Source organism: Brienomyrus brachyistius, chromosome 23 (genome assembly GCF_023856365.1).
Source record: "Brienomyrus brachyistius isolate T26 chromosome 23, BBRACH_0.4, whole genome shotgun sequence".
NCBI lineage: Eukaryota > Metazoa > Chordata > Actinopteri > Osteoglossiformes > Mormyridae > Brienomyrus > Brienomyrus brachyistius.
In genome coordinates, this window is record NC_064555.1 from 21,612,335 (window position 1) to 21,756,513 (window position 144,179).

The 144,179-nt window shown below is 41.8% G+C and overlaps 3 protein-coding genes across 6 annotated transcripts; 2 read left to right on the plus strand and 1 right to left on the minus strand.

The window, feature by feature from the left end:
* The first annotated feature begins 1,213 nt into the window (after window positions 1-1,213).
* On the plus strand, window positions 1,214-56,790 carry col22a1 (collagen, type XXII, alpha 1). 2 transcript variants are annotated; one of them, XM_048994264.1, is made up of 65 exons: window positions 1,214-1,427; window positions 4,968-5,110; window positions 5,880-6,446; window positions 11,891-11,971; window positions 19,712-19,823; window positions 20,575-20,698; window positions 20,939-21,214; window positions 21,389-21,469; window positions 21,638-21,760; window positions 22,284-22,328; window positions 22,463-22,525; window positions 22,917-22,955; window positions 25,809-25,862; window positions 27,035-27,088; window positions 27,243-27,296; window positions 28,737-28,790; window positions 28,986-29,030; window positions 31,975-32,028; window positions 32,335-32,388; window positions 33,281-33,307; window positions 33,774-33,803; window positions 34,007-34,060; window positions 34,256-34,309; window positions 35,405-35,458; window positions 35,800-35,853; window positions 36,050-36,103; window positions 36,263-36,316; window positions 36,542-36,595; window positions 36,692-36,736; window positions 36,805-36,867; window positions 38,031-38,084; window positions 38,649-38,690; window positions 38,829-38,852; window positions 39,093-39,146; window positions 40,306-40,359; window positions 40,506-40,559; window positions 40,667-40,720; window positions 40,832-40,885; window positions 41,494-41,589; window positions 42,784-42,828; window positions 43,820-43,897; window positions 44,130-44,165; window positions 44,586-44,639; window positions 45,845-45,889; window positions 46,022-46,057; window positions 46,447-46,560; window positions 46,926-46,979; window positions 47,547-47,600; window positions 48,135-48,188; window positions 48,837-48,890; window positions 49,048-49,101; window positions 49,398-49,451; window positions 49,654-49,707; window positions 49,872-49,916; window positions 50,202-50,255; window positions 50,550-50,603; window positions 50,833-50,886; window positions 51,249-51,320; window positions 51,570-51,605; window positions 51,687-51,731; window positions 52,290-52,469; window positions 52,569-52,635; window positions 53,152-53,334; window positions 54,215-54,292; window positions 54,400-56,790. In XM_048994264.1, exons 2-65 carry the CDS (start codon window positions 5,026-5,028, stop codon window positions 54,585-54,587), a joined length of 4,836 nt encoding a protein of 1,611 aa, XP_048850221.1. In that variant the 5' UTR covers window positions 1,214-1,427; window positions 4,968-5,025; the 3' UTR covers window positions 54,588-56,790. The 2 variants fall into 2 exon arrangements, with proteins under 2 accessions (XP_048850221.1, XP_048850222.1); XM_048994265.1 differs by lacking the exons at window positions 22,284-22,328; window positions 22,463-22,525; window positions 22,917-22,955.
* Window positions 56,791-59,517: 2,727 nt separating this feature from the next.
* LOC125719360 (collagen alpha-3(IX) chain-like) lies at window positions 59,518-80,031 on the minus strand. Its single transcript, XM_048994056.1, has 36 exons — window positions 79,932-80,031; window positions 79,136-79,265; window positions 76,871-77,267; window positions 76,721-76,801; window positions 75,761-75,778; window positions 73,694-73,786; window positions 73,117-73,152; window positions 72,756-72,827; window positions 72,494-72,529; window positions 72,140-72,166; window positions 71,772-71,795; window positions 71,300-71,353; window positions 71,103-71,174; window positions 70,785-70,826; window positions 70,289-70,345; window positions 70,097-70,150; window positions 69,564-69,617; window positions 69,426-69,479; window positions 68,868-68,921; window positions 68,705-68,758; window positions 68,433-68,486; window positions 68,139-68,192; window positions 67,677-67,730; window positions 66,852-66,896; window positions 66,581-66,634; window positions 66,393-66,446; window positions 65,920-65,973; window positions 65,743-65,814; window positions 64,834-64,869; window positions 64,460-64,504; window positions 64,023-64,055; window positions 63,776-63,922; window positions 63,617-63,671; window positions 63,276-63,470; window positions 60,697-60,774; window positions 59,518-60,123 (listed from the first exon to the last, which is right to left on the minus strand). Exons 1-36 carry the CDS (start codon window positions 80,029-80,031, stop codon window positions 59,921-59,923), a joined length of 2,742 nt encoding a protein of 913 aa, XP_048850013.1. The 3' UTR covers window positions 59,518-59,920.
* A 9,023-nt stretch (window positions 80,032-89,054) lies between these two features.
* On the plus strand, window positions 89,055-129,120 carry fam135b (family with sequence similarity 135 member B). 3 transcript variants are annotated; one of them, XM_048993193.1, is made up of 20 exons: window positions 89,055-89,384; window positions 102,590-102,686; window positions 108,200-108,279; window positions 110,816-110,955; window positions 111,955-112,025; window positions 113,547-113,720; window positions 114,268-114,394; window positions 119,485-119,638; window positions 120,227-120,276; window positions 120,436-120,591; window positions 120,697-120,770; window positions 120,882-121,036; window positions 121,633-123,595; window positions 123,990-124,156; window positions 124,330-124,421; window positions 124,677-124,774; window positions 126,280-126,431; window positions 126,556-126,666; window positions 126,855-126,968; window positions 128,359-129,120. In XM_048993193.1, the coding sequence occupies exons 2-20, from the start codon at window positions 102,610-102,612 to the stop codon at window positions 128,562-128,564; spliced, it is 4,161 nt and encodes a 1,386-aa protein (XP_048849150.1). In that variant the 5' UTR covers window positions 89,055-89,384; window positions 102,590-102,609; the 3' UTR covers window positions 128,565-129,120. The 3 variants fall into 3 exon arrangements, with proteins under 3 accessions (XP_048849150.1, XP_048849152.1, XP_048849151.1); XM_048993195.1 differs by having other exon boundaries at window positions 110,840-110,955; XM_048993194.1 differs by lacking the exon at window positions 89,055-89,384 and adding an exon at window positions 102,161-102,230.
* The last annotated feature ends 15,059 nt before the right edge of the window (window positions 129,121-144,179 follow it).

Below are 144,179 nucleotides of genomic sequence, written 5' to 3' on the forward strand. Positions count from 1 at the left end.
ACTTTTATTGGGCTGGCATTCACTGGCTGCTGCCTGGTGCAGCCCCATCCTAGTGTCTCCTCTATCAGACGCCTCTGAGGCACGTTTGCTAGATGTCTCACTGCACCCTGTATGTCACTGAAAGCGCAGATCTGCCGGGAGACATCGGCGCTGTTCCCCACGCTGCCCGCTGCGGCTATAGTTAGACGGCACAACGCCGGCTGCACCCCACCCTCACTGACGGACACATGTGCACCTCTCTGTCTCTGTTCCCTGTAAGCAGCGCAGAACAGAAGCCTTGTGATGCAAACCAGCACATTTTTGTGGCCTTTTGTTTTTTGTCTTGACTTCTGATTCCTCATGTTTCGCATCAGTAAACATCTACCTTTCCTTGTCGCGTGTTGCAGTTCTTTTTAAATGCTCAACCTCACTTCACAATGCCCTACGAGCTGTCCACTGGTCATGATAGATGGTATCAAAATGGATTGATTTCATGTTCAGCAGTTCAGCTTTCGGATCCTTTTTGAGAGTATGACGTTGTCATCGCAAACTTTTTGCAGAAGGGGGCGCCTGAGAGCCTCTTACTGGTGGTAAGACTCCTCCAGTGAAGGATCTGAAGTGGAGAGGCTCATGTCTAAGGACCCATTCTCCAAAGCATTCCTTCGTGATAGTACACCTAGCCTATATCTCCCAATGAACGGACAGAAATGAATGATATCGCAATCCACACTTTGTACTGCAAATATTTGATTAACGTCACCATTTTCCTTTAATGAAAATAGACTAATTACTAGTGTTATTATAGTTTTAGAGTGACTAGAGTGGAATCATGTTACTCCTTTGGAAGTACAGAATATCACTATGAGTCTGGCGGTCCACAACTTATAACAAGGACAAAGAATGAAAATGAATGAAAAAGGGAAGTTGATTGTCCTCCCACATCCATATAAGCACTTCCCCCATTGGTGTGGAGGTCCACGTGTGGGGACAGATGGACACGCCGGTCAACGTGCCGATGTGGTGTGGGTTTCCTAAGTACCATGCCGACTGCCTGGCTCTCCGGGCAGCACTTCTGCTCAGTGCCATAAAGACAAAAATACACAGAAAGTTAGTCTATAATTGGACCGAGCCACCATCTTTTTTTATGCCGAAGAGCCTCCCAGTGAAACCCTACACTTTGACTGTGGTCCCTCCCATCTGAACCGGCCGTCCAGAGGATGGCGCAGAACCTCACCTCACTTTTACCAAGGCTGTACACTGGATCCTGGCCCTGGATTAACCACCTGTAGGTCTTTCCGTCTGATAGAAGTGATCAGCAATTTGGGCACCCTGGCTGTGTATCTACTGAAGATGCTGTGATCCCACTTTTCTGGAAGCGAGTGTTCATGTAGGAGAGGAGGAGATTCGCGAAACCCTCCAGTGAAAGAGGAGGGTGGTTTACAATCCAGGTAAGAAGCATCGCTCAGGTTTTTTCTATTATCGCTCTACTTAGAAGCATTTTCTCGAATCGCTGTGATCGATTGTCAATAATGTATGCGGCTACACTTAATTAAAGGGGGTCACTCTGACACATGTGGAGAAATCTACGCATTGGTCAGGTGCACTGGGGATTGGGGGCAGGTCTGGCTGCAGTGGGGAAGAGGGATGTTATTTGCATTTTCATCTGATCCTTGATGGAGAGGCGTGATCTGGAATAAGCATTCGCAGGCCAGTCCCAGGTGTGTCATTGCATGTAGGAATGTCCATCTTGCCAAATGATCAGGGAGGAAGGCTCAGCGGTGGGAGTCAAACATGCACTGTGAAAGTTTGATTCAACTCTAAGTCGGTTTTTAAAACCGTCCAAAACGCAGCATAAAATTAGCCGCGCGTTTGCCTCCAACACACTGTATCCTAATGTCAATCAAAGATTGCGTGTCTGTGGTTTATAGGGACAGTGATGGAATGGGGTCATGTGATATCTCAGCTTTATAATCTCCCAGCAAAGATAACATCTCTCATTATTTTTTAATGTTTGAAAATGTGTGTGTAGTTACTACATTTTCGCAATCTTCACATCTCCTGAGAAAGAAGAGTGTAATAGTGTTTTTTCCAAAGAGAGCTGTGGAGGGTGGGTGTTTCTGGAAAGTGGGCCTTTACTGTTAAACACATTTATGTTTTTCGTTGTTGTTGTTGATGCCTTTTTAAGAGTTTAAACTTTTTCTTTGTATATACATATATACATTCTCAATTTAGTATTCAAGGACACAGTACTATCAATAAATCACCTAGACAGTTACCACTGAGAAAATTGCAGCCTAGTTTGAAACACTGATGAAAAACTGAAAACCACATTTGCGTATCGGTCTGTGAAATATGTTATTACTTCTCCTTCTTACATATTTACAGGGCAGGCACACGCAGCACAGCCTGCATGCCGAACCTGCGATCCGGCGTCACCCAGCTACTGTCGGCATGCATGTTAAGCTCATTAAGCTTGGCAAGCGCATGTTTTAAAGAAGCTGCTATATTTCTTGCAGAATATTCTGTCGACATACATTTTCCAAAGGCTCAAAGCTTCCTTGAGTGAAAAAATGTGTTGGGGTCATTAAAACTCTGAGCTTAGATATTCAGAAAGGTTTTGCTGAGTTTGTGTTATAAACAAAACCTTAACTTCAGAAGCAAAGGGAATCAATGTCAATACATGTCAATTAAATTGCATTGTTCTACAAACTCAATTCACATTCCTGATTAAAATTTTGCTGTTCTGTTCATTTTCTTTCAATGCTTTATTCAGAATGCATACATGTTATACATGTTCTACAGTTATACAAGTCACAAATCGTGATTGCCCTCTAAATAATCTTGACCTTTTACGGCATAGTGAGCTAGTTAAAGCTAAGGGCTCTTAGCCTAGTCTTAAGTATCACTTTCATAATATTGGCTTTACATTCTATATCGACGGATTTGCCTGCCTGCTAATCCTAGTTAATCCTAGCTTTATTGCTGATCTATATAGTAAATACAGTATTAAACACTGTCGTCAATGTTCGATACAGATATTTCATGAAAAAGGAAACGCGTATTATGTCGGCTATCTGGAAAAGATGGCTGTTTGGTAGCTGTTCAGCCCTTGCACGGTAATACATTGCTGCTCTGGCAGACACACTCTCTGCAGTTCTGCAGCGTGATTTTGGGGGGTGTCCACTCTGCCTGCTTCCTAGTACGCATGAAGGGTCATTATTAGTAGCTCAGCTTAACAGATAACTGCATTGTGGGAAGGCATGAATAATTATTGTGATAATGAGTGTGAATAATGATTGTGATAATGAGTGTGAATTGCTTGATGACTTCAAAATGTATAAATTGCTGTGGAAAATAGATATTTTTGCAGTTTATTTTCTGCACTTTTTCCTATATGAATGGTGCATGAATAAGAAGAGGTCTACTACGACATACGGCGCTCACAGAAAGTCTTGGGAGGCTTCCTTAATTCAGTATAAATATTGAAAATTTATTGATTTCAATAAATCAATGAAGTCCTTTGACAAGCAATGTTTAGCATATTGGCACAGATCTTCCACACAGATGTTTTTTTATATTGTGTCATAATTTTTTGACTGACTCAGTCAGGTCTGTTCTTTTCATTTTGCTATTAATTGCAATTGTAGTCATTGGCTCCCAAAGGGACACTAAACACAAATGTTTGGTGTTTTATGTTACAAAGGTGTTACTAATTAAATAGCACCCAGTGAGACGGCTCTTCAATGAACTTTTTAACTCAGAAGACCTCTTTTTGACCTATATTTTGGGTTTCAGTTTCTTAATATTTGAAACCTATTTTGATTGTAATCTGATATATCTTTTTTGTAAACAAAGGAACAAAGTAATGATTTTTGTCACAAATGATAAATTTACAGTGTTTTTCCTGAATTAAGCAACCGTCCCAAGACTGTCCATTTACCAATTACAGTTTCTGGTTATTAGCCTCCAGACATGAGCCAGACCCCAAAGGCATTCAGAAAGATACTGTGACTGACTGAATGTATTTACTCTCTTTACGTAAAGCTATGCTTCATGTTTTCCTGACCTCAAAGCAAACATTGTTGCTCTTTTTATTGACACCCATCACATGTCATTAGTTTTGTTTCTCTCTTTTTTAATCATGGTCAATGTAGGAGAGATTTGAGTGAAAATATCTGAAGCTCTTTCCAGAACATCTCCCCATCTCCTCTGCGCTCTTTTACAGTTCGAAGTCCCCCCAAAATGTGCACTTTTGACCCTCAGAGCTACTTCAAATGCATTCAGCACACATACTGTGTTGTAAATGCTTTACTCGGTGGTGGCCTGTGAGCACCATTCAGTGTTATTTTCTTAGTTTATATAGCATGGGAGTGGCCAAACCACATGATCATAGGTTATATACCCCAAAGCCACACATAAATCTCACAAACGACAGCTATCATAACGTTCTGATGACAGATATTTCACATATTCTTCATCTGATAGCTGCACATCTCTGAAAAATTTAATTTATATACAAGATGATGTGGCAGTAGGCATAGACACAATGGTCATTATCAAATTTGCTGGCTATTTGAGAGGAGAGATTAATATAGACAGATCACTTTTTATGTTGTTTCTAAATGTGATTAAGAAACACATCTGTCTTTGAGATCAGTTTTGGTTTATTATGTATATTTTCCTATAGTTAAGTGCTATAATGTAACTTTGATTTTTGATATAGCTCAAACACTGTGGACACTGACAAGCTACATCTGGATTCAGTTGTCTTGATATGTGACTATTCTTATCCACCCATGAAAATGTACTCACTTGTTCTGCTAGTTTGGTACGGAATATATGTATTTTGTTTATATTTTCCCACAGAGACAGTAGTGTTGTAGTATTTCCTGTAGCGTAGACTTCCTACAGATTATTAAAATCTGGAAATGCAAATATTGTCGGGTTAACAGCTTGATTAGATATGTATTCCATCGATGTTTCTGCAGGAGGGGCCGTCGACGGTCACCGCAGCTTCTGACAGGAAAAGCTTTGAAGAAACCCAAGATGATATTTCGCCTGGGACTTAAGGTTTCTCAGGTCCTAATCATCCTTGCACTGACAGTGTCAGCAGCAGATGCCCAGAGGGCAGGTAAGACTGATACCAACGTCTGTCACAATGAACGACTGATGACTTAATTCATGAATATTTACTCTGCCCACGCTCCTACTGGGGAGCCTCAGTCTAGGAACACCAACCCTGAATGAACCAGTTGTGGAAAAGAACACAGGCCTGTTTACTGGTCATGATTAAGGCCAGCACTTAATAGATGATTAAATTTATTAATGTGTCAACTTTTTAGTTGTTCTGATGTCATTAAATAGGGAATCCCGAGATTCTATTTGAGTAAGCAACGAAAATGAAAATCACAGATTGTTGGATTTTTGAGAATTAATTTCAAATGAATTATACCTCGTTATAATTACAATTATCATGAATTATAATTATAAAAAATCCATGTCAGGGGAGACACTACGAGCTACTTTTAAACGGAAGGGCCCCTGTGCTTGGCTAAATAGTTCAGTTCTTCTTGTGCTTTGACAGGTTTAATTGTATCGTTGATTGAGAGACTCATCCAGCTCTTTCACATTAACATTAGTGACACAGGCATGTTTACAGGAGACCGGCCAATCAGTATGAAGCAAGAGCCCTGTGCTAAAGTGAAATTCAGCACTTTTTAATTGAAGTGGTTAGTTTATAAACCCTGTCGTAACTCATAGTCCCCTCCCTTACAATGATTAGATGGTCAACTTAATTATAATCATTAATAAAGTAATGGTTTCTGCAAAACAATGTAATTCATAGTTAATAAAAGAGCCGCATATGATAACATGTGTACTGGTATTTCGTTTCACCCCAGGCTGTAAAAATGTCCATTATGACTTGGTGTTCATCTTGGATACGTCATCGAGTGTTGGCAAGGAGAACTTTGAGAAAGTCAGACAGTGGGTAGCTAACCTCGCGGAATCCTTCGACATCGGGCCGGATAAAACACGGGTGGCCGTGGTCCGTTACAGCGACCGACCCACCACCGAGTTCAACCTTGGGAGGTACAAAACCCTGGAGGAGGTCAGGAGGGCCGCAAGGAGTATAAAGTATATCGGAGGCAATACTATGACCGGAGATGCCATCAGCTACATAACCACCAACATCTTCACGGAGCGCGAGGGAGCCAGGCCTGCGGTCTTGGGCGTCCAGAGAGTAGCCATCCTCATGACGGATGGACGGAGCCAGGACTATGTGCTGGAGCCATCCAAAGCCGCCCACGAGGCAGGGGTCAGGATGTTCGCTGTGGGCGTCGGGGAGGCACTCAAGGTGGAGCTGGAGGAGATCGCCTCCGAGCCCAAGAACGCCCACGTCTTCCACGTGTCTGACTTCAACGCCATCGATAAGATACGAGGGAGGCTCAGAAGGAGGCTGTGTGAGAGTAAGTACCGTACACCAGCCCTGCATGAAACTACGATGGGTTTCTCCACAAACAATGTGTGCTGTGGCAACAGAGAACAAGACAGGCAGATGTACCGTTCCCTTTAAACAATCACGTTACTGAGCCACATTACAAAGATGTACATAAGAATCTGTAATCAAGACAAAGTAGATCAGTGTTTCCCAACCCAGTGCATGTTTTTGCTCCCTCCCAGCTCCCTGCATGATGGTCTATAACATACAGACATGAATATAGGTGGGAGCAAGTTTGGGGATCACTGCATAGGGTCGGTCAGCACCCCTGGAGGGACTGGCTTTACGGGCCCTTGCTCAAGGGCCCAATGGAGGCATGGAAATCATGGGCACTGTGTCCTAAACCAATGTGCTGCGCACCAATGCCCCACGTAAACCTATCAGGTGCTGTGATTACATTTTTAGCTGTGATGTCATTTTGTAGGTGATTTAGATATAATGTGATGTGAGTATTATCTCCAGACAGGAGTTAAACATGAGTTTTTCCTATAGATTTGCCCATCAGTGTCACCCAAAGGGCAGATCCTGCCTAAATTCTAATAAACAGCATTTCACTTCAGATACGTACTATTTCAAATTAGTTTTTAGTTTGTAAGTACTGCCTCCGGCGTGCAGTGTGTGTGGTCAGAACGCTGTCCCTGTTGTGTCTTAGTGTCTCTGAGTTTTTGCTGTTCCTCTGTACTTATTATGAGCTGGATTATACAGCAAGTGTCTGGCTCTTCAGTAGGTACAGGTTGCCTTTTCCAGGGACTGTGGCATCGTGTTTTTTTTTTTTTTAAACAGTTTGCATTGAACACTGAGCACTTACGCCTAATGTTTTAACAAGAGCGCCCGCTGGTAACTGAATAAACCATCCACCAATAGAGATTTAAATGGAAAGAAAAACATCCTTTCCACTTTGCCTTCTATTCCTGATCTGACACGTCAAACATGCAACTTCAGTCCGGAGCACATGTGTCCGTGGGCAGAGTAAGATGGTAAAAGCTCCGCCCTGCATCTGATCACCTCTGACCACGATATTTTTGTGTAGTGGCGTGAGGGGCCAACTTATTTCTGTCCCAAAAACATTCCATGTCAGCGCCTGTACTTTTGCAGAAATAATGAGGGCTTGTTGACTGAAATTAGTCACTGCACTAATGAACCATAAACGAACAGCAAATGCCTGTAACCAAAATCCAAGAAAAAATAACTTGCACATTGAGAACGATGCAGCTGGGGCCAAGCTTAGGTGACGCAGATAGTTTAGGGTTAAACCGTGTCAGTGGTCTGACGTGGGTTACGCATTCCTGGCTAAAGTTAGCTAGCTTGGAAAGGAAATATCCTTGAGGTCTTATTCAAAACAATACAGTAACCCTAAAAACCGCATAGCTGTTGCGCACCGGATTTTACAGTAAATTATAATCAATGCAAGAAACAGTCCATCGTCCCCCTAGTAATGAACGTTTGAACTGTAGAGACGAACTCAGACTGTATTATGGAGATTCCTTATTGCAGGTAGATCCTTCGTACTTTATTTAAATTACGAGTTGATAAGGATTAATAGGGAAAGGTCTGAGCTTGGCAGAGCTGCTAGGTTTGAGCCTCCCCACCCTTGTGGGACTGTGCTTTGAAGAGGCAGACACCCTCCTCAAATCTTTGCCTCCTTGGAAAAAATCTAACTCATCAAGATTATGAAAAATCCACTGTAAATGTTTACATTCAGCTAGTGTGGTTAGCTGCTGCGATTCAGCTTATGGTCAAAGGGTACAATCGAATCTAGGCCATCTCCCCTTTCCAGTCTGTAATCTCTTGGACACTCTACACTTAAAGATGCACATCTAAGAATATCGGTGGCACAGAGAGGAACTTGAATGACAAAGTTATTTCTGCTTGGAAAATTACAGTTCTAATGTTTCCAGTACGTCTTGTTTCGTTTACATTTGCGTGTATGAGTTTTCTGCCTTGTAAAACCACGGCCACCCCACAGCACGAGCATCACGGACAATCTCTGGACTGCTGACATTGCTGAGTTTGCTTCTCGTCAGTTTACCTCGTCACTTTCTCGAAAAGCGGATTTGTGTTACACCTGCTTGCAATTAAAGAATGATCGGGATAATGCAAATATATCAAACTGATTTTTTGGCTGTTTTAATTAAGTCATTGTAATTTTAATTCTGTGAGATCCATACTTCAGTGTGCCTTTGTTATTAACTTATTCTTTTGGATTGTTAGATAAATAAATGTAATATTTTCAGATCTGTATTGATTTCATATAAAAATATATTTCTGTTAATGGTGATTAGTAACATTAATATTAAATATATATTAATTTAAGCAGTTTGGGTGTCTTGACCCCTGTAAATTAGCTCTAGGCTGATAAATCTTGCTATGTTTTTTCATTACTCTGCAGGAGTTGCTTGTTATAACTGTATTTTAACATAAGGAGAAAATAACTTGTAAATAACTTTTCTCAAAGTGTAGTATTTTGGCAAAGTAAAATGAACCGGATTGGGATGCAAACTGAATTCCTTCCAGAATGTAGGAAAGAGAGTTTGACTTGGATTTAAAGAGGACAGAAAATGGGAAAATCTACCGAACATTGTACCAGTTAAAGCTTCAACATAGCAAATCAGTAGTGGGGTTGTGGCCAAGCGTTTGCTTTTGCTTTGATTGGCTGGTTCTGCATCAGAGTCTCAGCGTCTTTAGCACGAGCAGATCTATCCCAGAGGGACACCTGAGAGACAGAAGCACACGAGTGGAGGCGATGTGACCGTCCTCCAGGCTTCCCTTGTTTTCAATGAAGGCATGGCTGGTTTACACTGAATATGCGAAATGCAAAAGCAAGCTAAGAAGTGGAATAATTACCAAACACGCATAGCAGAGAACTGAATGGAAAGTACCCTGATATTTATGAGCTCTTACTCTTTAAATACATTGTATGTCATTTGCCATTATTAGGAGGTGATTTATTTTTCCACAGTAAACATTTTCAGGGACGCGAGAATTTAAGAGAAACAAAAAAAATCCTTATAAAAACAAAATCACAGTGAAGTCTCTTGAACCCAACAAAGCCCTTTTTATAGCTGTGATTAAAGAAAATTACAGACTCTGATTGTATATGATTGTCAGATAGAGGCAGCCAGTGTGGTTTGAGAGTCTGCCTGGTTATTTTCTCCACTGCACACGTTGAGGAATGAGGAACAGGGACTTAAGTGAAGTGCACTTGTGCAAGTGAGTGGAAGCAGAGGCTCTGTCAGATAGCTGAGAGCCCCGTATTTGGCAGGACGGGGAGGGGGAGTAACAGAGACACTCTTGTCCAATAAGGTCACTTCCTTTCAGACAGTTGTTCATTACCGGCCAAAAAGACCTCATTGCCGGCAGACAGCATCAGCTGTAAGTCATTGAGCTAGTTCCTATTAAGAAAAACAAATATATTAATGAACCGTATTTAAGGTCAAAGTGAACCTGGTCCACAGAGAATCGCAGTTTAAAAGGGTGGGGAGACTGTGGTGAAAGACGGGTATTTATAGAAAGTACAGTTTAAGACGTTCATTTAGCCAAAGTGCTGCATTTCACCGGCGGAGTTTCACATTTATTCTGCCACCGAAAGCACTTCTGTCCCTGGTTAAGGTGACACCAGATCCTCCCACTGCGACCGTAATTGGCGTCACTCTCGGGAAAACGAAAGGCTTGTGGCATCGGAGTTATCACTGTCCACCGCATAGACACTTCCTACATACGTATTGGGGGTACCAGTAACCAGCCCGGTGGGATGTTGGCGCTCCAGCTGGCATGGACTGTCCCGCCCGACACCGTGAGGCTCCCAGTGAGAAGGAGAAAGCCAGCTGGCAAAGGTCCGACAGGCGCCTCTCCGCTTGGAGTCAGCCTCACTGAGTAGCGGGTGACAGCTAAGTGTGGGGCAGAAGATCAAATGACATTTGTCATAGAATTCGTGAACAATACAGCATCGTCATTATTATTGTTGTTGTAAAATAATGCGCAAACTAGAATTAAACAAGTCCAGTGAAGAGGTCATTGCGTGCGGAGATTGGATGTGTTGGGAATACCTGTCCTCGTTTGCCCTGGTCCTCATGTCATTACGATTCACCTGCAAGGCGATAAAAATCTGTGCTAATAAAACATTACAGGCATATTAATTTTTTAAAAATAGAAATTGAGGTCACCAACCTTGGGGAGCATTGGTCCTATTAATGTTCGAGGTGGGTGTGATTGCTATATTTAGATCTTTAGACCTTCCCCCGCGCCCCCACTCCCCGGCCCCCGCCGGCTGGAGGTATGGTTATGGATAATTGCAAGGGACAGACGTGTCTGTTAAGCAGGTAATGAGTTTAGCTGGGATAAAAAGTTCCAGCAGATCTGTCTAATGATTTTGGTTGACAGCAATAAATATAAATGCCTGTGATGGACTCGGGCTGTCGTGACCATCGTCACCATCGCAGTAAGGACCCCAGAATTAGAAAGCGCTCACTCATCTGCCAAACATACTGTCTCCCTGGCTACCACAGTCAGGCATGTTTTCAAAACAGCACATCGTCAGACCTGTGAACTGGATCTGACTCTCTTTCTTGGGCAGCTGTATATATATATATATATATATATATGTATGTCCCTCACTGGCCTGGGGCCATCGATGTTGGTTCTTGCATCTGGAAGTGACACCTCAAGGTTGACATTGAAGCCATCTGACCCATCCTTAGACGGCAATCTCTAGTCATATATGTAAACATTCTTTGCAGTTACTTGAGTCACTGGCTTTTTTGCTCCCCTGTCCTTCTTTTTCTTTCTTTTACACGCAAACATATACACACGTACAAAGATGAGCAGGCTACTGTACAATAAACTCAGGGAAAGTGCTTCATTGGACTAAACCCGGGGAAAGTGCTTGATTGAACCAAGTGTGCAGGGACATCCCAAACGATGCTGCCTGGGGCTGCATTCATAACAACCATGTCAGTATCAGCCTTACTTTCAATGTGATTAACATTTCTCATTGAGATTTTGAGGCCTTCATTATCATTACAAAAAAAGGCAGCGTGTGTGAGGGGTACAGTCCAATTTCCATCCAAGGATGGAACGTCAGGCGACCACATGGGTTTCTCCCCTTTGGTTCTCGGATTTCTGTGAGCGTTTCCTTTTCCCTCAGACTTAGCCCAGCTCAGATGAAGGATTCTTTACATTTGTTTTTCTAATTGTGTTCATTGCTTCCCTAATTATGTCCATATTCATATTCGCGAATCCCCCACATTCTATTCTCGTCTCCTCCGGCTGAGATGTCTTCCCTAGAATATAAACAAGCGCCTAATGTACCTGTAAGTCCTTCATTATGTAATTGCACTCACCCATGGTTGTGTAACACCGTCTGAAATGTCAACCACACTGACTTTACAGCCAGTGTCCTTCTGTTGTCCTCAGATGTACTGTGTCCAAACATGAAGGTGCGGGAAGACCGTTTCAAGCCCAACAGCACCAGCGCTGGCCTCACCGAAGTTCCAGGTAAGGGATCTAGACTGTTATTTATTGCCATCCCTTTGTTTTGTTATTTAACCTGTTATCATAACAATACACAAGGGGCTGACAAAGTAATGGAAACAACTAAGGAAACTATCTGTGGCCTGCAGAACAGCTTCAGTCGTTTTATGAACAGAGGCAGACATTTCAGGTCCAGAAAGTAAAAATTCAGCCCAAGATTTTGTTTCAACCAACCAGTTGAGTTCTCTGTAAATGTGACTCCTTATACTCAATTGGTTGGTTGAAACAGAATCCTGGTTTGGATTTTTTACTTTATAGACTTGATATGTCTACCTCTGTATATGAATGCTGCCTGGCACTGTGTGTACTGGGATGCTGGACCATTTTTCAAGACAAAAAGCCTCTACATCTTAGAGGGATAATGGACATGGAAATATACATTACACTGTCCTTAGGAACTACCTCAGGTTCAATGATGTTTAGATCTGGTCGCTGGGGACCAGGAAGCATGTGACTTGAATTTGTCTAGCAGTTTCTATGGTGGCAGTATCATCTTGGAATATGGAAATGTCTTGAGAGACCACTGGCAGCACCATAGCGTGCACCTGGTTCAGCAAAACGGCCTCATATTCTCTCACCACTATAAGCCCATGCGAAGCAATAACCAGTCGGAGACCAACAGACACTGATGAAGGAATCTCTGGGCTTTCCGCTAAAGTAAACCTGTCAGGATGTAGGGAAAAGGGTGAAAAATGACTGATTAGACTCTGTTACTTTTTCCCCTTCTCAGGGGTCCTGGATTTGCCGCTCCCTGTACCATGCTATATGTCTCTGTGCACTAGTGGTTTCCAAACAGCAGCCCTGCTGTAAATCCCAGCTCGTAATGTATGGGTTCTGTTGAGACTGGGTCACGGAGGTGCAGACGCAATTTGTAGTACGTGTGGAGCCATACTTTGTTGTGTTTAACAGCTATTTTGATAAGTCTCTGTCTAACTCTGTCAGTGAGCTTCTACTTGAGGTCACTGATCCTCTTTGTTCACCTAGCGTGTCCCTTGACAAATACAATATTTAACGACCTAATATAGCTTGTCTTTGTAGCTGTGTTTATAATTGTGATTCGGTTACTTTAAAGTTAAAAAAGGTAATAAGGTTTATTTCTATACCATGTGATCATTTTAAACTGCACAATCATACTGGAGCAGTGTGCTGATGAACCGATCGGTTTCATATTCACATTTTCATGCATGTTTAAAGCATACATATACTCATAATTGCCCCCCACAAATGGCTCTTGTTTAAGCTGAAGGCTGCAGGGATTTTAGGAACTGTAGCAGCTTGGATTGAAAACTGGTTAACAGACAGGAAGCAGTGAGTAGTTATTAGAGGCACAATGTCACAGTGGGCCTGCATTCATAGTGGGGTACAGCAGGGTTCAATTTTAGGACCACTATTGTTCCTAATTTACATTAATGATATTGACACCAATACATACAGTAAACTGGTTAAATTTGCAGACGACACCGAAGTGGGTGGTGTAGCAGATACTGATCTAGCAGCACAGAGGCTACAACAGGATCTTGATTTAAATAGTGACTGGGCTTATACACGGCGGATGAAATTTAACATAGATAAATGTAAGGTAATCCATGCAGGGAGCAGAAATATAAAGTACAGATATTTTATGGGTTCCACTGAAATAAAGGTAGCTGATTATGAGAAAGATCTCGGTGTGTATGTTGATGCTTCCATGTCCCACTCTAGCCAATGTGGGGAAGCAATAAAAAAGGCCAATTACATCTCTAGGTGTGTAGAGGTTACATCTCTAGGTGTGTGGAGGTGATGCTACAATTATACAATTCCCCACCTAGAATATTATGTGCAAGATTGCTCACCATACCTTAAAAAGGACATTGCTGCCTTGGAAAGGGGGCAACGTAGGGCTACAAGAATGATTCCTGGTCTTAGAGGAATGTCTTATGAGGAGAGGTTAGCTGAGCTGAATCTGTTTAGCCTCAAGCAAAGGAGACTAAGGGGGGACATGATCCAGGTATATAAGATTCTAACAGGTCTGGGTGCTGTTCAGCCAAATGGCTACTTCAAAATTAGTTTAAATCCTAGAACTCATGGCCATAGGTGGAAATTAGCAGGAGAATATTTTAAACTTAATTTGAGAAAACACTTCTTTACACAGCGTGTCGTTAGAGTATGGAATAGTCTTCCTGCTAGTGTATTGCAAGCTAAAACCCTGGGTTCCTTTAAATCAGAGCTAGATAAGATTTTAACAACTCTGAGCAATTATTTCTCCCCAAACGAGCTTGATGGGCCGAACGGCCTCCTCTCGTTTGTAAATTTCTTATGTTCTTACAACTTGAAGTGTGAAAGGCGAAGTAACTGCCTTCATTCGGTCATTCCCCACGCTGCCATGTGTTGCTTTTGTTTGAAGGCCGGTGTTGTTCCAACGTGCTGCTCGCACTCTAAGATGTCAGGTGACTGCAGTTAAAAACATTTTGTTCTGGAGTTGAAGCAGTGCTTCACCAGAAAGGTAGGATGTTTGTCTTTGAACCACTGGGAACCTGAGTCTCAGTCTCGCCACCCACTCCATGCTTCACTGCTTTATGAGAGCAAAACCAGATGTTTTAAACAAATTTATTTCCCGGCTGCTAAGTTGGCCTCACCTTAAATCCAACTGTCTGTCAGTACTCTGTGATGGATGGCCTGTGTCACCCTGCAGAGATCTACTTGAAATCGAAAGACAGGTACTTTTTGAATTGCAGCTCCTAGCCATTGAATCTTTCTAGGGATTGGCTCCCCTAAAGGTTATGGCACTAATCAGGGTCATCATTGCGGAAAAGAGTTCTTCTACAAAACCATGTTATGAAACTTGCTCCAAATCGGAGAACAAGTCAAGTTTTCGCAATGGCTTTTATTTTTAGCCACGAAACCTCTAGTTTTAGTAAATCTCCCACTTGAACAATGTTTTGAATACAGAATGAAGAAAATATGAATATAAATTACCATGTCATCGTTCTGAATTGCACAATCAGATTAGAGCAATTTGCTGATGAACTGATCTTTTTCATATTCATTTCATGCATTTTTAATGCATGCATATGCACATATTGTCACAACCCGAAGTATGAGAGGTGAAGTAACTGTCCTTTTTCAGTCATTCCCTCATTCAGAAAATATGAATTCAGCAAAGATAGTAGAGATATCATTAAAAAAAGGAGATGTCTTCTGATTGCCCCTAAATCAGCCAGGACTTCAGCGGCTTGTGCTTGTTGTGCCAGTTGCCAGGAAGCTGGGGTTGGACTCCTCCGGAGGTCAGCGCCCATGAGCCACATGAAGCATTTCATCTGCTCAGCCAGTGCAGTGCTAATTATGTGGGAAGACGTTTATCGTGCACCACAATATCGGAAGGGGAGGCTTGCTATGGAAACGACCGACGAAGACGTCCAGACCGTTTCAGCCCATGTGTAATAGAGAGAAAAAACAGGCTGCATGAAAGAATCTTGTTTTATTAAACGTTTTTATTATCATTACATCCATCCATCCATCCACCCGTCCATCCGTTTTGAAAAACCAGTAACTGCTCTGGTGAACCTGTGCCCATTCCTGGAAGGACAAAATATAACGAAGGATGCCCCCTGGACAGGATGTCACACTCACACACAGACACAGTCACACACACACACGCATATACACACACAGACACACATACCATCCATTTCTATAACCATATCCCTAACTCTAACTTTGACAATCTTAACGTATAACCAGCCCTAACCTTAAGCATAAGTAACCAAACAAAATTATACCCTTTTTACTTTTTTGATTGCATTCACAGATCTTTGTGGGGACCTGCAAAATGGTCCCCACAATGTCAATATAACTGCTTTTATTACAGTGTTGGGAACATTTGGTGACCACACCGCAATATAAACATAACATACACACACACACGCACACACACAAACAGACACAGACACACACACACACACAGGGCAATTTAGAGTCAATATTTTACTTGATCCACATGTGATCAACTTTTGGGGGGGGGGTGGGCTTGAGTGACAGGGAGGAAGTCCACTCAAACTCTTCCCATGTCCTGCTGGACCAGATTCAAAGGCACAGCAGGTGTGATGTAGCTAGACCACCCTGTGCTCGTTATGTAACAGTCTTAGAGTTATTGCATATTGTTCTTCATGCTGTAGCAGCTTTTCACATTTGTATGACTTTGGTAGTCTTCTGAAATAAAAAGGATAACCCCTAAAGTAGTTAGTGGTAACCCACTTACCGACCAAATGTACTGTATAAACAGCCAAGCACAGTGGAGTCACATGTCACCTTACATCCCTCTACTTGAATGTCTGCTGAAACTTGATTTTCGATGTCTATAATGTGTAGGATTCCACATGCACAATCTTATATGAACTATATGACAACATCCTGATATAAAAATCTAGAACATGTACAGATTAAATAATTCATTAACAAAATAAGAATGACAGAAGACTGGGAGCAATGCATTCAGCCTTGTCTTTCTAGCGAGACTTATAATATTATTACTTATAATTAATTTATAAGGGACCCTTCTAAGCTGGGAGGATGTGTGAGGCATGCAGTATAAATTAGTTTTAAGCAATTTCTTCACAATGCATTCCAGAGGAACTGGGGCAGTTTGATAGACATCATGCATTTAATCTGACATCTTTGAATAACAATAACACACAATTCACATCCTTGTTCCCCTCTGACTACAAGCCCAACACAGACAGGCTCTCTGTCGACTGCAACCTGTTTGGTAAGATTTTGGGGTCGTCTGCAGAACTGGAAATTCACCAAGGCCCTTTCCTTGTTAATTAAAGCCAGCAGTGCAGACAGTGTGCACAGATGTTACCAACTGCCCAGATAAAAAGAATCCACTGGCACTCTAGTTTAATTTCCCAGTTCGTTCATCTGGTTTTTTCATGAACAGTGGAGCTTGGGGTTTTAGCTGCCCTTTCAAAATAGCTTTTAGGGAAGATTACATGCTTTCCCTTGCCAATCCAAATTACAGGTTTGCACTGAGATCATCCCAAACCGCTGAACAGAACTGAGTATATTTGCATAACGCGCAGACCAATAACCATTCACAGCTGGATGCGTGTTCCACATTCTGCCTGCTGCTTTTGCAAAAAGTCACGGTTAATGCAATGGTGCAGCACCTGTGCCTCCCGGTCAAAGTGGCCCTGAGTCATTTACATGTTTCATCCTTTATGGAGGCCTTTTGGGGAACGAGCTTCCCAGATTCAGACGCTACAGAAAGGATGGATGAATATCGGTCACCTTATATCATTTGTAGTACCTTGTCGGTTTCGGAAGTGCTTGGAGTAGCACTTCCAGGACTATAGTGTTATTAAAAAAAGTATTACTTGCCAACAGAGTTCTTAAAGTGACAGTATTCTTAGCTGGGTTCTTTTGAACCCGTATCAGAATGTATTCACTGATGAGACTCCTAAGCATTTATCTACAGTAAGTCGTTCTGGCTAAGGGCGTCTGCCAAGTGCCGTAAATGTAAATGTAATTGTTCTTTTGGATTCTATTCTACTGAATCTTTCCGTGCCTACAGCAAAATAATTATCCACCTTTTGGTTCTCAGATATATGTAGTTGTTATAAGTGCTGGTGCTATCCTGTCTACCTCAGTGATATACTGTTCTCTATCCTGAATGAATCAGCTGGACGCTACACTGAATAATTCCGGAAGGCTTCTATCATTTTGACGAGTGACAGGCAAGGTCTGCTGTTTGAAGGAATGCGATGACAGATTAACGCCACGCGGAGCCGTGAGGCATTCAGAATAAACATGTGAACAATGACACGAGTAGGGCCATCTTAACCTCAGCCTACAAAAATATGCTTCCGTATCAAATTCAGTGTGAGCTTCAGAAGGCCATCAGGAAACCTATGAAATATGACATCCACCCTGCACGCGTGTGTGTGGGCGTGTGCACACCCAAGATTATTATTCTTAGCTTTTCTGAAAATAACATGAAAGACAAGCGCTGAAGGCTTTTGGTGTATCTGTCCTTTCCGTATTAAGTTATGCTTTTCTATTAACGGCAGAAGTACACCCTGGCATTGCAGTTGCTATTGGCAGTCGCATGTTTGTTGTGAAAGGGTGTGTCCTCAATCAACTACCTTTGGGTGAGGCTTACCCTAAAATCCCCAGCGGATTTCAGATTTCAGTACCTTCTCTGTCATGCTACACAAACCACAGTTCCACTGCCCCCCATAATTGTATGGGCGAGCTATTTTAAACGTCTTAAACCTTACAACGTAAAATTTAGGGCTTTTGGCAGCAGATCTAAAAATTAAAAGCACGAGGGAAATTAGTGGGACTGATACAAAGCGACGTCGAAGCAAAGCTACGTCCCACATGTTAAGTTATAATGTCATCTGAAGCAGTATGGGGAACCACACAAGCACATTTCACACTTAAATCAGTGCTGGGTGTGTCCACATTGTCCCATATCAGTCAAAACCCATTACTGCATGATTTAGAGACGTGTACGTGTAAGGTGTGCGTGGCATGCCATAACTGAGATGTATTTGTGGACATAAATGGTCATTTAAATGTTGGCTTTTTCACATCTGGATGCCGAATGTGCAATGTGACAGCATCATATGCCCACCAAGTGAATTGAAATGGAGCTCTGAGAAAGGATTAGGAAGAAGGTCCAAAGCTTTAGAGTCCTGGTGCTCCCTGTTGTTTGGCTGCGAGACATGGATGCTATCTAGTGACGTGAGACGAAGACTGGACTCCTTTGATACTGAGCCTCTTTGAAGAATCCTTGGGTACCGCTGGTTTGACTTTGCGTCGAACGAGCGGTTGCTCAGGGAGTCCAGAATGAGGCGCAATATCTGCATTGTGAGGCAGCATCAATTACAGCAGTAGGGCCATGTGGCCGATTCCTTTGAGGGTGATCCGGCTCGCAGGATCCTCATTGCTGAGGACGCGAGCGACTGGACCAGGCCAAGGGGACGCCCACGTAACACTTGCCTATGGAAAATAGGCGGCCATTTCCGGAGGGTGGGACTGGACGCTGTGTCAGCCTGGGTTGGTCATCAACCAGGATCCTGAGGTGTTTCGATGTGTGGTGGCTGCACCAATGTCTGCTCCCCAACCTGACCTGATTCAGATCAGGAGTGGAATATACTTCATGGACAATGAAAAGTTATTCTTGTATTATTTCACCCATTACAAACAGTGCAGAAACAGCTGGGGTCACATTGTGATCACAGACTATTGGTATATTACACAGAGAGCCTAATGAGGCTAACAGACAGACAGTGTATTACCTTTCATTTGAGATCAGGCACTGCAACAGGAGAGATGGTAGAACGAGTGTGGTTTAATGTTTACAGTACAATCTCAGGCTTGCTGTTAGAACAAAAAGAGCTGAAATGGCTGCTGATGGTTTCCTTTATAAAAGGTTTAAGCATCAGATTCTTCATCTGCTGGAAGCATTAAACTGCAAATAAAATTGCTTCGTGTTGCAGAATTTACACTTGAAAAAATGCGACGGCTCTATTATTTGAAAGTAATAGGTTCACAGATATATGAATAACATTTCTCCGAGGGTAGTGTTTCTACCGCTGGTCAAATCCAGTCTCTGTTCTTGCTGTGACACTTTCCGCTGGCACGTCATCAGTGACCAGGATCACTGCACATTTTCAAACAGCGGAGCTATTTTTTTTTCCTTATCATTTCTGTTTTCAGGATTTGACCTCATGGAGTATTTCAACGTTCGGGATCTTTTGGGGACGAGGTTTGAACCAGGTCAAAGCTCCTATGTACGGCTTGGGACCTTGCCTGTTGTACAGAAAACTGAGTAAGTCTATGTTATATTAATTCACCTGAGCAGGTAAAACGAGTATTTTTTGTCTATAAAAACAATCCTCCCAATCAGGAAAGAAGCATAAAATGACATCATAAGTCTCCATTTTATCTAAAAACCTTATTTTACAATTTGTGACCCATCACCACAAAATGAGTCTTATGGGTGCAGTTCTACCAGTGCGACTTAAGACTCATTTCATAGAATTTAAATAAAATTCTATTGCAGTATATATTCCTATATACTTTCAATTCTTATTACAATTAAAATCCAAAAAACGTACTTTGATAATTTAGATGTTACTAAAATGCAGTGTTTAGAAAAATATTTAGCACTATAAAACTCTGTTGTTGCATGTTTTTTTTCTTAATGTTAAAGCATTTAGAATGAAGGAGGCTTTTAACTGGTTCTCAGTGTGTTCTTTGCATATTGTGTAAGTCAGCTACCGCCGAAGAATGTGCAAAGTAGCTAAATCGTCACAGTTTCCCTGTGCTGCGTATCCGTGTGAAAGCGGCCTTCCCACAGCGGCCAAACAATGAGCTCATCACTGGCAGCCAGGCCTAAGAGTGCCTGTTGTCTCTCATACAGCCATCCGCACACACTATTGATGCGTCACTGCCGCTTCGGTATTTGTACTCTGCCTTTAGCACATTTAGCCACTGCTGCTATTTTCTCACCTACCAACCTCAAGAGGTGCACTTGGGGTAATGCTGTTTATTACTGCCTTTCATTTTCTGCCTTTCAGAGATGTTTTCCCTCAAGGTCTTCCCGATGAATATGCCTTTGTGACCACATTCAAATTCAGAAAAAGCTCCAGACGAGAAGACTGGTATCTCTGGCAAATCTTTGACAAATACGGGATCCCACAGGTACGATAGCAGTCCGGTCGGTATCTGATTTTCCAAGACATCTAAGATGCTGTTTGGGGGGGTGGGGGATGTTGAGTTCATCGTATTGAGATACTGTCATGAGGGTGGACAAACTTAGAGTTGCCTCCTTCAAACTTAAAGGGTTTGACGTGATTTTATGTTCGGTATGTGTTGCTTTTACGGAAAGCGTCCCGTCCCACATCTCTTGATTGGAGCTGCATGTCTCGTGCCTGCATCCAGGTATCCATCCGCCTGGATGGGCCAAACAAAGCCCTGGAGTACAATGCCGTCGGGCTGACCAAGGACGCCGTGAGAGCTGTGTTCAAGGACCCTGAGGTTGAGAACCTGTTTGACCGAAACTGGCACAAGATCGCGCTCAGTGTCCAGGCCAAATCGGTGTCTCTCTACCTGGACTGTAAGCATCTACAAACACTGTCCATCGAAGACAGAGAAGATATTGACATGAATGGGAAGACGGTGATTGGCAAGCGGGTGTATGACAGTGTGCCTATCGACGTGAGTGGCAGCTCCTCTCTGTTTTGTGGCCCTGTTGAGTTTGTATGTGTCTGCTGAATTTTCAGTAGCATTCCTACATTGCTTAGGCCTGCCCTGCATCAGCATGTATGTAGGAATCTGAGCTTTGGTCTGAGGATTTGTTACAGGTTCTGAAATTTGCGCCTCTTTCTCCAGTTTGACCTGCAGAGGATGGTCATATATTGTGACTCCAAGCATGCAGAGCTGGAGACCTGCTGTGACCTCCCCAAAGGCCCGGTAAGTTCTCCTCCCATACTGGGTGGAGTAACTGGGGTGTGGGGGGGGGGATCCTTATTTTCATTGTATCCCAGAATATTTACAGTTTACTGCTGTAACTGAGGCTCTAGTAATAAGCCTGTGCTATTTCATTACATTCTCGCCAAGCTCTCAATCTGACCTTTTCAGTGTCCGAAGGAGGTCGTGATCGAGCACCCCACTGCTGAGATTCCCACCACCCCCCCCCCCAAAAACGACGAGCAGAAGAGCGGCCCCACAGCCATTAACTGCACTTGTGCAGAAGGGGCGAAGGTACTGTAAGAAACACGGCTGGGGGAGAATCCGCGAGCAGAATGAGGCCGTCATTCTGCAGTGTCTGAAGTTTCTCAGTGTGTTCATTGTGCGACACAAGGATCGGAAGCGCAACTATTTTTAGTTTCAAATTTGCAGTCATTCCGCTCAGACTTCCACAGGAACAGCAAAAACAAAATAAAATGAAATGTTCATCAGAACAATTCCTTGTTGAGTATTGAGCAGGCAGTTGCTTGTAATTGTGCCACTAAACCTAGTTTTCATGTTCATTCCAAAATGAAAGTGTGAAGCACACAGGCCCAAAACAACGGTCTACACCAGTGTTTCTCAGCCAGGTCCTTGGTGACCCCCAGACGATGCACATTTTTGCTTCCTCCCAGCTCCCTGCAAAAAGTTGGTCTCTCTGAAGGACTCCGAAGGCCAGTTTGAGAAACACTGGCCTACATCACAGTGTGCAGCCTCACAGAGAGTTGCAGTATGAAATGTATTTCGTCCATTGATTCCTTTAAATTGCTCCTCACAGGGAGAGACTGGTCCACCTGGACGTGATGGTGCCAAGGGTGAAAAGGTCATCCATCTCAAAATAGTCATTTCTATTAATTCCATGAAGTAATGTTTATGAAACAGGATTTATGGGACTTTATTTATGGGGGGGTTTATCCGCAATGCTTTTGTCGTGACGCCGCGTGAATTTCTTTACAGGGTGACACTGGGAGTCAGGGTGAAATTGGACCCCCTGGCCTGAAAGGACAGAAAGGAGAAACTGTATGAGTTCATTACGCATTTGAACAATTTTGATTATATTGGATAGCAAAGCTAGACAACTAAATATAATTTTAATGGCCAAATAAAGTGGAATAATCACACTAATTAAATATAACCGATGCCGTAGAAAATGTCCAGCCCTCCATTTTCTAAGCAATAACGTAGGTCAGGGTAGAACATGTAAAGGAATTCAAAGAAGTCTAAAACCTTTTTTATCATCTGCTCTACAAATGCATATACTAAAATGTTCGATACTGAATGTACTACGGCTTTTACTATTTCATCATGTAGACCTTCAGTTGTGAGTCACGTTTGATTAGACATGCTGTTCTTTCCTCTGTTTCCTTCTCTGGCTCCAAATAATTGATCCTTGTCGATTGATTATTTGCAGGGCAGGGCCGTTTCTATCAAAGGTGACAGGGGTGAAAAGGTAAGCTCATGGTTTTAACAGTTAAACTCCTCGGCGATTAAAAGGAACGGGAATGTTTTAGGGCACCTGCAGAAGCTGTTACTTTAGGTTTTCAGTAATTTATGGGACTTCTGGCCACTTATTATTTGCCAGCAAATAATTGTGGTACCATGAATTACTCTTACAAAGGTGACAACTGGTACTATAGGCAACTTCTTGGAATAATTTCACCGATTCTCCAGAGAGAATGGAAGCGCCGCGAAGACGATATCAGGCAGACAGTGACGCGTCATGTGACAATGATGCATGTAATGACATGTGGCAGCAGATCCACAGAGAGGCAACACTGACGTGATATTTCAATAATGGCCAAAAATAAACCATCAGTCAACTCTTCCGTTTTTACCTTGCTTGAGCTGAGCCTGTCACACCTGTACCTGAAGCTGTCCAGCACCATGACACATGGGCAGCAGACGAGTGTCGTAACGGGGCTCCGAAGGTCCAATTTCCTGCCTGCGGTACTGTTTGTTTTCATTACTGTGGTTTTGGCCATAGCTTACTGGTGAACAAAAACACTCACCTCTAACTGTTCTTGAAAGCAATTCTTTAAGTAAATACATTAACATACATATATATAACATAAATATACATTAATTTTTTTGCAATATTTCATCCCATTTTGGATGATCAGAGGCAAGGCCGTAATTATATTGGGGAGGACACAATAATGCCCCCCCCCCATATATATAATAATTACGACCTTGGTCCCCCCAGTGTTGACCCCATGGCTATGATCTCGATGAGAGGTATTTAGTCTAATTATATTATATTTGTTGTCTAATTATACATTTATAATTCTTAGAACATGTATACCTTTAAAGATTTTTATTGGAGCGGAATATAAAGAGGAGTTTACTGTTGAAACATGAATCTACAAACATCTCGTTTGTGGTCTACTCTACATGCCTCTACTTCCTGTATTTTTCCGCATTTCCTTTCCTATAATAAAACGGTAAGTGCCTTCTTTCCTCTGCGCAGGGCGGCACCTTTATGTCGTGTCCGAGATGCGGCTCCTAGGAAAATGTGGTTTCATTGACCAGTTGTTTGATCAGTTATGGTCATGACCTCCAGGTTGTTGCGAGACCGGCTTCTTCTTCAACTCTGCTGCCTGTCCTTCACAGGACTGTTACGCACGTTTACACTTTGGGTTTCCCTTTAAATTGCGAATCCTAATCTGGTGCTTTAGTGGTTTCCTGATACCATCTTATGTGTGTATGGATGGTAATGAATCACATTGTGTTGGGGGGGGGGGGGGGGGCAGTATCATGGGTGTCCTTAGGTCCGATCACTTTGGCTATAGCCCCTAGTATTTTAGCCCCCCCCAATGCCAATCTTCCTTCAAAAAAAGAAAAAGACAGGCCTGACTTCCGGTTCTTTCTGATGGCTGGAGACGACCCTGGGCAGTAACTGGCACGCAAGAACGCATTCACCTTTAAAGGAATACCTGCGTCAATCGGCTGTTGTAACAGTGTAAATGCGTGCTTGGTCTTTGTACATTTGCGCTGATAATGCAAGAAATTATCCCCCATTTTAACCTTTATATGTTATTCGTACTTCATATGCCGTATAAAGGCTAAAATGCTCAGTAATTTCTTGTCATAGCAGCGCAAATACACATAAAATACCTGCGCTTTTGCGCTGTTACAAGTGCATTGCCGCACGTATCACTTTTAAAGGTAACAGTTACCAGTTACTGTATGTGCGTCCATGTTTATAAATATTTATGCAGTACTGTACTGTATAGTGTAATAAACAGAATGGAGGCAATCAGCTCTAATATACATCACTTAGGTTTGCATACTGTAAATATACATAATCGTTTTTATTTATTCTGAACAATGAAAAGGTGTAAAGGAAACTCCAACGTCGTTTTAATTTGTATAAATGCTTGATGCTGAGACGCCGCACCGAAGTTCTCTTACAGCATACAATAGCGACTGGTCGTAATTCCGGGTGGTCGTTAAACAGGGAGATCTTTAAGTGAGTAGTATCTGTAATCGCAAATGTTAGCGAAGATGAAAGGGACAAATTTAGGGTAGCTATTCCGCCTACAGGAACATGCAAGTTTAGCAATCTCAGTGTCAGCACAATTCAAATGATTAATTCCAGAGAGAGTCATCAATGTTACGTTTGGATACACTGAGTGACCCTCGCATGAGAATTGTAATTAAAATCCTGCATATCACTTTATTGCAATTGCTGTACAGCTCAGTAAAACGTAAACGTTGCTGTCGTACCTACTGGCTTATCATACAATGTTGACCGATTGGTAACTTGATAAAGTTTATATATCTTACATTATATAGCAAAGCTTGAAGAAGTATATCAAGATCTGCAACTTTCTCTTGGGAAGAACAACATCCAAACGGCCACCAATTCACTGCCAAAAACACGATTTACTTGAAAGCATTTTCACAGTATGGCATTGACTGATTTTGCGTTCTTCGATGATGTCATTGTGTGTATGATGAAGAAGTGTTCCGGGAATAATTAGAGGTCGATATGTTGTATACTGGTTTATGAAAGCCCAAAAAATGTTTTGTAGGCCAGTGTTTGGTAGCGCTGTGTAATTAAGCAGTCATAAAATGTTTATGCATTACGTCTGAAGGGCTGCTTTGGAAGAAATGTGACATCATTAAACCAAGTAACAATTCCGAGTGCACGCAGCAAATAAACAGCACTAGTTAGTGTTTATGTGAAAACGCCTTTCAGAACATTATTATAAAATGATTATGCTATTACTGTATGAGTAACATCACGTCTTATGGAAAGCAATACAGTGAGTATTTATTAATGGTTTTTACAAATCCCCAGGGCGAATTGGGATCTCCAGGAGAATCCGGGTCCAGGGGAGACAAAGGGGAAAAGGTAAGGTCATTTCTGCAAGAAAAGGCATGCTGTTGTCTTCTTGTGACTGAAAATGCACCATATGCTATATTAAATGTTTTGACCATGTCATGTTGATGCATATGTACTCATGAGTTAAAGTGGGCCGGAACGATCCGGAATAGCCACCCGTCAGCTTCGTTTTAATAAGTAAATAAGTCTGATCAGTAGTTTTATACATAATAATGCCAAGCAAATTCATTTTTTCGTGTACTGCAGGCTTGTGTTCCTTCCAGCTGATGCAACTGAGATACTCAACAAATCAGACTAATGTCACCCCACAGCCCCGCCCTCACACCAAGCTCCCAACCTTTTTCTATTCTCATCCCTTCCCTCCAGTGGGTTTATGCCTGTAGATAAACTTGTGACAGCAGTACTAACTAGCTTAAATCGAGAAGAGAGCGTAAAGTTATATAGTGGTAGGTAATTTCAGATGCAACGTCGCAGCAGAGCTCATCAAATATCACCAAACACACAAGCTGTAGCCCGGAGCTGAAGGGTGTGACCACTGGCGATGACCGTCAGGAATCTCCTCCCCTACTCTGTCGGCGCTCGCTGTAAGCACGGCCGAGGGGTGGCTTTAGCACCACCGCTGGTCCCGTGCTAGTATGATGCTACAACCTTCTGAAAACTGTTTTCAACTTGCATGGTGGATGAGTGAAAACAGAGACGTTTGCAGACTCTAAAATTCTAATTGGCCCCTACTCATCACGTGGCCCGTCCCTGATTCGATCCCAATAGTTACACTCTCATTCTCTGATTGGTCATCTGCTTTATTATCTTGTAAATAGTCTGTAGGGTTTGCAAACTGCCCAGCACTTGTGGTGTAGCTAATTTTAGATTTGCATTGGAATGACATAGATTTGCCGTAAGATTTTTTGCGTGAACGTGAGGGTCTGAAACAATGAGTGTCACGCCAGACGCGTGAGAGTTGGCAGCCCTGATATTAGGGTTCCCCACCTGCCAAATCCCATTTTAACCTTTGTACGTACTATAATTAATATATGCACTTCATGAGCCTAAAACGTTTACATATGGCAGAATCGTGTCCAGAATTTGTAGGTATTGCAGGAATTTAAGCAGATCGTTCACTGTCTCCGTTTTGCTTTCTTAAAATCTAAAAATGAGACGTCCTTCATTTCCTTTGCTTGCAGGGATTACAGGGGCTTCTAGGGCTTTCTGGGAAAAAAGGAGAGAGAGGAGAAAGAGTAAGTACAGCCCCCACCAGCATGGAAACCGCACAGAAACACAAGCTCCAGATGATACTCAGTAGTTTTCTAGATGAGTACCGTGTTATTTTGATGAGCTGAATGTCCTTAAAACAACAACCTGATATTTACAATAATCTGTCTTGCATTATAGGGTTTTATTGGAGAAAGAGGAGAGAAAGGATTAGCGGGTCCTTTTGGTCCTAAGGTACGTCCATGAAGCTGAGCAGCTTATATCTCATTCCACTTATTTTAAATATTATGTGAAATACTTACAAATATTTATTATTATTATTATTATTATTATTATTATACATTTTGTCATGTTACTAAATTGGTTGAACAGCAAGAGTCCTCTGCTGAAAAATGTATCAGCAATTCACAAAGGCTTGATGAAACAGACTGAAAAACGCCATTTGTTTTCATCGACGGGATAAGACTGGACCTCTTAAAAGGCATTTAAGTGATGTAGTTATGCTGAAACGGGACATACGGCCGATGTGCTGACATCTGGGAAATTAAGTAATCTTTATAGATGTGGTGAAGATCCACGAAAGCCTTCCAGGAAACTGGGAAATTGTGTTCTCACGTTGGCTTGAGTTACCTGCCTGCTGGGCTATGCGGAATTGTGAGGATATTCCGGTGTGTGGGTGTCCCAGACTGCCGCTATCATTTCTCTCGTGAGAAAATGAATTTCCAGTTTCTTTCCAGTTCTGTTCACCAGTGGTGGAGATGCAGAATCTGGTTCGGTTAGGATGTTCTTTTAATCAAGTCTTCCTGCCCCCTTACTGGGGGCTGCAACATCCAGGCATTGATGAAATCCCTAAGTGCAAAACAGGATAGGCCAGTCAGATGGACAGAGTGAGGAGAGAGTCTGCCCCCTGCTGGTGAACAGTTGTAAACCACCATAATGACACTGCTAATAGTCTGTACGGTTTCGCCTGAACGATTCGCTTCTTCGCTAACTAGCAGCTCAAGTCAAAGGCTTTTGTGGAGCAACTGAAGCGGAAAGTGATGGTTTGAAATGGTACGGCTATATCAGGAGCTGCTGCAGCAATAGGCTTTGTGTGGGCACTGTAGATCATTTAGGCTATTCAAGGCTATCTCTAATAGCGCCTATATAGTTTATCCATGCCTTCACAGCATCTGTGAGCACCATTTTTGTTTGTTAGGTTTTATAAATAGGTTGCAAATGAACAATATTATTAACAGAGATGTGATATAATTATGTGGCATTTAAATGCTGTATATTAGTAATAGTGAATAAATTATGTCTCATGGCTCAGAAAAAGACAATCGTATGCATTCATCATATAAAATGATACGCGCATTTTCTTCTCGTAACAGCACGGATGCATACCTGCTTTATGTGCATTTGCTCTGTCGTGACAAGAAACTACAGTGTATTTTAACCTTTATACCACAAATAAGTGTGAATTATCTGTATATTTTCTTTATTTATTGAATGCATGCTTGAGTACCAGTTATGTGCATCATAGAAGTTGGAATATTGACAAAAAAATTGTCTCCCACATGACAAACCGTTGGCGTGCCGGAGCTGAGTTCCTGCCCTGTGCACGTTCTGGTTTCTGGCTTCATCTCAGGGTTGTTGTATATGAAGTCCCTCCTTCTGTCTGCCATCTTCCAGGGAGTGCAGGGTGATGCAGGACTTCCCGGATCACCTGGTCCCAAAGGTGTATCTGTAAGTGCTGCCTTGATGAAGTTTACAGGCTCGTTTGCATTTAATCAAGATGTGACCATCGGGAACACGAGATTATTATAGTGAAGAGAATGTATCAAAATCAGCACTTACAAAAATCCCGATACACTGGGCTTTGTGGGTGAAGTACGACACATATATATGGATATGAATTTGATTCATATTTTTCTTTTCTAGGGTGACACAGGGTTCAAAGGAGACAAAGGAGAAACTGGGCTCAGGGTATGTGTGTCATCTATTGTGATATCTGTCTTTTAGGGCTGTCAAAATTAACGTCTTAATCGATACAAATAAACTAACGCGTTGAAATAATTTAATTAAATACACTTAAATATGCATTATAGCAAGCGTTAGCTTTACTTGTTTTAGGAAACAAGTTTTTAATTGTGATTAAGTTATTGCAAAATGTGTGATTAATTAGTATTTTATAATCGATTGACAGGCCTACTATTTTTATAAGAGCATGATTTGGGCCAAGCGCATTCTGAGTGGATGTTGATTATACAGGACAGGGAGGTTGTATTTTTATGAATAGTATCCTGCATCTAAATTGCTCACTTCTGCACCTTAGATTTCGGTTTACCTTTACAGTTTAAGAACATTAAGAATCTAAAAAGAGTAACAGATTTCTTTTTTGTTGTTATTTGAATGCTAAACGAATGTATTGTAATGAAGAAGTCGCCACTACTTCTGTTATTTGTACAATTAACTGCCCTGACTGTTACACAAATCTTATGTTTCTTTAAAGGGGCCCTCTGCTGACAGTTAAATTAATCCCTGAATTGGACGACACTTTTACAGAGTGGTTTAGTGTTTCTGGATTTTCAGTGACACGTAATTCCCTTATTTTAATATTTGGAGAAAATTTAGCAGCATATAGTATCTGTCGGGATCCGGGAGCGCGGGTAACGCGCACGGGCAGGCAGACGGGCAAGGAGCAGGCAGGCAGGCAGGCAGACTCCGGGGTAAAGGGGATTTTAATCAGGCGATAACGGGAACCAGGAAACATCAAAGGCGATAACCTCACAAACATCAATGACGGACAATGAACTCAGGCAAGACTAGGACTGAAATAGACAGGACTGGGCGAAAATAAGTGGACACAGCTGGGTATGATCGGGGAAGCACACGTGGATAATAAGGGGGGCGTGGCACACACGAGGATCGTACGAGCCGGGCATGACAGTATCACATAACTATTTATATGTTTGCCCTGATCTAATACCTGTGTTGAGTTCGGTTTGATATTTAGGTGCACGTTACCCATGTGCATTTGTGATTGCCAGTTGAATTTGAGTTACGGTATTTCAGGACATTTCAATGAATAAATATTTACTGTATTTGACAAAAAAAAAAAAACACCAACAGACAGAATTATGATGTTTAAAAGCAGCACATGACAGGGTTAACATGAAAAAGATTCCAGTACATTCCAAAAACAAATGTGCTGTCCCAAAGGAAGAGGGTGGATCCTGAGATGGTACTAACAGACCCATCCTGTGTGGCTCTGTGGTTGTGCCGCTTCAGTGCTGCCCTGTCACAGCTAGACCACTCATCCCGCATTTCACTTTCCAGTGTCTGCATGCTCTCTAACTCGTACCACTTCGTTTTCACAACTGTTATCCATGACGAGGATTAATATTACAGTACAGGACATGAAGTACAAATCCAAACTACAGCCAGATTTTTCACGCTGGGTGAAAAATAACATATATCTACGAGTATATATCCACCAAATAACAGCCCACGCTGTTGTGTCAAGGATTTATTAAATATTCTATTGTGTCTAAATGTAATATAATATTAAAATGACATTTTTAAAGATAAAGTACTTGGGAAACGCCAAATAATATTCACAGTTCAAGCTGTTTGAATTCAGATTACTGCAGAATTAGCAATAAACAGCGATTCTTGATTGTTTGTATAATAATGGATCGATGAATGAATGCTAATTTATATGATTAAATAAAAGAGTGTGCAGTGTGAAGACGGATACATTTCAGACATAACAGACATTTTCTGTATGGATTTTAATTCGATTTTCATGGTGTTTTCGGAAGTCTGTGTTTCCTGCTGTAGTACAGTCATAGGGGTCATTCTTTTCTCCACTGAGAGTTTAATCCTTGCAAACACATCTATTACCTAGTTTTTCTTTTGGGGGGGGGGAGTGCTATCCTGAGAAGGTTAATATGAGAGAAATGACGGCATGTATCAATACAAACCAGCCCACATCCATCTTATTAAACTCTGTGAAAGTAACTCCATCCTTAAATATGTCTTCAGTTTCTAGCGGGATCGTTTCTGATCTCAGTTATTGGTCTCTGACACCAAACACTGACACCAAGCAATTCTTAAAATGAAAGAATCACCAGAACATTCAGGACTGACCATTCGTCCTTTTTAATTAGGACTCCGGGAAAGACTTAATCAGGTGGCTTATCCCTGCTTATCCTTTAATCACTGGGCTTATCCCTAAACTGAGAGTTTACAAAGTCTACTTTGTGTTCTTACCATGTCACACCACAGATTTGGGGCACTCAAGTTTCTTTTCCTCCGAGGTGCAAATTTAATCAGCCACACAAAGCCAAGGGTTCCTCTAGGTCAGGGTTGCCCAACTCCAGTCCTGGGCGGCCGGAGCCCTGTGTATCTTAATTCTGTCCCTCTTCCACCACAAATGATTCAGCTCAAGAGCTGTGTGGTAATTCGCACAAGGAGTTGAATGAGATGTGTTAAATGAGGGGAAACCCAAAAATGTGCAGGGCTCTGGCCCCCCAGGACTGGAGTTTGACACCCCTGCTCTAGGTAGACGGACTGTTGATCATGCAGTCTGGATTAAATTGTTTCTGTGGAGTCCACCATTTTAAAACCCTTGTCATACAGCGAAAGTGGAGTGGATTGCCCTCTTGTGGTCAGGTAGACCTGTGGTTAACAAAATACAACTTTCCTCCACCCAGAGGTGGAGATTCCTGGTCCAGAGAGTACAAATCCAGACCAAGATATTGTTTCAACCAACCAGTTGAGTTTAAAAAGTCACAGACAAAATCTTGGTCTGGATTTGTACTCCCTGGACCAGGAATCTCCACCTCTGTGTCCATCCATTCATCTGTCTTCTGACTGTTCAAGCCGTCAAAGAAATATATGATTTTCGCTCCATGTCTTTTTCTAGGGAACGGCTGGTTTGGATGGATTTCCAGGAAAGCCGGGTCTTCCGGGAAAAGACGTATGTTATTTAATTTTTTAATACACCTCATAAAACATCCAACCTTCCTAGAATATACAGATTAATTTGTCCTAGTGGGCCTTCAGTTCTCTTCTGGAAGCAAACAGTTCATTGTCTTGTAATGAATTATTGAACTGAATTACGAAATCAAGCAATTATCAGTGTTTGTCTTAAAATAAGGATCATGTTTGAAGAAAGTGAAGTGTAATCCTACCATACTTTTGTTTATAATACTGTATAATACTGCAGCAAATACACAAGGATAGGATGCAGCCTGTGTTTTCTCTCTCCAAAAACTCACAACAGGGACCCAGGGGACTGATCGGGCCACCTGGCACTATCGGACCCAAAGGCGAAAAGGTACGAGTCTGATTCAGTGCATTGCTCTTAAAAGCTTCCAGATTGGAGAAAGACAAATGAGAAAAATAGCCTGGAAAATCAATGCAATGGATTAACTGGTTAATGATACATTTTGAGTTTGCGATAATACTCATTGACTCCAAAGCCACTAATGTTCTTCTGAATTTGCTTGATATCCACTCTGATTGGTAGATTTCTGCCGGTGATGTCTATACCCAGAAGTGCATGCTGGTCTCTGGAGGCTGGGTGATTTGTTAAGGGATGGAGCTTATACTTGACAGTATTGTCAAGGTCTACCATGGGGTCACAGAGCAGGCAACAAAGCCCGATTAAGCTGTGAAAAGCCCACTGCGAGAATCACTTAACATAGTAATAGATTGATGGATTAAACAACTCAGCGAAGGTGGTGGCATAGGAGAGGTCTGGCACATGACGTCACATTGATCGACCGTGGCGTGAGAGTCGTCTGCTCCTTATGATGTCCCAGACATACCTCCTTCTCGGCAGATGCCCTGTCATTTGTCTGTTCAGAAAGACATTTGAAGGATATGATTTGGTCGCCTGTAATTATGGTATCCCTGCTTTTTGAAGGTGCTGGGGAACAATTCTTGTTCATTCTGAAAGCATGATGCAGCCTCACTTGAGGGCACTGCCATGCTCCCACATGTTTGAACACCCCCTGATGCTCTGGGGCAAATATAAAGTGTTTCACAGCTTCTGACCAAGGAACAGCCGCAGAAGATTCATCACCATGTCTGTAGATGATTGGCAGGGGTCTTTCTCCCCAAAATTACGTTCCCCTTGCAAAATTGCACTTTTATAAAACTGTGTTTTTTGTACTTTATTTGACTTTATTTGTCGTTCGTTTTTGTTTTGATTTTTGTTTCCTTAGGGAGAAAGAGGTTTACCAGGGGAAGTGGTAAGTAGTGAGCGAATCGCACACCTTCCAGCATCACAGTCACGTTTAGTGCCACTTAGATCTGCAGGTTCATGAGCTCATGAATTCAGGGACTGCATCCTTCGAGGGACGCAGTGTACGTAGCCTTCGTAGGCTGTGTCCTTCGAAGGTCTGTGAAATGCATCTTGGGATATGTTGGGCCGCAAAGGATCCACCAGGTAGATCCTTTGCAACTCTGCAAAAGAAGAACGTATTTTTAGATCGCATTTGAAGGAGCCTTCAAAATGCGACAGGCTTGTCTTGCTGCTGTGACGCATTCAGTCTTTGAGTGCAGACTTAGAAGAATGCAGCCCCTGAATTCAGACACAGCCAATTTGCTTTGCTGGCCAACAGGGAAAAAAGCAAGCAAAAATACATCAACATCGTATTTGTGAGAGAACAAATCTGCCCCCTGCTGTTTCCTGATTGTTTGCATTTCACTGCTTAGGTTCAAAGAGAGAGCTTGAAAGGAGAGCCTGTAAGTATTTCATACTGTATGATCACGTTTCTTTCTAACTGACATCTATAATGCATGCTAACTTACACAACTAGGTATGGAAACCAAAAATACAAAGTAACGCTGAGCTAATGTAATTAGTAAATTTGGTTATTTTTGAATGATTCCTGTTGTCCTCACAATGAGGGCATCTGCCTTACCTTCAATTTTTGTTGTTTTTGCAGGGAGCCCCTGGACCTAGCGGCCCCCAGGGTCCAATGGGCCCCCCTGGAGCACCGGTGAGCGTGTGGAGTTAGCGTAGCGTGTGAACAGCTGCAGGACCTGCTCAGTGAGCCACCAGAGGGCAGCACAGGGCAGCAACCGGAATGGTTGTTAGCCAAGCATGTATCATATGAAAAACAGGCACTATTTATCCTCTCTATGTGCTCTATAAATAAGGAAGAGATTGTGAGGTATTTCCTTCTTCCTCTTAGGGTCCACAAGGTCCTCCTGGACTTCCTGGAGAGCCTGGGGAATTTGGCCATAGGGTAAGATTGTCTGGATTTTACTGTCTTATACATGGTTATTCTCAGACAGATTTTTCAGTCAGGCAAATATTGTGTGGCGAGTAATTAATCAAAGATCACCAAAGACGGCCTTTCCTGTCTCTAGTTAGAAGCTTTCATAGGAATATTTTGTCATAATTTCCATTGATCTTCATTGATTTTTTTCTCCCCCATGTTTTCCACTTAATAAAGAAAATGAATCCTTTATAAATTTGAGCTTATCAGCAGAATATAGGAACAGATTGTACAACATGATTTTTCAGGCAATTCTCAATTGCTCAGCATTCTTTCAGGACGTCCTAAGAAACAGGGCACAGCGTGTTTGGACAGTGTACCACCTCCTAGCACACCCAGTGACTGCTATGCAGTGCTGTACAGTGATTGTCTTACGTATGGAAAACCTGCTTCGTATCCAGAGCTCTGTCTTCTGCCGGGGCATTTATCATGTCTTCATGAGCCCCTTAACGGAAATCATCCATCCTGAGCATAGACGGACCAGACATTCTAAGTGGATTTCCACTCAAGAGCAAAACAAGATGTGTGTTGTGATTCTGTCTGGTTTCCATGTGCTCTGGCTTGCCTCCGGAGATGTCCAGCAGTGTCTGTTGTCAGCTCAAGAACAGTACAGCCCGGCAGGCCGCAATGCCTCCGCCAGCCTGCGGGACACAGTCATTCCATGGTTGACAGTCATCACCAATTACCAGTCTCCTGCCGTGGGGAAGAGTCTGCTCCCCGGCTGAAATTGGAAGCAGTTCAATCTCAGTCCACCTGGGGGCAGTAGGGGGTCAACCATGGCAGACTCTGACAGACATTTTGATCAAAATGCGATTTTTACCACAAACATGGTATTTAGAAAACATTGACCTCGTCGTTTTGTTTTTTCTTCTCGGTCTAAACATTTTGCCGCAGACACAGATGAGTCCCAGACATGTTTCTTTTTGTACTGAAAGGTTAACTATGTCTGCAGGGTAGCATTAAGCTATTAGATGAATAACTTAATATAGCACTTATATTAAGTGCTAAGTGAATATAGTCGCATGCTATTATTAGCTGAACACTGGTGCGTCTGTTTTTCAGGGAAAAAAGGGAGAAAGTGGCCTTCCTGGGGTTGATGGATTACCGGGACCACCGGTAAGAATATAATATATAGACTACAGTGACGTTATTTAAAACCTGCGTAACGTTTTATGTATCAAATAGATATGTATCTGAAGCAGATTCATCAGACATTAATTACACTCTAAAACTTTACAAAAAAAACATACATTGTATTGTTGGAAGTTGCTGACTTCATATCTATGTTTTATACGTCATATAGTTTGGCTGTGCAGCTAACCATCGCCCTCTGGTGGTTTTCAAGCCTTATGACAGCTCCAGTCTTAAACCATGCCCTAATATTTACACCACTTCACTGTCTATAGGACCATGTAAAAATACCTCTTACCTTTGTCTTTTTTCTCCAATATTTTCAGGGTCCTCAAGGTCCTCCTGGAAATAGTGGCCCATCTGGGTCTCCTGGACCACCGGTTAGTAACAAGTCATCTGAATGTTGGAGTTTCCTCACTAGCGACACAATATGGTAATGAAGAACATGCAGAATATTGGATAATCAATTTCACATATAAAATTTGACTCGGTTCACATAAACAACATGACGTAGCTGTGAAATATGAATCATGTTTGCTTTATTAATGTGCGTGTCTATTGTAAATGTGTCTCTAGGGATTACCTGGAGAAATTGGGTTTGCTGGGAAGCCAGGAGAGCCAGGCAAACCTGTAAGTGATGTGCTGTGACAGATGACATTTCCTTGTGTACAGCAGAGGCGCTACACTAGGTGGCGCCAATTAGCTGTCAAACATACATATGTTTCTGTGAGACCTTCATGTGCAATCACAGCTTGCTTGGCGGTTTATTAAACTTGATCCTAAACCTAGGGTTTGCCTGGTAAAGATGGCTTGGATGGATTCCCAGGATCGGATGGGACGAAGGTTAGTATTGTCCATAATTCTGTCAATAGGATGATGTGTCAAGCACAATGTGAAAGTCGGACGTTTGGATAGGGCATTCAGTAATAGACAACTGACAATGGTGAGAATTAAATATTTATGCAGCTATATACTTAATTGGCTATAGTTGATATAATACAATACTTTTATAGATTTTTTTTCCTTGGCAAGTAACGTGAACACTGTGCATCTTTTTTTAATCCTCAGGGGCCACCAGGGGAACCAGGTCTAGATGGTTTTCCAGGAAAACCTGGCCCCAAGGTACAGCCGTACACAAGTGATGTGGGTAATGTTTCCAAGGAAACAAACCAATGAGTCACAAGCAAATAAACGTTAATGTGTTGGTGTTTATGTCAGGGAGAAGAAGGTCCTCCAGGTCCGAGAGGCAAGGCTGGGGAGAGGGTGAGTGCTCCACACATTTCTGTCCCCCTCCCTGCTGTGAGATGCCACTAAAACACACTGTGTCACAGGGAGAAGCTGGTCTGCCCGGAGAATCAGGTGCCATTGGGCCTAAAGGGGGAAAAGGCGAACAGGTGGGTATACTGTAGTAGTGTTACCATCCCAAAAGCGCTAGGAATGCAGGTATGATGGAGGCCAGGAAAGAACTGCATAAATAATCAAAAAAGGTGATAGGTGTGCAAGGCTGTGTAATTAGGGCTTCTTAGCTATTGTCAATGTGATAATGCAGTGACTTATTGCGGAGAATTACTACCCCCTAGGTGGGAGGCGTAGATCCCATCTCCTCTGTGTGTGTGTGTGTGTGTGTGTGTGTGTGTGTGTGTGTGTGGCCCAGGTATACATTACATTGTGGGGACCAAATGCCACAATGCGATAAAAACCTGCTGTTTTGACATTGTGGGGACCATTTTTCCCCACAAGGGGAAATTGAATATTATAAAAATCTGTGGCTGCAATCAAAAAAACTAGAAAAGCCAAAAGACTCGCATTTTGTTCGGTTATTTATGGTTAAGGATTAGAGTTTTGCCCATAGAAAGGAATGGACAATCCCCACAAACATATGACTACAGGTCATTCTCTCTCACTCTGTGTGTGTGTGTGTGTGTGTGTGTGTGTGTGTGTGTGTGTGTGTGTGTGTGTGTGTGTGTGTGTGTGGAGTTGCATGCAAAGGCATCTCTCACTTGCATGTTGTTCATGTTTATTCCCACTGATGGACTGGCATCCGATCCAGGGCGTACCCCATCCCGTTCAGGGCGTACCCCATCCTGTTCAGGGCGTACCCCATCCCGTTCAGGGCGTACCCCATCCCGTTCAGGGTGTACCCCAACCCTATGCCCCACACTGCGACAGCACTGTCTAGGATATGTGGTTAAAAATAAAAGTTATTCATCGTTTGTTTTAGATGTCCTCATGTATTAAACATTTTTAGAAAAAGAGAAAGTTCAATATAGTACATATTAAATATAGATAGACTGAATACTGTTTCCAATTTAGTATCAACATCTAAATTTCAAAACGAATAAATTTTCATGCAGTTCTCAGATCTAAGACTAGAATTTGCTGCTGACATCAGTGGTGAAAAATTCTCCACTGACATTCATCTAATGTCAGATTTATGAATTTAATGCTTCTGCACTTATTTCGATGCATGTTTCTCCTTGTGCCAATATATAGATACGATGCAAATGCAGACATAATCACGGCATAATTTAATGATATGACTCCTTATCCTTAACAGGGTGAACGAGGCAGGGATGGGTCTGCTGGAACAATTGGGCAGAAAGGGGACAAGGTGAGTTGGGGTGGAGAAATAAAGCCAACACATAGCCTAGAGATGCTTTATTCGTTGCCCCTCCTATTTCACCTTGTTTTCCACGAGACACACAGACATGCATAAAGGTGAGAGTATGTTTGGGGGGGTCGCAGCACAGGGTCAGCCAATGTCCAGCACCCCCAGAGCAACTGGGCTAAAGGGCCTTACCAAAGGGCCCAATGGTGGTGTCACTCTGCCGGTAATGGGATTTGAACCAGCAACCTTCTGTTCATGGACACGGGGTCCTAACATGCTGCGACTTGGAATATCACCCATCTATGTAACCCCTTTAGAGGCACCCCACATGTAATGGAAGCATGTAATGCAATATATGGGCAATGAAGTACTGAAATCAGTTATGTGGTTTACACAGACCACAGACTTTCATGCTCATGCTTAAGCGAAATCAGAATCGTGCTGTACTGCCAGGATCCCTTTGGTACTCTTCAGGAAATCCATTTCAGGGTTACTTTCCAGCGACATTCAAATTAGTAAATCAAAATCCTCAAGGAAAGTGCACAGTTTTTTTATTTCTTGTCCTAGGGTGACATCGGACCCCGAGGACCACCTGGAGAGCCGGGAAATGTGAGTAAAATTACACCAGTGCCTTTCAGATGTAGCCGCAAATATAATAGACACAGGGTAAACTAACCATTAACATTGTCATAGCATCATTATAAATAATGTTTTTCTTAATAACCAGCTGTGTGTGTGTCTGTTTAGGTAATTCCTGAGGCTGGACAACAAGTAAGTTATTCTTATTGTAAATTAAAATTTATTAGATTTGCTTGCAAGCTGCCTGATCCTGATATGACACGTTTCCTGCTGCCCTGCTTTGTATGTAAATATCTCAGTCTCCATAGCCCAGTGGAGACCTTGTACCACATGCCTACAGCATCTGTGGGATACTTACGACTGCATGTTCATTACGAAATTCATTATTAGTTGTGTATCACCTGACCTTTAACCATTGAACATTCACCGCAGGGGAAGCCTGGCGAGAAAGGCGAGAGGGGAGACAAGGGCAACCCCGGGGAACCTGTACGTCAGCTAATCATCCCTGAATATTATTGTTGTTGTTGTTAGCTGTAGTTTTGATCCAAGGTGACCTCCGTGTGACATGGAAATACCGTGCTGATTATAGAGAAGATGGTGATTCTGTGTCATGCACAGGTCTAACTGTAGTTAAGGCCACATGTTACCTTTCAAGGATTTTGATATTTTGAAACCAATGGGTGCTTCATTTGCCGTTTGTACAAGTATGAGTGCAGGAACATTGAAATGCTTTTTTATTTCCATCTATCGTATCTTTATTCTTCTTTGGGACATGCACATGCGCATACAGCTGAGAGTGAAGCCTGGTGGAAAGTGCTATAAGAGCACATTTCTGCTTTATCCACTTTGAGAACGATGAAGGCCTGTTCAAGGTGCTGAGATGCAGTAGCGCAGCGGCCCACTAGATGGCAGCAGAATGTCAAGATCTACTTGACATCAGCTCGCAGATCTTCTCATGGGTTTAGCGTAAATGTGCAGCTTTTTCTCTCTCAGTATTTAGCCACTTTACTACAAACATAAATAATGAGAACGAGAAAAAATAAACGTGGGAACTTGAAACTTAAAAAATAGTTTGGATGGAGAGAATATAAAACATGCCAGGAAGATTTTTTATCAAAACGAAGAACTTGCCTGGATGCGAGTTTCTGCGCTTCACTGTGAATTCTTCAGTTTTGCCGTGGTAGAACATCTCCACCCAGCTCCAGTATACAGATCTAAGGCCTTTGAATTTTTTTCCTGTGATCGATGGAGCTTGAATAGCTGAATCTGTCTTAGATTTCAGATTTTATTTTCAACCACTCTGCTCTATTGGGTAAGATCCATAACAATACCTTTGCCAACTTTAAAATAGTATAAAGTTGTGAGCAAGATCCCAGTATTTGTGTGAAAAGCTTCAACACTGAGTGACTTATAAAACACAAATTGAAGTGGCACAGAAATAAAATCCCAATGTCATTTACATAAATTTGGAGATTCAAAAATAACATTTTTTTTTTTACATTGTAAAATTTTTTTCTGGCATTGGAGAGAATCTGCTATCATAAAAATAACAAAAAATACGATCAAATCCTTTCACCATTTTGAAAAAGTTAAGACACACGTCGGGCGGCTTTCTCATATAAACAATCTGTGGCTTCTCTTTCAGGGTCAAAGGGGACTTCCTGGTGAACAAGGACAAAGGGGTCCACCAGGACCTCTGGTAAGAAAAGCCCTTAGTGACCTCTGGGTGACTGGAGGTCCCATGGCAACAGATGTTCTGCGTATTTGATTGGCCACACGGTTAATGCCTTATACTGTATAATGTGTTCTGCTTGTGTCATGCAAGTTCTGTCCCACTTATAACAGGGTCCACAGGGAGATTCGGGTCTCAAAGGGCAAGCTGGGCAGAATGGGGAGCCAGTAAGTGCCGACCAGCAGGGTATAATCATATCAGAACTGTGGCCATTATTCTGTGCTCCTGCTGTTTGAGTCCAGCACTTCAGTGAAGGTCCATTATTTTATTACAGGGTCCACCAGGGCTGACTGGTCCTCAGGGTCCACGTGGGTTACCGGGCAATGTGGTATGTCTGAAAAAAAGAAGAAAACATTGTCTGAAAGTTATTGCAAGGAAGCAGTGCATTGTGGGATTGCTGGAGCACTATTCAAAATGTCTTTGTCCGTTTTTTAAATAGGGTGTTCCGGGAAACGTGGGCCTCCCCGGTACAGATGGTCTGAAGGGTGAGAAGGTATGAGACAATGGGATATTAACCCGATTTACGGATACGCACGCGGTAGAAGGAAATGAGGAAACTGTAAATCTGGGGCACACTGAGTCGTACGAAGCTGTATAGGAACAACATAAAAATAAGCCCAGCAGTATTTCGCCAACTGTGATTTGATATTTTACGGTCATGAGATGCAGTATAATTAGGCCCCAAATACACCCTGATGCGGAAGATAATGAGGGGTAGGAGTAATGAGCAGCAGCTCCTTGTGTTCTGCTGTGCGCAGGAACGCAGCTCACTGCAGCCCACCGCAGCTCAGTGCAGCCCACCGCAGCTCAGTGCAGTCACTGCAGTGGTGCTCGTTTGAGCAATCATTTCCGTTTATTTTTTTCTCTTGACTGTCTCTAACAACACTTCATATTTTCAGCTCTCAGCTGTCCCCTCACATTTATGAAGACTTCTCGAGTCGAAGCCTGTTTCACTTTTCTCCAGGAAAGCATGTTTGGAAAGCGATATTAATGGTGCTGCCAAAGGCTGTCCCATGACACCCTTGTTGAGTAACAGTTTAGAAATCATGAAAGAAGCAGGGAACATTCTCATCCTCATGTCCCCTTCTTGCCATTTTCCAGGGTGAACCAGGAAAGGATGGCCAGCCTGGTCCTCCAGGGAGACCAGGGGAAGCAGGAGGACCTGGATCGCCTGGCAAGGGGAAGGATGGTCACCCTGTAAGATGATAAAACGGCCACCTTATGACAGATGCGGAAATTTCAGGTCCAGAATTTAAAAATACAGACTAAGACTTTGTTTCAACCAACCAGTTGAGTATAAGGAGTCACAACGACAGAGTACTTAAGTGGTTTGTTGAATCAAAATCTTGGTCTGGATTTTTACATTCTGGACCTGAAATTCCCACCTCTGTGTTGTGACTGGGGCTTTACATCATCATTTTTTAATCCATAGTCACTGGAACAATCATCTATATGATTTTACACCAAATTTTTTATTTTTGCACAAGTGGGGGGAAAAAATGCTGTAACACTATATCAATGCTATGTCTATAACAATCTATGAACACATTCATAGCACATTATAATGCATTCATAATGCATTATAAACATGGCAAAAATATTCTTAAAAAGGCCTGACACATTATAGCCATATTTATTATACATTATGAATGCTTTATCAAGCTCTCATATATAATGTCCTATACTGTAGATACCTTCATAATGTGCATTATAGATGAGAACTTCGTTTGAGCTTCTGAAGTGTTATAATCAACAATATAATGCCTTATGACTGTGAACACATGTCAATAATGTAATGCTACGTTAACTCTTCTACCGACCATTATAATGTATTATGAAGATATCTGGAGTGCATTATAGATGACAGCCTTAAGTGTTACCAAAAATGCAAACACAAATCATTTAATCAATCTATCACTTTCATATATATTGAATCCAAAAAATACTTTTTAGAAGTTTTTACAAGTTATTTATTTGCAGGTTATTAATTCCCCCCAGTTAATGTTTGATCTCGTTCCGGGTGTATACCCTTACTCAGTCTCAAAAATGTTTTTTCATTTGGGGTTGGGCTTTGTGAGGCTGCTGATTATAGTTAAAAATGAACGTCAAAACTGTTATACATTGTAATTCAGTACATTTATAAAGACAGCGGTTATGGTTATAATGGCAGATCCTCTCATTAATATATAATGTGTAATTTTAGCAAATATGTTGTCTACTGCAAACACATATTTCGATGTCATTAGGAAACGTCTGCAGATTTTTGTAAATGTCAGTCTCCGCTTTGAAGGGGAACCTGGCAAAGTAATTCTGTCTGCTTCTTATCTGAACTTCTGCTTTGCTGTTTGCATGGAGCGGGCGCTGACACTTTCATCATTTGCTGAATTTCAGGGAGATCCGGGACCACCTGGCCTGCCAGGACCTCAGGGAATGAAGGTAGCGATTTTGAACATGTGATTGAGGATGTGACATGCCCAGTAAATGGCAAAGGAACTATTTCCGCATTCTCTGGACCTACTTTTTGCACACTTAGGAGTCTTGAGCATGCCTGTCCAAAAAACATATGAAAATGAACATCTTTAGCAGGTTATTCATTTAAACAATATTATGAATTTGTTCAGCAGTCCTTCGTATCCTGGCTGGCTCATTTTCCCTTTTGACCTGTGGGATATTTCTTTAGAAGTCACACCAGCCGTAGTGAGTTGTTGTGACCTTAAACTGAAAAGGTGAAATGCTTTATCTGTAACCGAAAATGCGAAACGCGCAGAACAGCATGAAGTTCAGGAGGCACCAGAATATATCATACCCAACCAAACTCTTGCAAGGCAGGAATATGTTTAAAACGCAGGAAATGTTTAAAATATGTTTAAAAGGCAGGAACGTAATCGCGGCTGACATGCAGGAACATAACACACAATGATCGAATAGCAAAGGGAGTGATGGCAGGCACTTAAATACACACAGGAATCCAAGGAAAACAAGGGACAGGTGTAACTCATAATCGATTAACCAAACAAGGGAGGTGCAGGAATAACAGGAAACAGGTGGAAGCAGAAACACAAAACACAGAACTAAGGGAACTAGCAAACGCTAAAGACTAAAAATACACAGCAAACACTAGGGTAACAGCAAGAGAGACTAGTAAGAATACACAGCAACAACAACAAAAAAAACACACTAAGTAATAAACACCAGGGCACAAACAAAGGAAGGAGTCGTGCCCTTTGACCCCGACAGCTCAGGGAATATCTAAAAATTGGATGAATGTATGCGGATTAAGATTCAATTAATGTAAGAGTGTATGGGTTTGTAGCATTCAATATAGATGATGCCTTTTGTTTGAACATTGGGAGTGAATGTACTCAGTGTACACATTTGAATGTGCAGAATATGGATCCTAATGCTTGGTTCTAATGGTCTTGCCTAGGGCCCAACTGGACCACAGGGCATGCAGGGACTCCCAGGAAGCAGAGGCACCCCTGGAGAGGCCATAACAGGGCCCACGGTATGACACTCCTGTTCGATGCTAAGAACACCACAGTTGCAAGTGTGCATGCACGCTCATGCAGGCGAGTAGCCGTACATCTGGCATGGTGGGGCCCCTTGGTCTGTCCCACTGAACAGCTACATGAATCTGCCATAGCAAAGAAATATTTTTTCGATAATCAACAAATTATAACAAAGCGCATGTCAATTGCAATGTTTTTCTTCATATGCTTATTTCGTTATTGGTTCAGGGACCTCCAGGACCTCCAGGTGAAACAGGAGCAGCGGTAAGAAATTTGTGTGAAACTGTTCATTAATATCAAATCCTGATTTCTCAGTTTCTCTGGTGATTAGTACTAATTCATTCTAATATATACTGTGCTGATGTGATACATTAACCAATGATTACATCACTGCGCTAATTATGGAAGATGTATGATATTTCTACAATATTTCTAAGGGCTTATATACGTGTAGGTCTATGTAGGGAACCTTACAATGATATTTCATAATGAAATTTGTATGCGTTAATAGTGATTAAATAACTTTATTTGTATGCATAACACTGAAGAACAAAGAAGCAGCACATTCTTCATCAAGAACCTGGTGCACTTTTATCATTTCCACAGAAAATAAACTATTCAGTGTGATGAGTGCTGACCTGGTGCTGAATGACCCTTTGTGTGCTCTTTTATTCAATCATTCAGGGCGTTAGAGGTCTGCCAGGAAGCCTGGGACCTCAGGGTCCTCCTGGGCACGATGTAAGCCTGCTCAGCCTTCAACACTCAGTACAGTACATGTGCACGGTCACTGTGGATCTCATTCTCACCACCAAGCTTGTGAAGTTTTATCAGAGCATTTAAAAATTTGTTTATCCACCTTCCAACCACATCGTGGTCAAATAGTACATGATACAAAACACAGGTACACCCTGGATATAGCGCGTGAACACGCTGACTGTGTGATTTAGGGCGTACTCAGGCCCTGGTGCCTTGTACCGTGTCCGGGCATCATTGCCCCCACCAAATACGTACTGTCGCCCCCCACCAACTCCCCTGCTGGTCTGTGCTCACATTGCACAGCGATCCTGGCCTGAGCACGCTTTCACCATCACCGTGTGACTTTTTTGTGTTTAGGACAAGCGCTATGGCGCAATGGAGCACAATGCACAATGGAGTTTCATGGTTAATGACCTTAGTTTGTGGGTGGAGTCTTTTTGGGTGTGATGGCACACAGCCCCCTCACAGGTTTATTGAACAGGCGACACAGCGGCTTTCATTTAATCGTGCTGCACGTAGAAGAAGATTATCCACGTATCTCAGTTTTTTTGTGCGTCGCATCCATTTCTTCCTGGATACTATCTTCTGTCCAAATCTCCAGCAAACACTGCACCTCAGACCAAAGTGATCCATTTGCTGCAGTGTTTGTGAAATATTTGTCACCACCCGATCCGTACGGCCTATCTGATCTGATCCTTCCAGATCCAGGTCATTGTGGTGTACAGTACATGTGTGTATGCATGTGCCGGTTGCATCATTAATGTCTGTGTTCTATACTTGGGCACCGTTAGCGATCACACCAGATGCATGTGGTGCCCAGGCTCACCTCCTCAGGCGTGCCAAGGCACGGTACAGAGCAATCACACTAGTCAAGAAAGTAGACTCCGGGGGGGGGGCTCGAACGTGCTTGGGCATGGTACAGATGGCCTAGTGTGGGTACACCCACAGAGACAGCAGTTTGCCTGAACCAGAGTTCCAGGGGGAAGCCGGCAACACATGCAAACTCTGCACGCAGAGCGACTGTGAACCCCCAGCTGTGAGCCAACACTGCCACTCACTGAGCCACTGGAAACTCAAAGGCGTGATTTTCAAATATAATCAATTAGTCAGATTTAGCCCGTCTGGTGCATTTTAAGAGCATGTTGCGAGAATGAAGTTGAAACCAGTAATTATTCTTCGCTTGCTAGGGTTTACCGGGACGGCCTGGTGAAAAGGGGTCCCAAGGGGAACCTGTAAGTATTATTTGTAAATAAATATGTACAGTATTCTGTACAGACCCACTCAGCACAATAGGAAATGAGTTATAACTGATGCAAAAAGTAACAGTTTCTGTCTGTCTGTCTGTCTGTCTGTCTGTTTCATAGGGAAAAGCAGCTGACTTGTCAGAGCTGGATTTGAAGGTACTAACCAAGCCATGCTTTGCTACTTGATTTAAATTATGAAGACTGAAATGTATGTGATGTACACTTGCCATTTAGGTGTGTATTGCTGGTAATGCATTTTTGCATTTGCTATAACTTATTCACATATAGTACCAATTTACCCTATATATATATATATATATATATATATATATATATATGTGTGTCATTTTGTCCTCCTATATCATACAGGAAACATGTTATGTGCCTGCTCACTAAATTTAAGGCCTTGCATATCCCCTAACATTAATAAGAGAAAAACAATACAGAGAAAATGGGAAGAACACATGAGAAATTCACAGTAAATAGGGAATTACTTACATTTACGATCCAGGTTCTTTTCTTCATTGTGACTCTCGGCCCCCCAGGGCGTATGTTCAGATTGCCCTGCAGGGGCCCCAGGGCCGCCTGGCATGCCTGGATTGCCAGGGGACAAAGGCATTGCGGGACCCCCGGGCAAAGAGGGGCAAGATGGACACCCGGTATGTAAAATATGTCACTGCCTGCAGTCAGCCATGTTTATGGTCGATAAGATCCCATTCGAATATCTTTGGTGATGTAAAAGCTGGTTAATGAATATTTGATGACTAGAATGAATAACATTTATGGGAGAGATGCTCAGCATAGTGATAAAATAATAAGCAAAAGTCTGACACGTGCGCAACGTTCTGCATGAATTCCTCATGCGTGTCTGTGTAATTGGCCAGTAAAGTGATTGTGGTTCGGAATATGATTTGTGAATTTATCCTGGTTGAAGGCTGTCTTTGTTTAATATTTTGGTTACTCAGGGTTGGAGTTAAATTCCAATTCCTGTCGTTAATTAATGGTGTTTTGTATTAAACTGCAGGGTCCTGCTGGGCTTACTGGTCCTGCTGGGCCTCCAGGAGCCGAGGGGACGAAGGCAAGATCGCACGAGCTGCCCATGTGACAGGGCTGTCCATTTAGAAACATCTGCTGTTCTTGCTGTTAGGTTTTTAAGCAACAAGTCTGTTTTTATAGAGCTGTTAAACTTTCAAAGTTATAGTTTAGTTTGTTTCATGCACAAATATGGATGATTTTCCCTAATGCGGAGTAATACTGAGCAATCAGGAAAATTGCAATTCCACTTATGATTCCAATATCAGCATTTATTCTTCGATTTATGCTGACCAATTTGACCTTGAAAGATACAGAAACTGCATTCTGGTTTTCTTTAGAAGCCATATTAGTACCACTGTATAGTTCTGTATTTATATTTTACCTGTCATGTGACCAAAGATAATTTAATGAAGACTTGTAATGGGTACCTTAACAGTTTGGAGTCATACAGTCATACAGGTATCTAAATGTACAAGTCCGATCAGACTGAGTCACAGTTTATTCATGACTTATGCATTGTTAATGGAATAATGTGATTTCACAAACACATATATATGTATATATATATATGCTGGTGTTGGCACTAATGATATGCAAAATGTGTTACTAGGGTATAAAAGGTGACCGAGGACCTGCAGGTGCTCCTGGAGACAAAGGTGAAAAGGTGAGACTGAAAGTAATATCGGCAATTTCTTAAGCACGGTATAGACTTGCATCAGTGCAGAATGGGGCAAGCCCCTCCCCTTCTACAAAGTTATGATTTGTTTAAGCCGTTTGCCAGCCAGGAAAAGCTAAGGAGTTCCCCTGGACTGGTTAAAGAACAGTATAGCTGGTTAAAGAGCAGTTTAGCTGGTTAAAGAACAGTTTAGCTGGTTAAAGAACAGTATAGCTGGTTAAAGAGCAGTTTAGCTGGTTACAGAACAGTTCAGCTAGTGCTGAATATAAATGTAAACATTTATGTAAACATAAACAGCATTAATGACCCATTCCCCCCCCACCCCCACCCACGCACCCACCCACCCACAATCGACAAGTTTTACGGCAGACTGCCACCCAGGGCACCCCGTCAGACCTCTGGCACAGTCAGTAAGCCAGCTAAGCGTTTGCCCCCACTGTGTTCACGTCAGTGTTTATGCTGTGCGGCTCCCGTGGGGCGTCTGCGCCCTGACAGCACAGGCTGTGCATTGCTGTGTTGCAGGGACTTCCAGGGGCGCCGGGATACCCAGGGGCTGCAGGCTTAGTTGGGCCTCCGGTGAGTGTCTGCCTTTGCTGTTACAGCAGGTCCTGCGGCTGCACATATATAAAACTCACCTGGCACATTCCAGTCTCCGCATAAATTATTCAGTAAAGATTCTTAATGTGGTTATTGTTAGTAACACATTAACCATTTTCCCATTGCTGGAAGAACCATTTTATTGTATGACCCTGACTTATGTTACCCTGGTAAATTAATATTGCCCTGTGCATGTTTAACTTAGCATGTTTACATGTATACCGGGCCCTCGGCAGGTAGCGTCTCAGCTTCTCTCCTCAAGGGTTCTACATTTAAATCCTTAGCTCTGTCTTCAGAGTTTCCATGTTCTCCACATTCTTCCTTTGATCTTGTGGATTTTCCCCCCAGATCCTCTCAGTGTGTATGTGTTCATTTGTATGCGCATGAGCCCCATTTCTGGGTCGTCCGACATTAATTCTGGACCTTTGTATGATCAAGCACTAATTGCAACAGGGGTTTATAAGGATCAATGAAAGAACGAACCCGGTAATTTTTAGCTGACGGTATTCATGGCTGATTTCTATAGGTCTGCATTGGAAGAATGTGCTGGACTGTTTGTGAGCCTTTTAATAGACAGTTCTGTGCTCCACCAATTATTTTCTTGATGAGCATGAGGTTCTTTCATAGGGTACCGATGGTCAGCCAGGACCAATGGGTCCTCCAGGTCCACCTGGAGAGAAGGTAATTAAATCTTCATCAGCTGTTTACCAGCCCTGGTAGTCCTGCTACTAATAAGACAATATAATTTCCCTTCCAGTAGCATGCGGTTACATTGTAAACGTGTAGCTTGTCTCATAGCCGCTGGTGTTGTGGATGATCCATGTTACGTTCTGTTCAGGGTAAAGATGGTCTTAAAGGAATCCAGGGCCCGCCAGGTTTACCTGGATTAATGGTAAGATATTGTCATGGTTTTCCCTCCTATTTATGTAAGAAAATAGATAATCCTTCCACAGTGCTGAATACTCTGTTTACCAATGACACCAATTCAATAGGTAAAGTTCAAATGTTTAAATGTGACAAACTTAAACAGCATACATATGTATTCACAATACATTAATAAAACGGTGTCCACCTTGAACCACTTTTGTATGAGTACAGTTCCATAAAAATGAATTCGCTTTCACATATCCCAACCTATGATGTTACCTCTCAGACTGGAAGATTAGATTTTTTTTCGTCATATTAAAGGGAATTGCTGGAAAAATGGGGAAGGATGGAAGGCCTGGTGAGCAAGGGGAGCCGGTAAGTTGCTTCCTGGTTTGGTTAAATGGTCTCTTCCTGTCTGGTTGAATCACGTTATGCTGTTAACACAACTGACAATAAACTTGAGGCAGTTGTATGGCAGTTTGAAGATAGAAATCTGTACTACATACTGTATAGAAAAATGGCTTGGAAAACTGCATTTTTAATATGTATTGATAAATATATTTATATTTATTTTCAGGGAAAACAAGGAGAGCCAGGACTCCAAGGCCGAGACGGACTCAGAGGGCTTCCTGTAAGGTTATTTTTTTTGGGGGGTGGGGAGGTTACTGGGAAATGTTGGCATTTCTACGATACTCCATGCATCATTTCCCCATTGATATGTAGCAACAAAGGGCCACATTGAAATGTTGTGTTATGAAAAATGCCTGGTTAATAAAAATTTCATTTCTGTTGCAGGGATTTAAAGGGCCCAGGGGGGAACCTGGCCCCCCAGGATCGCAGGTAAACAAAAGCATTATAATGAAAGGTTACCTGACACCTGTATCATAAACTTTAATTAAGAGGCTACATCTGAAGACAGCGCGATACGTTCATATAGCAACATGATGACGGGCGTCTTTTCTTCAAATGAATAAGTGCTTGTGAGATTTATGGGGGCTATATTTATGTCATAGTCTATGGTAGTATGCTTCTTTCTATGTGCAATCCCCTGTGTTGTGGAAAGGGCTTTGTGAATGCAATTAAAAACCAGCTGAAATATGGCGATGGCTCCTCTGTCCTGTTCAGGGTGAAGAAGGCAGAGCCGGACCCCCGGGACGGGATGGTAATCCCGGGAAAGATGTGAGCGCCGAGACCGTTTTACACAATAAATATGTACACTGGTGACCAAAATTGGGGGAACACTTCCGTTTTTGAGAACTTTATTCAACTGTTGCTCCAGTTACTTATTTAATCGTCCAATGTATACTGCATTTGTAACATTCTTTGCTTGTTCATTGCCAATATTTGTGTAATAATTTTTAAAGCATTAGGAGCTAGGAGTTTCCATAATTTTATATATACATATACAGGAAAGCTGTTGTAAGTATGCCACAGGTGTGTACATCTCTAAAATCTTACGTATCTTGTACTTAGGGCGTTCCTGGTCCTTCCGGGCCGGAGGGTCACATGGGCCCACGAGGGGAACCGGTGAGACGGCTCTTAAGCATTTTTAAACGATAGAAAACCATCATGACTCACAGCTACCTCTAAATGCACAGTATTTCGGGGGGAGTGGGAGGTGACAGCTATTGTTTACAGTATACTGAGGTGACAGGGAGCATTCTAATGAAAATTATTATTATTTTTAATTAACATTTAACCTATCATGCAACAATAATGGTATGAACACGGATGAGCTTTCGTTGTTTTTCTGTAGGGGAAACCTGGTGATCCCGGCCCATCTGGAAAGCAAGGATCTCCTGGAATGCCAGTTAGTCATACAATTATTCATCGTTGCCTGTGTCACTGTAGTCCAATAAGCAGAAACCTTACGTTGTCCAATGGAATGAATGGATTTAATGATTTATTGCAGCCAATGCATAGTAACTGATGAACTACTGATGAAAAATGACTGGTTATAAATGGCGTCCTTGAATGATCAAGTTAATGGGATGTTTACAGAGATGATATTTGCATGCTAAAGGGTTATACTTTGTCTCTGGGGTTACCGGTATAGGATCTATTTGGAAAAATAAATTAACACGATGTAAATCGCATCATACTACCAATGAGTCTATACAGGGTTCATAATAGGACATAAGAAGTGCTGGTATTTAATGTTGTGTTTTTCAGGGTGTTAAGGGGCAGAAAGGAGATGCCGGAAGTCCAGGATTGCCTGGATTTATCGGGCCCAAAGGACCCTCTGTAATTACTGATTATTTTTTATACTGATGCTGTCTATCATGTGAGTGTGTCAGCTTCCAATATTCCAGATTTAATACTTGGGTTTTTGTGACCTAATATAAAGTAGTAATGAAAATATTTTAGATGAATCCGACATTGTGTCTCTGTGGTTTGCTGCACGGTGTTTCCATCCCATTTGGCAGATTACTATAATCCTCCAGAACAAACCAAATACTGCATATAATTTCATGTTTATTTTACTCCGTTTAGGGATCACCTGGTCCAGCAGGAGCTGAAGGAAAACACGTGAGTACAGTCAGTAATATTGGTTTATAACAATATGATATCATGAAATGGTCAGTAACTTCAATACTTCACTTTTTCCAGGGAATACCGGGAAAACCAGGAGACCGTGGTTCCAAGGGTGAGCGGGTAAGAGTAACAGGATCATTCGGAACATTCCGGCACTGAAAGATTCCACTAGTCTGCTAGTAGTTTGATATTAGTGGATTTACAAAGTGATACTGTATACAGGCAGCCCCCAGGTTACGAACGAGACCCATTCCCTAAGTGTTGTCCTTAAGATGAATTTGTAGGTAAGTCAGAACAATAATAAAGTACGTAAGAATAATAAACAGCAATAATTAAAAGTAACTACATACAATACTGCATGGGCGTAAATTACTGGGGGATGGGGGAATTGTAACCCCCCCTCCGTCAATCAAAACTGGCTAATACAACCATCCCAATAATTGTTTCCCCCCAATGTTCAAACCAAAGTTACGCCTTTGCTGCACTGTTCCTCCAGCTGACAATTCATTGAAGCCATTTTCACCAGTATCACAAAGTAGTGCATGCATTCGTTGTAACGAACCATTACGGTTTGGTGTTAACTTGGACGTTCTTAGCCACCTGTAATATATTCGGGACTTTATGCTTCCATAGTGCTGTAAAGCTGCCTGGACTTATTTGGTTACTTTTGTGTTTTAGGGAGATTCAGGCATAAAGGGAGATAAAGGACCACCTGGAGAACCAGGGCTTCCTGGAAATCCTGGAACTCCAGGTAGAAAAGGCCACACGGGTATGATGGGCATGTCAGGGCCCCCAGGAGAGGTGGGACCTGCCGGTCCACAGGGACCATCAGGACAACCAGGCTTTCCGGGCCCTCGGGTGAGGATGGTTCAACCTTAATGCCATTTGTTATTTAAAAAAGTCAAACTGCATGGATCATGAAGGTTCTTTATCTTTATATCTTTACTTGAACTATAGGGAGAACCAGTATCCCTAGAACAAATGCGAAGGCTAATCGAAGAGGAACTAGCAAAACAATTAGACGGTGAGATTGCACTTTAACAGCTTTCACGTCACTTAGCATCATCCTGGAATAATCACATCTGTACATGATGTGCATTTGGAAATACAGTCAGCCCTCGTGCATTCGCGCTTTCTGATTCTCCAATTCACAGATCCGGGAAAATTTTATTGCAATGCAAAAGAAAACGGTAGCCGATGCCGTGTTCTGTAAATTAGTAGGGGTGACATTAGTATACTGTACTGTAAATGTGCTAGTGTGACAAATATTCATTAGGCGATACTGTACTCTATTTTTACATCAAACATTTTTTAAAGGTAATGTATTACGCTAACTTTTAACTGAAGTTAAAGTGTTTTGGGAGCAGGACTGGGGTCATATTTAGGGCTTAAACTATAGAAATAAGCATATATTACCATTTTTAGTGACTCTACCAAACATTGGCGAATCCTCCTCATTCTGGAACCTAACCTTGCAATTGTCCAAGGTCTGACTGTATGTGAATATTTTTAATAAATTTTAACTTTTGGCTTTTGGTAGTCAAGCTCGCCTACCTCATGGCCCAGATGCAGCCAGCTCATGTGAAGAGCAGTGTTGGCCGGCCGGGACCCCCTGGTATTCCCGGGAAGGATGGAACTCCAGGCCGACCTGGACCCCCTGGAGAGCCAGGAATGCCCGGCCCGAATGGAGGTGACGGGCTAAGAGGACCGATGGGTCCCAAAGGTTTGTAGTCTGTTTTTAAGAAACTCTTCAGCAACAACAGTCAGTTGAAGTGCAAAATCAAATTAGCACTGGAAACAGATCTGCTGCAACTCAAAATACAAATGTTAAGTTTTTTTTCTTACGAGATTTTTTAATGTGTCCGATCAAGATTGTTACACACAGAAACCTTGCACGCTGAGTCCGATGTGTTTTATTATTCTATAATTGTGAAAAATTATAATACAAGACAAAGTGCAGTTGTTTGTGGTCCTCTCACTTCTTCTGAGCAGAAAGAGAGAAAGAAAATACTGGGTCCATCTGAACCTGAGAAGCTATGAAGAGCAGGGAGAATTTCACCTGCTGATATGGGAACTGTGGAGTTATCCCAGTCGGTCCAAGGTGTATTCCAGAATGTCAGTGGACCAGTTAGAGCCACTGCTAGCAAAACTGGAACCACATTAAAAAGAACCAATTTCTGCGATTCAGTTGGGCCTGAACATCAGCTGGCAGCGTGTATTATTTGGACACACGCATCATGAGTTTCATAGACATTCGAAATTGTGTTATCAGAAAAGTCCACTCTAGGTGGCAGATGCTCAGGGCAAAGCCTGAAAAAGCGGCAACATACTTTCAAGTTCGTGGTCAACAGTGCAAAAAAACGGAAGCAAAAAAAAATGCAGAACATTGAACCCGTCCTAAAAGCTTCTATGACGGATGAACGTTTTGGAGTTTGTGTAAACGCGATTTGACACCATGTGAGGTCGTATTCATTTTTAAAGCGTGTGACAATCTTGGACGAAAAATACATACTTTGTGTGCAATGGCCTTTAGTTCTAATAAAACAGACGCTCAGAACTGTGTGTGTGTGTGTGTGTGTCACTGTTCCTGTTTTTATCTACAGGTGAAAGAGGGTCTAAAGGTGACAGAGGTGAACATGGTGTTGGAGTGCGGGGAGAAGTTGGCCCCCCTGGTCCTACAGGTAAGGTCCCTCAACAGCACAAGTTTCCCAGATTCACTGGTCTTTCATCTAGACTCTCCTGGGCCTTGATTTCTTTTTTTATTGCTTTGCTCAATTTTCACTTCTAGGTCCAGCAGGGATTCCGGGATATGGAAAAGACGGAATGCCAGGGACACCCGGAGTTCAGGGAGAGCCAGGAAACCCCGGACCTCACGGTTCTTCTGGACCACCAGGGCCTACTGGCCAGTGTGACCCTTCCCAGTGTGCCTACTACGCCAGCCTGGCCTCTCGGCCCACCAACGTCAAGGGGCCTTAGGGGATAGGAGGCGGCGAGGGGGCCCATTCACGAACTTCCTGTTTCATTGAACAAAGAACTGTTCTTTAAAGAATAATGATAACCTCATTGGGCTGATTGGGGGAGGTGTTTGTGTGTGTTTCGGGGGGGGGGGGGGGGTGAGAGTAATGCTGCCGGTCAGAATTTCTTTTACATGGTTGGAGTGGGTGGTTTGGGGCAGCGGTGGGTTGACTGTCAGATCTTTACTGCCAGGGACAGCAGTAGCAGGTTTGCTGCACTAAGGAGCAGCTTCCTGACTGATGAATGCCCTTTTCTACGTCCCACTGATTACATATGTCACAGTCTCCTGCCAATAATCAGCAATTTAGACAAATTACCCAACCACAAACCTTTGCAGGCATTAATTAGTATGTATCCGCTAAAGAGAATGATGTACCTCTTTTTTACTGATTTCGAGATTTTTTTCTTTGTTCTGCAGGAGATGACATTCATTTTGAATACAAATATTTTTTTCTAATGATTTCTATTGTGTGATGTTTTTATGTTGAGTAGTATTTTTTTGTGAAACTCCAATTTCTGAAATTACGTGGCTAACATGCATGCACCATTAAGGATAAATAATGAATTGTTTTTGTTATTGTTTTGAAGATTATAGGATAATTACCAGTATTTTTAATAGGAAAAGGCTTTCCTGAAAATTACTAACTCTGAGGTCTCTGAAGCATTTCTTATTGAAACCAAAAAATATGGAGGTTTGAATAACATTAGTGACAAAACTTTACAAACACAAGGAATCAATGAATATATGACACTGTTTAGCTAAAGTTGTTCAATGAGAATAACCATGTAATAGCCTTGATCTAAATCTCATAATAAGCCAGTTTCTTTTGGGACATTTAGAGCAATGTCTCTCAACTCCCCCCAAACAGTCCATATTTTTGCTCCTTCCCATCTCCTTGGGAGGGAGCAAAAACATGGACTGTCTGAGAGTCCCCGAGGACCGGATTGAGAAACACTGATTTACGATGTGGTCATTTTGTGACGTATTGAGTCTCAATAGAACTGTAGTGAAATTCGCTGCTCTGACTGAGAAGAAATGCCCCAAAACTTTTAAATGTCATATATGAAAGTTTTCCGTCTAGTTTGAATGTGCACTTTCTGTGGCATAAACCGAAGCTCTGGGAAGACTGTCGAAATGCGAGCATGTTTTCCCTTATATTTTGTTAAGCTGCAAATTAATGGCTGTGTGCTGTATTCAGATCTTCAGTTTTGCGCGGCCAACGAGTGAAACTCTTCTAAAGATCCTTTTTTTTTTGTATTTGTAATTAGTACATGCTTAGAAAACACAAATAAGCTCACAGTCTCATTTTAGGGGTTTTCGCTTCTGCTTTTTGGGAAATAAATGGCTGTTACAAAACCACTAATTTATCGTCAAAAATTTCAGGCCTTCATATGACTCCTTACAGCATGTGGCGCTGAGCTGGGCCACAAGCTCAGGACTCCGGGACTTACTGTACATTTCCATAGTTTGCCATCTGGAGCAGGACTTGCTGTTTTGAAGGTCACCAACTCTACTTTCCAATTGGTTTAACGTCTTTTTATAGATACCCAGTGGTGCAGTAGAGCTAAAAATAGTAAAATGCCACCTGTTCTAGAACTATTGCCATGAAAATGGCGAACATCACCTTATTCTACTCCAGAAAAAAACTGTCTTTAATATGGATTAGATTTTTAATTCCTATTTCTTTTAGGGGAGAGTTGACTTGAATCCAAAGACTTTTAGGCTTTACGCTCATAATTTGAAGCTTTTGAACCCCTAACCCTAAGTCATAATTACCAATCACTATTAGGCATTTTCAGCTAAGCCCTAGTCAAAATGCAACTCATATTTCATTTATAGTTTCTTATTTTAGTTGGAATGGTGCTATCATCTTCTGTTTGACTTTTTTACGGTATTCTTGCACCCTATACGTTTTTTACAAATACTAATGGATTTGTCTTGCTGTTGTGATTATAGGTTTTCAATTAAATTATTCTAAGAAGCAAAAAATATGCAATGATGCTGTCTCTGAATTCTGTAGTAAGTACTGAAAAGGCAAAGGCATTCGGATCCATTGTATAGAACCTGCCTTTAAATCTTGTGAATACTTCTATTTTGAGCATAACTGGAGTGAGTATTAATGCCGTTTAACCAGATAAATTTATAATAAATACTTGTAAAATATCAACTGTGAAATTTTGTAGTGTTTTCTGGCATTTTTATTTCTATACGAGAACTGTCCTACGCATAACGGTCCTATTCTGCATCTTCTGATTGTGAACACAGTCAGAAAGCTAGATTACCTTTTTTCCTTTTTAAAAACAATTATAGATATAATGTAGGTTGATATATTTTTGTTGTACATTTAGTCACTCTGTATGCATCTTCAGGTTTTTTTGTTCCCAGTTCAGGTACAATGCTATACCTGTGGCAGGTTTCAATTCGCACTGTCATCCTCACCTGTGAACGTGCAAATCTGGTGTGAAAGTCTAAGCTTTTAATTTGCTGTCAGTGTATTTAGTGACCACATACTAATTTGTTCACAGCTTAGTACTTAAACAGAGATGCATTCTGCCGAGAATTTAAGCGCTCAGTCTGGCAGTGGACAATAAATGTTATGTTTGCTCATTAAATGAATCAGACGTGAGCAAAGGTTGGTATGTTTACCCTCTCTGTGGTCGCCCAGCAACACTGGAGGTCCTGTACAAACATTCATTTACCGCTATGGTTCCTGGAAGTGGCACAATCACAGAGAGTTTTCATCCAATAACACCCGCTCTTTTTGTATAAGCAGGTTAATGACGTTAAAAGGCCCTCTATAACTTCTTTGTTTGATTATTCGTATATATTTGCTAAATCAAGTCAAATTCAAGTCATGTCAAAATAGTTTTTTTACCTTTTTTTGTATACATCTTTCCTCCAAGTCACCAAGTCGGGGACACATTTACTGAATATTGTGTAACTTGTGTTGTTGGGTTTGTTGGATTAGGAGCTGCTGTTGGCTCATCTCACCCATTGTCCTTGTGTGTGTTCTTGCCAGAAATAACCGTCAGCAGTGGAACAGTCAATAGGCTAAAAATGTAGCTAATTGGTCACTCCCACCCATCTTCCTGTACCTATAGCTAGGGGCAAGGCTAGAAATCCTGCCCCCGACAAAAGCACACTCTAGGCTCTCCTGAATATAAAATATGATCCCTTCCAGCATGTTCCAAGGTCCCTGTCCGTAACCCCTGTACTGTATCATTTATGGTGCCCCTGCCTGCTGCCAATTTTAAATCATGATGCAAATTATTCCTAGAGCAGTTTTTCTCAACCGGTCTTCAGGAACCCCCAGACGGCCCGCATTTTTGCTCCTTCCCAGCTCCCAGTAGAGCAAAACTGTGGACTATTTGGCTGGGACCCGGGAGGGAGCAAAACTGTGGACTGTCTGGGGCTCCCCAAGGGTTAAGGTGAATGCTTTGAAATAATGTGTTTAGTGTAGGTTCACCTTCTGCTAGAACTTATCCTCTAGGTCAGGGGTAGGGAACCTGATCCATGGAGAGCCTGTGTGGGTTTTTGGGATGGCCTCTCAATCAGCCAATAACAGTGAATTCCAAGGACTGGAGTTGAGAATCGCTGCTTTATAATTGGCTGACTGAGAGGCCATCCCAAAAACCCGCACCCACACCGGCTCTCCATGGATCAGGTTCCCTACCTCTGCTCTAGGTTCACAGCCAATTCCTGTATGGCTGATGCGTTACCTAGATGGGTCACATGACAGCGATACAAAGTTGAGGGGCATCTCTGCTAGCCAATCAGCTGAGGTTCATGTTTGTCCTCATAATCCTCTACAGACAGGAGATAGCTGAACTCAGATGTTTTAATTCTTGGACAGAGTGACCCCATTGGTTCATGCATGAAGATGTCAAATAACTCAACATTAAATATACTTAATAAGATACGCAATTATGCTATGTGGCTTTGCTCCAATGGTCATTCCTTCCAGTGTGTACCCCTGCCTTGTGAGCTATACCTCCTGGGAGAAGCTCCAGACCTAACTCCACAACCCTGTATAGGATAAACCGTTGAATGATGGATAGATAGATGTTTTTCTGCTGAGGCAAAAACAATATAATTGCATGAAATGATTGTATTACTTTGAAAAGTACTTGCACTACCTTGCAATGTTTCTAAAAACGACAGTATTGTAATCCTGTCTTGCTGGACCATTTAAATAGGCTGAGCAGACAATCCATGTCAGGAAGGACATTATGTCCTTTAGATCAGGCTTTAGAAACTACTTTAAAACCGAAAGGCTCCTGTGCTCGGCTAAATAGTTCAGTTCTTCTTGTGCTTTGACTGGTTCATTCATCAGATTCATCAGAACTGTTTCACATTAACATTAGTGACACATGCATATTTACAGGGGACTGACCAATCAGCACACAGCAAGTACTCGGCGCTTATGTGAAATCCAGGTCCTTTTTATTGAGATGATAGTTTACAAACCCTGTCTCCGCTCAAAGTCGCCTCCTTGACATGGATTATCTGGTCACCGTAGTTTGAACAACTCCCAGAGGCACTGGCAAAAATCACCCACAACTAAAATGATTTTCATACATGTCGCATCTTTCGCAACAGCTTATCACACTTTATTTCGATAATGGGGAGAAGAATTTTCGTGATGTGTACATTTTAATAAACAAATTAGATTTTAGTGATGCCTGTTGTCCACCAATAACCAGAAACGCGGCTCAAAATCATTTCACTTCCTATGACTTGCTGACATTATTTTTAACTGTTTTCACAATTAACCAACCCTTATGCTTCATATGGAGATATTCCCAGATGTCATTTAAAGTAACATGTTTCAAGAAAAGAATTCACACAAAACATGAAAGTGTAATACCATATTTGGAACACTGGGCCATATTCTCTGTCTGTTTCCCGTGTGCCTAATTTGTACAGGTTTGTACAAATTTGTACCTCACGCACTATTGCTGCCGGTGATGTCATTAGGCCCTCATTTCCGTAACAGGGCACAGCCTGTAAAATGGGTTTTCCTTGCTCTCAGTTTTGGACGGCAGTTTTTCATGAGCATCGTGTCCCCCTCATGTTTTGGTTTGCTTTGCAGGCGGCTTGAGCTTTGGTCGTACACATGACTGAGGCATCATTGGAGCAGAAGTGAAAAGGAGCTTGCAGATGTCAATAGCTTAAGTGTGATGAAAAGGGAGACCTCTGACGTCTCTTCAAGTTTATCACGGATAATCCCCAAGTGGAGTGGCTTATTCCCCCCCCCCCCCCATTTTCTATGCCGTTCGGGGCTCGTTTGATATCATGGGCCTTTTGTATTTATGGATTTCTTTCCACTCACAGGCATCATCATCGGTGTCCTCCCGAAACAGTTTGAGGGATCACAAATTCCAGGTGGCCCTGTCAGCCCCCTGGGGCCCGGATTACCTGGGTCCCCTGGGGGCCCCCTCTCGCCACGAACGCCATCCCGGCCATTCTTCCCAATGCCAGGAACTCCAGCCTGACCTGCGAGATAAGTGTGGTAAAGCGTTGCTACAGTACCTTGGATCAGGGTGCAACGCTCAGTCATAATATTATGACCTAGCTCTCTGCCATGAATGAATATTCCCATAATTCTTATTCAGTCTTACATTCATAATCTTAATGATTTTTATAAAATCTTTGGATACAGCTCAGCATTCTCAGACCTGAGGGGAAATCTGCTGAATGCCTGTGAACAGCTAAGCTCAAGGGCATCTCTTTAATGTGTGAGACGGGGAACAAGGCTGGGCACTAACCTGTATCTCATGTGAAAGACTAATTCATACCAGCTTTAATTACATTGCTGATTTAAAAGCTGAAAATCTACAGAACCCACTATATAGTTTGCAATAGGGGCATAGTTAGAGATGAATTAATATGGGGGCTGATTCTTTCCGGGGGGGGCTGACGGCTAACTATTCATGACTTAAGCCGATAAATATGCATTCATTTGGGGGGGCTGAATAACAACCCCCCTAAAATAGGCTTAATGACACTCCTGGTTTGTAGTGTGTGAATAGATGTTGTTCTATGAAAGATGAACATGCATAAAATTACCTGGGGGCCCTGGCAGGCCTGGACTCCCTCTGGCTCCTTCTCCAGTCTCTCCTTTCTCACCTTTGGCTCCTGTATCACCTGCGTCACACCACGATAAAAGACACACAGTGGGTGCATGCAAACAGATCACCCAAGCACACAGGCTAGGCCTAAAAGAGGGATACAGTTTTTATTTCACGGTACTGATTGGGTCATGTTTAGTGTTCTCGCTGTTCAAAATGTCCTCCGTCAATGATGCTACATTCCCCGAGACAAAGCCCAGTTAGCATCAATGCTCCCAAATGCTTCAATTCACCCATGGTGTGGGGCTTCTTCTCAAAAACCTTCTCCTTTATCGTGCCCCCCCCCCCCCCCCCCCCCAAAAAAAAAAGAAGTCCATGGCTGTCCATGTCGGGTGAAAGTGGGGGCCAGTCAATGTGGCCACACCACCCAATCCAACGCCCTGGAAAGCTGTTGTCAAAGTAGCTCCATACAGTTAAAAAAAACTTTGTAAAATAAAAGCTTTACTTTGTAAAATAGATCGTTTACTTTGTAAAATAAAAACGATATACCTACTTTTGGCCTGATGCTGAAATAATGTAGACTGCAGGAGTGATTCACATGTGTGTCATCTTCCTTTAAGCATTGCATTATTATAAATGAATGAAGTGTTCCCACTGAAGCCAATACGCATGAGAAAGACAAGGCAGCGTCCTTCGGAAAAGCTACCATTATTTTTCTAACAATGGCCCTATTGTAGTCTGTAGCATTTCAGCTTAGCATCGAGTCAAGCGCTATGTTTTGCACCATTTTCCAACGATGGCACTACAAGGCAAATATTGTGAAGATGCCACTTTTGGACACAAAATTAAATAATGGTGTAAGACGTCCTCTGAGCAGAACCATATACTGTAGGTACAGGGGGAAGGAAATGCGATAGAAATTGGATAGTTTGGAATGGTTTAAGAAAATGGTGGAGAGTAATGAATAAAAGTTTTGGTGTCCGCACAAAGGAAAAGCAGTCATGAAAACTAACCAAGAACTGTGTGTAGGGTAAGCAGCGTGAGGCTTCAGGTATATCCTGGGGGGGGGTGGTTGGGAAAAAAACAGAAAATAATCTTACGTGTTTGTTTACAAAACTGGCCATATACTTCAGACGAAACTGATGTAATCTACGTTGTTTTGCCGATACAATGTTGTATGACGTATAATCACCATGGTGATTACCATTTCGTCGCACCGCCTGTGCGTTTTTACTTGTTTTGAACTTATGCACTGGCCATGTTTGGCTGCCATAAACATGACGCCGTGGGGTTGGTCAGCAGCATTAATTATGCAGTTACCAGCATGCTTTGCACCACACTTTAAATAGTGTAAAATAATGTATGTATTCATCTGTCTCTGTTAATAGTAAATGTCATTACTACGTGATGTTTGCTGGGAAATGCGTGTGCTTCGTGAGCATGTAACCATGACTGTCGAGTAAATCGATGGCTTCCCTATCTGTTCTGCTGCTAGTATTAAACTGATAGTAGCTGCTAATGAAGAGTAAAAAGAGCTGTTACTTTGTTAAAATGACTCAGGCACTCCCCACAATACTCCCCACAATACTCCCCACAATACTCCCCACAATACGTCTATTTGCTCTCTGTATGTGGGACAACTTGGGTTGGAGTTGTGATACATAAAGAACAAGCTGGCAGTGTCGTTTTAGGTATGTGACAGATTGCTCTCGCAAACGTGTTCGATTTTTTTTGCTTTTGTTTTTTTGTTAACGGCCAGAAAATGAACAAATTGGCTTGTCACCTGACTGTACCCCTTCCCAAGGATGTTCGTGCCCCACTCCCATCGGAAAATTCCATTTGCAGAATTATTTACTTTCTAAATGGAAACCAACAAACGCTTCATTGACGAACAAGAAAAAAAAAATTAGATCATTAAAAATTCATGTCATTCAAACACTGCACACTTATTTAGGAGGAACAATCATGAACTTCTTAAAATATATTCTGGTCTTTTATTTAATTCCAGAACTGCAGCTTATCCAGGAAACTCACAGCTAATTGTTTATCGCTCACCTAGCTCGACATGATTCTCCTTAGCAGCTTCTGCAAATTCCTCCCAAATGTATTACATCATAAACAAACAGCCCGTTATGTTGTTCTACATGATGTCATCCTTCCTGTCTATCCTTAATCTCCCTTCGCTTATTGCTAGTGCCTCTGTCTCCTATTGGCTCATTATAATAACCAATATCTGTGGTCTTTTACACAACAACTCAACTAATCCGGAATCTTCTAGTGACTCACTCACTTTCTGCCTCTCTTGAGCCCTTCTGCCTCTCCACTTTTCCTTTGCCTTTCATTCAGCTCTTTCCGTTAAAGGTCAACAATCTGCTGTCTGCTCTTCTGGGATGTAACAATTGTAACCAACAGAAACGCAGAACCATATTTGGGAACCCTGGGAAAAAGGGCCCGGCATTGGTACTGTAAGTAAAATATATACAGTATATTGATATAGTACTTATAGAGATTAAGTCATGGCATCATAGTGTGTTCTTACTTGGCTGGTATCAGCACCCTGGATACACTGATCCTTACCTTTCTCCCCAGGTACTCCATGGAAACCTTGTGGCCCTTGCAGGCCCATTGGGCCCCTTAGTCCGGGTATTCCTGCCTCACCAGAAGGTCCAGTTGGTCCAGGAGGACCAGGAGGTCCCATCAGCCCGGGACTTCCAGGAGTGCCAATTGCTGCTGGCATTTTCAGGGCTGCCTTTTTGAATTCGGCCAAATGTTCTAAAAGAAATGTAATTAACATATAAAGATATGAAGGTATAAAAATGTTTTGCTCAAACATTTTTATGTCCATTACTAAAGGATGAACTAAAATTTGAAATTCCAAATGATACAATGTGTGTTATTCTCGATAAAACCCATCACACCTTCAACGATGCTGCTACAGATCTCGCGGATTTTGTGATCGCTGGCTTTGGGACCCTGTGGGGAAGAAATTCACTCAACGGTTAGGCCTTAAAAACATTTTGGTTAGACATTTCTTATAGTGCATATATATCATCAAAGCACTTTCATTTGGTACTTACTGGGAGCCCACGTGGTCCTGGGGCCCCAGGAATGCCTCTCTCCCCTTCTAGGCCTCGAGGCCCCAAGGGGCCACTCATCCCCGTGTGCCCCGGTCGACCCGGGAGACCATCTTTGCCATTTGAGCCCCTTTCTCCTTTATCTCCAGTCTGACGAAGATTGCCCCCCCCCCCAGTAACAAGTCATTCACTCCATAATGAGTTCAAAAGTAGAGTTCCAGTTAGCAAAGATGTCAGATGGTAATTATACCTCTCCTTTGAGCCCAGGACTTCCAGGGGGACCCTGTTATAACAGATACAGCAAGAATACTGCCTTTGAAGTCGCTCTGTTTTCACAAGGAATTTGCAGACTGGTTGACACAATACCATATACAGTAAAGGTGTCTTTTCTAGTTTCATTAGTATGGTACAATTCTATTAAAGAACAGACTTAGGCTTACAGCTATAGGTAGTGATAACTAGAGAGTGAAAAGGTTAGGACTGACAAGATAGCTCACATTTGCAAAAACACAAGCTCAAATTTGTGACACAAACTGCGTCTTCTCTTTCTTATCTGTAAGTGACATGCTGCATAATCATGCGTCTGACTTTACAGTGAACACTGATAGAATGCTATGCTAGAAGTAACCCGACTCATACAAATCATTCAAATATCATTCAAAACATGTCACTGTCATATTGTTTTACCGTGTCACCTTTGGGCCCCACGCCGCCAACAGCTCCTCTGGCACCCTGCGTACGAAACAGACTTGTTGCAGACACAGTACGGCCATAGATTGGCACAGACTGACGACATCACATCTGACAGGAAGATTGGTTGTTTTATAACGATATAGCACCGGCTTTTGAATCTGAGCAAGTTATAAACGTAAAATGAATGGTTTTGAATAAAAAAAAAAATTCAATCCTCTTTAATGAATTATTCATAAGTAATAAACTTTACTTAATACATTGTTGTGTCTGTCTTTAAAACCACATAATAACCAACGTTGTTGTCATTAACCAAGGTGGATGGATTACTGATTAGGAATGATTAAGAATGAAAACCATATATCACGTACCTCAATTCCTTTTGGACCAACGGGACCTGTAGCGCCCTACAATAGGTAAGGAAACATATTTATAAAACATCATTAAGGCACCACTGTCTTAATTTAATGTGGTTTTTGTTGAAGACTGAAAGATAAAATATTAAATTCTTATTAATTGAACATAACATTTTCTATAACTAAATCTCATATACAGTAGACTGGCCATTTCTTATTAAGTGCCCCCTGTCTCATACCAGAGACGAGCCCCTTTTGCCTACAGAACACCTGAATTTTTCATGCATTCATCAGCTTTCGTGGCTCATGACATCATGGCCGACAAGCCAATGACGTTTCACCTTCAGAACTGTCCCAGGCTGCGTGACTTCTGCCCATCACACTATTCAGTTTAAACTCTAGAAATTGTAGCAGTGTGAAGATCCCAGGATGGTGGCTGTTAGAGATGCTGGGACCATCGCGTCTGGCACAACGATCACAGCACGTTCAGAGTCACTAACTCTGTGCTCTCTGTTCATTCACAGGCACATGATTCCCTGCTTCTAGGACCAGACGTTGGCCTCAATGAGCAGGCGTACCAGTGAGTATATGTTACGGTGACCAGATAATTCATGTCGGGCAGGTTTACAGATTACTTTAAAACTGAAATGCTCTTGTGTTTGGCTAAAACGTTCAGCTCTTCTGGGGCTCTGACTCATCCAGCTGTTTCACATTAACATTAGTGACGCAGGCATGATTATTGGAGACTAATCAATCAGCAGACAGCAAGAACTCAGTGCTTAATTGAAATCCATGTCCGTTTAATTGAAATGGTAATTTACAAATCCTGTCCCAGCTCAAAATGTCCCCCCTGACATGGATTCTCTGGTCACCCTAGTATATGTTTTTCATTATCTACCATAATGACAAAGAACTTGGTCTCACCATATCTCCTTTATGCCCCGTGTGGCCTTTGATTCCACGAGGACCCGTGTCTCCCTTAATTCCCTTTTCACCCTAATGGACAACGCACAGCATGACAGGCTGATTCTGAAATTAATTACAGGCTTAAGGTTTTCGCGGTGCAGCAGCGTCAGAGAGACGCGTCAGAAACACTCTCACCTGAGGTCCCGTGAGGCCGGTGGCACCTACAGGTCCCTGCTTTCCAGGCTCACCCTTCAGTATTGATTAACCAGTTAAATCACGCAGGAGAAAACAGGAGAATGAGAAACAGACCAGAAGTGATACGGCGGTTCAGCGCATGTTTCGCGTTTTAACATTTAATCCTGAAGTGTTAGTGAATCTAAGTGTTAAGTCTTAAATACTCAACCAGAGACTGAAAACTCTAAAAACCTGTTTTAAATGTTAACGTTGTTCTGATCTAAACTCATCCCCAGATAATTAGTATTTCTAGCTAACAGCACAGTAGTCATCAAGGTTAGTGTTTGCAGATTCCTCAAGATTTTCTTTACTTCGATCATGCCCCCCCCTCCCCCCCCCCACACACAAACACACACACACTGTAAGTGTTCTGTCTATTTCAGGTGACCATTCCAGGAGCAAAACCATCAGTATGAAGAGAGACGTCGACATACGTTGGATCCCTTTTCCCCTGGTGATCCATCTTCGCCCACGGCTCCATCCGCTCCCTGCAGGAGTGGAACATTTAAACTCCACTGTAGCATCTCCACATCACACTTCTCTCATTGATAATGCATGCCGGTGATTGAATGACAAATGTATACTGCAGGGTGTAGCTGCTGGATGTCATTGAAATACTCACCGGTTTGCCTGGTACTCCGGGTTGCCCTGGGAACCCTGCTGACCCCTGCTCTCCCTGTAACGACACATCATTGCATGTGCAGAAACTCACTATTCCTCAAACTACCCAACTTGTTTTTTTTTTTCTTTTTTTAATTGCACATATCTTGCTGACAGGTAACAGGTGCCTGGTTACGTGCTGCTCTGCCGGTGTAGCTATCTGCTGGAATATCACATAGCCTGTGCCATCATTTCTCACCGTTAGCAGCATCAGTCATCTGATGACACATTACCTTCTCCCCCGTAGGGCCCATTACTCCTTGTTTCCCTGGCAGCCCCTGGAAAAACAGGACATACGGTTGAGAAAAAATATTCTGAGGAGTGGGAATTCTGGGCGACTGTTTGGGAAATACTCAAAGGAGGTACTAATTTAAAAGAAAGTGTTACAGACAATATCACTGCGAGGACTTTTCTGCTTGCAACATTAACTTGGAAGATGAAAGCAAGATTAATGAAATATCACTCTGGTGAGAGTGGCCCGTAAAGCAGTGTGATTCTGATTCATTTATTGGGGAGCAGATAAAGGCAATAATTTCAGTTCTACACAAACGTTGCACCAAATGAGCTCCACTGTGTTGCTATGCCTGGTTTTCTACAGACTACTGCAACCTGACACTATACAAGTAAAGCAAATCATGACTGGCCTCAGTAAGGATTTATACACACTGATCCTTCCTTTCCTGCACCTATAATAAGACATGGATTGCGTCACATTGGCAAACCACATCTGCCCAACTCGTCTGGGCTTCAGTGTTAATGGATGCTAATGTAACGATTCCAGTTGGAACATCTCCAGGTTCCTTCTGTTGACGCTTCTTCCTTCCCGGAAGCAGCTGTGTGTCTCTTTTTCTGTCTTGGCATAATTATAGGTGAATAACAAGGGCATGAGACAAACTGGTCGTCTTCCTTGAATTGTGGCTTTTTACCAAAAGTGAAAAAAATACTTGGAATTCTCTGTGAATTATGTACTGTGGCTGCTTTTATATTCGCAAATTTCTTTCAGGAGAGAAATTCAGGAGAAGTCCCACAGAAACCATCGCCCCTATGCTTGTACTCACCGGGATTCCAACCAGTCCCCGGACTCCCAGTCCTCCAGGCAAACCAGGCTCTCCCTGTTAGACATCAGATGTGCAATACAGTGTTAGAACCTGACTGGCATCTCATAGGACACCAATACAGTGTTAGAACCTGACTGGCATCTCATAGGACACCAATACAGTGTTTGAACCTGACTGGCATCTCATAGGACACCAATACAGTGTTAGAACCTGACTGGCATCTCATAGGACACCAATACAGTGTTAGAACCTGAGTGGCACCTCATAGGACACCAATATAGTGTTAGAACCTGACTGGCATCTCATAGGACACCAATATAGTGTTAGAACCTGACTGGCATCTCATAGGACACCAATACAGTGTTAGAACCTGACTGGCATCTCATAGGACACCAATACAGTGAAACAGACAACACTACTATCCTGTATCCATTGAAATCCAAATATCATGTAGATGTTTACCTTGTTCCCATCTTGTCCAGGTTTTCCATCACTGCCATCTTTCCCAGATTCCCCCTTAAGAGACATTTACTTGTTATATCTTGCAGCACTTCTAACTTTAACCTTCTTCACAATTCCCCCAAAACGGCATTTATTAATGCAACATTACAAATGTAATATATCGTTTAATATTATTCTACATGTCAAATCGGTCAGGCAGTAAAAAGGGCAGCTCTTTTGCGTCAACTGTATTTTTAGCTACATTTTTTTCTCAGGCCTAAACCTCTTTTGTCATAATTAAGAGACGCATCCTACCTTCTCTCCTTTCTCGCCTTGGATCCCTGGTTCCCCACGAGGGCCAGTCCGACCCTGTGAAACACATGATGATTAAGCCAGTGAGCTATTGTTAGAACGCCTACATTATCTGGTGCCCATTTTACTTGCCTGGATATTCTGTCGGAACAATTCAGGTTAAGTGCCTTGCCAGAGGGTACTACAGTTTGGTCCCTCATAACCTTTTGGTTATGACTCCATGCCCATGACAGCAATACTACTCTGAAGCATAGTAAGACATGGGAAGTACTCACTTCATCCCCTTTAGGACCTTCCAAGCCCTGCCTCCCTCGCACGCCTTCCACACCCTGCCATTTATAAAAAAGAAAGTCAATGTACTGTAAGCATTCACCTTTCCTCTCTGACTGAGGTTCAAACAAATGCTAATTTATTAAGCGACTCTGAAATTTTGCTTACCGGAGGACCAGACGGCCCAGTGGGCCCAGGGATCCCGTTGAAACCTGGCGGGCCCTGTGTGGGTTAATGAAGCCATGACAGTGGATTAGTGTGAGACAACATCGTTTTTGAGCTTCATACCACGGCACTGTTGAATTCTTGCATGTGAATGGTGTTGGTTAATTCTGTATAACCTCACACATGGCCAGGGACTCATGAGGACAGTGAATACAAACGAAATAGACCTCCCACGGTTTTTTGACTCACTGTAGGGAAGCCTAGTCCTAAAAATGACCCTGGCAAGTGAGAGTTTCGTGTGCAAGACAAATAGCTACAGTAGGTGTCAATGTATCTGATACCTTTCAAAAGCAGCCTGCAGCAGTGGAGATGGCTATTTTAACTGGAGACGCTAAACAACAGTGTCACGGATATGAGTATGAAACTGACGACATGCTATTAAATGTATTAAATACTCATTTAAAATGATCAAATGACAGGACATTAAAGAACACGCAATACTATATGTTTACATAATTGATCTCTCCAAAAATTCAATAGTCGACACATTTTTAAGCGCACCTTGTCTCCTTTGTCCCCGGCAGGGCCAGGATGTCCTTTTGATCCCCTTTGTCCCTGTAAGAAAAGTTGTGTTTAAGGTTTAGACTAACACCATAATGAGTAATGTGTATGAATGAGCTTCTCAGGAATGGCCCAAACCTCACTTCCGGTACGCCCAGGTAAACCCTGAACCCCTGAAGGCCCTGGTTCGCCCTGTCAAAAAAAAAATAACTAAACAAACAGTGCTGAATAAAACGTAAACATGCACTTTCGCTGTCTCTCCGCTGACATGCAGTATGAATCAGAATCAGAATGAAGTTTATTGGCCAGGTACTGTGTGTCCCCACACACAAGGAGTTTGTCTCTAGTTGTCAGTGACTCTCATACGTACATAAAGTATGTGCATTCACAGTTAACACAAGACAATGTTCGCATATAGTCTGCTTGACATATACAACATGTCGTTGAGAAATGTATAAAAAAGTGCAAGGGATGTTGCAATAAATACAATATGTACAATCCAATACAATAGGTACAGTGGATTGTTTACATCAATAAAGTATTGTATGGTAACAGGGGTTAATTGGTGTAAGAGTTAATAGGTATATGGTTTTGATCCTTGTCTCTATCTAGTACAAACCCACACATAGCTAATTTGCTGGCATTTGCATTAAAACACCATAAAATATTACCTTTTGTCCGGGAGTACCTGGTCTTCCAGGTTCACCATGGCTACCTTTGTGACCCTGACAATAGAGAGATTAATTATTGTGCCTTAAATGACAAATAAGTTGGTCCCTAATCCATCTATATCAGTATGAATAACATGAATTATACAAGCAAACACGGTAAATGAGAAATGCATGTGTGTAAGTCCACAGCACCTTCATTCCTGGTACTCCCGGATCTCCCTGAGGTCCCGCTGGACAAGCCGCCGGACACTATGACAAATCAGACTGAATCAGCACAGGCAAAGCTTAAGATGTTTCAGAATTGTTACAAGTGCAGTGTTTGCTAAATTGATTTTATTCTGTCCATCCATCCATCCATCCATCCATCCATCCATCAAGTAATCACTCATCCACTACAGGGTTGTGGAGTATTCTGTACATCCATCCATCCATCCATCCATCCATCCATCAATCAATCACTCATCCACTACAGGGTTGTGGGGTATTCTGTACATCCATCCATCCATCCATCCATCCATCCATCCATCCATCCATCCATCAATCACTCATCCACTACTGGGTTGTAGGGTATTCCATCCATCCATCCATCCATCCATCCCTCCATCTTCCAATCACTTATCCCCTATGGGATTGCAGGGTATTCTGTACATCCTAAAGCCAAATATCACAGAACAAAAGTTCAGCTTACAAAGTCCCCACTGGCCTCAGGTACGGCAGCCCCAGGTTGGCCCTGTAATAGATACAAAGAGGCGGTTTTTCTTTTAAAACCGTTTCTAAATCATTCCTCCTATTAGAATGGACATAATATATAAGAATATTATTAATACTAGAATTAAAATGAACCACTCCATATTGTATGAAAAGCATTAATTAGGGCTGGCAGATACAAATTGGCACATTCGTGAGTCAATTACTTTTGGCTGATTATAATATCAGTCTGTTTTGAATAGATCAAAAAAATATTGAGAGAGAGAGATATGTGTTATTAAGAGGGTTGCAACATTACCGCAGGACCTGGAGGTCCTGGAGGACCGGGGGGGCCCGGAAGTCCAGTGCCACCCTCGGGTCCGGGGGGGCCCTGCATGGACATGGAGAATCATTATCATTATGTTATTTTATAACATTAATAAACTTTCATATACTGGTTGAGTATCATATACATCAATACTGTATTGGGTATTGTAAGTACTGTATGGCACTAACCTCTGGTCCAATATTGCCGGAATCTCCCGGCTCTCCGGGTTTCCCTGGAGGTCCCTGGATGAAGCATTATGAAGGACAAGTCCAACATTAAATGAATGGGTGCTGAAAATTCTGTGCAAATATTAAAAGTAAACTTATGGAATCTGACTGCTTCGATAACTGTATAAAATGCTGCAGGAGATTATATAAATCTGCAGTTGTTTATAATCCATTAACTGCAACAGATCTGATGCATCATCTCAGATAAATAATGCATGCCGAATTAATGCGGTAACTGTCATAGAACAGCAGCTAAGGAGAATTATGTTGCCTGTATCCTCCAAATGTAGCTGAAATGTAAATTCTGAATTTCAGAATCGAATGTTGGTGCATCATTGAACCAACTTGCAGGCTGATCAACCAACAACTAGCTTATCTAAACTCTAGGACTCATTGAAAATGAGAGGGAACGTTGACTGTGCTTTGTACGTACGGGAGGCCCAACAGAAGCCGGTCCCTGTAAACAAACAAATGAAACATTAGAAGAGCTCTCAGGTTTTATTAAAAGATCCATAGAAAGCTAAATGACATCAATTGTTTTATTTAAACACAAAGAGTGTCCCGAGATACCATTCAGCTACTCAGATTACGAAGGGTCTGCAGCTGACAATTATGGGGCGTTTTTGCTGTGGTATTTAATGCAGGCAGCTGATGTTTTCACCTATAGAACATTACAGAGACGTGAATTTTATGGCAAGCAGTTGAAAGGCGTACTGATTTAATGCATGTACTAGCTGCCCCCCCCCCTACTATTTTTCCTTCTAATGGGAGGCTAAATGCAAAAAAAAATAATAAACTTACTGGGAGTCCAGGAAAGCCAGGAAGTCCCTAAGATCACAGACACACACACACACAGACACAAACATACACACACGCACACAGAAAGAAATAACCATTAGCACAAATTTGTTGTCACTTAATTCTGTTATGAAAAAAGGCCTTTTGCTCACAGGCAAATCAGCTTTAAGAACAGAGGGACGGGTGCCAAGATTTTACTGAGATTAGACCGAAGCACTGACACCCACAGGAACAGACAAAAAAAAACTCTTTATAATATTTTATAAAAGGATGTAGTTATGTATATAAAATTGCAGATGTTTAAGAAGAAGCATTAAAGTTAATAGATCTAATAGACAAATAAAAAGAAAAACTTACTCTCTCACCAACAGGCCCTCTAGGCCCAATTGGACCCTTTTAAAGGAAACAGGAAGGACAGTGCATGTAATTACTTAGCATCTATAACCAAAACATATATGGATATATGTGTGTGTGTGCTGCACTGTGGTGAACTTGTAGTAAACTGCATGTAAGCCACGAGAAGGAAGAGGAGTGACCCATCACCATGTAGTCGCTTTTATTGGGTCTCACGGTGCTGGGTCATTGTGTATAAAATGTATATGACAGATGTGGTTCTTACGAGCGATCCTGGGAGGCCGGGAAGGCCCCGCTGTCCAGGCAGGCCGATCTCCCCCGGTTCCCCTTTGCTGCCCTGAGTCAGATACAGGCACAATTCGCTTTACTGTGCCGTCGCTGTTGCTAGGATACGGTGCCCCAACATTCAATCGATTAAAGCCGCGCGGATGACATAGCTCATCCCGCATCTCTCGCTTCGTCAGGCGAAGAGGAAACGCTGCCCTGTTTATTCAGGGCAAATAACTGGAGCTAAACATTCTGTTTGTTTTGGCAAACCGTCTTGGTGTTCATGATAATGAGGTAGAAGTGAGGCTTTGTCAGGAAGATGCCTGGCCAGCAGACACCCTGGAAGATTTTGTACTTACTGGAGCACCGGGAGGGCCGGGTTGACCTGGAATACCCTGTAAAAAGGGAGTAAGAAAGAAATACATGTAGATAGAGTGCGTGTATGTATATATATACATATATAACCTACCCACTTAACAGGAATAATAATAAGCATGATCTACTTTACTGGACTTCTTCATATACGTGCGGTATAATAATGTGACCATAATTGATAAACAAAGTTGCATGTCACAAGTCTTAGTAATCATGTTCACGCACTGAAATGTGTCACAAAAGACATCATTTCCCAACCTAGTCCTCAGGGACCCACAGCATTTCCCAACCTAGTCCTCAGGGACCCACAGCATTTCCCAACCTAGTCCTCAGGGACCCACAGCATTTCCCAACCTAGTCCTCAGGGACCCACAGCATTTCCCAACCTAGTCCTCAGGGACCCACAGCATTTCCCAACCTAGTCCTCAGGGACCCACAGCAGTCCACTTTTTTTGCTCCCTTACAGCTCCCAATTCACTGATTCTTTGGAAATGCAGTTATCGGGTTTGTTTACAAATGGGTTGATTGCTGAAGTCCACATGAGTCGATTTTCACACTTACATCTCGCCCATCTCTTCCATCCCCTCCCGGTGAACCACGTGGTCCAGAAGGCCCTGGGGGGCCCGGAGGGCCCGGGACTGGGTTTGGGTCGGGCTAGGAGACGAAAAACCGGGAGATGAGTATGAAGGGCTCAAGACCGCTAAGAAGATTCGAAAGAATTTTTTCCTGGTGCATCAAGCTTTCATTGAATATGACAAGTTATTGCATTACAGCCAGAGCAATTACATGTGTCCTCCAGACATTCAAAGATGCCAGCTCGCTGGTCAAGAGCTGTTCATCAAACAGTTCAAAGGCATAATCACTGCTTCACTGGCTCCTGTCTATTTTCAGATTTTTATTTAGAGGTCTACAAAAGACTTTTTTTTTTTCAAATCATAGCATGTGGAATTAACAATAAGCGCTGTAAGACATTTTAGTCGTGTCCCATAAAAATTAGATTTAGGTATTCATAGTAAAAAACAATTATATGAAAGAAAACGGGACTAAGGAGATATTAGGCATGCCGTAAAAAAAGTTTTTGTTGTTTTTTTCTCGAACCCTGCATGAAAATCAAAGGTCCTGCTGATTATCCTGAGAACATCAGCTGGTATGGGGATCTATAATGACTGCAGCAGCAGGCCTACATCAGCTGGTTTGGGGACCAATAATGACTGCAGCAGCAGGCCTACATCAGCTGGTATGGGGATCTATAATGACTGCAGCAGCAGGCCTACATCAGCTGGTATGGGGATCTATAATCACTGCAGCAGCAGGCCTACATCAGTTGGTATGGGGACCAATTATTCCTGCAGTAGCAGGCCTGCATCAGCTGGTATGGGGATCTATAATGACCGCAGCAGCAGGCCTACATCAGCTGGTATGGGGACCAATAATGACTGCAGCAGCAGGCCTACATCAGCTGGTATGGGGACCAATAATGACTGCAGCAGCAGGCCTACATCAGCTGGTATGGGGACCAATAATCACTGCAGCAGCAGGCCTACATCAGCTGGTATGGGGATCTATAATAACCGCAGCAGCAGGCCTACATCAGCTGGTATGGGGACCAATAATCACTGCAGCAGCAGGCCTACATCAGCTGGTATGGGGACCAATAATCACTGCAGCAGCAGGATCTGGCACCAAGTTCAACTCCTGTCACCACTGAACGATTTAGTTCACCTTGATATTTAAAAAAAAGGAAAAAAGAAGAATAAAATCTAAAAATATTGAAAACAAGAGGCTCAGACTTGGGCCATTATGTTTTATTTTTTGTGCCTGCATTGAGTAAACTGCATGTTCCTGTTTACTGCTGGGAAAGCTACAGTACAGGACATAGCAACTTAGTTCTTATTGCACTGTTGGATAGATTTTAATTGGTTTGGGAAAAATCTGATACAGTATATCCTTAATAATCCTGAAATTCAAGAAAAACTTGTATAATTATGAAAACACAAAGAAATATAGACACTTTTTAATCGTCCAAGGTGATGCATTTAATAGTTAATCATTAAAATTCTCAGTTTTATAACATTAAGTATTGTTCAAAGGTGCTTTGATTGTTTTTATAAACTTTAGTTGTTTGCTAGGTAAAAATATTTTATTTGTGCTCGAGAACCCTCGGCTCATTGCGGATAAGACTGGCCACCCCTGGTGTAGATTGTTCAGGACTTTGGCCGTCTTCTGGGACATTGTTCTTGTGTGTAAAAATAATCCTTTGTTTTCACTTCTCCTGATCATTTCAAACAACCTGTTATCCACCAGGATTTCAATCTGAATCACGCTGGGTCTTTAATGCAATGTTTCATGTGGCTTAACAATACAGTTATAGCATTAGACACAGAAATCACGCTGTTCACACTGACTGTGCAGCGGTTAATGTACCATGTCTTCCCTGTGTGTGTAATTTGCTAACAATGCCACTTAGATCCTAAGAAATGTAACTTCAAGAACTAATTCAACATTTCTAGAACAACCCATGCCCCCGTTTGAATAGTACTCCCAGTCTATCACAAAGCAGGAAGTGGATTATTGCCGAAACATGATACAAAAAGAGGAGGTTTCAGTTTTAAATCGAAATATAAATACCTCAGCATTCGGAAACATCTGAAGGATCAGGAGAGATAAATGCAGCGTTAGTTAAATGACAGCCCCGTCACCAAGCACAGGCAGAAAAAGCACACCTGTTTAAAACAATGGCTGAGAGACAAACAGGCTTCCTCACACGCAACACAGGCCCTGCGTCACAAGCCCACAGTCCAAGCATTTAACTTTCAAGGAAGACAAATCAGAACAAGGTACCTTAGTCCTAAAGAGCATCCAGCATGTCAAATGAAGAGCAGCCCAAATTAAACCTGAATCAGACTCGGTCAGTATTGTATAGATTTAATATTTTGAACAACATTTATAAATATTTCAGGAAATATATTAATATAATATAATATAATATAATATAATATAATATAATATAATATAATATAATATAATATAATATAATATAATATAATACATAATTGCCACAAAAGCTACAATGACTCTTATATGTAGTTTACTAAAACCATGAACTATGTACTACTGTATATATAACAATAAATGATGCAGACGTCCAGATGCTAAGAGGACAAAGCTTCCATGCAGTGACACCAGGGTAAAGGGTCTCCTCTCCCAATTAAGGACAAATGCAGTGCATTCACCTCGACAGAGACAAACGTCAGGCAGGACAGGGAAACAGCATCAGAATAACAAATGCTTCTGCATCACAGCCTGCAGCTAATATCACGGATGCTGCTGAGAATTGGCTCGAGCTGATTTGGGTTAATTAGCCGTATTAATCACTGACTGAAATGCTTTTGTATGCTTTCAATCTCATTTCTAGCTTCAAAAACAAAAGGGCATTGCAGATATTCTCAGATGCTTTTCAGACAAGCTCTTCATTATGTATTACTAGCCAGCAGTTGCACTGGACTCGTTTTCCAAGGACTGTACTTCAGCTGTTTATCATGCACAAAGAAGGTGTATGAAGAATAGGACTAAAATGGCGCCATTTACCTCTGCTTGTGGTAACTCAGAACAACTCTCTCGTTGAGCTCTCTTTGGGTCACAATGAATCAGCATCCACTGGAGTTCGAACTGGAAGAGAGTGCACCGTCAGAAAGCTGTCAAAACTGTACATGGCTTACTCAGTGCACTGGGTCTCACCACCACAGAAGTGTTGGGATCTGCATCTAGCCTCCCGATGAGTGTGTCTCCCTCTGTGTCGATCAAATCTTTTCCCTTGATGGGCTTGCTGTTGACCGGTTGGCAGTCCACGTAGAGAGTCACTTGGTCCCTCTCCACCCCAACCATAACTTTGTGCCACTTGCTGTTGAAGAGCACTGACAGTCCAGGAAAGGTGACCGTCTGTAGCTGGCCGTCCATCCCCATGAGGAAGAACTCAAGGGACTGCTCGTCACCATTGAGCCTGAGGCCAGCTTGCTTGCGACCGTCCTTATCCACCACTTGCCAGACGTTCCACACCTTGTTCACCGTATTCTTGACCATCCGGAATGTTGCCATGAAGGAATACTCCTCTGGAAAGCCATCTGGGAAGTTCAACCTGCAGAAAAGAACTGCTTAAGTCACTGATATTTTGAAGTATTTCCTGCTCAGCAGTCATACGGTAAAGTGCTCTTTTGACAGGTTTGGCAAAATAACTTTTCAGAGACATTTCTGTGTTTTCTGCCAACTTGGAACGCAAGGTCAAAAAATACAGCTCTCAAAATCATAGTCCTCAAGTTAATTTTACATGCATTATCTAAATGGTCATCTCAAGAAATACCAAAGACCTGTACCAGTTTCATGTATGAAATATTAATTGCATTTCAGTTCAATGTTCAGAAACTCTTCAGTAGTTCAGGATCATGCATTTAAATGCAACATTTTTTATTATTTCGAAGTTACAATGGTTCCTCTATTTCTCATTGTGCCCAGAGTCCAGAACAGCGCGGCAACTGAGCATTCAGCAGAAACATATCAATTAAACTGTCCGGACAGCATGGATTTCTCTCCAGCCTACCACTTGCTGTTTGTTAACAAGCAGAGTCCTCAATGGGTGGTATATTTATATATGGATGCTGCAGCCAGCTTTTCGCCTTGTAAATGGATCAAGGAAAAGTAATAAAAAAGAGTTTCCTGTAAGCCAATAAACTAAATGAAGGGCACTTTCCAGCGGCCTGTGATCCCACTGAGGAAACACACTCGGTTCTCTTTGTCGTTCTGAGTTTTTTTTGTCCACGGTTTACAGTGAATTCAAGCTCTCATCTATAATACACATAATACACATATACATAGATATCTTCACACTGCATTGTAATGGTCAGTATAAGAATTAATGATGCTTTGTACTGCATTATGAAAGCATTATGATTTACATAGTATGATCCTGAATTACAGCATTACAATGTATTATGAAGGTATCTATAATGCATTATATAGGAGTTTGTTAAGTGAGGTGTTTCCACAGTGACTTTTAGAGCTCGATTTCACCGCTGAACGGCAGTGCGACAGATGATACTGTGTTCTTTAGTCAGACGTGCGTATATTGGAATAAACGATATCTCTGTGCTGTTCATTTACAGGTTTGGACAGGATCACATGACACCGTGGTCTGATTTCTTAAAGTTCAAAAATAGTAAACATTATTGCGAATGATCGTTCAGAAAATGCATCTGTTTCAGGATAGCGTGACATTTTAATGGGATTATTCCATCCAGCCATTTCACATGATCACTTAGGAATAGTTCGCAGTGGACTGATCACAACCTGGAGGACATGCCAGGTCATAATAGTAATTAGTTATTATTATTTTGTAAAAAGGTTTTGCTTGTTCTTGGTCAGATGTGTCAGACTCCAGTCCTGGGGGGCCGGAGCCCTGTGTAGCGTAGCTCTTTCCCTGTTCCACCATAAACGATTCAGCTCAAGAGCTGTGTGGTAATTAGCACAAGGAGTTGAATCAGGTGTTTTAAATGAGGGGAAACCCAAAAATGTGCAGGGGTCTGGCCCCCCAGGACTGGAGTTTGACACCCCTGCTATAGGTGCTATACCTCAAAATAACTCCCTCTTTGTTTAAACCAAACTAATGCAGCGTTTCAGACTATGCAAGAAATGAAGCACTAGCACATTTTTTGGGGAATTAAAATTGCACAGGTTTCCTTGGCTTTCTTTGGATTCTTCTCAGTAGCAAAAGAAGAGAAAACGCAGCAGGAGGAAAAGCAGCCCTACAGCAGCTGTCTCATCATGCCCTGGAGTCCAGCGCTGCCTGAGAGCCAGTCCGCGTGGACTTCAGCGAGAAGCAAGATGGCGAATGGGTTGGGGCTTGTTTTTGGGGGGGACTTGTCTGTCAGTAACAAGCAGGTCCTGGAGAAACACCTGCCTAGATACCTGTAATAACAGCCAACATACGCATGGCTGCCCCAGTTTGTTTACCTGGTGGGAATTTGGAAGTTTGCCTCCTTGTCAAGCCTGTAGGCGACCTGCAGTGGCGTCGAACCCTCCACTTTCCTCACCCCTTTGAGCGGGATGACATCCAGCTGGAACTGAGTGATCAGATCGAAACCTTCAAGAGGAACAAAAGGCCTTTGGAATCCATGCCGCTGTCCTGGATACTTGAGTCCCAGCTTAAATATCCCTGCATCACGCTTGGAACATATCTGAGTAGATTCCATTATACAAAACATTACACTGTTTTATTCACATTCCTGTTCATGCCTTGAAACCTTTCCACAGTCAGCATTTAATTTTCCTGTAATCTATAATACAAAACAAGAAATGTACAGCAAGCAGTTAGCATTCTTCTCTAGGCTAAAAGCAATGCCGGCCAGACTCATCACTCAAAGTCTTTTTAATGTGCTGAAATCTGCTTTCAGTTAGACGCCGGCTACAGACTGAAACCTGTGCATTTTTAAGCAAACCGCCCGCCCATTTGGTGTGCAATTAAGATATTGCTGAATCAAAACTGTTCCTTGCAGCTTACGATTTGGCTACCCAGACTCAAGTGTTTTATTTTCCTTTCTTTTGACCAATAAAGGCAAAGAAATCAAGGCCGCCGCATTTAAAAAAAATAGAAAACGCCACAGATGTTTTGCCTCGTCAGGGACCTCACAGACTGACTAAATCCCAACTAAGACAATAAATACTCTAAGATTTCCGTTTTTCAATGTAAGTCACATCATCCTTTATTCTAAATATCAAGCAGGAACCAAGAACATCTGTGAACTTTTACCTGGAAGGTCATCTTGTCCATTCCTCATGCTGGGGCAGACTGATTCTCCATCTAGCCGACTCAGGTCAACCTCTAGAATGAAATAAAAATGTATTTGCATTTTTATATGAGTAGAATAACTTGCAATGACAGAGCTCTGCCCTCTGATGATAATGACAGCGATGGTAATCGGGGCAGCGTTTCTGCAGGCCGTGTTCTGGCCGTGTGGTACGAGGGGCTCTGTCTGACTTCTTCATCTCAAATCACTAATGTAATCGCAATCACAATCATAATCATAAGTAACAGAGGACCCTGCAGAGTTTTATCACAATACTGTACTTTAAAATAACATCCTGCTACACTCTGATTCAGTGCTCTGTTGCCATCTGTCCTAGAGTGGATAAAATTTGTTTTGTGCTTTCGGTAACAATATGCAATAAGAATTTCTTGAAAGACAATTCTTTGAATACAATGGCAAATATAATGTTAATTAAGTGTGCACCATTCAAAAATAGTGTGGCGCCCCCTTCAATGTGCAAGGCTGGTGTATATCACTCCAAGTGTATTAACCTGCGTTCAGTTTGTTAAAAATAACTCTCACCAGGAAAGGTGTTTTACTGCAGTTTCAAATATCCCTCTCTCAGTGGACGATTTAAATAAAATGACAGGATTTAATACCAAGTACACACTTTAAAACACAAAACTGGCTCGGAACAATAAAACCTTACGTATCCCACTTTTCAGAGTTATAATACATTAAATTTTAAGTATTTACCCATGCGATTAAGCAAATTAATGTCTTGACAAACTGAATTAATGTCACCGGATGATTTAATGATGACACAAACTCTGCCAGACCTCCCTGGGTGGACGTTCCTACCAGCTGTTCAGGACCACTGCGGTGCCCCATTCCCACATCGGACAGCGGGCGGCCAAAAGCAGTGGCACTGTACAGTGTGAGTTTCACATTGACTCTGCAGAATGTGTCCCGCCAGTGGACTGCCTGCCAGAAGGCAGGAGGGGCCCTGCTCTGGCCAGAGGGAAGTTGCATTGGCCGAACTACAAATCCACCCTGGAACCCGAGGTCGTCGGGTTCTGTAAGGGAGCCAAACGGGCACTTCCATCTGTTGGAGCATTCCAACTACACCTGAGAGCACAACCTTACCCAGGGTTCAGATAAAAATGGAAAACTCAGCTAAGCTAAACGAGAAACATGTTATGTATGTCCCGGCATTTTGTTTCTGTGCCTAAGAACTTGTTGCACACATATTTTTTTTTGCTCATAGTACAACTGGAACATTTCTCATGTCGAATGAGAGTTTCCCATGTCGGGCTGTGTTTCGGTCCAGCACGTTCTAGGCATGTGTCATAACTGCTAATGTTGATTATGAAGGTAATCTACACTGTCCATGCAGAAAAGTGATGCCATCAAAAGCTATTGCAAAGCCATATTGTACTGAGGAGTAAGACATAAGGGCAAATTGTATATCTCTTATGTGTGAATTCATAATGAAGAATAATGAAGGAAAGCCTTATTATGTAGGTGCCTAGTAGCTTGGGGAAAGTTAATAGCAACCATGAACACTCAAGAAAGCAATAAAAGCTTAATTACATGAGTCAGCAACAGCATTTTGTAGATTTTAGAGGCTGTGGTTTGTGTAAATACTCTTGCATGCTAGAAGTGCTACTAGAAGCTGGATACTATGCATTTCACAAGGACAAAATTCTCTGCCAGTTGAAACAAATCATCAGAAAAATGTACTGAATTGCATATGTATATTTGCTCCACCTAAGTTAAACGTAATCACACGTGATGTCAGAAATGCCGTATGTCACCATGCGTGACATCAGTAGGTACTGCAGACTGCTGCATCTTCACCCAAGGGCATAACTTTGGGTTGAGCCTTGGAGGGTTGAGGTCTCCATCCATTTATGGGGGTCCAGGGGGCTGTATTGGCTGGTTTTGATTATTGGGTGGGTTCACAACCCCCCCTCCATCCATAATGTCTTCACCTCTAGGTAACGGAATGTGGATATGTTTTTGTTTTAAATGTTAACTTCCCAGTAATTTTTTAACTAGATAGCATATTGAGCTTTGTAAGCCAGTGGCAAAACAGAAGTTAAGAGATAAAAAATGTCTGCTAGGTAGAAAAAGAAAAATGTAACTCGACTGGATACTTACGACCCAACACAGAGGTGGAAAACATGGAGAGGAGTGACCAACAGGCCCAGAGAAAGGACAGCCATGGACTCCTCCTGTGGACATATGAGAAGTCATGTATGCGAGCGCTTGTTGCTCCATTCACTTATTAACAATTAAATTCAACTTAAGTTCAAGTTCACTAATCGGACTTCAATAACCTCAGTAGAAAAACAACCATCTGTTTGTGTTTGTGGTCTTTACTGCATGTTTATTCTTGGGATAATATAAAAGAGCATCTAGTGAAAGGATGCGTTTTTTTGGGCAGATCACACACAAATTTTTGCATCATGGTTTTCAACAATACATTCACTCAAGTAATCAAGCCCTGTGACGCAGACAGCAGAGAGGCTCGGGGTCTGCGTTTATAATCGCTTGCTTGTGATTAAAAAAGTTCAAAAGCTTCAGACTATATTTGGATGTTAGAAAATATGAAGAGAAGCTTGAGGTTAATGTTTTGAAGTACATTAACATACCAGACGGAAGGTGTCTAGTCTCATTGTTCAAAGCTAAAAACATTGAAAGAGGCCTTATTGGACTCCACCCTCTCAGGTCTCAGAACGAGCTTCTCATACTGACCTACCTCACATTCAGGCCTCACCGCTGCGAAGCATGACCTCAATACAGCAACTTTTTGTGCTACCTGCATCTATTTACTGATCTTTATATCCAGATTGGTAATTAGTGTAATGGTAGAGTGCTCATGTAAGGGAGCACTGTGACAGTGCTGGAGTATTGCGGTATCAGCATATAAAACTAACAAGGCTGCTACCATAATAATGTGAAGAGCATTAAAAAATCATGTGTACTGGGGATCCGGCCTTAAGGGCATTGCGTTATGCGTTAAAAATTCTAGCTGTGTTTACTCAAATGTAAATTTCTTAGCTTTGCTTCTAGGGCAAATGGCACATACTGTAGTTAGAATAAAACAGCTAAAAACTGAATGCCAAAAGACCACTAGGGATTCTGACTCTGCTGCTTCGAAGCACACTAATATCTGCTGGAAAATCACTGGTGTTTGGCATCATGTCCGTGCAATTTAAAGCAACATTTTTTGGTAAAGTACAGTATATATAATGTACAACCATATGCTTCTCTATGCTTATCATCAAGTAATCCATTTTCGAGGGGACAGTATTTGACAATATTTTCACATGTGAGTATATACAGTATATGAGTTCATGTTTGTGTGTATAAAACAATATTAAATATTTTTATAGGTATGCATGTGTATATTAGAGAGGCTGGTAATATTGTAATCGCAGGAACTGTGTGAAGAGGGAAAAAATGGCAGGTACTCTGTCAGAATGCCCTTCCAAAGGTTAAGTGCATTTCGGTACATTGAAAAGCTAGGGACAATTTAATCTGCACTTCTTCGTAGGTACACTCCAGATATGAAAAAACATATATATATGCCAGCAGAGCACTTGGAAAGGCATGCCGATGTCGTTTTTTTTTATATGCAGAACCACTAACCTTTCAAGAAAGAAGAGAGAGAAAAAGAGGAACAGTGAGAGAGCAAGGGAGGGAGAGAGAGAGAGAGAGATACTGAGGTGTAGTTTATCACTCAACTGAAATGTCTTTGTTCAAGGTGTTTTGTAGCAATCACATGAAAGAATATTGCAGAACACAGGCAATCCCCCATTTTACCTTGACAAATAAAATGGCCAGCCTTTCTAATGAACATGAAAGCTCAGGTATACTGTATATCGTGATTTAATTATGAGAGCTCAGTGAACAAGAGGTTTATGATTCGGAAGTTATCAGCCCCATAATGAATAAACCCTCAGAAACCTACATTCTGAATAACGTCCCGAATTTTTTTCAGCAGTTCTGGAAATGTGACGCATCTTATTTTAGTGAAACACAGAAATAGCAAAGCAGAGCAGACGCCGAATTTAACAGTGAAAAGGAGCTGCACACAGTTACAAGCATTTCGCTTTTCGCACAGGCTCGCAATAGGGCTAATGTGCATTTTTGTTGATGCGCATTGTAAACTGTAACTGGCATTAAATGCACACTTTCCGAAAGGGTTTGTGGTGACTTCTGCCATACAAAATAGCAACGTCCTCTCACAGGTCCTGTCTGACTGATTGATCCAAACCTTTTGGCATCATTTCTACATAGACATTTATCTAAATTACAAAGGCTAGATCCCTGTCTAAATCACTTTACCAGAATTACAAATTAAAGCTGCCCATCACAGCAATTAATATTCTAATACCAAAGGCCATATATTGTCCTTGAGACGGCAGGGATGAAACGTGGTCTCCTGTGCATGAAAAACCTTCCCTGTGTGCAAAACGGCAATTTTATACTTTTCGAATGAAACTGCATTCTCTGACGGTTTCACACAGAACATTTTTTTTTGTGTCGTGCATCAATCCAAGCATGACCTGCGACACAAGCTATTTTAGGAGAGAGGAAACCTACTGTCCATAACTCTTTTAAGAATTAAATTAAATAGGCCATCTTCTGGAAAGCCTGGGGAGCAGAAAATCAAACATCACAGCTTTTTTTTTTTACCTTCCTTTTTTGAAAGCCGCGAAAGAAAGATTTATGGGGGTTGAGCTGTGGGGGGGATTATGGCTCGGCGTCATTGAAATGCTGGCTTCCAGATGAACTGTGTAATCCACACTGGGATAAAAATTTAATGAAAGCAAAAACACTAAAGACTAGACAAGTGAATTCATTTTGTAATCACCTGTATATTCTGCCTTAGTTATTTTGTATCAGATTTCATGTTCAGTGGCATTTAGGTACCGTTTATACACAGCATTGATGATGTGCGTGTTGCACCAACGTCTATTTTTAAGCCTCAGGACACACAAGTATGACTTTTAACTCTGTTGTCCACAGAGGACAGAAGAAAATGAGAAAACATGGAGGTATAAAAGTCAAAACATGAGAGGGAAACCAAGAGTCCCGGATATTGACATGGCCATTCGTAACAACATTACTTGTGAAATTATAACCTGCATTTTTCAGGTATATGAGGACAGCCGGCATATTTGGTACATTTAAGAAAAAGTCATTAATCAATCAGAATATTTACAATGCAGTTTCAAGAAAAAACCAAACATGAGATTTTGTCATTATGCCGAGCACTGTCTAAGTGACAGATGTGCACAATGTCAGCTCAGTCTTTAACCCACGGAGAGATGAGCTCACCTGGGCACAGCCACATGGCTCAGTGTCATGGTGGAGGCCCTGAAGATGGAGGAAACGCTGGTTTGTTAGCCGAAGGAGCGCTGGAGAAGAGGAGACGTGGCGAAGGTAGATCCCCTGATGCTATGGCATGCTCCCAGCCATGGGCAAAAGAACCTGCAGGAAAGACGCTAAAACCCTTTCAGAGCCACAATCGTCCTTTTTTTTTTTCTTCCTTTCTCAGCAGCAACCTTGCTTGTTCATTCAATTCTCATTGGCCAAGAGTTTCCCAAGAGGTGGTGGCAAACATTTTATTACCAGTACTTAAAAGAGGCAGAAGCCCCTGGGCCCCCTCCTCACTGTTTTTCTGTTGCACCGTGACTCCTAATAATATGTCTTGACTGTATGTAATTATACTAAAAATTAGCTTTATAATGGAGGTGTCCGCGGCGGTTGGGTATAATACAGACAAGTAGAGGAGTCTCTGTGGATACTCATTGCAGAGTACATAGGTCTTAAACAAGGAGTAGGGACAAAAGCAGCACATGTGATTTCAAGAAATACATAAGTACAAGGCCTGGATGGACTGTAAAGTTCACGGTTAAGAAGCATGTTTATATGACGAGTCAGCAACGTGATTTGTGCATTTAATTACACATTTTGGGAGAGAAGGAAGAGGAAACAGGTGTGCCCTTCCATCACACCGAAAAGCTCCAGTAATCCATCCATATCTTCAAAAGCCTCCATTTTTATAACACATGTAAGAACAGCAGCTTGCCTTGGAGGCTAACCACTTACACTTGAAAAGCACTGCCCTGAAGTCTAATTAGATTTATGTCTCGAAAAAATATGTCTGGATATTCTTTTTTTTTTTTAAAAGAAAAAACAAAACTTTTATACTATACATGAAAAAGAATCAGCTAATTACAGACTGAAATGTGTGTAGATTTTTGGAGCACACATCTGAAGACTATGGGGATCCCCCATTCACTACAAGGAAAAAAGTAACTACTATGTATAAGACTTGTCCAGCTCAGAAATATCGTTCCTATTAACATTAACTTAATAAATAAGGCATTTGAATTTCTGCGATGTTGATGTTTACATTTCATGCAGCTGCATTTAAGTCACTCAGTTTTAGGTTTTCTTTTCATCCAGCTTAACTTGCAGGTTGCCTCTGCCCAAACGTTCAAAATGTTCTTTTTATCTTGAAGAAAGGTGAGGATCAGTGTTCTTTTCATTATTATGTAGAGTATGCAAACATTCCGCATTGCACCTAAACATACTTATGAATTCATGCTTCTTCTCTTCGTAAAAGCTAGTCAGCAAAGTCCCAGCGCGAGTCAGCAGAGGCAGAGCTCGATGTTTCGGAACATTTTCTTAGCTATTTCGTGTTTGAGGGACAGTCACAGTGTGGCCAGCCGCTGTCACGGCACACAGTCTGAGGCAAGACGAATCTAACAGCTATGATCCCATGACTTGCAACCTCACCACTAACTGGAATATTTTCTCAGAAATAACACAGCATTATTCATCAGTGCTTCTCATTGACATTCCTGCAATAGTTCTGCAATCAGCCTATGTAATAGTAACTAGACAGGTAAATAAATTTGCTGACAAATTACCTTTTGCTTACCTTCTTTATTCATAAGGATTGTTAATGAAGGCACGTTGAATCTCTGTCACATACAAACTTGACTATTTATGGTTTGGAAAATTGGTAATGTACAATTAAAATGATGACAGAAATCCCATCCAGGGTGTCCCCTGTCCTGCACCCTTATATAGGCTCCACGCTCTCTGTGACCCTGTACTGGATGAGACAGTTGAAGGGTGGATGGATGGAATTGCTTTAAAGCTTAAATAAATGCACAACTGAAATACTGCCACCAATGAATACATGAAATATACATGAAATGTACTTGTGAGGGGCCTCACATACTGTGTGTGTGTGTGTGTGTGTGTGTGTGTATATATACACAAACGTGTGCACACTATGGTGGCATGATGGTGCAGTGGTTAGCACTGTTGCCTCACACCTCTGGGACCCGGGTTCGAGTCTCCGCCGGCGTCACATATGTGTGGAGTTTGCATGTTCTCCCCATGTCGTTGTGGGATTTCCTCCGGGTACTGCAGTTTCCCTCCACAGTCCAAAGACATGCTGAGGCTAATTGGAGTTGCTAAATTGCCCGTAGGAGTGCATGTGTGAGTGAATGGTGTGTGAGTGTGCCCTGTGATGGGCTGCCCCCCCCCCATCCTGGGTTGTTTCCTGCCTTGTGCTCCGGACCCCCCGCAACCCAGTTGGAAAAGCAGTTTGAGGAATGGATGGATGGATATATACAGTACACACACTATATGCAATAAGTTACATATGTAAGTATATATAATTCTATAATTCTTTTTCCTCAAAAGCAAAAATAACTGCGGTCTTATTTACAATGCTACTTGCTGAGGATGTCGCCTGCTAATGGAATGATGCGGTACTTACAGACTCTGATCTAAAGAAGAGTGAGCATTTCATGCTTAGGTCGCCTGCAGCACGACCCTGGTTGTTAAAACCTCTTAGGGCTGGAATGAGGCACTAGCAGCAAATCTGGCTGAATGGTGAGATACTCTCATAAGAGCTTAGATTAACTGAACTGCGCTGGCTTGATTAGGGATATGATTATCTCTACAAAGTGAGAACCAGTAACATCCTGTACCATGGGGGCTGCATATTTTTCTTTCCTAAACACGAAAAAGAAAAAAAAAACTTACAGCACCCTGTCTGCCGGATCAGCAATGTGTTAATTCCAATTTACACCTTTCTTTGTGTCTGAAGGAAACCTTTTTTATAATAAATTCAGCGTCATCAAGGATCATTTAAATTACAAATATGAATTCTAGGCATGTTACTGCATATATTTATTATAACATAATTTTTAATGTGATAAACACAAGCGTATTTAAAACTAAAAGTTATTTTTGTTACTGGTAAATATTCCCTGAGAAATAACACTTAAGTAAAATATATTTTAAAAAACAGATATGGGAATGCATTTTATTATAGCAGTAAAATTAACAGCCAAGCACTTTTATTAGTCTGACCAAAATATTTCCTGACCATGGAGAACTGCTCATAAACGGCATACCGCCAATCTTCGCGTTTAAATTTTATTAGGCAGAATAAGCTGTTATTTTTGGACATTAACTAAGAAATGTTAGTGTGTTGTTTGCCCTGTAAGTAAGATTTTTCTGTAGCAGATGGAACGATAGCACCTGAATTCCTATGAAATTAATTTTAAAAATAACTATACATTTCATCGAAAGAGAAATGAGTCCCTCTGTATATAGGCTACCAAATGCCTTTGGCCATTCGGCAGAAATGCATAGATCCTTTCGGGAAACAACTCAGAAGGTCAACAACTGTCAATACCTTTTAACATAGACGAAACTTATTCAGCAATTCGGAGCTGAATATAATAACAGCAAACGGATTATGGGATTATTTTTAAATTACTTGGGCTGGATAATTTTAATATTAATAAAAGAAAGCAGCAAAAAAGGAGAACATTAGTGGATAGACGGCGACCTTGCACTCCTAGCTCCTAAACGGTCTATTACGGTTTTAGGACGCGGTGTAGTTCTTTTTGAGGGTGGTGTGACGTCAGTCCGTAAATAGTATGCAGCACACCGCACAAAACCCACCAACAAAACACCACGAGAAGATCGAGGTTATGTCGTAACTCATCAATAATAATAATAATAATAATAATAATAATAATAATAATAATAATAATAATAATAATAATAGCACAATCAACAGGGTTACTACACAAAGGGGACAAAGGCGCAGTCCGGAGAAACAGTCCATCATTTTAACATTTCGAGCATCGGTATTGTTTCACCGTACTGGACGTACATGGGATGTATGAATAACCATGGCAACAGCAGCAGCATCAGCAGCTGCAGCAGCAGAAAGAGCGGCGAGCAGCTTGCAGCAGTAAACACTGACCAGCGGAGTCGTGAATCCGCTGCAGCCTGGATCAGCGCTGCGGATGACAGAAGCCTTTGCAGAAAGACAACGGGCAGTGACTGAGAGATTAGCCAGTGCTGAGCAGAGGGGTCGTGCTGCGTTAGTGTGAAAGGTAAGGTTATGGTTTTTGCCATCGCCGGCTGTAGGTGTGATGACGGTCCCCTTGCATTGTGGATCGTGGTTGCCGGCGGTCGGGACAGGCGTGTGCCGGGGATGTGAAAGCTGCGAGTCGGAGGCGGCCGGTTAAACCCTAGAAATGCGATGCGAAAGCTGAAACCCGACACTGCAGCTGACTGCTGGCCGAGCGGACACCGCTTCATCGTAAAAGGGCTCGCAGCGGCCGGATCCACGTTTAATCTGTTGGCTTTACTGGCGACGGTGGTATTTGATGCTTGTCCAGCGTATACATGGTGTTTTGACATAATCAGGTATAGTGAAGCGCGCAATGAAAGCAACCATACTCAATCGTTTGAATGGCGAATGCAAGAATACAAAAAGTAAAAATAAATTGTCGTTAAAATGTTATGTCTAAACAGCACTTAAGCGCAACTCCACGCTCTCTGTTTTTTCCGCGACGTCCCTAATTAATCCCCAATGACTTTGGCGCACATCATCACTATTTGTGCACCGTGAAGTTCTGTTATTATAGCAGTACAATAATGATTCGGGCATCAGTTTTGAGCCCTACCAAAAAAATCACGTTTGTCTACAACAAACATTGATGTTCGCATAACTGTATAACAGAATAGGAAGTCATAATGATTATCATGTAACGTCGGCTGTGATTTTAATGACGTGTCTTCATCATGCTCATATTCACAGTCAGGTTGTTCCCCTCTATTCCATGTTATATCCACAGTCCACTCTGTGTCATGGGGTGAGCACTGAATAAACACACTGCCATTTTAACGGCTTTGCTGTGTTATTTAAAATATCCCAGGTCTTGGTTCACCATTAAGCTCCAGCACCTATTTTTGGTCCAGCTCAGATAAAGTATGTCTAATGGAATGTTTTTGGGGAATTCTGTGTCTTGGTTTAGTAGCTGGTGTAATGGTAAGTGTCCCTTACAAGGACAGAAAACTTTCTTTTTCACCACAAATGGGGGTGAACATTGAGTGTCGGCGGTGAGGAAGTATGGCAGTTTATGCAAAAAAATCTGCAAAAGCGTGTCAGTGAGCCGAAGCATGACATCATCACGGACTCACAAGCTGCGCCGTGGTGAGAAATGGACACGCAGTCCCACCAGGACTCCTTGGCCCGTTGGTGTTAATGTCATCAGCTGTTCCCTGCACATCACTGGTGCTTCCGTCAGCCGCTCATCCTCCACCATTAACACCAGACACACGCACAGCCCCTGTGTCCACGCCGATGTTTTAAATTAGCGGACGATTCCAGTTCATATGCCTGAATGTGTGATGTGTCACGGTTTTGAACTGAAGCAGCAGAGGTGGCTATTTTAAATGAAGTGAAATTAAGCGCATGTGCCGTATTTGCCATTTGCACTAGTGTTAGTGCAGGTACAGTGCAGTTTTTTAGTATTTGCACATCCCATCATACTCTTATTTGAGGCATCACATGTGCTGTACAGGTAAGGATCAGAACTCAAGGTCAGACGTTTATCTGAACGACATCTAAAGCAATCTTTGTTTTTCTGGCTCTTTTATTATATGTAACTCCGAGCTCCTTTGCTCAGACAGCCTCACTGTAAGCCTCGGGCTGCCCTGAAGCAGCTCCTCTCCTGTCCCCTACCTGTGTCCCTTTCATACCCCTGCTTGTTCACACCATCGGCACCAGTGAAATCCCATCAGCACACCACTCCTGTGACCTTCCCCTCGCGGCCGCTTGTCTTTTACCGTCCCCACAAAATCCCGTGACATGTCGCCTACGTGTTCTTGACATGCTGTCACACGCGGCGAGGGGGGTGGGGGGGGGGGTGACGGACGAAAGCATTTTATAGATTTACGTGCCACACCAATAAAGATGTCCTGTTGCAGTCGGGACGGAGAGCAGCATGTCACCGTCAGAGTGAATCCCGCAGTGGAAAACGACTTCGGTCAGTTGTGTCGCTTTATCAAGAGACGCTCACTATAGAGGCCGTGATTCAAATCCGTTTCGCTCACAAGTGAGTGAAACAGCTCTCAGTGACTCATCTTATACAATCTCTGCTCAGAAGTGGAGCGTTATATCTTTAAACAGTATATGTACGCAGATAAATGGCCTGAAGGGTGTCTATACTACAGGAAACCTTGGTTTCGACACCTAGCTGACAGGGCTGGTAAAATGTTTTACAGATACTTAGCATTGAAACACATCCTGGGGAATTTTGCTGAGAATGCTGTGTGTGTGTTTTATTTTATTTTTTTTGGATAATTCCCAGTTTTGTCAAAGCAATGTATATGGCAGTTCCTGATATGGGATCAAAATATATCAACATACTGTAAGAAGCATGATCGGTAGAAATGTTAGTCAATCAGAAAAATGCATGTAAGTCTGATGGCACTTCTGTCAAAAGAGGCTATGAAAATCCCACACTAGTTCAGTGTTTTATGAGTGATGCAGCACATATGTGTGCAGATATAATTCGTTTTCTGAGGAATTTAAAGGATGGACGGTTTGGTTGTGCAGCAGTTTGCTCCCTTATCTTTCATCTCTGGTACCTTGGTTCAGATCTCCGCCCTGGCTCTCTGTGTGTGGAGTTTGCATGTTCCTCCTGTGTTATCTTAGGGTTTGAATTTTATCAGCCACAGTCCAAACACATGCTGAGGTTAACTGGAGTTGCCAAGTTCCCTATGTATGTGTCCTGGGTTGGCACCACAATCTGGATCATTCTCTGCCATGTGTCCATAGCTATTCGGATAGGCTCTGTACCTCCCCTGACCCTGAATAGGATAGGTGGCTATGAAGGGATGGATGGATGCTTCAAGACACTGTATTCCAGTGTAGTTCCTTTCCCTTTTAAATGAGACAGGTGTGCTATTCTCCTCGTCAAAACATTTATTTATTACATTTATTAAATGACTATGACATCTCATGCTGCATTTACGTACCTTAACAGTAACAACTTTTATCCCAGTATTTGAAATTTATATATACATATGAAGCTGGGGTGATTTCACAAGATAAAAATGTTATTCGGTTGTTTTGTGCCAATATCTTCAAATACAGAATACCCTTAGTCTCAGGAAAAACCAAGAAATGCATTTGTGTTTGCTCAGATTTATACTAAAGACACGTTAGTCACAAAATACTGATTGTTTTAATATTTGATAATGACAGGATAATAGCTGTGGGTTAACAAGTCGTACTCTTTCAGCTGTAGTGTGGTATTATCTTCCGATGATACCGATGACGGCGTAAGAGAGCGCGACACAAACAATGCCCCCGCCTGCTGTAACGGTGCTCGAGACAACGAGGAAGCACGCATCATTTACCGGTGTCCACACACTGGCTATTGTCATCCAATTGGAACAAAGTGCATGCAAAACAGCAGCTACACGATTGGCCTCTTGGGCACCTTTTATCTTGTCTTTTGCTTTGACCTGTCTGAATTGAACGGATTTTATATGCTATTAGGGATTTTCCTTTTTTTTTAATGCACAAAGGATCGGGAAGCCTTCACAATGCATTGTGCCTGTGAGATGTTTCCGTGCCTCATCCGCTTTGGATTTTGCAGGCGTCTCAATCATAAATTATAGAGAGAAGTGTGAAAAACTGAGGTAGCTCACACTTCAAATAGGAGAACGTGTGATGCTTGATTAAAAAGAGCACATAGCCTGTACCCACCGCAAACTACATGTGAGAAAATGCTCTTGATATTACAGGTGAAATTGCAGTTTAAAAATGGGCTTGACTCAATAACCCGTCTTGCAAAGATATGAGTCGTTTATTGCGCTCGGTCAGATCCTTGGTATAGGTGATCTGTTTTCATAAAAGTGATCGACTCGGTTTGATTTTCACACTCCCAAAAGATTTCAGTGCGCATTCGTATTATATTACCCCAAACACCGTTCACAAATAAAAGGAAAACAATTAAGAAATCAAATTATGAAAGTGTTTATTTTGTCAGAGTCATGGAGCAGGTTAGGGTTAGCTGTGCTCTACTGCTCTGGAGTATTTCATGAGCACGTCACAGTCTAACGAACAGCTTTTATTGGGCACGCAACCTGCAATCTGCAACATCAGACTTTCCTGATACTTCTAGCCCAGTCGTACACATTTTCCATTTTATAAACAGATAAAAAAACACCTAGACAGTACAGAAACTGGAAGATCATGCATGCAGAACACCAGCTCTGGGACACTGTCGCAGAATTGTGAATAAAAAGGTCGGTTTGTACTCTGATATAATATTAATTCGGTAAGATGTTGCATTAAAAATGACACTTTGAGATACGCAGAAAAAAAAGTTGACTTGGTAGATATTCATTATCGCCACCATGCATGGATTTTTATTACTCTACAATATATATATTCATAGGATCTGTCAAATGTACATTGCAGCTTAATTAAATTTTAACTAAGGAATATTTTTGACAGTTCGGCCTCGTTATTTGTCATTGTAAAGTGTTTTCATTTCATTTTTCACATGGGTTGGCTTGGTCTCAGTTAGAGCGAGTCGACAGGCAGGGCCCCTCACTGGCAGGGCCCGTCACCTGCAGAGGCCGTCACTGGCAGAGCCCGTCACTGGCAGGGCCCATCACTGGCAGGGTCCGTCACCTGCAGAGGCCGTCACTGGCAGGGCCCGTCACTGGCAGGGTCCGTCACCTGCAGAGGCTGTCACTGGCAGGGCCCGTCACTGGCAGGGCCCGTCACCTGCAGAGGCCGTCACTGGTGGAGCCCGTCACTGGCAGGGCCCGTCACTGGCAGGGTCCGTCACCTGCAGAGGCCGTCACTGGCAGGGTCCGTCACCTGCAGAGGCTGTCACTGGCAGGGCCCGTCACTGGCAGGGCCCGTCACCTGCAGAGGCCGTCACTGGTGGAGCCCGTCACTGGCAGGGCCCGTCACTGGCAGGGCCCGTCACTGGCAGAGCCCGTCACCTGCAGAGGCCGTCACTGGCAGGGCCCGTCACTGGCAGAGCCCGTCACCTGCAGAGGCCGTCACTGGCAGAGCCATTTGGAAATCTATGCCCAGGACTTGCTTTCGACACAGAACTAATTATAGAATTAATTTTCTCCACGTTAGTAATGGGAATCAAGCTCATTTAAAATGGGTGACTGGGAATATACGTGCAGGTTGCTGGGAATTAAATGTAAATTGATCAGTTCATGGTGCCCTCATGGGAAAAGCTGTTAGTGGTGGATGCAATCAGTGTTTGACGTTAGGATGCGCTGTGGAGGCCAGAGTCACTCTCCCATAAGCACTGCTTTGCCGGCATTCCTAACTCTTCACCCCCCTCCCCACATCTCCTCCTGACTTATTTTCTTAATGTCTTATTGGCAAGACATGCTTCTTTAATCTGCTCCCCTTTAACTGATGAAGTGAATTTTAGATCACATCAGGTCACGGAGCAAAGGACGCCCGGCCCCCCAACCTTCATTTCGAAGGACGAAGGATGTGTAAAATGTTTCCGTGATGCTCTCCGCTGCCCATCCTTTGGGCCTTGAGGCTCCGGCACGCGTACGCCATCTTGAACTTCCTGAGATAATTTAGGCGTCCTACTAAAACTGCTGGTCTGGTGCAGAGGGTGAGCAAGGTTAGGCATAAACATAAAAGGGTTTCGTGCTAAGATGCGCTGTCACTTGTGCACAGCAAGCACTGACCTCGCTATTACCACATAGTAGTTTTATGACCAGAAAAAACACAGGAGAGTATTCAGGTTTTACTGTTTCATTTAATTTTGTCCGATACAGTCTGCATGAAGCAGTTCATGGGTGATATGTTGGCTAAATAACATTTTAGCTGCATTATGCTCACCTCTGGCCTTGTGTTTTTGTTATGTTCATATGCAGACCAGTATATTTGGGGTCATTGAAAATAGGCATTAATTTAATGGTCAAAACCCAATTGCTGCTTCTTGGACAACTGTATAGTACAGTATATATATATATATATATATATATATATATATATATATATATATATATATATATATATATATATATATATATATATATATATATATATCATTGGGTGGGTGACGTTTTAGCTATATCTAGTTCATAAATGAATGGTTGGAGTAGTGTGAGGCTTAGTGTGTTAGCGCCCATGGTCGGGAGGTCATGGGATCAAATCCCGTGTCCAGCTAATATCACCATGGAGCCCTTAAGCAAGACCCTTCATCTCTACTGCTTTGGGGACACAGGAAGTTGGCTGACCTTGAAACTGTCCTTGCTTGTTTGTCACTTTCTGCAAACGTGTCAAATAAAAAAAAAAAAGAATATTTGCAAATGATCACAGGAGAACATCGGGAAAGATCAAACGCAGTGACATCTGTACAGTATGTGCTTTATATTTTATGAATACGACGACGAGCCAGTAAAGAGAGAGAATCCTGTTGTGATGTTCTTACAGAATGTGTTTCCGGGTTCTGCAGATGTATAGTACGCAGACGGAAATCTGCATGTAGCTGCTTGTGAAGGTGGCTACACTGCAACCACTGATCACGGCGTCATTGTCACACAGAATCAAAGGAGGCCTGAATGACAGGGCTTTGTCTCAAAAAGCTACGCTATCTGTCGTTTATACTCCATAGTAAGTCACTCGCACGCCGGCGACCTTTGCGAGGGTGGATCTCGCTGTCAGACAACCGAGAGGGGAGCATGATCAGTGTGGTCTGCTTGAAAAGCAGCCCAAAGGTCGCTGGCAGGCCCATGCTTTGCCCTGACAAGAAACGGTAATGAGGGCAAAAGACAAGGCATCCTTTGCTCGTATGCGTTTGATTTTTGTGGATTTACGTGCAGACACTTTTCTCAGGAAGCTGAATGCTACAAGATGGGACCAAGATGGAAGGGCATGGTCGCAGCTATTAGACATGATATGAGCAAACTGTGAAAATGATTATATATACTTACATATACATATATATATATATATATATATATATATATATATATATGCGTGTAAATGTGCATTTTTATATTGTTTGAAGGGCTTTGTGGTTTTAGTGAAGACTAACATGACTTGTTCAATTTACAGGTTTTGACCTGACCTTGAAAACTGTGTCAGGTCCAAAGAACGTCTTGACAGTACACACATTATGGGCAACAATATTCATAGTTCAGAGTAGCCGTGTGGCCTCACACCTTCTGGGTTGTGAGTTTGTGTCATTCCTCTGTGTGTGTGTGTATGTGCGTGTGTGGATTAGGTTTATATGACATTGTGGAGACCGAATGTCCTGTTTTTTTTTTTACGTTGTGGGGACCATATTTCATGCCCCCATAAAGATCTGTGAACGCAATCAAAAAACTAAAAAATGCCAAAATTCTCATATTCGGTTACATATGGTTAAGGTTGGACTGGGTAGTAGTTAAGGTCATTTTCCTTATATAAATGAATGGAGAGTCCCCACAAAGATGTGTGTGTGTGTGTGGGTTTGTGTGTGTGTGTGTTTGGAGGTTGCACATACATCTTGCGCTGGCCTGTCTTTCCTCTGGTTACTCCGGTTTTACTTGTGCCGATCAAAAACATGCAATTTGGCCAAATTGGGGGCTCTAAACAGAGCGAACTGCGTGATTGTCTGTTCCCTGTGATGGACCTGCATCCCATCCAAGGTCTGCACTGTGCTTTCTGGGAAAGCCTCCAGGATCACTACAACCCTCCAATGGATTGTAAGGTTATGGAAAATGGATGGATAGACCAGCTTAAATATTAAAGTTCTTCATGCATTGATTCAATAGCCAACCTGCATTTATACTTTGTTTATATATATATATATATATATGAAAATAGTGTATATGTATTGGCTGTTGCTTTTTAATTTCTGTTGACTTTCTGATTCATCTGATTCATCGATTTGTCATCGCATCTGAGCCGGACATGTTTTTTCTAAGACACCCCAACTAGGCTTGCAGAGTCTGGTTGACTTCCCACCTAAAATATCATTGCCAAAAATGCTATGAATAAAAGTTCAACGCATATTCCCACACAGATGGACACATCTCGACTAGCTTAGCGGAGTCTGACAAATTGTAATTTGCAAGATATTATATAGTATTTACAGCACTTAAATAAAGACATTTGAGGCATGGAATCTGCACTCTTGATACGCTGGATTTGAACAGCATGCGAAGTGCTTGTTCAGGGTAGTAAACTTGGTGTATTTGCAAAGAAAGGTACAGGGATAAATATGTGAAAGAAACTCCTCTTAAGTGATTTTTCTAAGAGTTTGTTAATATTTACGCCAGCAGCTTTGTTCCATTTTTACAATTGGAAAACACATTCAAAGCAAAGTAACTAATTAAGGCCCTTTTCCTTATTGAATTAAAGAAAAAAACAATAGAAAATGAGATGCATTCTAGAAGAAGAGAAAAAACAAACATGTGAGCTGTAACCCAATAAATGAAAAATAGCTCAATTTAACTGAACCATTGAACTGGAGGATAGTTTCATCCATCCATCCATCCATCCATCCATCCATCCATCCATCCATCCATTAATGCCTGCCCAGTACAGAGCCTGTCCCAGGAGGAAGCACAGGGTAGAGCCTGGATATGTACAGGTGAAGTTTGAGCCTGTAGATAGACTGCATATGTCTGCATGTGTCTGATGTAATGCTTCTACAGTTTAGACCTTAGACCTTCTCTGTACAGAAAAGCAGCAGGAATGGAAAAGCACTGACTTGTGTGTGGGAGAGACTGTGACTAATTGGGTTTCCTTTCAATACAGTTAATTATTATTTTTTTCAACCAGACAGTATAGGGGAATGAGATGTGGATCATGTTCGGTTGATTTAAGACAAACACAGTCATAGAAAGGATCAGGATCACAACGTTGTCAATGTTTGTCTGACGCAATGTTCCACCGGAACTTGTACAGGTGAATCACGTCTGTGAAGTCCCCCCCCCCCGTTTTCTGGTGTGTCTATGACGTAGAACATGGGTTCCTATTTAATTATTTTGAAGTCAAAATTAAGATGACGACACTGTGGTTAAACCGATTGCCATGAGTCCCTTGCCCCAGCTCTGTGTGTGTGGAGCTCACACGTTCTCCCTGTGTTGTCGTGGAGTTTCATCCACCTCCTCCAGTTTCCCCAAACAGTCCAAAACTATGCTACGGTGAACAGGAGTTGCCAAATTACCCTTAGGTTTAAATGTGCTTGTGTGTGCCCTGTGATGGGTTGGCACCCTGTCCTGGGTTATGCCCTGCCTTACACCTGTTGTTTCCAGGATAGGCTCTGGACCCCCCATGACCCTGCATAGGACAAGTGGCACAGTGCAGAAGCTCAATGAATGAATATTGTGACTGTAGGATGTAGGGTCACTCCACTAGACCACTAGAGCAGTGTCTCTAAATCCCTTCCTCAGGGACCCACAGCTAGTCCAAGTTTGTTGCTTCCTCCGAGCTCCCTGCCAGACAGTCCATATTTTTGCTGCCTCCAAGCTCCCTGCCAGACAGTCCACATTTTTGATCACTCCAAGCTGTCTGCTAGACAGTCCATATTTATGCTCCCTCCGAGCTCCCTGCCAGACAGTCCATGTTTTTGCTCTCTCCATGCTGTCTGCTAGACTGTCCATATTTTTGCTGCCTCCAAGCTGTCTGCTAGACAGTCCATATTTTTGCTGCCTCCAAGCTCCCTGCCAGACAGTCCACATTTTTGATCACTCCAAGCTGTCTGCTAGACAGTCCATATTTATGCTCCCTCCGAGCTCCCTGCCAGACAGTCCATGTTTTTGCTCTCTCCATGCTGTCTGCTAGACTGTCCATATTTTTGCTGCCTCCAAGCTGTCTGCTAGACAGTCCATATTTATGCTCCCTCCGAGCTCCCTGCCAGACAGTCCACATTTATGCTCCCTCCGAGCTCCCTGCCAGACAGTCCATGTTTTTGCTCTCTCCCAGGTCCCGGAGCATAAACGTGGACTGTTTGTGGGTCCCCATTGACCGCACTGGGAAATACTGCACTAGAGTAAAACCATGATATGAAAATAATCCTACCATAAACTACACGGAACATAAGAGTAACAACAGATTAGAAAGGATTGTGATATTTTCAGGAATGATAACCGTTAGAGGACAGCACACACTTCCTTACCTGTCAGCGTGATGCCAATTAGTTGTGGTGATGTGTGCGAGTGCTGTGTTTGCCTTCCAAAATGCTAGTAGGCAACAGTCCTGCTTATACAAACCATCTGTGCACACTGTCAGAAAGTTAAGTGTTTTATTCTGCAGTGAATGTTACTTATTGCATGTTATACCGCAGTTTATTAAAATGTGTAATAGTTTAGCCTATTACTGCGGTGAATTAGTGTTATGGCAGATATTGTCAGTTAAGATACATTATCTGTGGTTTGTGCTCCCAGTCTCATTGGTGCCTTTTACCTTATAGAATTTACAGATTGTTTTATTTGGTTTACAAAGACAGCTGCTGTGGCTGATGATCATGTTGTGGTAATATTACAGTAGAATTGCTGTGTTTAACCATAGCATATAATTATAAAAGCTACAATTCATTAAAGAACATTTGCGGTAGACACTCATTTCATATTTATTGGTGGAAGCTTTTCATTACAAAGTTGTTAGCATTGAGCGTTTTGGTGCATAGAATCACCAACAGCCTCATATCATTTTTGTCCTACAGACCTGCTGGCTTATTTAGCTGAGCTGGTGAAAATGCTTGTATATAGTTCATAAAAACCACAATCGATTCCATCTGGACTGATGTCATTTGTAAGAGAATGCTGCTGTCAGACGATTGAAGGATTCACAGATGTATTGTTTTCCTCATCTGTTGATATAATATACATTAATATTGTACATATTGAATATAATTCACCGAAGAAGCCTGTTTTGTTTCTGATCAGCGAGTGGCATTCCAGTAACGCACTGAAAACACCGTCCACACAAGATTGTGGTTTGTTTGGGAAATAGCCCTTCTTTCATTTACTTGCACTCAGTCACATTCAATCAATTTGTATCTTGAAATCACAAATGGAAACTGACATTTGATAAGATTCACCCCTTTTCCTTTCCAGTATTTGTTCCACTGAATGGGTGAAATGTCTATATTCATTCCCTGTCTATATGTAAATACTACTGTATTACTTGTTCACACAATGCATGAATTGCATGGAATCGTGTCTGATTTTTTTGTCCGTATTTATGAACGTCACTGAAAACAGAGAAATATTGCAGCGCACAAAGCTGGGCTTATGCAGATTATGTTATTAACATGTCTTCCCCGCGCCCCTGCAGATTTGTAGCGTGAAATAGGATTTTTCCGGCCGAGTCAAAAGATGAAAGTGCACTTAGTGCATTTTCATGCGTCCATGGTCAAAATCAAGCCTGTAATGAAAACAAGCGGTGGATGATTCTCCCAGAAAGCGCCAGGTGGACGGCGCGAGCGCTGCCAGGAGGGGAGAGGGCTGGGAGAAACCTCCAGCGGGGCCTCTGAAAATGGCTGCGCCGCGGTTAGCCTGGAGATTAGGCCGTTTGCCCAGCTCTGGGTGGCGTGCTGGTCGGGCGACATGTGGAACGTCTCGGTACATTAATTTAAAGAAAAATGACAGGCGAGAGCCGGGGAAGCTTGGGCTGCCTTCGCCAGAGTGATGCTGTGGTGTTTTATGTGAGGCTCTCTGGTCTGTGAATAGGAATTGGCAGCCGTTGTGTCGGACAGACAGGATTGGCATATCACTTCATTCTTCTTTAGAAACTTTCCTGGCCTATCTAGGAAAGAGACTGCATCAGTCATCTGTTGTTTTGTTACAGTTTTATTCTGTGTCATGGAAAAATGCTGATTTAAATCTTTGTTATGCAAATGATTAGTCATCCGTCTTACAACATATTCATCCATCTATCCTGGACGGAATGACAGAGAGGTGGGGTGTGAAGCCCCTTTAGGCAGCCCGGGGCACAAGGCTGAGGTATACAGCCGCAGAAGAGACCATTCTGCATTTTTAGCAGATCTGCATTTTTAAATCCTGGTTTAATCCTGATTCTGCTGACAGAAGACTACATTGAGCAGCAGGTTGCTTCCAGGTTTAAAATTTCTGAGACAGCAGTACACAAGAATAAGGTGAAGCAGGAGACACTGGGAATGATCGGAAACCAAGCAGGCAGGGTGTGGAAGCGACTGCCTAATGCCAGAGATGACCGTTACCTTGACATCAAGTGTCCTTCAAAAAGAATGGGAAACGTTAAGTGCATTGCACTGCTGGGGCAGTTCATGTCAGGCTCCAAGAAGCACGACTGAAGACCCATAAAGCAGGGAAGAAGCCCTTTGTTAATGAGAAACAGAGAAGAGTCAGGTTGGGGTTTGCAAAAAAAAAAACAAAACAAAATTATTACTCACTGACACCCGTAAGTCGAGAAATGAATGAATCAGAAAATCGTGCTGCGGTCTCTTAATTTTTTCCATGTGGTGGTTGGGGTATCAGTGCTTATCATCTGACTAACAATTAACTAGCAAACATTATTCAAAACTACTGTGTAAATGGTTTCAAAAGTGACTGCTGTTTAAAGACTTTCTCAAGACCTGATATTAAAGCAATTATATTTTATAGCTGCAGCGTGATCGGTATTTTATTTGGAATTGAAAATCTGACATTTTACACTTTTTAATGTTTCGCTCTCCATTACATTTGTCTTCGCGTTTTCGGCTTGCAAAATACTCTCAGCAGACCTTCCGGGACTCAGCAGAGATAAAGAGCGACATTTCCTCTCATGACTCATCGTTGTCTAATTAGATGCCACGGCGCTCATTGTTTTGCTGGCGAAGGTCTGCGTTTTGTCCGCAGACACTGTACATGGTGAGAGGAGAGTCTGGCTGACACGAGTATGTAAGACTGGTCGCTTGCTGGGAAACGGTGTAAGCATGTCGTTCAGATACGGAGATACGGCTAAACAAAGTGACGCGGCGCATCGTGGAATATGATATAACATGACAGCAGAGGGGCACGGGGTGAAATATGCAGGATGCAGTATCCTAAACAGTTAGCAACAGAGAGCGTGGAGATGCCCCAATGGATGTTTTCTATTTTTAAATTATGTAAACCACTATATAAGCGTAGTAACCAATATTCATTATGGATGTACTTTTCACTATGTGGATCTCTTTTCACAGGGAAGTTATTATTAACTGATGGCATATTATTCAAATTGTTGTGTGTCATTGATTTGACGCGAAATTGAGGGGCTGGACTGATTTTTGGGCCTTTTTCGCCACAGGTGATGAGCTGGAACAGATCATGTCTGAAGTCCAGGGAACCGTGGAGTTTTCTGTGGAGCTGCACAAGTTCCATAACGTGGATCTCTTCCAGAGGGGGTAGGTTACCCTTAGCTTCTGTTCTGGACGGGTACTGTCACCGTTACCGTGTTTTTTGGAGTGCATGTGTTACTGTTACCATGTCTTAAAGAGGGTGTAGGTTACTGTTGCCATGTCTTAAAGAGGGTGTAGGTTACTGTTACCATGTCTTAAAGAGGGTGTAGGTTACTGTTACCATGTCTTAAAGAGGGTGTAGGTTACTGTTACCATGTCTTAAAGAGGGTGTAGGTTACTGTTACCACGTCTTAAAGAGGGTGTAGGTTACTGTTACCATGTCTTAAAGAGGGTGTAGGTTACTGTTACCATGTCTTCAAGAGGATGTAGGTTACTGTGTCTTCTGCATGGCAAAGGTTACAGTTACTGTCTGTCCCACGGGGTGTAGGTTACTATGACCATCACTCCCATAGGGGTTGGTTACTGTTACCATCTTTACCTGATGGTATAGGTTACCATTACCATCACTCCCATAGGGCATACTGTAGGTTATCTTTACTGTCTTTTCCAAAGGGTGTGAGTTACAACTACTGTGTGTTCTGGATGGCACACGTTACGATTACCGTCTCTCCCATAGGGCGTAGCTTATCATTGCTGTTTCTTCCAGAGGGTGTAGGTTACCACTACCATGTCTTTCAGAGGGTGTAGGTTGCTGTTACCATGTCTTCCAGAGGGTGTAGGTTAAGATTACTGTTTCTTCCAGATGGTGTAGGTTACCGTTACCATCACTCCCATAGGGGATAGATTCTCATTAGCACTCCCGCTAACGAGCGGAGTCGCTCACTGCGCTTTTGTGTCTGTCTGGAACATGGTCCCTGGGTGCCAGACATCTCAGCAGATCGTCTCAAATCTATCAGGTCTTTTTTGAATGATTAGTGACCCCACAGGATTCACCTGCACAACACAGAGACCCATTTATCATACCCTTGCTGAGAGACGTTCTATATAAAAGCATCCTTATCAAATTTGTCAGGGGAATTATATCTCATTCACCTGTTCGCTTTAAGGAACATCTTTAAAAAGTACACAGGATATTAGAATGAGCAAACGAGCATACATGCACATTGACAATAAAGTATCGCATTTTTATCTTTAAAATCTTGGCTGTTTCATTTTGTTAGGAAACCGAATGAATTCCGGCACAGTTTTAACCAAAGATCCTTGCAGAAAAGAGACCATTTCATTCGTGTACCATTCACTTCGCATGGCTTTGTTAGAGTTTCCTGAGATAATGGTCAGTGTCATGAAGCCACATTGCAATTCTCTGTAAAACACCACTGTCTGTGAAATAACACACACTCCTTATAATAATGGAGCTGTGAGAACATACTCTGTACAGCTGTACATAGGCAGGGCTCTGCACTGGCAAATGTTATGCTGCTTTTGTATACAAAATAACAATTGTTTGGGAACCGTGACGTCTGCCAGAGACTATTATCGTCTCTTCAAAGGATATAATCTTAGTAGTTCTGTACAGGGTAATATATGATTCATGTGTTGAGCTTCTCAAAGGGAAATGTGTACTAGTTAAATTATACATTACGTAATTCGGGTTTAAATAGATCACGTGCTGGACAAAACACTGCATTCTGGGTAACAATATATATATATTTTTAAAAATAGTCGAAGGGGAGTCCCAACTAGGACCTTTGTTCAGTCCCTTGTAGAAACAAATTATTTGCTCAGAATGTATTGTTTGGGTCCGATCATACTTGTAATTTATTTTTTAGTATATAGATTTAAACATTCCCTGGAAATGTTCCCTGAGAGCTTTGGGTGAGTTGCAGGCGTCTCTCGCAAGAAGCTTGGAAGTGCATTTATTTCTTTTTCAAATGTGACACAGCTGGCCCACTTGTGCCTAAGAGCAAACTGGGGTATGAGAGCCAGCTGTGCTGCCAGCAGGCCAGACAGGGAGAATCGAAGTCGAGTGGCTTCCTGCTGTGTGGCAGAAGACGACGGCATCGGCTGATTCTCTGAAAATGCTCGTTGAGGCTTTTTGCTTCCGCACTTAATAGAAAATATAGATTTAGCCTCAGTCTCATCTCCCTAAGAAATCCTGCTTGAAATTCTGTCAGTAATTAATAGCATGGACCGTGTTACATGTGGAACAGAAGCAAACACTCCGCAGATCAAGGTGGGATTTCTGACCCAGGGTCCTTGAATGAATGAGATGCCCAAGACAGAGGACACTTCTCTGCCAGATATTGAGAGACCTGTTCTCAGAGCTCCTGAAAGTGTTCACAGAGAATGAGAATGCCTTCTGAGGAAGAGGAGGATCCTGGTCGCCACACTGCCAAGTGTTGCATCTGCTGTTGACTTGGAGGTTGGGATGGCAGACAGAGAAGAACTCAAAGGAAGTATTAGGCAGTCATGCATCTGCAGCCTCGGGCTCAAGGGGACTTTAAACTACTGCAAGTCCAGCAACGCACGGCAGCCGATCTTCTCATGAGCCAAACAATGCTCCACTCTGTCCTAATTGGGACATCCCTCCGGTTTGCGTACTGGGGAATCTGCTGTGACTGATGACGTACCAAAGGAGTACTAAGGCACCCCAGTCCGGCTGGGAGGCAGCTTTTACCTAATCTCAGCATGCAGGACATCCAGTGGCTGGCCTGCTTGGTTTTATTCCATGAGGTGGAATTTACAGCCCTGCATCCAAGCATCTTCTCTGCTTCTCAGGCTAAGCTCAAATGACATCGGTGCACATACTCCTTGACCCTAGTGGGGGCTGGGGGAGAGGAGCTAGGGCTACCTAGTTGAAAACAGGGCGAGTCCCTCAGAGGGGAGGGTTCGGCCCTGTTTCCTAGGATGGATGGACAGGAAATGAGGAACCCCAGGGTATCAGATGACATCTACTGCCTCATTGACTTTTTTGTCGACTAAAGTGATTTATTAAATAAAAACTTATGCTTGGGTGTTAAGGATGTGATTCTTTTAATGGCCGCTATTTGATCTGCAAGCATGTAGTCTTTACTTTAGCAGAACAGGGCTGCATGTCCAAAATGCACTCAGACACATTTATAGACTAAGCAACTGTGGTTGCAGTATTAGCATACTGGATCACATTCCACATGCTATCTTGTAACATCAAGCATCTTAACATAATGCTGGATCATTCTAAACGTAACTTTTACATAAATTTTAATGCATACTTTGGTTATTTCCTTTAAGCAGTTTTTAAAATCCAAATGACTGTTTTGTCCTTAACTGAAAAAGATTAACTAAGAATTATTAGTAGATTTACTTAAAATTTTTCAAAGAACATCTATACTATACATCATAAATATAATACGGGGGCATTGTGGTGCAGTGGTTAGCACTGTTGCCTCACACCTCTGGGTCCCAGGTTCGAGTCTCCGCCTGGGTCACATGTGTGTGGAGTTTGCATGTTCTCCCCATGTCATCGTGGGGTTTCCTCCGGGTACTCCGGTTTCCCCCCCACAGTCCAAAAACATACTGAGGCTAACTGGACTTGCTAAATTGCCCGTAGGTGTGAGTGTCTGGTGTGTGAGTGTGCCCTGCGATGGGCTGGCCCCCCATCCTGGGTTGTTCCCTCCCTGGTGCCCGTTGCTTCCGGGATAGGCTCCGGGCCCCCCTGTGACTCAACATGATAAGCAGTTTGGAAAACGGATGGATGGATGGATGGATAGCTATAATACTTATTATTCATTTAAAATTCAAGTTGTGTTTATAGGGGTAATGCTGTGAGGTCTGCGTCCAAGCCAGAAAAATACCTTCCACTGACAGAATTGTTAAATTACCTAGATTTAACTTTTTTTCTGCAGAATTTTGTGATACAAGACAAATAAATCTGACCTGTCTTGTCTTCGAGCTACGGCAGCAGCGAGCCGACTGTACTGCACCAGAGGGATTTCATTTTGTGTCAGCATTTTTACAGCTTGTCGCATCGGTCCTGTGGTCTAAATTTAGAAAACGGAATCGATTCCAGACCCCAGGAAATCCAAATGGTTTGCGATGAGAAGGATTCAGGTCCACTACGGTGAGAGTTTCTGATGAACATCGCGTTTCCACCCGCTAAACACAGAAACTGCAATTTTAAATTGTTAAACATTTAAACTGCAGGATGCATCTTCATTTTTGATATTGCCGTGTATAATTTCCCTCTTTTCTCTGTTAAACCTTAGGAAAATAAATGGAAAGTAGTAAATGAAATACATAGTAAATGAAAGGCAATACTTCAAACAGTAGGTAAACAGAACTGGATATCTAGGAGCCGGTGTCAGGAAGTACTGAAGGATTTTGTAATAGCTCTTCATATCAAATGGGTACTAAACGCTGCACAAATACTGTCATTTCGATGGGTGGACTGATTACAGTGTAACTGCACAATGGAAATAAAATGATAAAATTCAATTCGATTGTATTTGTATAGTGGATTTTCACAACGTTACATTGTCTCAAAGAAAATTACAGCACAACATAGAAAAAAAAACATTTGACCTCCCATCGGATGCCTGACTAACATTATTTTTTTATTCTATGTTTAACTGTCTGCCATTTATGATGATACTCCGCTAAGCGCAGCCAGTTTCAATCATACATATTAACTCATCGTTATCGGTGCCAGTAAAGGGCATTTTTATGCACCGGCATACCTCTGCAGGGGAGGTAGCTGTCATAGAATAGTATCTGGCTTTTCGGCTCAATAAATACCTGGTTTTACATGATTTGATTTTATGGACAGGAGGAGTTTCCACAAACTAAGAACCTGGCGGAAGCAGCACTAATTCGTTTCGGTAAAAAATACCTGCTATTTTAAAACAGCATGACCCCTTCAAGAAATGCACTCGTATTTGTGAACTTATTATTGAAATGAAAACGAATGAAGCAAAACGAAGTCATTGCTCCGCAATAAAACGAGCAGTATTGCCCTTAAAGAGTTCAAGGTGGGACGTGCATTAGACAGACTTTCTAGGATCAACAGCGGTGCCATTAAGGGAAAAGCCTGCGGTACATCTGACTTTAAATAGAACTTAGCGCACCGCTGGCTTTTCCGTTAACGGCACACAGTCGGCGATGGTCCTGATGCTTTCTATCTAAATTTTTTAAAATATTTGTGTACATTTAAGGTGAGTACCAATTTTCATTCAAGCACCTGGCAAATTGAAGCTAGCCATTAGCTAACACACTCAGTCATTCGCATTTTTGAATTTCAGCCATTCACTTGACATTTTAACCACGGCAAATTAATTAAGAGCTCAGACAGGCCAAAGAAAGTGCACACAACAGGACCGGGAAATGCTGGTTATCGGTATATTCATTGGGTATATGCATATTACAATAAACAGCAGTTCCATAAGGGAGTTGGTAACACTCTCTTACTACACTGAGTGCTTTTCTCACAAGTGAATCTTAAAAATACTCTCAGAAGCAACAAAACAAAGTTACAGTATTACAAGATACTCTTTAAATACTCTTTCTGGAGCACAATGAGATTCTGTTGTCTTCTGGTGTGGAATTTCTTGCTGGAGAATCACATTAAGGTTTTATTTCCTCAGGTTCTATCAGGTCCGTACGGGGCTGAAGGTCTCTTCTCGTGTACCACACCGGTTGATAGCAACAACAACGGGATATACAGGTGAGAGCGGTGCGGACTGCATCTCGTCTGTCCTGCTGTGGAAGGTTGAGGCGTATAAACAGGAGGGCTGGTTTTCTGCCAGTACTCAGCGGACAACACAAAATGAAGGACACAGAGTGACCACAATTTGGGTGGAATTGGTTATTGTGTTTGTAATATTATTTATACAATGTACGACTGTATGATAAATATATATTCGTGACAAAATGGCATACGTAAAGTAGTATTAGACAGTGTTTCTTGCAAATCACATTCATAATTATGGCATATCTCAGACTACTGTAGTATTCTTGCCTTGCAAGCAGAATTTAGCATCTGATAACTTTAAACTGCTCCAAAGCTCGTCTTGCTCTCAAACTGGATGCTATAATAGCTGTAGAAGTTTTTCTAGCACTGAGATTGTGCGGATGCCTCTATAATCCGCCTTTTCATTGATGACATACGTACTGCTCGGTTTGCTTTGATGTTCCTGGACTTGTCTGCATGTCAGGAGTTCCCTGCATGTTGCACATGTAAGCCGTCCAAAGTCCTTCATGTTTCAGGCCCTTCCAGACTATAATAGGCGATGTTGGTTTTTATTTGAAACAGTAAGTGGTTTTACTGGATTCTCTGGAATCCCAAACGGGTTCTCCTCCCACCATAAATGCGGGTGCTGTGCGCGCCGCGGGTCCTTTTTACGTGAAATGACATCTGTTGCGATGTTTTACGGGCCTATGGTTTACACATTTAGCTACCGATCATGCACAGTGTCACAGACTCCCGCACCCATTATGAACGAAATGTATTCGAAAATGTGCTTTTGCATTTTTCACTTAAAAAAAAAAAGATTATGAGATTGGCCCAATGTTTACACTGTTTTACTTTTTCGTTCGTGATCATACGGGCAGAACAGGGACAGCGCTGCGTTAATTAATATCCGAGGGTTTGAGAGTATTATAGTCTTTATGGAGGATAAGTGGATTTAATGAGAACTGACTTAATTGACTTGCATCAGTAATTGTTTACTCTTTTGTAGAAATGACATCCACAGTCGAATGAGGCATTATTGCAGAGAATGCACTAAGCCCCCACCCCCTCTCAATGCTCCTCTGCAGTGCCTGTTTTGAGGCTGCCCTCTCACACCCAGTTATTGTAGGTATGCGGCGTGCGTCGGTATATAGAGATGAGGCAGCTGGGCTGCAGCACGTCGCTCTCTCTCTGGCTCCTCCCACGTGGCCGCATGTCACACCTGCACTCCGCTGTGGCACACGCCTATCACGTTCTCATTGGGTCAAGGCGTACAATGTTAATCATCCTCGTTGACGCATGCCTGACAATTCAGCTGTAGCTGGGAGATGGAAGGGTACTAATGGTCACCTTTCCAGGTGTCGCAATCGTATTGCAGCGACAAATCGACTGCTGTACCACTGGTTTATTTTTTTTAGGCTAATATACATCTTTATAAATTCCTTACTCATGTTAATCAATCAGCTACTGTATTATATGCTAACCACCGCAAAGATTAGGATGGACAATTTATTTCTGGTGATGTGTTCATGCGCATGGCTCAGGATACAGCTTACGATGGCGGTCTGTAAGCTGACTGAGCTTTATAGTGCTAGAGAGATAAATTGAGAGGCTTAGCAGAGTTTCCAAGTGAATGAGCGGCTGAATAATCTCTCCCGCAGTACCGCATGATTCAGCAAGGGGGTGTGGTTAAGGCAATGGCCATGCCACCAAAGGATGACAGACATTGCTGCAGTGAGAGATTTTGCTGTATAAACAGATATAGTGGGGGTGTCCATCTCTTAAAATACTTCCTAAATTAGCTTGTCTGCTAAACCAGTGTTTCTCATGCTGGGACCAGCTCCCAGCTCCTGGTAGGGCAAAACTGTGTTGGCAGGGAGCTGGGAGGGAGCAAAAACATGGACTGTCTGGCAGGGAGCTGGGAGGGAGCAAAAATGTGGACTGTCTGGCAGGGAGCTCAGAGGGAGCAAAAACATGGACTGTCTGACGGTCCCTGAGGGTCCCTGAGGAACCTCTTGGGAAACAATGTGCTAAACAAATAAATGAATTTGCAGGTTAAGATTCTTTGGTAACACTTTACTTAAAGCACCCATTTATAATGAATTATACAGTAGATACCTTTATAATGCCACATTATGCATTATAAATGCTCTATGAAGCTCTCATCTGGCTTATGCTGTCCATTATGATGGATTTTGAAGGTATCTATATTATATTATAGATGAGAGCTTCACAAAGCAATCATACTGCATATTAAACATGCCTACAGTATAATGTGCCTTTTTATAAACAATTATAAGTGTGTGTGTAATTTTTTATGAATGCATTATAATGTATAATGATGACTGCTTTAAGTAGAGTGTTACTGATTCTTCTTGTACGATTTCATCACATTTTATATTTGACCAACTATTAAACATTTTAGCCTAATATGAATCAATTATGCTAATCCTACAAAATGTTTGCAGCTTTCGAAAACGTAGCTGTTGTTAATTCAGCCGTCTTGTTCGTCTTTGTTCCTCACCCTTAGGTGACTGCAGTTTTCCGTCTGCAGGAGTACACGATGGAAGTGCTTTCAGCAAGATATTTCAGATCCTGTACAGGAATGAGGAAATAGCGTTGAATGACTGCACGGTCTTCAGAGTTCATTTGCTGCTAGATGGAGAGAGAGTAAGTCAGTCTTCTGCTATTTTTGTCACAGCCTGTATTAGTCTAGAAGCAACCTGTAAATAAGAATCACACATGTAAGATGTGTAATACCTGAATGTGTTTCTAAGTAATTACGAGGCAGATTCCGAAGCTTCACTTTGTACATCTTGCACGTCGATGACGGGAATGAGCAGAATCCTTCAAAGTGCTATGCGGGACTTGGCCACAGAGAGCCCTTTCAATTTTGTTTAGACGCAACGTAACTAAATTTATCGATGTTGGCCGTACTGTGATACTACATCGTGAGTCACGCAAAGCAGGCCTGACAGGCTGTAATTGTACTGCCTCACAAGGTCATTGCTAGTCCATCTAACATTTACTCAGAAGCCATTTAGAAAAATACTTTAATGAATATAACAATATTCATCGTATTGTGACTGCCCAAGGATGCAAGCATCGGGAATGGATGTCAAGCCTTAAAATTATTTTATCATTTTCAATGAGTATTTCAGTAAATAAATTTTTCGAAACAGAGTCTTAGTCTGGGAAAGGGAACAAAAATTTGGAAGCCATAAAAATGGCCACTTTGTTGTCTATGCCTAATTTTAGAACTTTCATTATATAATATTATATATTTATACTATAGTTGGAGGGCATATCAGCAGTTAGGAGACACTTCTCACAGCGATTATTCTCATTAGTCGTCTTCAGGGTTTTTACCGTGAAGTAAATGAACAGGGAAGGAAAGGAGAGATTTAATGCTTCAGACTGTCGGTTCCTGCTGTTAACGTAACAGCTTCGGTGCGTGTCTTACTGTCTGTGCCTGAATTTGAAATAGATACTGGATACATTTAAAGCACATTAATTCATGTTCATTTTTAATGTTCTTAACCTGATTTTGTACGAATGTTTTATTAAGTTATATTTCATTTCTGTTTGGCTGTTTTTGGGATGGGTGAAAAAGTGTCTTTCCGTCTTACTTTAAGTTCATCCTTCGCTCTGCGTCTTTCGCCGTGGCAGGTTGAGGAGGCCCTCAGTGAAGTGGACTTTCACTTAAAGCTGGACCTGCATTTCACCGACGATGAGCAGCAGTCAGTGCCGTTCTCTGCCCCCATCACTTGCCTGCGTATCAGTTTTCCGCCAAGTTACTGATTTTCACATACCTGCCTGAAATTTCACATCATTCGTGCTGCGATTTCACATAGTATTTTGAGTGGTGCCCTTCTGCAGTGACTTCTCAGATTTACAGTACGTTATACACATGGATGAGATGCTATGCACTTGTACATTGTTGCCTTATTTCTCCATTGAATTATCTCTCCCAGCAATAATGGATTGTTCATATTATGAAGAGGAATAGGCAGAAAGAGCAAGAGTCTTATACAGTAGACATGATTAAGCATTATAGTCTTTACAAATGATGTTCTGACTATCTTATCATGCCCTATGTTGCCAAAAGTTTTGAAACACACCTCTAAATTGTAAAATTCAGGCGTTCCAATCACATCCATAGCCACAGGTGCATAAAATCAAGCACCTAGGCATGCAGACTGCTGCTACAAACATTTGTGACAGAATGGGTCGCTCTCATAAACTTAGTGAATCTAAGGGTGCTCAGCGCATGCTGAGGCGCACTCTGTGCAAAAATCACCAACTGTCTGTAGAGTGAATAGCTACACACCTCCAAACTTCATGTGGCCTTCAGATTAGCTCAAGAACAGTGCGAAGAGAACTTCATGGAATGGGTTTCCAAGGCCGAGCAGATGCATCCAAGCCTTACATCACCGAGTGCAATGCAAAGTGTCGTATGCAGTGGTGTAAAGCACACCGCCACTGGACTCTAGAGCAGTGGAGACATGTTCTCTGGAGTGACGAATCACGCTTCTCTGTCTGGCAATCCAATAGATGAGACTGGGTTTGGCGGTTGCCAGGGGAATGGTATTTGCCTGATTGCATTGTGCCAAGTGTAAAGCTTGGTGGATTATGGCATGCGGTTGTTTTTCAAGGGGAGGGTTTGGTGCCTTAGTTGCAGTGAAAGGAACTCTTAATGCTGCAGCTTTCAAAGCCATTTTGGGCAATTTCATGCTCCCAACTTTGTGGGAACAGTTTGGGGATAGACCCTTCCTGTTCCAACATGACTGTACACCAGTGCACAAAGCAAGGATGAGCGAGTCTGATGTGGAGGAACTTGACTGGCCTGCACAGAGCCCTGACCCCAACCCAATAGAACATCTTGGGGATGAATTAATGCAGAGACTGCGAGCCAGGCCTTCTCATCCAACATCAGTGCCTGACCTCAGAAATGTTCTCCTGGGCGAATGGTCCAAAATTCCCATAAACACCCTCCTAAACCTTGTGAACAGCCTTCCCAGAAGAGCTGAAGCTGTTATAGCTGCAAAGGGTGGGCCAACTCCATATTAAAGCCTATGTATTAAGAATGGGATGTCATTAAAGTTCATGTGTGTGTAAAGGCAGGCGTCCCAATATTTTTGGAAATATAGTGTATTTTTATCTGCCCTTGCTGATAAGCAGGTAGTTCTGATTCATTAGACAGCCCTATTTGCTTCACTGAAGAGAGTCTGACACTCTGCGTTCTGTGCTGTGGTTTCCAGGCTGAATGAGCTGGGGACCATCCCTCCGATCAGCAGCCGTACCCTGGGCCTGCACTTCCATCCCCGCAGGGGGCTGCACCATCACGTCCCAGTCATGTTTGACTACTTCCACCTCTCCGTCACCTCTGTCTCCATCCACGCCTCGCTGGTCGCTCTGCATCAGCCACTGATCAGGTGACTCCCTTGACCGTACCGCCCACACCCACACATGCGCACGGGCTCAGCCTTCTGCCTCACCTTGCATCAAGGGTCTGCCATCTTACTCAAGCCAGTTCTCAGGGATCCACAGACAGTGTTTCGCTCCCTCCCTGCTCCCAGTCAATCAAAAAGACCAAATACCTGGTACAGGTGTGTTGGGAGCTGGGAGGCAGCGAAAATGTGGACTGTCAAAGAGGTTGAGTAACAGAACTAATGTGTCTGATTACTGCTTAAAAATACAATAATATTAAAAGCAAAAAAAGCTATCATTGACTTAGAAAATGATGCGAAAATGAAAAATGTTTAACAAAGGTGCAACCCTGTTGTGCACGTGTGCAAGTATTTTTGGCAAAAAAATGCTAATATGTTATTATGCATGTCCAATACATGGCCATCTATCTCGCGTCCAACACATATTCATCTGATATGCTTTATAATAAGTGCACCTCTATAGATGACACTGATTTTAACTAGTTGTGTTGTTATGTTATTCATATTGACGCTGGGTCTCCTACCATTACAGCTTTACTCGATCAGGCAAAGGCTCCTGGTTGGGGAAGGGTTCCCTGGAGAATGGCACCGATCCGTCTGCCATGTCTATGGAAAACCTCATGTTCGGGGCTGGCTACTGCAAGCCTGTTTTACCTGAGGTATGGCAGCATGTCCAACGTGTCTCTGAATATTCTCAGAGAATGTTTATCTGACCAAGTGTTCTAACAGCAACGTTGCTGCTTCTGGACAGCAAGATTAATGTCTGTCATGCTCTTTGCCCTTCAGGTTCGCTCGCGTTGGCTTTTAAGTCGGTTGTCAGTGTTTGTCCTGTTGTATTTTAAGGTAGCTGCTTCTTAGGTAAAACTACAAGCACTCCTTTTATAGCAGCTACCCCGTGACCCTTCGTAAATGCGACGACAATAAAAAATTGATTTGCGACCAAATTTTGCATGCCCGACAATAACACATGCCAAGTGGGAGAGATCTTTGAAGTACAATCATGTGCCGCATAATGAAGTTTCAGTCAACGACAGACCGCATATATGACGATGGTCCCATAGAATTATAATTGAGCTGAAAAATTCCTGTCTCCTAGTGGCGTCGTAACTGTCATAACGTCATAGTGAAACGCACTGGTCACGTGTTTGTGGTGATGCTGGTGTAAACAAACCTACTGCGCTGCCAGTCACATAAGGGTACAGTAAATACAGTTATGTACTGTATAGTGCATAATACTTAATAATGATAATAACTGTGTTACTATTTTATGTATTTACCTTACTATACTTTTTATCGTTATTTCAGCTATACCATGTTACCGATTTGATTTTAAGACGCATGTCCTCTTTGATCCTCCCTGTTTGAGCTTATAGGATATATCCCATCCCATTAAAAGCGGCATTTTTATTTTTATTTAACATGCATCTCAGTTTCTTCCCTCGTGGGTCTTGCAGCAACAGCTGTGCCATTCTAATGAGAGCAATTTCTTTGCCCCCGGTTCTGGGGTTTTACACCTACCCCCTGTCTGGGGGATTTATTTCACACACAGGGTTCCCCTTTTGATCGTGGTAATGAGTTCTGTTTCCCTGCCACGTTACCTCTGCTCAGGCTCCTTTCGCTGCATCCCGCCGCAGCCCGATTTATTTATTTGCAGGGTCCCTCGGCACTTTTCACTTTATGGTGCCACGTTCGACGAGGGAAGCTTTTTTTTTTTTTTTTTTTTTTTAATAGGAAAACCCATTTCGTCGCGGAATTTGCTGTGCACCGTAACATTCGTTTAAACCAAATCAGCTAAATTCTCGCACGGCTTCGCGAGTGCTGAAGAACATCGCTGTTGGCATTTTTTTATGTAGCGTTTTATTCAGCAGATTGCTCAGCTGTTGGAATGCGCACGATCTTTATATGGTGCATGTTGCAGATCTCTAGGTAAAGTTATGCAGGGTGAAAAACATTCTCCCTTCGTTTTATAGATGTACATTATTGTGTACTGTATATTATTATGTAATTAATTATTATATTAAATACTTAGACATATACCAGTTTGGAAAAGGTAATGAAGTATTTGTTCCATAAATACGGCTGTTAATTGGGTCTGTAAAGATCATTGGATGCTGAAAAACCGGATTTCATAATTGCCATCTGTAGCAGATGGACATGCGATTACCTGAAGGGTTTGGATTACAGATGTATCCCATACTGCACTGCAGGGCACTTTATACCATATATCACCTGTGATATAATGTCTTCCTGTAATTAATTCAGTCTACCCTTCACAAGTACATTTTTTGAAGTAAAACAGGAAGTACTGCCAATGATTACGCTTATACGCTTTTTCTGAGATTGTGACTGTATAATCTCAGACTTATGCAGCATGCAAAAGTGTGTGGACTGTTTTATTTTACTACTAACTTAACTTAAGTAGGACTTACAGAAATACAGGCGACACACACGTGACACTTAAATAGACTTTCCAGGAAAGTATAATAAAATAACATAATTATTCAAAGTTTTGGTAACACTTTACTTAAATCGCTCATGTATGATGCATTATAATGCATTCATAAAGTATTACAGAGATTGCTATAACTATTTATAAAAAGGCATAAATAGATTAGAGCTTCATAAAATGTTCAAAATGCATAATAAACATGGTTATGTGCTATGACTTTTAATGAATATTTATAGCCATGTTTATAATGCTTTATGAATGCATTATAATGCATTATGAAGTTATTTGTAATGTATTATGATGACTGCTTTAAGTAGCGTTACCAAAGTTTTTTTCTTTTTCTTTTTTTTAACTTCCGCTCTCAGTTATAACATGCCTGCTATCTTTAAACAGAGGAAGAGTTAAGAAAGTGCAGATGTTCTTTTCTGGTGTGAGTGTGCTGAGAGCTGGAATTACAGTGTACACAGGTATGTGATGACAGGGCAGGCCTGTGCTCAGTGTGAAAATTATAGTACATGTCAGGGAGTGCGGAGCATTGCATGATCTGGTGAATTTGAGGCCTTTGGTATGTTCGGGAGGGATGTGAAAAACACGCAGCCTGTGAGGACAACTTTATCGTACATGCAAGAAAGCTATCAGTGATGCAACTGAAAGCAAGGTGCTTTGGTCCCAGCTCTCACCACGTGGCCGTCTGGCAGCATGTGCTCACGCTATCCAGATGAGTAGCGTCTGAAAATGTACGATGTGTATTAGAGCGCCATCTACTGGACAGAATGATATATTGCAGGATGCCAGGTTTTATGGTTAAATATGACATGTTCCGATAGCAGATGTTGGACAAGAATGGAAGTGGTCCATTAGGAAGCTGCAGAATTATTATTTCTATAGTAGATGACCATTTGCTAAACATGTACCGTTAACATACCGAACAGACCGTCCAAGTTACACATTGTGGGCAGGGGCGCATTAATGCACAGGCTTACCCAGGCTGAAGTCCAGGGGGCTCCATTAAAAAAGGGCCTCATTAACCTTGTTTAATAAAATTTAAAACCTCAAGCTGCCACTTGTCCTGTATTTTACAGGATCGTCCCAAATTGAAGATTAAATGAACCAGTTATGAACCAGTCTTATTTTTTCATGTCTGGAGATCCCTGTCTGACATTTTTAAACAAATCTTAGCATGCCCCCCCCCCAACCCCCTCCCATAGACAATTGCAGGGGGGGCCTCTGAAAATACAAATAGCCCAGGGGCCTGTGAGCATGTTAATGCGCCTCTGATTATGGGAATAACACAATATAAACATTTTCTCCATAGGGTTATGGACCGTAGGGTTATTATGGTATATTTTAGCACTTAGCCAGCCACTGCAGGCTTTTTCGTGCTTCCTGAACTCCTGTCGCCCATCTTCACATCCATGTGTGAAGAACACAACAATGGACAGCAATATCACACTGCTTCATTGTCAGAACACCATTTCCTCTTCCAGACAAACCTCTTTTCCTTTGAACAGACATGCCGCACAGTCCAGTTGTTTTTGCACTGAGACCCACATGTATTGTGTAAAATTAACTTTATTCATTGTATGTATCATTGCTAATAGGGTGGCATGGTGGTGTAGTGGTTAGTACAGTCGCCTCAGATTTCTCAGGCCTGGGTGCAAGTCTGTGCCAGGATTCCATGTGTCTGGAATTTGCATGTTCTCCCTGTGCTGCTTTGGAATTTTCTGTGGGTACTCTGATCCCCCCCCCCCCCCCCCCCAGTCCAAAAATGTACCGAGGCTTATGGGAGTGACCAAATTGACCATAGGTATGAGTGAATGGTGTGTGAGTGCCCTGTAATGGGATGGCACTCTGTCCTGGATTCTTCCTTGCCTTCTGGCTGTAGCCCCCCATGACCCTAAATAGGACAAGCAGTTTCGGAAAGTGGGTGAATGGCTGGATTATCAAGGACCAGAGAACACAAATGGAGAGGGGGCCATTGTCATGTTTTTGTTGGGTAAAAACACACAGACATATTTTATACTTTTATAAAACATTAATAAGTTAACATAAAAGATTTTTAAGAAATTATATTGCCTTTAAAGCAGACATCCTTAGGCATATTGATTTCAGGTAGGTAGATGGTGGGGGGGGGGGGGCATGGGTGCTGGTGAGATTTGAGCAGTATTGCAGTAATACAGTATACAGTGATATTTTTATTCATGTTTACCTCCTCCCCCTGCTCAGCAGGTTTTATCGGAAAATGCCTGACTATCTTTGTTAAGATACCATCAAAAAAACATATATTGCGGTATAATGTCTGGATGGTAAAATGGATTAAAATGAACCACCACCATAGCTGCAGTGCTGGCTGTGTTTGCGGCGGTAAAACTTCTTTCCAGCAGTTCTCTCCTCCATTGAATAAGGAAACGGCAGATTTCTGGGGCATTGCACATCATTAGTGGGTGTCAGAGAGCTGCTAGGACAACTTATTTATACGCTTTAAAGTATGGTAGCCATGCTGTGTGAGATTGCCATGGATTTCGTGGAAATGACCAGCTGTCCTGCAAGGCATCCCCAGACCAGACACTGCCTCTCCATGCTTAGCAGTGCAGAACTCCACGTGCAGAACTTACGCAGTCACCTTACAAATAGAGCTGGATCAAAGTAATTAATACTTTGACTTAACTGTCCACTGGACTGACTCCCATTAATAGACAAGTATGTACAGTACAATGCATAAATAAATACAGTGTCAAGCAGTGGTGGCCTGTGGGCAGGGACGCTAAACTGTTTGTCCTTGTGTTAGACAGGTAGAACAAATACTGAAGTATGTTTTTACTTTATTTTGTGCTATAATGAAGTCCTCCAGTGTCAAGCCTCTTTACCACTGACTGACAGGGTGGCAGCATTCAGGTCACTGTTACAGCCGATTTATAGATGCGGAGACTTTCCATATACCTGCTTTTTCAAAACATGGGAATTTCTTCGAATCTCTTCTTTCCATATACTTTAAGTGGGGAAAAAAAAGATATTTTTTGTCTTGTATTTTTGATGGGCGATTGACACAGTTATTGAATAAGCAGCAATGCACACGCTACCCGTGTGCACATGTACGAATGCTACTCGCATCCAAATGCTCATTCATACTGTGTGAAATTCTACATGACACAGTACCTGCTGATCCACTGTGCTCGTGCGTGTTTCTGACAGCTAACGTGACGAGGAAAGGGCAGGAGCTTTGGTGAGGCCCTCTTTGATGCCGTGAGAGTCTCATGTGAAGGTCAGGCATCTGATGTGAGCTTGCTCTCATCTCACCAGGGGGGTTTCTACGTGCCATCTGAGAACTGCCTGCAGCGTGCTCACTTGTGGCATCAGAAACTCTGTCGCCTCCTGCTGGCCACACACAGGGGTCTGCGCTTATACTATGTCGGGCTGATGAAAGAGGTTCCTCAGCTCACACAGGTGGATATAGGTAATAGAGACTCCTCTTATATAATTTTCTGGTTCTGAAAATGTCTATACAATTTTACTGGGAAAAATATACATAGTTTTACATATATACTGTAATTACTATAGCAGGGCTCTTCAAATCTGGCGCTCGATTAAAATCCAGGCCTTATTTTCAATTCTCCCAGGTAGTTTAATAATTACTGATTCTGATTGGCTAGAGGCTTCACACCTGGCTGACAGGTAAAGGAAGGCTGCAAAATCCGCAGGGCGGGGACCTTGAGGACCGCGATTTGAATAGCCCTGCACTACAGGATAAAACTAAATAGCATGCCTAACATATATTTTGAAACACTGAGTGAAATGCATTTTAGTGTAGTTTGAATTAGGCTTTTATCTTTAGATTCTTGTGAGGTTTGACTGCTTGCTGTTCCTTTATTGTATATTTAATGTGAAGAGATTGCAGTTCATAGTTTCCAGGCAGCCACCAGATGTGTCCTGTCTTTCTCAAAGACTTTATCTCGAAGAATTCAAGCAGGGCTTTCTTGTCATAATATCACAGTATTATAACTTGGGTCACAATAATGTTTCTGTTCTTTTGACTCCTGTATAGACGAGCTGCCAATAGAAGAGACTCTTACTCAGCTATCAGCTGAACTACAGGTATACACAAGACATTTAAACATGACTCAACGTCCCGAGAGATGACCGATTGCAGAAACTCAACACCAAACAACCTGTGATGTCTCTTTCAGCGATTACAGAAAAACTTGATTAAAATGAATGTCCCCAATGACGCCCATAAACCCTTTTCCTTGACAGTTGCAGACCTGCCACGAGAAGGTGGCGGAGCAGATCAGCCGAGATCTGATGCAGTTGTGCTCTCACCTCGCGGCGTTGTGGGCCCAGTTCCTGGAGGCTGTGGTTCCACATGCTGATGTTCGCTCGTTCTTGTCCCAGGAACACCACACATTACGGGTAAGCATTGGAAAAATCACTTCCAGTGAAACATTCCTCCAAGTATTCTAGCTACGTATAAAAGAATTCCTATTTCCGGTGTACTTTTCTGCATCCGTAATCCAGGTGAGAAGATTCTCGGAGGCTTACTTCTTTACCGAGCATCCTAAGGAGTCATCTTTGACGTTCCAGGAAGACTTGTAAGTTGCCTAACTTCCTAGCATAAATGACAGCTTTTCTGGCAAATCCGTTGATGAAAATTGAGAGAGAACAAGAAACAAAGACAGATAATTGCTGATATCTCCATGCAGAATCACGAGACATGGGCAGATAGCCGTGGAGACTCGAAACTCCGACTATCTGACTCGAATGCCCCCCCTGCCCGTTGAGTGCCTAGATATCGATGGAGACTGGAATAGCCTCCCTATCATCTTTGAAGACAGATATGTCGAGTCTCCTTGTCTGGGTTAGTATTTGGCTTTTTTTTAACATTGATTTTGATAAAGTGCATAGATTATGGTATATACATCAATATTTCGGGGGCGGCATGGTGGTGCAGTGGTTAGCACTGTTGCCTCACACCTCTGGGACCCGGGTTCGAGTCTCCGCCTGGGTCACACGTGTGTGGAGTTTACATGTTCTCCCCATGTTGTCGTGGGGTTTCCTCCGGGTACTCTGGTTTCCCCCCACAGTCCAAAAACATGCTGAGGCTAATTGGAGTTGCTAAATTGCCCGTAGGTGTGCATGTGCATGTGCATGTGCGTGTGAGAGTGAATGGTGTGTGAGTGTGCCCTGCGATGGGCTGGCCCCCCATCCTGGGTTGTTCCCTGCCTTGTGCCCATTGCTTCCGGGATAGGCTCCGGACCCCCGGCGACCCAGTAGAATAAGCGGTTTGGAAAATGGATGGATGTATGGACATCAACATTTCGCATATAATCATAATGTGTTTTTTCCAATATACCATGTTAACATTTTATCATCCATTGTTCTACATGTGAACTTTCATGATGTTGTCAGGAGTGAATAGAATTAAATATGTTCAATTTTTATTTTCAATTTTAGATCACAAGGTAGACAATGTCTCACCCAGTCCATCACATGTGCCAATCTCCTCTGGCCGGCAAACTCTTTCTGATATCCCCAGAATAGCTGCTGAACCCACCAGCCCTCCAGTGGAACACGACTCTCTTGCACCAGCAATAAACAAGGGCCAGCTCAACAGCAATGGCCGTATAGACCCGTCTACATATGCTTCCTTCATAGCCAAGCAGGGACAAGGTAATGATAGCTGTGAAGAGGCTGACTCGTCTGCAGGCGAGCATGTCTCATACTGTGAGGAAACAGCTGCCTCAAGGCCTTGCACTACTGACGTGGAGGATGACTCAAGCACTGGCCTGAAGTATATTGAAGTCAGGCCCAGTGATGAGGACCCTTATAGAGGAGATGCTGTACTAATCCTGGCATCAGCCAACAATGACAGCAAAAACCTCTCGCAAGTCTACGACTTAGAGCAGGGTGACTATGGGAGCAGTATTTTAATAAAGATCCATGAAAACAATGATGGAGCAATTAGTGAGAAAGCGTGTGAAGGGTATGTTTTGAACAGTGAAATGACACCCATGGCCACTTTAGAGACAAAGCGCAAGAGTGACGGTAATGAAGACCTGCTACTAACCCCTTCATCTACCTCAGAGACAGCTCCTCCAGAGCCCTACATGACTCCACTGTTCTCTGCCGATTTACGGAGAGAGGACCTCCTTCAAGCGGGGAGAGCACACAGACGGTGCAGCAGTGTAGGCTCAAAGGCTATGAAGAGGTCCTCCTCTGTCATCTCTGACTCAGGCATCGAGAGTGAGCCCAGCTCTATGGCATGTCCAGAAGTGCGCTCGCAGCCTCCCGACTTCTCCAGTGAGCGTGACATCCTGCAGCACCTCGTACGCAGACACACAGTCCACAGGAACTCCCTGGAGGGCTTCCAGACAGAAAGCAACACTAGCCTGCCAAGTGGCATCCAGGCCTCACTCACTTCTATTAGCTCCCTGCCTTATGAAGAAGAGCAGGATGTGGAGCTCAGCAAACTGACTAAGTCTGTCTCAGCACCCCAGATCAGCAGTCCTGAGGATACCGAAGAGGACCAGGAACTGGCAAACCAGGACCTAGATGAAGAAAGTGAGGGTGCTGGTAGCTATGATCGGGAAGAACCCGGTATCACAGAAGATGCCAAACCTGTTGAGCCTCCAGCTGGACACCGTTTATTCCCTAAGAGTATTGATAATATCCTGAAGAATGAAAATACTTTCTTGAAAAGGGGGCCGGTCACTATCCAGAAAGAAAATACACCCTACATGGATAGCTATGACAACTCAAAAGATTTTGGTGATTCTGACAAGCCTGGCCTTAAAGAAAATCATTCAGACATTCTGGGAGTGGAATCCGTGCTGCGTGGAGTACCAGAAGTTTTGCTTTTTCAGCAGTTTCTCCAGGGGCATTGTACTGATGACACAGCATTCCCCCAAATGTTTGGGAATTCAGAGGACACTCAAAGTAACAGTATGTTAAAATTGGAAGATCCTTTGAGGTCAGTCCATGAAAGGCTTTTGTTAAATGATGACCAGAGTTTCCATCAAGATCAGCTGAATGAGACTGATAAAAAGGAGCATAGTCAGCTAGGAGAAGGTCTAAGTCAGCAGCCTGGCGATGTAGCGGAGACCCCTGCTTGTCCTATCACTTCCAGGGCAAGTAGGATGGATTCCCAGACCGATGACAGTCAAGGCAAACCCTCCAAATTACCCACATCAAGCCTGGCATTTGTGAACAAGAAGGTGGTTGAGGTGGTAAACATGTCTGTGTCCTGCGCCCCCACATGCTTGCCCTTTTCCTCAGTCCTCCGAGACTCGCCGTCTGTGGTGGGATTCTCAAACCGCCAGGCCAACTCCCCAATTACTCACCAACCGCTCGGTTCTTTCGGCCTCATCTTCTCCTCTTCTCTCTGTGCTGATGAGGAGACCAATGAGAGGATGCTCAAGTGAGTATACGCTTAAAACAATCACCCTCGAATCAAGTAACACCCAGACCTTTTCTTTGGTACACTGTCTGACACTAAATATAAAGCAGATAACAGTTTACAGTAGCAATAATATGTATGATTCTCATCATTGATGATTAGCTTTTTTAACACTACTGGTCACACAGTGATATATGTGATATGTACTGATTGGCTGGCAGGCCAATGGATAGTGTTTATTCCGGAACTGCCCATAATCCACTGGACAATTACAAACCTACTTCTTCGACTCCTACAACTGTCACATTTATGTCAACCAATGAGCTAAAACAACAACCAACAAACGGTGGGACTTTGCAATGACCATATTGTGTTGACCCATGATTAACGTTCTGTTTTCTGAATGCCATTGTAGTTTCTATAAGGCCAAAGAGGAGCTGATGACCCAACTCAACTTCAACGCCACTCTGTACAGCGATCTTCCTCAGCTTGCCTCCGAGCTTCCCTATTTTGCCCCTGAGGAAGATGAGGAGGAGTTCGATGATGGGATCCACTTAGTGATTTGTGTCCATGGCCTAGATGGTCTGTATCATTTAGGATGCAGGAAAATAGGCTAGCAGTGAGAGAGTGAATTCTCAAATTATGCTAACGATACATTTATTGCATGTAAATCAGTTTAAAAACTTAATTTGTTTGTGTTAACAATGCTTCCGTAAGTGCTAGCACTGTTGACATTCCTGCTAAACACTTGACAGGAAACAGTGCAGATTTACGCCTGGTGAAGACCTTCATTGAGTTAGGGCTGCCTGGGTCCAGACTGGACTTCCTGATGTCTGAGCGAAACCAGGTAAGCAGGCGAAGGTCTTGTTTTTGGTAAATCCTTTTCATGAACTTATTTATTGCTCGATCCTAGCATCCATGCTTTCCACAAAACACAAATGATCAGAATTCCAGCACAGTATTGTTATCCTGTTTAAGACCAATTACAAAAAAGTTATGTTCACGCTGCTACCGTCAATATTACCTTTGTCAACTGTGTCTTGGCAAAATCAAATATTTCCTTCAAAAGCATTTAATTTTCTCCCTATATTTCTTCTACAAGACAGATACCTTCGCTGATTTTGATGCGATGACGGACAGACTGCTGGATGAAATCATTCAGCATATTCAGCTCTATAACCTCACCATAGGCAGAATAAGGTCAGAAGGTCTTACAGATTCTTTTGATGACCACATCAGGCTGTGCAGAAAGCAGCACATATTTATGGGTTTTATTGGTCCAGCATGTAACAGTTTAACAATTTAGTACAAGATTTTACAATGAATGTGACAGGGGTGCAGGCAGGCGAGATTTTTGAGGCGGTCGGGAGGGAACCAAAGAATGAACAAAAGGTCTCAACTCTTCAGCTTCTCCAGCCATGCTTGATGAAGCATTCGGCGAGATTTTGATTTAATATACTGAACATTCTGAATGACACTGGCTGACATGCATGCAATGATGCAATGTTGTTCGGTATGGAATTGCCAATCACCCAGAAACAGCCTATCGGACAGCGTAGCATGAAAACAGATTTCTCTACGATTTGTTGCAAGTTTAACTTTACGTTTTTACTGAGCCCCAGTGATTATTCTAACACATATAATTTAATGGTAGGTCAAACTTGGATGAAGTCTGTTTCTTATTTGCAGTAAAATAAATTAGCCTATCAGCAATATGGGAAAAGTATATTGACAATTGCATCCAACATAGCCTTGATATAGGTTAAGCCTATATAGAATTTACGACTACTTACATTGCTTGCTATCTGAAAGAACACTGTGACAGATCTTTTTTTCCGGATCGCTCGTCTTCTGTACTGTAATATCGCTGTAATATCGCGGTAATATCAAAACTACATCCGGCACAATTCAAGGCAGCGCAGTTCTTAGCTTGTTCAGGACCCAAAACACGCAACTGCGAAATACAACCAGAATGCCCAAATGCGGCAAGAATAGATGTTTTTGAATAAAATGCTTTAGAAAGCGACATCCGTGTTTGAATTATTATGCGGGCGCGTGTGTTAGGCGCGATGCTACTTATCAAAGTTTTGTTTGTTTGTTTTTTCACTCTCAAAAGTGTGGGAGGGGAGGAGAGCTCATGGTCTCTATATAACTATATTTAACCATCTGCGCCGCTGGAATGTGGTAATGTCTGCGGTGAATAACAAAAAGATTTTTTTTACTGACCACTAGGTGGCAGTCTTGACCTGCAACAATTTAGTATAATTCAGAGCTAGATATAAGAAAATGTTATGTTGAACTGCATATTTACATACAATATTTACTGCCAATGCCTTAATTCAGTTAAGTTTAATTTAATAATACTTTTTTCAAAAAGCAATTCTTGAAATTAGTTTTTGCTACAGTTTTAGTGTTTTTGCAAAAATGCACACTGAAACTGGATTTCCGTGCTTCCAGAATCCAAAACATAAAGGATTTTACCGTGTTCTATTAGATCAGTAACTTTTTCCGAACGAAGTCAGAAAAATTCTCTTTAAATAATAACATATGGGATGTAAAAAAATATGAAATAGGTGGAAATTGTATTATATCTGTTGTCACAGTTAAACAGACATGCACGTAGTTATATTAACATGATAATATCAGAATTACAAGGCAAACTGTTAAATGTTATGTTGTGATCATTCTGTTTTTGTTTCATTCAGTTTCATTGGACACTCCCTGGGTAACGTGATTATCCGGTCGGTGCTGACAAGGCCACGTTTTCGTTGCTACCTTTGCAAGCTTCACACTTTCCTATCACTGTCTGGCCCCCATCTGGGCACCTTATACAACAACAGCACACTGGTCAGCACCGGTAAGGCCAGTGACAGTGACCCTAGCATGTCTAGGGTGATACAGCGTCGAAAATCATTTTCTCTAACTTCCCTGGATGCATGCTAGTTTGCATCCAGCTCTTTAAACTCTCAAAATGTCTTTAGGTCTGTGGCTGATGCAGAAACTGAAGAAGTCTGGATCGCTGCTGCAGCTGACGTTCAGGGATCACGCCGATCCTCGGAAGACCTTCCTCTATCTGCTCAGCCAGAAGCCGGGTTAGAACAAGAACGCTTTCCTTTCCAGTGGCGTCTTCCACGTCAAAAAATGTTCACACATGTGAATTGAACAGATTAGTTTTATGTCGCCTCAATTTTCCAAGATGATCGGAAAAATAACACATCTGAAGACTGAAACACCGAGAAAGAGAGACAGTAGAGTATTAAATATCATTCTTTTGTTTCAGGTCTGCAGTACTTCAAGAACGTGGTGTTGGTGGCCTCACCCCAGGACCGCTATGTGCCCTTCCATTCTGCCCGCATAGAAATGTGCAGAACGGCTCTTAAAGACAGAACCACCGGTACTGCTTGCTGCACTCCTATTTAAAACTATTGTTACCTGTTCTGTATACTATACAATACCTTTTAAACACTACCGGCCCTGTTTACACTTAATTTTAAAATGCGACTTGGGTGAATGTTGTGGACAGAACTAAATGCAAGTGCAAACCACCTGCAAGGTGCATCGTGATCTGATCGCTCAAGCTACTTGCAGAGGTGGTCTGGGACGCAGTTGTCCGCATATCTTTTGTAGCTTAAGTGCTAACGTGGCCTGACGCGTCCCCCAAGAAGGATTTCACAATGGGTGGGGCCATTTGGCCTTCTAAGTGACGTAGGCGGTAATGAAATCTGAACACGTCGTCAGCTGGACATCTTGGAGACGCGTGATAGACACGAGTGTAACGGGAGATGCATCTCGGGCATGATCTGATCGCCCAAATGCATTTTAAAACCGAATGTAAACAGGGCCATTGTTGCGATACTGGAAACCATACTATGGTAAAGGGCATCATGTAAGTGGAGGTTTTGCTGTAGGTATTTCTTCTATTTATACACACTTACAAACATTCAACACAAACATATAACAAAACATCACATCAGTCCTAACTCAGGACCACTATATTTCAGTTCAATAACAGTGATAATAATAATAATAATAATAATAATAATAATAATAATAATAATAATAATGTAAAAGATAAAAGTAAGTTGTTTGTATATCTGCATACATTACCATAGTGACCTGGTGCACTTCACTATTGCAGATATTGCAGATAGATATGCAACCTTAATCTTTTTTTTTTTACAAACAGAGATCTATAACTTAATTCTTCGAACCACATTTTTAGTTTTGTTTTATGAGCACTTCAAGTCTATGAATATGCTCAGGTGTATCGCGAAATAGGTCCTTGTAGGATTTTGAATAAGTTGGACTTTCACCACTCTAAGAACTGGAATATACCTACAAAGTGTGTATCTGGGAGACATAAATGCCCATGATAATGAACCTCGGTCTGCCATCACTGTCGCTTCTTGTGTAGTTCACTGCTGACTTATTTTCATACGAATCTCTTATGCTATAGAGTACAGACGATTTGAAAAGAATACTTCAGACAACTGAGGTGCTTCGCATGAGAAGTATACTGTAACTTTCAAGTATTAAAATGGATTAAGATGTAAAATTTTCCAGTAAAGTATCACAAAGTAGGTGATATATTACACTTTGCTTTGAATTGCCAGCATTTGTCACTTTGCTAGAACTTTTCAAACTTTTGTCAAGGGCAAAGAGTTTCTGAAGCCTGTGTTCGCTTTCGTTAAAGATTATGTGTGCAGTCCTCGGCGTCTGAGCCCTGGGACTCCCTAACCCTCTGAGAGACAGAATAGTGATTGGTCTGTTTGGTTCCTCTCTAGGCCCAGTTTACACAGAGATGATTAACAACCTGCTCCGACCCCTGCTAGATGCTAAGGACTGCCGGCTCATCCGTCAGAACGTGTTCCATGCCCTGCCCAACACAGCCAACACCTTGATCGGCCGAGCTGCTCATATCGCCGTGCTGGACTCAGAGCTCTTCCTGGAGAAGTTCTTTCTAGTTGCCGGGCTCAGCTATTTTAAGTAATGTTCGTCTGTCCTTCGTTGTAAGATAAGAAAAGTAAGCGGTCACTGGAGATACAGAAGTCAGCTCCACTGTATAGTTATGTACATGTACTTTATTTTTTTGCCATTGATACAAACAGAAAGTACTAACCCTAATCTCCTGCAGATATGTACTTGAAGGATGACTTATGAAAGCTTTTAAAATAGTTCAGTATGCATCTCTCTGATTTATACGTGATTTATATCATAAACATGCTTTAAAGCCTCCAGATTATAAGAAATCTGTGAAAATATCTTCTTGTAGAATAAGTGTTGGAAAAACTTTCCTTGAAAGGAAAAGAACATTTAAGTGTGCTTGGCAAGCATTTATTTTTCCAATCCTCTCTTAACGGGTGTGTGTGCGTGTGTTTTATGCTGTATGCTGTCATCTACACAACCAAGCCAAATAGATAAAATAACTTGTACAAACACTCACCTCACTTGTTACTGACACTTATTATTAACAAATTGTAAAGTATGTGGTAATTGTATTGCATATTGTTACATATGTTTCAAATAAAAAAATATCATTCCTAAAATTTTTAAGGCATTGCATTGCACACATACCATAATGTAAAAATCTGTAAAATTTTGTAATGTCATTAGTATTGTACAGGAAAATAGGTTGGTGTTCACGGTATGAGACTATTCTTATTGGTAATAATTCCATTATTGTTTTTTTTCTTTTTTCACTGGGGCATCAGTAGAATCGATATCACCATTTGCTGTGTCACCCTTTAGCAGAACAGCATTACCAGAGGAAGATTTCCTATTCCACTCACATAAGAATTTTTGTCAGACATTTGTCTTTTTAAAGGAGGTTATAAAGTCTGGAGACAAACTGAGTCACAGTAGTTGCATTTATCTCCAGTGTCTTGTGTAGGTGCTGGAAGATGCATAACAAAATGAACAAGTCAGTAATCGGCGCAGGGTAGTGTCAGGGAGCCTCTATTAGGAGGAACTGGCATACTGTAGCAATGAAGCCCATTCTGATAAAACAAGTTTACAGTTTTTTTTACTGAAATCTGCTGTCGTGCAAATAGCAAGGATTATGTTGCACACCCAATAGCCTGTGCATATGTAGAAGGACAAATCATCCATCAATCCAGACATCCATCCATCCACCCGTCCACCTACCCATCCGTTTTCCGTAACCACATGTCCTGTTCAGGGTTGCGGGGGGTCCAGAGCTTATCCTGGAGGCTATGGGCGCAAGGTCAGGAATAACCCAGGACGGGGTGCCAACCCATCGCAGGGCACACTCACACACTATTCCCTCACATAGGGCATATAAATTTCTTGACCAAAATAATAACTGTATATGCGGCATATTTTGTTACATTTTCAGCGTTCTGTTTAGCTAGGATCGTTATTTTGGTTGTTACTGTCGTTTTAAGGTTTTAATGTCTAATTGTGTATTAGAATGTATGTTGTATATTTAGTTGAAAGTCACCACATCTCCCTGCCATCCTCGGATGTTGCAGAAGGTGACATGTCAAAGTGCTCTTTGTATTTAGATCATTTCTTTTTGGTTTGCACTATCGCTGCATCGCAAGCAGTGTGTCAACATGATTGACTTTAATTAAATGGCTCCCATTGGGATTTAGAATCAGTTTCAAGCCACTTTTTCTCTGTGTAAGCAACCTTTTGACTGCAAGGCATCATGGATCATTTCACATCGATTGGCACTGAAGAGTTTCTTTTTTCTTTGTTTTCCTTCAAAGGGCGATTTGTTTGCCAAAATGCTACCACATTGCAAATGGAGGCTTATACCGCAGAGAAATCTGTAACAATCCCAGATAACGGAGACCTCTATTATTATGTAGATCGAACACAGCAGCAACTTAAAAACTACTCTTTGTGTTCTACATATTAATGCTGCATCTTTTGTTATGTATGCATGATTTATATTCCAACAAGTATAGCTTTCAGACAGCATTTTCATATTGCAGATTTTATTGTGTCTATATCTTGAATAGGACACCTTACATATCTTTTATATACACACATGCACACACACACACACACACACACACATATCTATAATTTTGCCACTTAAATTTAAATTTCATTGTCAGATCCAGTGAAGAATGTAATGTTCAGTGTTACTATTACATTTCAGTGTAAAACCAGAATTGGTTCTGAATTCTTCATACTGTATTTTCCTCACAGTAAGTTATTGGTGCTGTTATCAAGAGACTTACTGCACCCTCCAACCCCAACAGAGTTTTGTAATGAGAAACTATCACTCACTTGATGTTTTTAGAGTGGATCAAACAGCCATCCTGTGTGCCATGGATCAAATCCAGTCTTCTATAATTCAGTAAACCTTTATCCAAATGCCAGCTTTGAAGATGTCAGCCATCAACTTCCTTTCACTGTTTTGCTTTACGCGGGTGTGGGCGTGTTAAAGTGTTTGTTTTAACTAGGCAGCCTGACTTGTTACAAAATGCAGTGTTTGTGAATTACAATATTATGTTAATGTTATTACCATTTGTCTGCTATTCAGTATTGTATTGACATTTGACATCCTTAAATGTAAATGTAAATTCAAAAATGAATGTAAAAAAAAGTCTAATTTTTTAATTCACTGTGAGATGTAACTGTATTTATTTTTTGCTCAAAATACGTTCAATCACTTTAGAAATTCATCTGTGCCAATATTATTATTCAACTATTTTTCTATGTTTGCTTACTGTATAAGTACGAGTTGTAACTTGTCTCCCATGTATAAAGATATATAAAGTATAACACTAAGAACGATAATATAAATATATAAAAATAAAAAGTATAATTCTCCTTTTCATTTGTGTGGATTATTAAATGTAACCACTTAACGTGGAATATAGATTGCACGGGATACTGCTTGATGGATTATCTGCCTCACTTATATGTTGTGTCTGCTATGTAAATAAATGTAAATCCATATAATTCTGCAGTATCAGTTTCAGGCATTAATTCAATGAGATAATGTTCTGTTAATGAAAAGTTCTGTCATTACGAGAAGTGCCCTAGCCATTTTATTTACACTGTTGCTGGCCTTCTTGTCTTTATGTTTATCAACTTCGTCACCAATTGCGGAAGTAGGTTCACACTAGCTAGTGTCTCACTATGTGGAGGCCTGTTGTTCAAGGTCTTAGCTTGACAAGTAATGCTGTACATCCTTGAATGGAACAGGTGCTTGAGCTAAATATCCATCTTTCAGTCAAATTGCTTATTTTAGTCAGGGTCTTGGGGTGGCTTGGAGTCAATCCCAGGTAACACAGGGCCCAAGGATGGGGGCCTCCCTGCTTGGGATATCTGCTTATCACATGGCACACACTTACGGTCATACACAATGTATGCTACATGTATGTCTGTGTATCATGAGGACTAACCAGCGTGACACAAGGAGAACTTGCAAATTCCACTCACCCATAGCAGAGGTGATATTCGAAGTTCAAACCTTGAAAGTACGAATCAACAGTGCTCACCACTGACACTCAAGTCACCCAGTGGAAAGTGGAATGCAATTTAAGCACATAAAGAAGTAGTCAGATAGGACAGATAGGGAAGGTGTTTGTCCCATGGACACTGAAACTCATAATTTGTGACACAAAAAGTGCACATTTCCTGTGATTACAGGACATACTCATACCAAGAATATAACCGTTTTGTATATTTTTGGTTAAACTTGTCAACAACTTAAGAAGAATCACAGATACACAAAATCCCACAACCTTTTTATCTAGTTTTCTGTGAGGTCTGCCTTCTTCAAAGAGTGAAGGATCACCCTCAGGTATTAAAAATGCCACTCAACGTGGTGAATCGGACACTTGATGGTGACCGGCGCATCATATAACCCAAATGGAAGACTGCCGAATTTGTACAAACCAAACACAGAACAATCGTTTTTAGTGTACTTAATGCAAAGTAATATGCACATTGTACAGTATAACGAGAAATGCAGGGGCACATGATGCAAAATGGCATAAATGCTTTACTTATTATTTATAAAAAACAACTTTATAAAGCAGTTGTTTTTTTGTCCATTTTATGGCCATTAAATGTATTATTTAAATTTCAATGAAAGAAAAATTCTGTTTATATCGGAAAAAGTGTTTGTTGATGTGTTTGTCAAGAAGTGACACTTCAGAAACATTGTCAATAAAATGCATAGTCCATGGAATCTTTAAAGGAAACCCAATGCCACCCAAAACAGCCTCATTTTCTTTCTGACACAATGATGACATTGATGGTAATTTAGAATTGAATTCTAAATTATAAAACAGAGTACATTTTAGGGAACATAACAGATGTTATATCGCTAAAATGTTTTTGAATTATTTTGCATAAAAATAGTTTTAAGTCAAGCTACTTTCAATTTATTTAGTGTTGTCGGAAAATAACTTCATGGACGTAATCCTGTATTATGATTCATAAATTTGCGAATGTAAAGTTTACTTTGAATCTCAATAAAACATGTGCTCATTTTTTCTTTAAAAATTAATTATTCTTTTGCAATAAGCTGTAACAGGCAGAAATAGACCTCCAGTGGTTTCACTTTCATCAGTCACTGAAGACCACTGTTGGAAATATGGGAAAATTAATAGTCATGGATTCCTTCATTCCCACGTATGCTTAAATTATCAGCAAAATGTATATCTGTACTGTACAGTCACACAAGGCTGGAATGGGGAAGGCAACGTTTTTCACTGTTAATTCAAATACTTACCAAACAGTTTGTATGATTTAGGGTTTATTTTGCTTAGGTCATCAGTCATCTAATCATTATTATACTGAAATACTAACATTGCTTAAATTATTTAAATCACTTTACTACACCTTCATTTATAGACATGTGCTTACTGGTGTGAGAATGAACATTATCTGTGAGTAAATAACCTAAGTAAGAAATTTCACATGTATTCTGTCATGGACAATGTGCACAAAACTCATCACATCTCTTCAGCACCTCCACTACAGCACTTCCTTATGTGAAAAGTCATGCTTTTACTCATATATTTTATTTATTTAAAATGTTCTTCATTAAGACAGCTAAAAGCAGTTCAGGGAAGAGAACTGATCTCCTGGTGTCCTGAGTCACGGACCTTTAAATTAAATTCCCTTCACAACAAATGCATATATATGGGTTGCAGCTTTTTCAAGGTGGAGGCAAAAGGTAAGTAAAGTCAGGATGACCTTGACAACCCTTGAAAATGATCCATCATCACTTCTACCTCTCACAAAATCGTCCGTAAAAATCTGTTCTGCGAGGATCAAATTGAATTAACTCTCACCTGATGTACAAAAACCCCAGAGATGGCAAAAAGATGCATCATGATCTTGACATGAATCTTTTTCCAGATTTCAGTCATTTAGGTTGGTTAAAAATTTTATTATGAAGCGTATCTTAATTTCACATGAGTGCAGGGGTGATTATGCTCATTGGATAAATAGTGGCAAATCTATCGAAGTTAGAACAAATGAAAAAAGAAACATTCATATTTATAGACAAGTGTTTATTGGTGTTAGAATGAACATTATCTGTGAGTAAGTGACCTAAGTAAGTAAGAAGTTTCACATTTATTCTGTCATGGACAATGTGCAAAGAACTTCTAGATAGGTGCTTACAACTGAAGTATAACCAGTGAGCGCTTCTTTATGGGAAAATTCATGCTTTTATTCATATATTCATGTATTTATTTATTTAAAAGTGTTCTTCACTGAGACAGCTAAGAAGGCACTTTATTTTATCCAAGATCCTGACTTTACTTACCTTTTACCTCCACCTTATAAAAGCGGGGTAGTCACCCATATATTAAACAATTAATAACATTTTACTACTTTGATGTGTTTTTTGATGTGCGCTCATTTACGCTTTTAATTAATTCAGTCTCATGATGAAGAATCTCATCAGAGATATTAAATTCCTTTCAAACCTACTTATATTTTATTCCGCGATAAAGTAACCTCCACAAACTAAAATGTACTGTATCTGAACCCTTACGACTGAACAGAAGATATGATGATAGAAACAAAATATATTTGAACCAAAACACACATGTAGCATTGACCCAACCTGTTCAATGAACACGTTTAGACCATGGAGTAAATTCAGACGCAGGAGCGGCGACTTCCTCGTTTAACAAGTCCCGTTTAAAAATGTCTGTGATTTGGCTTTCATCATGTCATTATGAATATTGCAGCAGCAGAGGCCACTGCAGTTCTCAGAAGCTTTTTGGATTCTGTTAGTCTTTTGTGGTACTTAACAGAATATCCAGACGTATGAACTATTCATTAGACACCTTCGCTATAAGAACAAGCTATGATATGAGCAGGTCTTTCAGCTTAACACAGTCCTCTAATATTTCTGCAGTGCCCTTTGGTTCTCATTGGATGCTAGCTTTCGCTAGAAACGTTACCAGCATATTTGATGCCCGTCTAAATCTTTATGACAAGAAATACTTTGGTATTTTGGTATTAGGGAGTCATTTCATAGCAGCTGTAGTGTTCTGTTGATACAAAGGATTATTCAGTAATCTGTTTTAAAATGTAAATACAGAAAGTCGCAAATATTATGCGGAAATATAATTTATTTTTTCCACAAATACCATGTGTCATGTTGCTGTACCTACCACGTTATATATTATTGATGGGCTGTTATATATGTACTTGAAGAAATGTGTTCTTAAATATTTTAAAGCAAAATTTGTCTTGTCTGTCCTGGGTCTTGTACTGTATTTGCATTTTTTTTAATAATTTGTCTTCATTTTTGTTTTTTTGTTTTCAACCTGGTTGATTGAAGAAGGTAATTAAAATAACAGTAACATAACACAATAGCAATATTATGATTCAGCTGGCTGGCCTAATATTTGTGCCTAATTAATAATTAGCGAAACATGTGCCAAACACCCAGATAGGGCTTAAATTGATTTCTGGCCAGTTTTGCTGTAGTCTTTTTGAACGAGAAATAGATTACGCTGCTGCGATTCTCTGCATTTAGATTTACTAAATATAATTGCGTTAATATTTTTATCCACCTCCTCCTGTAATATGTTTTACGACATGTGTGTGGTAGCTGAGTTTTCCCAATAGACTGATGTCTGAATGAAAAAAAAAAGCAAAGAAAAGAAAGAAGCACATTATTTGCAAATGTTTTCTGCCTGAGGACAGTTGGAGGGAAACACACGGTCTGTGCGCATTTTATTTTCTTTTCCTCCCCATGCTGAGTAGGAAACACAGCCAAATGATACTAAGCTTATGTGGTTTGCATTCAGTATATCACTGTTAATATGGTAGCCGGGAAGGATTTGGCATTCTGCCTTCAGTGAATCATACCAGCTGATAATTCACAAACAACAGGAATATGATTGCGAGAGATGCGATTTGCAGATACGTCCCTGCTCTGCTGCACAGCCTTACAGAGTATTTGCTGCTCCGGAGTGCTTGTTAAAAGGAAATTCAGCGTACCCCAAATGCTCGCCTCTGGCAGAGCGGCCGTGATGGATTGTAGAGCACTGGTTTCCCTGAAAATTGCCCCACTGGGGGGAGGACTAATGACCACAAAGGGAAGGCTGATCTGAAGACTGTGTTGACTAGAGGAACAGATTGGATACTGTCAAGGTCGTGGGCTCATTATGCAGTTTTGCTGAGAGTCTGCTCATGACTACATCTGATATTACCTTAGCTTGTTTTTTTTTTCTCATATGAACTATTGTATTGCTGATCACTGTGCTAGAAATGTTATTGGGTGACTTAGAAATGTCACAGCAACAGCAGCTGATGTGTTTCGAGCTAAATGTCAGTCCAGAATAATTTTTGACTGTACATAATACTTCAATTAACAAAATCACGATAAACAAACAAGCCTTTAATGTGCATTAATATAAATTCTAGGATCCTTATGATTCTAAAATTATTCAGTAATAATAATAAAAAAATATTAATAATTCTTATTACATAAGAAGCACAAGATATTGGATCACATAAACGGAATATTTCATATTGTACAATTCCTCATTCGAGCGTTTAACAAACATAATGCAATATTAAGTGCCACTTCATAACTGTACAGAAAATCAAAAGGTGGAGGCACCAGTAATTGGTCCGGATCTTAAACGTTAGTTCATGGTTATTCATTCATTCATTCATTTATATGTATAGTTAATTATTTATTTATTGGGACGCTAAATGCACCTCCTGCTCCAGCAGATGGCAGTATTACAAACGCTAGCAGATCTGCTCCCTCAATGACGGACAGAAAAGGTCGAGTGGTGAAGTCGCCAAACGGCTCATAGGAGAACAAATAGAAACTTGCCCCTGACCTCTGTTTTCCCATTTCCTTTAATCTATGACGACGTGACCAAGCCGTGAAATGCTCAAACAAATAACAATCCACTTGATTCCATTAATAACAAACAATACTTTTTATGCTTGCCATGCCTCTTTGGGGGAATTTCAGACATTATTCCCCGGAGTTTTATTCTCTGTAAAACCTCAGCGAGCATGCACGGCTCACCCGCTGAAAAGGCTCCGATAAAATCTTTGAAACGGCATACAGGTCAAAAGCGCCTCGATTCCAAAAACCCTAATGAACCCTGTGACTTCCACACACACACAGAGAGCAGAGACGGGGAGAGTATTGATTGTGAAGACATTTAACATTTACTGTAGCTGGGGGAGTTTAAATCCTAACAGACAAAATTAGTATGCTTTTCATCACTCGACATCAAAGCACAGAAACATGAAAGTCAAGTGTTGTTCATAGAAATATTAAAACTTGGAATAAACCAATAATAAATCCCTATTCCGTGAGGAAATACCCACAAATTAATCTTGTATGCAATGTAATGCTTTCAAAATGGCTCTACAAGGTGCTGCCATTCATGATCACGCAAGCAAAGGACTGCTGAACAGACGACATCATAACCGATAATCTCCCAGGAAAAAAGTAAAGGCCAGGAAATTGTTTTGGTTTCATACGGCAAGTTGCACACTGAAATGGGAAATATTTAGCAATTTTTTACAGTGACCAGAAGTAAATTACTGCTTAATTTAATGTGGAAACATAATGGCAGGACAATTCTTTTTACCAATTACGCACAAAAGGCATTATACAATCACTGATGTTGTTACAGATATTATAACACATATGATACATGTGTGTGTGTGTGTGTGTGTGTGTGTTATGTTTATATTACATTATGGGGACCAAATGTTCCCCACAATGTATTACAGTAAAAACCTGTTATTTTGGTGTTTTGGGGACCATTTTCCAGGTCCTCACAAAGATCTGTGACTGCAATAAAAAATCAGAAAATGCCAAAAGTGTTTCCATGATTAAATCACAGGCAGTAAGTACAGGCAATAAGTACAGGCAGTAAGTACAGGCAGTCCCCAGGATACTACCAAGATCCCTTCCCTTAGTCTGTCTTTAAGTCCAATTTAATTTAGAAAAATAATAATGTAGTATATATTAATGATAATAATAATAGTATTACAGTAATAATAAAAGTACCTACGTACGGTACTGTCCTGTACCCTCGAGCTGCTGGAGCTGTGTAATGTTTTCATCAGCACCACAAAGTAGTGCGTGAGTTCATCATTACAAATCATGGTATTTAACCCGCATTTTTTATATAATAGGCTTTATAGTAGTTTGTGAGTATGAGTTGTCCCTAAGTTGGATGTTTTTCACCCAAGGCCTACATCTATAATTATCCATTTTAATTAGCAGACCGTGTCACTGACATGTGGCAGAGAAAGAGTGGAGCAACAGCACTAGATGACATAAGGTAGAATTACAATCTCCGAGGAACTTTACAAGCAGTCTGAGCTCATCTTTAGTATGGGAGAACACGTGCGATGGTCCAGAGAGGTACGATTCTCTGCAGGCCCTGTTGTTGCTGTAAGCTTGTTAGACTCCTGGGCTCTGGAAGTGTAAGCCTGGAAGGTAGGAACTCGAATTGCACGGTGGATGCAAAGCAAAGCAGTCTGTCAGAAGCAGAGGGGATAATGACATCTTGCAGATGCTGTGGTTCTGAACCCTCCTGACAGGATTACAGTGATGAGTGCGGAGCTTTACAGTATATCGAGACGGAGGAGAGACCGGGTGATGCGGAGGGTAACGTTCTCGGGGTCTGCATAGCTGAAATGATCCCGCCACGCAGGTACACGCCCGGTGGCTTCAGCTGGAGAATTAACGAAGAACGTCAGCCCATCAGTATGGAAATGGAGTTGTGTAGGAGGAGTACATGTGCCGGGATACATAACATTCATGTGCAATTATCTCGCTCACAAGGTTACATCTCTCATTTCCAAGGGGAAACATGGCTCTGCTTGTGCCGGAATTCACACTCCAACGGGTGATGGTGAGGGGGAGTGAAATAATAGGTCTCATTTTTAATAAATGCAGTCAAAGTGTGTGGCCTTCTGTCCTCCCAAACTCCGATTCCTAGCTCTCTCTATTGTAAATTCTAATTTCAGTAGGGAATAATTCTATTTTTGTAGCATAGCCAGTTACATGAATTCAGTCTTCCTGCTTTGTAGTTTGTCCATAACTTTGATTTTAAAATGAAGGCATTTCTTAATTACTTTTTGGTTATGATTACGGGATTTTCTGAGAGAAGCGAAGCGTAAAAGGCCTACTCCAATGTGTCATTCAGAAGCAGGACTGAGGTAGAGAGCGGTAATGAGGCTGACCTTTCTCACAAACACGGGTTCTGAAGCACTGTGGCAGAGGTGGGTAATTCAGGTCCAGAGAGTAAAAGTCCAGACCAAAATTTTGTTTCAACCAACCAGTTGAATCACAGTTACAGAGTCACAGAGAAACAAAATCCTGGTCTGGACTTTTACTCTCTGGACCTGAATTACCCAACGCTGACTGTGGCAGGTGCAAAGCCAAATCCAAACGATCACTGGGACTTTAATTCCCCCTCAAGCATTATTTACTTACACTTCAAGGTTAACTGGCTATGTAAGAACAAAGGCGGCAAATGCAGCTCTGTGTGGCGCAGTCAAAATGCCTCAGTTAACACGTACAAACATCACAGATTCAAATACCAGTAAATAGTAGCCTTGGCGTGTGATGCCATTACATTTCTTATTACCTGCACACAGACTTGTAAAATTGATTATGACACAAATTATAAACTGCATGCAGAAATATGTCTCTTGGTTGCATTTTTCATCCAAGTCTGACAGGTGAAAAATGAACTACTTTCCACCTCACTTTTATCTATTATTCATATCAGGTATGCATCAGGAGATCTTAAGTTTTCATTTATGCGGATGAAATATGAATGGAAACTGAGTCAGATGGACAAGAACACACAGTTTCTTTACTGTTCTCAGGCCAGCTGGCTCATTATTAACATTTTCTTGTCCAGTTGGTTCAACAACTGCCAGTTAGGCACCATTAATGGTGACTTTAGCATGGGGCTAGAACTGTGCAGCTATTATAATTGCAAAACCCACTACCGTCGTCTTCAGACCTTCCTACCTCACTCTGTCTCATTAAAACAGAAAGCAGAATACAGAATGTTACTATTGTATAGGCAAATATGTAAAAAAAGAAAAATAATGGCTAGTTACAATAACAAAACAAAACTATTTTGTTATTTTTAATATCTGTTGAAATTCTAGAACAATGTCCTTTTATTGGTTATAGTACATAAGACATTTAAGGAATTTTTACATTTACTGCAACAGCTTTAGAATAGTCTATTCTAATCCTGAAAGATCGTGCAAAGAGTCATTATTCCCTGATAATTACTAATCCTAAAAAATTCCACTTTTATATTAGATAAACGTATTTTAGGACAGACGATGCAAATCTCGTAAAATATATTCATGCATATTGTGAAAAATAACTAATACTCGAAAGATCTTTCAAAGAGAGCTGTTTATCCGAAGCTTATTTATAAAAAACACATTTGAGTGGGAGTGAGCTGTTAGTAATTACCAGCTACAGTAAGTAAACAAAAAATCATTAATTTTGAGTAGTATTTGGTCACCGTTTGACAATGACACTTGTATGATGAGTGTTTTGCTTCCCCTAGTAATGTTTATTTTTTTTGTGTGTGTGTCTTATCAGGAGCTGCTACTGTACACATCACAAGGAACATGGATCTGACCAGGGGTGTGGAGGAAGTCGGCAAGTTCAGAATCGAAACTCTGCAGCTGTGTTTCTCTAAGAACATGAAGCCAGGATTTTCTGTATTATAGTTTACACAGGATTTTTTATATGTTTACCAGGACATATTGCTTTTGTTACAGTTTTGCTTTCTTGAGTATGTATTCTGAAGCACCAGTCATTTTAATTGTGTGTTCATCTCCAGGCAAGAATGTCAAATATACAGTAATACTCTGTGATTAAATATATTAGCTCGTCAGCTAAAGCTTAAATGCACATTCACAGGGCTATTAAGCAAATTTTTCATTCTAATAAAGCTCGCCTCTTTTGTAATGCATGAGAGTCCCACAGTTTTTGGAGCAAAAGCTCTTTGGACTAAAAAGGTTTAACATGATGGTCTCAAAAGATGGTTATCAGCATAAATCTGAAGAGATGACATAATTTAATATGGTAGATGCATAGCCATGGAGAAATCAACAGTATCAGTTTACTCTAACACACTGTCAATATAATCTTACAAGGCTGTGATTCATGATACAGTAAGTGATTTTTTTTTTTTATAGAAATATAGCATATGTTTGAGAAAGCTGCATGTTGAGATTAACATTAGCAGAGGATACTACTGCCTGTGTTCAGTATTGATAGAAATTGAAGCTACTGACTTTTACAAATGTTTGTATATTTTATGAAAGAGCAGAATAATTCAGTCATTTCTGTCAGATTCTCCAGCGGGCAGGTGGGTTTCCAAAAAGCTGGGACAGTCTCTTCCCGTCATCCCAGAAACAATGCGGGCATTGCCGGCCAGATCGTGAATGGCAGGTTTCCTGTAATGCACCTACCTGTGATGACAGGTGTCCATCTAAATGTCAGGTGAGCATTGAATTAGCGCCATCGCCCTACATTCCCAGCATGCTCGTTGGCCTGTTCTTGTTATGTGAAAGATAAAGAACGTGGTTCGGGATCTGTCCGGTCCGATCCCACTTACTGTGCCTTTGTGCCACTCTTTTCATCAGCCGGTTCCCACAGAGAGGGGTGGAAGGCAAGGGCTTTTGAAACGCCGGTGCGTCGAAAATGCTCTCACCCACGCATGGGGCTTTTCAATAAATGTCAATTAATGCTGAATGCTGAGGACATTTGGTCTGGGGCTGTGACTCAAAGTGGGCAGCCCCCCCTCCGCCCTGCACTTTTCCCGCATTGTACGCAGTACAGTATGCCGAAAATGGCTCAATTGTATTGTCCTCATGTAAAGTGCTGAACAGGAAATACGAATTACAATGTACGTGACATTAATTTTTCTGCGATTTTTTTTATGATAAAGGTAGTGGAAAAAAAGAAGAAGAGGTAAAAAGCCTAACAATCCATTTATTAATCCATTAATCCATCCATCCATGGGAAGATGCATGTAAAGGTAATACTTGCACATGCATGAAAAACATTAACACTGGACTTTCCTGGCTGCACTGTAATTAAACACAGGCTGCACTGTAAGCCGTCAACTGCAGACAGGAAGCGTACAGAAAGGAAAGACCCCGTCCTATCTGATGTCACTGCTCAGCCTTTCGCAGATAAACCCACGTGACTGTCGCAGAATCACTTGACTTACTGCCCGTCCATTAGTTGGTTAATCAGAAACATGCAGGACTGATGACTGCCGGCCCAAGCACTGTACTCTGTAAATGGAAAGTTCCCATACAAATAAATCTGTGTGACTTTCCCACTTTTAGAACAGAGATCATTCATTTGCATAATAAGGTCCAGGGGATGCTGGTGTTTGCCCATAATCAAAATGCGTTTATTCAAATATGGCCGCCGTGTGCCACCTGGTTAATCGAGTGTTTGGTCTCCCAATAATCATAACAGAGGTTTACAAAAGAAGGATTTATGAAAAAGTATTACTACAGTTATGGAAGCACATATACATATTTATGGGGAAAACCCACAGAAAATGGGATTAATGTGTCGTGAGTCAGCGAGTTCTCTAACCCACTTCCTTTAAGTTTTGATGATTTCATTATGATATTTTATTGGTTTTAATTGGGTTAAGCCTTGTCGGTTGAATAGTAATGCTCTGGATACATAGTGCTAACAGTTACTGTAAAACTAATGTTGAAAACTCAAATCAATCAAATGTCAGAATGACATCAGCTTATTTCACAACAGAATTTGTGAAAACATATGTTGATATAATTACATTTTTAAATGCAGTAGAAGGGGAATGTTTGTCAGTTATTTAGTTTTAGATGATATGTATTCAAGAATTTTGTGATAATGTCTTTCATGGAATTGAAAAGAGAAATTGATTTTTTTTTTTAAAGTTGCTGTTGGTTATTACCTTTATAAAACAATTAAATTACCTAAAATTACCTAAACGTTTAAGGTGCCGGTAGAAATAAAAGTCCCCACACATTTTAAAGTAAATTCCCAGACTAAATTAAAATAATTGAAAATTATTTTGTAAGCTCATGGTCCACTATTGGTAAGTTTTTTGAGATGGATGGGTAGATGGAGGGATGGATGGATGGATGGTGTTAGGACAGAGTCCGGAGGTCAGATTTTTCCCACTGGGCTGTACTCTGTATGTTGACTGACTCGAACCCCCCCCTTAGCCTTCATATATTCACACTTAGCTAAGGCTCACTTCAGCCCAAGTAACGGCACAATTCCTCAGCAGTGAATGCAACCTCAGTCAACATTATTCAACATAACATGCTAACTATGATAGCAATTTCTCAGAGCACGACAGGGATAATACACCTGCAGAATCGGCTGATATATCATAGGCTCAGCGTTTCCTTCAGAATCTTTCATGCAAGAGCTGAGCACAAAGGTGACCTACCGGCTGCCTTTTAAAAATTGCTAAACAAAGCAAGCCTTTCTCTGGGGGGGGGGGGGGGGGGGTAGTTTTTGAGAGAATCTATGACAGTGACAACAGATACCCTGAGCGGCCCCTCCTCTTACCTTATTAATTTAAACCAAGAAGTTTCCCCACCCCGACTGAAGAGGAGGTTAAGGAGCATAGGAGAAACGGGAAGAGACAACTGATTGCATCTCCCTTAGATTCTCCATCAACCTTTTTCCCTTTTTGCTGTTATAAATACTAGACAAATGAACCACACAGATAGTAGTTGCTAAGGTTACAAATCAAATAGTTTTATCTATGAAAATCCTGAGAAGCCATAGACCCGATACAATTCATTTCCATGATCGGGTCCCTCATCATTTGGTAAGCTACTTACACACTTCATACATACTTGTTATTCCTTATTGTTCCTCTATAAAATAAATAGCGTTTTCAAGCATATATATCACTGATTTAGTCTATGGCCTTTATAGAATGAGGCAGGCCATTATTTGACTTGTGAACTGCATTTTAACTGGGTTAAATAGAACTGCTTAGTGATGCCGTGGTTAAATCAAACGCAAATATTATAATTTCAATGAACTGATAACATATATGTGTGTTCTGTGTGATCGACGGCATCC

What these genes read in the sequence shown, in the direction of transcription:
- LOC125719360 (XM_048994056.1), bottom strand. Translation starts at nt 80,031, where the DNA reads ATGCAAATACATTTTTATTTCATTCTAGAGGTTGACCTGAGTCGGCTA. An exon ending in AACTTCCAAATTCCCACCAG is followed by an intron (nt 77,268 to 79,135) that starts GTAAACAAACTG and finishes TCTTTTCTGCAG; the next exon opens with GTTGAACTTCCCAGATGGCT. An exon ending in CCGGAGTACCAGGCAAACCG is followed by an intron (nt 66,447 to 66,580) that starts GTGAGTATTTCA and finishes CCACTCCTGCAG; the next exon opens with GGAGCGGATGGAGCCGTGGG.
- fam135b (XM_048993193.1), top strand. Translation starts at nt 102,610, where the DNA reads ATGTCTGAAGTCCAGGGAACCGTGGAGTTTTCTGTGGAGCTGCACAAG. An exon ending in TTGACGTTCCAGGAAGACTT is followed by an intron (nt 120,771 to 120,881) that starts GTAAGTTGCCTA and finishes ATCTCCATGCAG; the next exon opens with AATCACGAGACATGGGCAGA. An exon ending in TGTCGAGTCTCCTTGTCTGG is followed by an intron (nt 121,037 to 121,632) that starts GTTAGTATTTGG and finishes TTTCAATTTTAG; the next exon opens with ATCACAAGGTAGACAATGTC.
- col22a1 (XM_048994264.1), top strand. Translation starts at nt 5,026, where the DNA reads ATGATATTTCGCCTGGGACTTAAGGTTTCTCAGGTCCTAATCATCCTT. An exon ending in AAGGTGACAGGGGTGAAAAG is followed by an intron (nt 22,956 to 25,808) that starts GTAAGCTCATGG and finishes ACAAATCCCCAG; the next exon opens with GGCGAATTGGGATCTCCAGG. An exon ending in CGGGTCTTCCGGGAAAAGAC is followed by an intron (nt 32,029 to 32,334) that starts GTATGTTATTTA and finishes AACTCACAACAG; the next exon opens with GGACCCAGGGGACTGATCGG.